The 144179-nt window shown below is 43.1% G+C and overlaps 1 protein-coding gene and 1 pseudogene across 1 annotated transcript; one reads left to right on the plus strand and one right to left on the minus strand.

The window, feature by feature from the left end:
• The first annotated feature begins 18449 nt into the window (after positions 1 to 18449).
• On the plus strand, positions 18450 to 74435 carry MSR1 (macrophage scavenger receptor 1). The gene is made up of 10 exons (XM_077477419.1): positions 18450 to 18587; positions 27080 to 27193; positions 30116 to 30223; positions 33607 to 33953; positions 40178 to 40364; positions 56566 to 56628; positions 58743 to 58802; positions 59301 to 59399; positions 64272 to 64454; positions 73981 to 74435. The coding sequence occupies exons 2-10, from the start codon at positions 27088 to 27090 to the stop codon at positions 74112 to 74114; spliced, it is 1287 nt and encodes a 428-aa protein (XP_077333545.1). The 5' UTR covers positions 18450 to 18587; positions 27080 to 27087; the 3' UTR covers positions 74115 to 74435.
• Positions 60791 to 60874, minus strand: LOC143979993 (U2 spliceosomal RNA; annotated as a pseudogene).
• Positions 74436 to 144179: the final 69744 nt, after the last annotated feature.

Genomic DNA, 144179 nt, shown 5'->3' on the forward strand with positions numbered 1-144179 from the left:
AGCAAATAAATGTAAATCTTTAATAGTAGTAAATTTATCAATTGTGGCCATGGGACAGAAACTGAGGTCCTAAGAGAGGACCTTTAATCCTGCTTCTCTGTGTAAGGAAGATTTGTGAGGTGAGTTTCTATCCCATTGCCTGTTTGGAGGTGGTGAGGGTCTAAAGGAAAGTGAGAGGTGATATGAGGAAAAACATTAGTGGTGGAATCCTATGCCAAGGATTTGGCTGTGGCTGATGACCTGCGATCGCCTAGTAGAGACGCAGAGCGGGGATCTGTCTTTGTAAACAAGGCGGATCCCCATTCTGACAGATGACATGACAAAGATCTACTGTTCCCAGTGATTGGGAACAATGATCTCTGTCATGTACCAGGCAGCCAATCCCCCAGTTAGAACACACTTAGGGAACACAGTTAACCCCTTGATTGCCCCCTAGTCTTAACCCCTTCCCTACCAGTGTCATTTCTACATTGATCAATGCATTTTTATAGCACTTATCAATGTAATAATGTCACTGGTGCCAAAAAGTGTCATTTGGGGTCAGATTTGCCCGCTGCAATGTCGCAGTCCCACTAAAAATTGCAGATCACCGCCAATACCAGTAAAAACAATAAAAAACAAAAGTCCCTAAATCTAACACATAGTTTGTAGACACTATAACTTTTGTGCAAACACATCAATATGTGCCTATTGGGATTTTTTTTAACAAAAATATGTAGAAGAATATATATCGGCCTAAACTGATGAATACATTTGTTTTTTTATCATTTTGTTTTGGATATGTATTATAGCAAAAAGTTAAAAATATATATTTTTTTTCAAAATTGTTGCTCTTTGTTTGTTTATAACTCAAAAAATAAAAACTGCAGAGATTATCAAATGCCACCAAAGAAAGCTCTATTTGCAACTTTTGTTTGTTTGGGTACAATGTCTCATGACCGTGCAATTGTCAGTTAAAGTGGCGCAGTGCCGTGTCGCAAAAAATGGCCTGGTCATTAAGGAGGTAAATTCTTCCTGTCCTTAAGTGGTTAAGCTACCAGTAGAGAGCCTAGAGGAAACCCACACAAGTACAGGGAGAACATGCAAACTCGATTTTATTTCCCAATTTGTAGTAAACAGATACATTAATTTGTATGTTCATAGCACATATTATTTTCAACATAAACACTAGAAAGCAGATGAAAATGTTGCAGAAGTTCCTACAATTAACAAATAACACAATAAAACAAAGTAAAATCACATTAAAAAGCTTTGTTGAGAAAACAAAAATCACCTTTAAGTCACTTACAAAGACCTTCTTGTACCTTCTTTTGCTCCACTCAGTCCCAACTAAACACACTTTTCGCTGGGTAAATGCTCTTAATAAAATAACAAACAGGTCAATATTTACCTGCTCAGTGTAATTGAATTACACAGAGCAGCTCAGGTCCCCCCCCCCACCCGGCGGTGCCCCTAGCTCCTCCCCTCCACTGACTGGCCCTATAGAAAGCTGCTTTCTAAGGGAACACTCATGCAGGCTCACTCCTGAGCCTCGCTGCCTGCCTATTGACACATATAATGGGATAATGCCCCCAGCTCCCTTATCACTTACTGTTATTGATAGCAGCGGGAGCCAATGGTTCCCACTGCATCAGAAAAACCCAAGAGGCCAGGAAGTGAAGGGAGAGAGGAGCTGAAAATAGGCACAGGGCTGGATTAAAAGAGGGCTCAGGTAAGAAAAAGGGGGGGGGGTGAGGGGTGATACTGATTCCTAAACAGTTTATCTTACTGCAAGGAATGCAGTAAGGTAATAAATGTTTAGGCTTTATAACCACTTTAATTCACAAAATTGCTAGCACTACATATCTGTTTTTTTTTTTCCACAAAAGTGTTCTCCTTTAGTTTAGTGACTCATATCAGCACAGAAAATACTGTCTTTGTCAGGCTAATAGATTTACAGAAGTTTGCATTTCTGTGAATACATGTATCATCAACATTTATAAGTGGCAGAAGTCACAGGTCATTGCATAATATACAGTGGTTTATATTATTAACAATAAGCATATAACTTCTCGTTTGAGTAAATTAGATTTTCGTAACCAAAGGAGGAACTTAGACTTGAAGTTTATTTTCATATGGAGTTGACGTGGAAACAAGAATGTACAGTTTGCACTTCAAAATTTATTACGCAATAAATGTATGTATAATACCAGAAGTGTCTAGATATTGTACATGAGTTTTATAAAAAAAAAAAAATTGTTTATGTTTTTGCATATTCAGGATTGTCCTGAAGAATTCCACAAAACAGAGAAGATGATTTACTTAAGAGGACATTTTCATCCTCAAGCAGGTGCTGTGGGCTCTTCTCTCTCTTTATTAGTAAAGTTACCCGAACATGATTATTTTTTAAGTTAACAAAAGTCATATAAATTACAAATTTTCTAGAGTAAAGCTGAACCCCTATCAACTAGGTAATTAGTAAAGTAAAGAAAAGTACTTTTATACATCTGTTATAAGTAACTGAATTCTCTTGGTAGCAGTCTTGTATAATTCCTAGAACAACAAATTAGATAATGCTTGGAGCCAACCAGGCTCTACTGCAGTGCATATACTGCATAAGGAAGAGTGAGAGATTCCATGTCAAGCACGGGTGGAGAAAAGATAGAAAAGACCACCCGTTTTTTCTGGGCAGCACAAATAGCCAGTGACTTCTTGCTACATCCTGTATCTATAAGTGAGATCTCTGAGGCCGCGTACACACGGGCGGACTGTTCGCCCAACTTTGTCCGCTGAACAGTGTTTCAGCGGACAGTCCGCTCGTGTGTGGGCTTCAGCGGACAGTTTCAGCGGACTGTTTGACGAACAAAGTCTTACGGAATTTCCGTAAAACTGTTCGCTGAAACTTGGTTTCAGCGGACAGTCCGCCCATGTGTGGGCGAGTCCGTTCATTTCAAAAGTTGCGCGGACTTAGTACGACGAACTTAGTCCGCTCAAAAAGTGCCGTGTGTGGGCAAGTTCGTTCATTCAAAAGTTTGAGCGGACTGTTTGACGAACTTAGTTTCGGCAGACAGTCCGCCCGTGTGTACGCGGCCTGAGTGTACGCGGCCTGAGTGTTTGGCATTTGGACTCAACACAAATGGTCACATAGACTTTCCCCCATGTATCCTCTACATTATAACTCCTCAGACAGGACTCGAGACCGGTAAGATATGATGCTTCTCTCAGTGTAGTCACTTTCATCTATTTTAAATGCATATTTATCTGCTTGCCTGGAGTGTGCCTTTGGGGCTTCTCACCCATAGACCTGTCAGATTAAGACCAGCAGCATGTCCATGCATTTTCTGCCTCTTTATAGACATGAATAGGCTGCCTGTACGTGTCACCTGGTGGCTCAAGCTACATATGCACCAAGCTACAAGCTACATATGCACCAAACCCATTCAAAGACTATGGATCTCAGTGCCCATGTGAATGAGACTTTAGGGTCGAAAAGGCTGATAGAAAATAAAAACTAAAATTGCCTGGTAAAGAAAAGTTCAATTAAAAAGTTACTTGGTTTGAAGCTTCCTCTTTTCATGGGATCCTAACATTTATTTCCCTTTTTTGCTCAGTGCAAAGAGGAGACCAGTTTTGAATGGCCAGTCCTGGAAGGCTGCTCATAGCACATGATGATTCTCAGTACTCCTCAGGTGACTGCAAGATATGCAAGTTTCAATTATTCTCCTTTTGCACTATAAAGATCATTTGGAGGTTTTTGCTTTTACTGCAAAAATTGAATGTAGCAGGGAATTACTCCTTTCAGATCCAATCCCTTACAGAGTTTTGTGTACTCAGTAGGGTAGACACCTTTGTAAAGACCTTAGTGCCTATATCTCCAGCAAACATAGTCCACCCACCTTACATTCTCTGATACCCCCCATGTCCACACTACATTGTCTAGCAGCTGCACCATCCACACTAGAGTCTCTGGTGGCCCTATATCGAACAACCATAGCATGGCTTCCATTCTTAGGCAATTCTAGTGCAAGAATAGAATTTTGCATATCAGCCAGCTGTTTTTAACCACTTGCCCACTGGGCACTTAAACCCCCTTCCTAACCAGGCCATTTTTTATCTTTAAGTGCTCTCACATTTTGATTGACAATTACTCACTCATGCAAATCTTTACCCATATGAAATGGTTTTCTTTTTTCCACCCAAATAGAGCTTTCTTTTGGTGGTATTTGATCACCACTGTTTTATTTTTTATTTTTTGGTCTTTGTACAAGTTATAGAGTCTACAAGCTATAGGGCCAATCATTGAAAATAGATCTCACCTGATGTACTATGGCCCATCTAATGTCTTGAGACCCTAACAAGCCAGGAAGGTCCAAATTACACCTTTTTAGAAAGCAGACAATCCAAGGTATTTTAATTTTTTTCTCACAAAATTGTCATAATAACAAGTTATGCCTCACGCACAGCATATGCATACCACAAATTACACCCTAAAATACATTCTGCTACTCCTACTGAGTATGGCGATACCACATATGTGAGACTTTTACACAGCCTGGTCACATACAGAAGCTCAACATGCAGGGAGCACCATCAGGCGTTCTAGGGACATCATTTCTAAACCACCTCTTACCCTTTTGAAGGCCCTGGAGCACCAGGACAATGGAGACGTGCATGGATGTGGAACAGATGAGCACTAATGTGGCATGGATGCGGCACAAATGAGCACTGATGTGGCATGGATGATCACTGAGTGACACATATGATCACTGAGGAGCACTGATGTGGCACAGAGGAGCACTGATGTGGCACGGATGAGCACTGATGTGGCATGGATGTGGCACAGATGAGAACTGATGTGGCATGGATGTGGCACAGTTGATCACTGATGTGGCATTGATGAGTACTGATGTGGCATGAATGTGGCAGGGATAAGCACTGATGTGGCATGAATGTGGCATGGATGAGCACTGATGTGGTATGGATGAGCACTGATGTGGCATTGATGTGGGACAAATGAGCGCTGGTATGGCATGGATGTGGCATGATTGAGCACTGATGTGGCGTGGATGTGGCATGGATGAGCACTGATGTGTCATGGATGTGGCACGGATGAGCACTGATGTGGCATGGATGTGGCATGGATGAGCACTGATGTGACACGGATGAGCACTGATGTGGCATGGATATGGCAAGGATGAGCACTGATGTGGTATGGATGCGGCACAAATAAGCCCTGATGTGGCATGGATGATCACTGAGTGGCATGTATGATCACTGATGTAGCATGGATGAGCACTGATGTGGCATGGATGAGCACTGATGTGGCATGGATGATCACCGATGTGGCACAGAGGAGCACTGATGTGGCACAGAGGAGCACTGATGTGGCACGGATGAGCACTGATGTGGCATGAATGAGCACTGATGTGGCATGGATGTGGCACAGATGAGAACTGATGTGGCATGGATGTGGCACAGATGATCACTGATGTGGCATTGATAAGTACTGATGTGGCATGAATGTGGCACGAATGGGCACTGATGTGGCCAGTGCATGGATGTGGAACAGATGAGCACTAATGTGGCATGAATGTGGCACAGATGAGTACTGATGTGACATGGATGTGGCCCAAATGAGCACTGGTGTGGCATGGATTAACACTGATGTGGCATTGATGTGGCATGAATGTGGTACTGATGAGCACTGATGTGGCATGAATATGGCACGCATGAGCACTGAAGAGGCATGAATATGGCACAGATGAGCACTGATGTGGCATGAATATGGCACGGATGAGCACTGATGTGGCATGAATATGGCACGGATAAGCACTGATGTGGCATGAATGTGGCATGGATGAGCACTGATGTGGCATGAATGAGCACTGATGTGGCATGAATGTAGCATGGATGAGCACTGATGTGGCATGAATGTGGCATGGATGAGCACTGATGTGGCTTGAATATGGCATGGATGAGCACTGATATGGCATGAATGTGACAAGAATGATCACTGATGTGGTTACGGATGCGGCACAAATGAGCACTGATGTGGCATGGATGATCACTGAGTGACACATATGATCACTGAGGAGCACTGATGTGGCACAGAGGAGCACTGATGTGGCACGGATGAGCACTGATGTGGCATGGATGTGGCACAGATGAGAACTGATGTGGCATGGATGTGGCACAGTTGATCACTGATGTGGCATTGATGAGTACTGATGTGGCATGAATGTGGCACGAATGGGCACTGATGTGGCCAGTGCATGGATGTGGCACAGATGAGTACTGATGTGGCATGGATGTGGTAAAATGAGCACTGGTGTGACATGGATTAACACTGATGCGGCATGGATGTGGCAAGGATGGACACTGATGCGGCATGGATGTGGCACAGATGAGCACTGATGTGGCATGGATGTGGCACAGATGAGCACTGATGTGGCATAGATGTAGCACGGATGATCACTGATGTGGCATGGATGTGGCACGGATGATTACTGATGTGGCATGGATGTGGCACAGATGATCAATGATGTGGCACAGATGAGCACTGATGTGTCATGGATGTGGCACAGATGATCAATGATGTGGCATGAATGTGGCATTGATGATCACTGATGTGGCATGGATGAGCCATGTATGAGAATGGATGAGCCATGGGGATGGGCATGGATGAGCACTGATGTGGCACGGATGAGCACTGATGTGGCATGGATATGGCAAGGATGAGCACTGATGTGGTATGGATGCGGCACAAATAAGCCCTGATGTGGCATGGATGATCACTGAGTGGCATGTATGATCACTGATGTAGCATGGATGAGCACTGATGTGGCATGGATGAGCACTGCTGTGGCATGGATGATCACTGATGTGGCACAGAGGAGCACTGATGTGGCACAGAGGAGCACTGATGTTGCACGGATGAGCACTGATGTGGCATGGATGAGCACTGATGTGGCATGGATGTGGCACATATGAGAACTGATGTGGCATGGATGTGGCACAGTTGATCACTGATGTGGCATTGATGAGTACTGATGTGGCATGAATGTTGCACGAATGGGCACTGATGTGGCCAGTGCATGGATGTGGCACAGATGAGTACTGATGTGGCATGGATGTGGTAAAATGAGCACTGGTGTGGCATGGATTAACACTGATGTGGCATGGATGTGGCATGAATGTGGTACCGATGAGCACTGATGTGGCATGAATATGACACGCATGAGCACTGATGTGGCATGAATATGGCACGGATGAGCACTGGCATGGATGGGGCACGGATGAGCACTGATGTGGCACGGATGGGCACTGATGTGGCATGGATGAGCATAGATGTGGCATGGATGAGCACAGATGATCACTGATGGGGCATGGATGTGGCACAGATGATCACTGATGTTGCACGGATGAGCACTGATGTGGCACGGATGAGCACTGATGTGGCACTGATGTGGCACTGGTGTGGCATTGATATGGCACTGATGTGGCACAGGTGTGGCATGGATGTGGCACGTATGTGGCATGGATGTGGCAAGGATGGACACTGATGCGGCATGGATGTGGCACGGATGATCATTGATGCGGCATGGATGTGGCACAGATGAGCACTGATGTGGCATGGATGTGGCACAGATGAGCACTGATGTGGCATAGATGTAGCACGGATGATCACTGATGTGGCATGGATGTGGCACGGATGATTACTGATGTGGCATGGATGTGGCACAGATGATCAATGATGTGGCACAGATGAGCACTGATGTGTCATGGATGTGGCACAGATGATCAATGATGTGGCATGAATGTGGCATTGATGATCACTGATGTGGCATGGATGAGCCATGTATGAGAATGGATGAGCCATGGGGATGGGCATGGATGAGCACTGATGTGGCACGGATGAGCACTGATGTGGCATGGATATGGCAAGGATGAGCACTGATGTGGTATGGATGCGGCACAAATAAGCCCTGATGTGGCATGCATGATCACTGAGTGGCATGTATGATCACTGATGTAGCATGGATGAGCACTGATGTGGCATGGATGAGCACTGCTGTGGCATGGATGATCACCGATGTGGCACAGAGGAGCACTGATGTGGCACAGAGGAGCACTGATGTTGCACGGATGAGCACTGATGTGGCATGGATGAGCACTGATGTGGCATGGATGTGGCACATATGAGAACTGATGTGGCATGGATGTGGCACAGTTGATCACTGATGTGGCATTGATGAGTACTGATGTGGCATGAATGTGGCACGAATGGGCACTGATGTGGCCAGTGAATGGATGTGGAACAGATGAGCACTAATGTGGCATGCATGTGGCACAGATGAGTACTGATGTGGCATGGATGTGGCCCAAATGAGCACTGGTGTGGCATGGATTAACACTGATGTGGCATGGATGTGGCATGAATGTGGCACTGATGAGCACTGATGTGGCATGAATATGGCACGCATGAGCACTGAAGTGGCATGAATATGGCACAGATGAGCACTGATGTGGCATGAATATGGCAAAGATGAGCACTGATGTGGCATGAATATGGCACGGATAAGCACGGATGTGGCATGAATGTGGCATGGATGAGCACTGATGTGGCATGAATGAGAACTGATGTGGCATGAATGTGGCATGGATGAGCACTGATGTGGCTTGAATATGGCATGGATGAGCACTGATATGGCATGAATGTGACAAGGATGATCACTGATGTGGTTACGGAGGCGGCACAAATGAGCACTGATGTGGCATGGATGTTCACTGAGTGACACATATGATCACTGAGGAGCACTGATGTGGCACAGAGGAGCACTGATGTGGCACGGATGAGCACTGATGTGGCATGGATGAGCACTGATGTGGCATGGATGTGGCACAGATGAGAACTGATGTGGCATGGATGTGGCACAGTTGATCACTGATGTGGCATTGATGAGTACTGATGTGGCATGAATGTGGCACGAATGGGAACTGATGTGGCCAGTGCATGGATGTGGAACAGATGAGCACTAATGTGGCATGGATGTGGCACAGATGAGTACTGATGTGGCATGGATGTGGTCCAAAATGAGCACTGGAGTGGCATGGATTAACACTGATGTGGCATGGATGTGACATGAATGTGGTACCAATGAGCACTGATGTGGCATGAATATGGCACGCATGAGCACTGATGTGGCATGAATATGGTACGGATGAGCACTGATGTGGCTTGGATGGGGCACGGATGAGCACTGATGTGGCACGGATGGGCACTGATGTGGCATGGATGAGCACAGATGATCACTGATGTGGCATGGATGTGGCACAGATGATCATTGATGTGGCATGGATGTGGCACAGATGATCACTGATGTTGCATGGATGAGCACTGATGTGGCACGGATGAGCACTGATGTGGCACTGATGTGGCACTAGTGTGGCACTGATATGGCACTGATGTGGCACAGGTGTGGCATGGATGTGGCACGTATGTGGCATGGATGTGGCAAGGATGGACACTGATGCGGCATTGATGTGACACGGATGATCATTGATGCGGCATGGATGTGGCACAGATGAGCACTGATGTGGAACAGATGAGCACTGATGTGGCATGGATGTGGCACAGATGAGCACTAATGTGGCATAGATGTAGCATGGATGATCACTGATGTGGCATGGGTGTGGCACGGATGATTACTGATGTGGCATGGATGTGGCACGTATGTGGCATGGATGTGGCAAGGATGGACACTGATGCGGCATTGATGTGACACGGATGATCATTGATGCGGCATGGATGTGGCACAGATGAGCACTGATGTGGAACAGATGAGCACTGATGTGGCATGGATGTGGCACAGATGAGCACTAATGTGGCATAGATGTAGCATGGATGATCACTGATGTGGCATGGATGTGGCACGGATGATTACTGATGTGGCATGGATGTGGCACAGATGATCTCTGATGTGGCACAGAAGAGCACTGATGTGTCATGGATGTGGCACAGATGATCAATGATGTGGCATGAATGTGGCATTGATGATCACTGATGTGGCATGGATGAGCCATGTATGAGAATGGATGAGCCATGGATGGGGATGGGTGAGCATGGATGGGGATTGGAGAGCATGGATGAGCCAGGGATGGAGCATGGATGAGCATGAATGTGGATGGATAAGCCAGGGATGGAGCATGGATGAGCATGAATGTGGATGGATGGGCCAGGGATGTCTCATGAATGTGGATGGATGAGCCATGGATGGAGCATGAATGAGAATGGATGATCCAGGGATGGAGCATAAATGAGCCAGGGATTGAGCATGAATGAGGATGGATGAGCCAGAGATGAAGCATGATGAGTATGAAAGTGGATGGATGAGCCAGGGTGGAGCATGAATGAGGATGGATGAGCCAGTGATGGAGCATGGCTGAGCATGAATGTAGATGGATGAGCCAGGGATGGGTACAGATCAGTGCTGTGGGCACTTCAGATTCAGCCCACAGCACTGCTGCACCGGCTCCCTCCTCTCCTCAAGTGCTGTACCGATCGTTGTGAGGAGAGGGGAAGAGCCGATCCAGACATGCTCTGGTTTGTTTACAAGTGATCACTCACGTGGTAAACGGGTTGCTGTCATTGGCCCTTTACCCCGATCCATCTGGGAGGCCCAACGATCAGGGACATTCCCGGGTGCACTCCCCAGGGGGCGCACATGAGATGCGATTCTGGGAGGACATTTTAGTACACCCTCCCAGATTTATCCGACGCGCTGTAGTTTTTGGCTATGGCCTGGTCGGCAAGCAGTTAACTGATTGTCGACCAGCTGCCCTCATTATATTGCGGCAGGTTGGTACGGCTGCGTGAATCGGTGTAGGTGTACGTTGGTCACTCTAAAAGCAATATGGTGCTCTGAGATGCCGGTGCTGATGAACCCACGAAAACTCCACAGAGAGCCAGAACGGGGTCTGTGTATGTAAACAAACAGATGCCCGTTCTGACAGGTGAGTAGAGAGAGATCTGCTATTCCTAGTGATCAGGAACAGCAATCTCTCTCCTACTCCAGTTCGTACACTCCCCCCCACAGTTAGAAACACCTCCCTAGGGAACACTTAACCCCTTGATCGCCCCCTGGTGTTAACCCATTCCCTGCCAGTGACATTTATCCAGTAATCAGTGGCTATCTGATCGCTGTATAAATTTCACTGGTCCCAAAAAAGTGTCAAAAGCGTCTGATCTGTCCACCGCAATGTCACAGTCCTCGCTATTACTAGTAAAAAATAAATAAATAATAAAAATGCCATAAATCTATCTCTTATTTTGTAGGCACTATAACTTTTGCGCAAACCAATCAATATATGCTTATTTTTATTTTTTACTATAAATATGTGGAAGAATACATATTGGCCTAAACTGATTAAGACTTTTTTTTTGGGGGGATATTATAGCAAAAAGTAAAAAAAAAAATCTATATATATATATATATATATATATATATATATATATATATATATTTTTTTTTTTTTTTTTAAATTGGCGTTCTTTTTGTGTATATTGCGCAAAAAATAAAAACCAGAGAGGTGATCAAATACCGCCAAAAGATTTGTGGGGAAAAAAGGACTTACATTTTGTTTGGTTACAACTTCACACGACTTTAGGTTTTACCTTTAGAACTATATGTGTTCTATTTTTTATATTTATACCAAGGTGACCCTATGTCATCAAATGCTTGGTAGAAAAGCATGTTTTTAACCACTTAAGCCGTGGACCATTTGGCTGGCCAAAGGCCAGACCACTTTTTGCGATTCGGCACTGCATCACTTTAACTGACTATTGCGCGGTCGTGCGAGACATGGCTCCCAAACAAAATTGACATCTTTTCCCACAATAGGAGCTTTCTTTTGGTGGTATTTGATAACCTCCGTGGTTTTTATTTTTTGCGCTATAAAAAAAAAAACAGTGACAATTTTGAAAAAAACGCATTATTTTTTACTTGTTGCTATAATAAATATCCCCCAGAAATATATATATATATATATATATATATATATATATATATATATATATATATATATATATATATATATAAATGTCCTCAGTTTAGGCTAATACGTATTTTTCTACATTTTTCTACATAACACTAGGGGGCAGTGAAGGGGTTAATATGTATCCTATGGAGTTTTCTAACTGAAGGGGTGATGGGACTGTGCAGGGAAACCAACATATCGCTGTTCATACTCTGTATGAACAGACGATCTGTCAGTTCACTGCTCAGAGAACCGGAAACTGTGTGTTTACACACAGCTCCTGGTTCTCCATGTGCCCCAAATGATTGCGTGAGCCTGATGGCGATTGAGACACTCACATCGGCTCGGGGAGCGGGTGGCGTGCAAGAGCCCCCTAGTGGCCGTTTATACCTATGACTTAGCATAACGGCAATTCGTGCAGCTGAGCCACGCTGCCGCAGTACAACTGTGGCGGCTGGTCGGCAAGCAGTTAATATAGGATGCAAAACATGCAGCGAGAGTAATGTTACATGTCATCTGTTTTACCCGCATAAAGCCAATTATTACCTTGTAAATAATTTAGTTTAATTTAAAAATATATCCTGAAATTCTAAAGAAGATGACTAAAAACAGGTTTATGTGCATGTACAGCTATATTATCAGAAGCTAATTTTATGTATAAAAATGTTGGTTGCTTTAGATTTGTTTATGTTCTATTTTGAGATTTGGTTGCTCATTTGTCTTCCCTTTTCTGCCAGGGCTACATTAAAAGATTATTAAAATATGCTTCTAGTAATAGTGAGAATAGTTTAACCACTTCAGCCCTGGAAGGATTTGCCCCCTTAATGACCAGGCCATTTTTTGCGATACGGAACTGTGTCGCTTTAACAATTGTGCGGTCATGCGATGCTGTACCTAAACAAAATCGATGTCCTTTTTTCTCACAAATAGAGCTTTTTGCTGGTATTTGATCACCTCTGTGGTTTTGATTTTTACTATAATACATAGAAAAAAAAAAAAAAAAAAAAAAAAATATATATATATATATATATATATATATATATATATAAAGCTAATTTATTCATCAGTTTAGGCTGATATATATTCTTCTACATATTTTTGGCCAAAAAAAAGCCCAATAGGCGTATATTGATAGGCTTGCAAAGTTATTGCATCTACAAACTATGGGATTGATTGAGGGGCTTTAAATAATTTTTTATTGTTTTTACTAGTAATGGCGGCGATCTGCAATTTTAAGTGGGACTGCGACATTACGGCAGACAAATCTAACCCCAAATGACACTTTTTGGGGATCAGTGATATTATTACATTGATCAGTGCTATAAAAATGCATTGATCAATGTAAAAATGACACTGGCAGGAAAGGGTTTAACACTAGGGGGCGATCAAAGGGTTACCTGTATTCCCTAGGCGTGTTCTCACTGTAGGGGGGATGGGCTGCCAGGGACATGACAGAGATCATTGTTCGCGATGGCTGGGAACAGTAGTTCTCTGTCATGTCCCCTGGCAGAATGGGGATTTTCCTTGTTTACGAAGGCAGATCCTCATTCTGCCTCTGTACTAGGCGAATGTGGGTCGTGGTGGACATCAAGTCCGTTCGACCCGAAGGCACGCTCCCATAGCAACTGCACCTGTGCGAGCCAACGTACAGCTACAGCAATTCACACAGGAGAGCCAACCTGCCGCTGTATAATGACGGCGGTTGGTCGGAAAGCAGTTAAAGAAGATGTATGCCAATTAATTTTTTACATTTAGATATAAAAGGCTTCAGCTTCAGTACATAGTCTTTATTGCCAAGAAGTTTTGTATATTTGCTACAATATCCCTGAACTGAATTAGAGGGATATTAACCATTTGAGTCCCTGGCCTCCAAAAAAAAAAAAAACCCTCTCCCCTCCCAGAGCATTTTTTTCATTTTGACAATACAGCAAAACCTTGGATTGAGAGTAACTTGGTTTGAGAGTGTTTCAAGACAAGTACATTTTTTTTTTATACATTTTTACTTGATAAACAAGTGATGTCTTGACATACAAGTAGCATTATGTCACAACTGAGTATAAAAGAGAAGAGTGGCGCCTCTAAGTGTAGCAATATGGTTACATTTAATGAAGGTACAACATTTAGCAATTCACATGGTTGATGATTAAAACAGGCACATCTAAGTATGCAGGCATCTGGAGTAAAGCTGTCCACATAGTCCACCCCCCCCCCCCCCCCCATCAACGTCATCTCTTCCACGCTGCACTCCACGAGCACTTCAAGTCTTACTTTCAGATAGCTCTACTGCAGGATTGTGTTCTCATTCATGATTGCCGACTGACAGTGGTGAGGGTGGCGGTGTGGAGGATGGTCTATGTCAGTGGTCATCAACCCACTAACAGGCCAGGTTTGGGAGCTAACTGAAATACATCACGGTTGATATAATTTGCTGCTCAGTGATTGCAATATTCTAGTCTGCATCTCCCCAAGGTAATACATAAAACCTGGCCTGTTAGTGGGCCCTGAGGACAGGGTTGATGACCACTGGTCTATGTGGACAACTTTACTCCGGATGCCTGCATACTTAGGCTAGGTTCACACTGTAGATTTCTCCACATCCAATTCTTACAGCAGGAGATTGTGACCAGTTCCCTTATTTCCACAGCGGATCCGAAATGATTTGCACAGGAGCCCTGTGTGTATTTTGGTTAATTTCAGCAAAAAATTCAGGCTGAAATCAGACCTTAAACGGTGAACTGGGACACACCGGACTCTTGCCATGAGCTGCTGCATACTCATATGTGAATCCAGCCTTAGATGCGACTCTTTTAATCATCAGCCATGTGAGTTGCTAAATGTTGTACCTTCATTAAATGTAACCGTATTGCTACACTTAGAGGCGCCTCTCTTCTCTTTTATACTCTGTAGCTCCTGCTGGATTTTGCTTCTAATCCCCTTGTGGAGGCTGCCATTTGTGGATGGACATTTTATGGTTACACAACCTATCATATTGCTATAATCTATAATGGACTATAAACTGAAGGACTTATGAATAAATGGTTGTGGAACGAATCATCTGAGTTTTCATTATTTCTTACAAGCATGTTTCCGGAACAAATTATGCTCACAATCCAAGATTTTACTGTACCTTCCACACATCATACCTTAGGCTTTGTAGTCTACCCTAATGGATCATATGTGGGTTTTTTTCCAGGACACATAGGGTTTTAACTTTGTAGCAAAATTGGATACATATACTGTACTTTTGCATTGCATTTTCCTGTAATTTTAGCCCAACACAACAATTATTTAATGTGTGCACCCCCATATATTTACCCTAAAATATAATCAACAAAGTTTTGTTTCACTATTTTTCAGGGTGGGTCTGCACAGTGGTGATCAGCCAGCAATAGGTCACTTTAGCAGTGATCCATTGGTGCAAATGCTGCAAAGAGATGCTGGAAAGAGCTGTAACAGCTCTGTATGAGTCTTTGTACTGAAAGGAAGTGATGTCATGTCATTTGTGACATCACTTCACTATCAATGTAAACACAACATGGAAATGTTTACATTTGCTTCTACAACTTGCTCCTAAGGAGTATAAGCATAGGAGGTGACCATTTTCAGTACCTAAGCTCAGAGCTGGACTTCCACTATCTCTGACAGCTGTCTCTTCTAGTGCCTGCAGGGGCCCTAGGAGCACTGGGGACAAACAGTTTTTAAAATGGCAACTGGGACTCAAGTATTCATCTTTTTTTTTTTTATTCCAGCTCCCCTATGTACCAATATACCATCAGTTTACTTATTTTTCCTTTCTATAACACATTCTGAGCCCTGACCTGCAACAAATATACAGCCAGTCAAGTCAAAACTCTTGATATTTTATATAATTAGGGCCAGTGAAGAAAGTGAGAGGTCGCCAGTTAGAGCCTATATTTTTCTTTTAGTGTCTTGAAAAAGTATTCGTACCCCTTGACATTTACCACATTTTGTAATTTTACAACCAAAAACATAAATGTATTTTATTTGGGATTTTATGTGATAGACCAACACAAAGTGCCACATCCATGTGAAGTTGAAGAAAAATGATATATAGTTTTCAAAAGTTTTACAAATAAATATCTGAAAAGTGTGGAGTGCATTTGTATTCATCTTCCTTTAATCTGATACCCCTAACTACAATCTAGTGGAACCAATTGTCTTCACAAGTCACCTAATGCCACGTACAAATGACCAGACATTCCGGCAGACTAGGTCCGACGGTCTTCCCGACTGACTTTTCAGCTGAGTTCCAACGGACTTCCGAACGAACGGACTTGGCCACACATGAACGGACTAAGTCCGTTTGAAAGTCCGTTCATTTTGAACGTGATGATGTAAGACGGGACTAAAAAAGGAAGTTCAATAGCCAGTAGCCAATAGCTTCCCTTGCGTCGTATTTGGTCCGTTGGACCAGCATACAGACGAACGGTTTTCCCGATAGGAATTGAGTCCGTCGGACAGATTTGAAACATGTTCTATTTCTAGGTTCGCCTGATTTTTTTTATGAAAAACAATCGGATTGGCCGACCCACAATCAGATTGTCCGACGGACTGATTCTGTCGGACCTAGTCTGCCGGAAAGTCCGGTCGTGTGTATGTGGCATGATAGGTAAATAGAGTCCACATGTGTGTAATTTAATCTGAGCATAAATACAGCTGATCTATGAAGCCCTCAGAGGTTTGTTAGAGAAACATAATTAATGAACAAACAGCATCATGAAGGCCAAGGAACACACCAGACAGATCAGGGATAAAGTTGCGGATAAGTTTGACGCAGGGTTAGGTTATAGAAAATATCCCAAGCTTTGAACAGCTCACGGAGCACTGTTCAATCCATCATAATCCATCAAAATAGAAAGAGTGTGGCACAACTGCAAACCTACCAAGACATAGTTGTTCACCTAAACTGACAGGCCTTGCCTGAGCATTAATTAGAGAAGCAGCCAAGAGACCCATAGTAACTCTGGAGGAGCTGCGGAGATCCACAGCTCAGGTATGAGAATCTGTCTACTGGACAACTATTAGTCGTGCACCCCACAAAACAGTTTTTTATGGAAGAGTGACAAGAAGGAAGCCATTGTTGAAAGAAAGCCATAATGCCCCATACACACGAGAGGGATTAAGTCTGACAGACTTCCGACGGAGTTCTAGCGGAGTTCCGCTGGAGTTCTGGCGGACTTTTCGACCGAACGGACTTGACCACACACCATCACACCAAACTCCGACGGAGTCGAACGTGATGACGTACGACTGGATTCGACGTAGGAAGTTCATAGACAGTAGCCAATAGCTGCCCTAGCGTCGGTTTTAGTCCGTCGGAGTAGCACACACACGAGCGAATTTTTCGAAGGGGACCGGGTCCGGCGGAGTTCCGTCGGGAAAATTTGAAGCATGCTTCATTTCTAAAGTCCGTCAGACTTTTGCGAAGCTAAAGTCCGTTGCAGCCCACACACGAGCGGATAGTCCGCCGGACTCAGTCCGTCGGAGTTTGGATGTCGAAAAGTCCGCTCGTGTGTACGGGGCAAAAGAAGTTCTGTTTGCAGTTTGTGAGAAGTCATGTGGGGGACACAGCAAACGTAGAAAAAGGTGTTGAGACCAAAATGTAACTTTTTGGCCTAAAAGCAAAACGCTATGTGTGACAGAAAACTAACACTGCACATCACCCTAAACATACCATTCCCACTGTGAAACATGGTGGTGGCAGCATCATGTTGTGATGATGATTTTCTTCAGGAGGGACAGGGAAGCTGGCCAGAGTTGATTGGAAGATGAATGGAGTCAAATACAGGACAACCTTAGCAGAAAACTATTAAGAGTCTTAAAAGACTTGAGACTGATGTGGAGGTTCACCTTCCAGCAGGACAAAGACCCTAAACATACAGCCAGAGCTACAATGGAATGGTTTTGATCAAAGCATATTCATGTGTTAGAATGGCTCAGTCAGTCCAGACCAAAATCAAATTGAGAATCTGTGGCAAGACTTGAAAATTGCTGTCCAGAGGTGCTCTCCATCCAATCTGACAGAGCTTGAGCTATTTTGCAAAGACTAATGGACAAAAATGTCACTCTCCAGATGTGCAAAGCTGGTAGAGATATCTCCAAAAAGACTTGCAGCTGTAATTTCACTGAAAGGTGGTTCTACAAAGTATTGACTCAGGTGGTTGAATACAAAGGTACGCCACAATTTTCAGATATTTATTTGTAAAAAAAATTGAAAACCATTTATTATTTTCCTTCCACTTCATAATTATGTGCCACTTTGTGTTGGTGAATCACATAAAATCCCAATAAAATGCATTTATGTTTTTGGTTGAAACATGATAAAATGTGGAAAATTTCAAGGGGTGCGAATACTTTTTCAAGGCACTGTGAGAAAGGTGCCTGTAGTCTGCTTACATAGTAAGTCTACAGACCACTAATGCTCTGTCAGATGACAATATGAGTCATCATTCTTTTTTTAAAGGAAAGAAGTCTCATTTGAAATCCTAGTTTCATATGGAAGTCTTGGAACGTTACTTCACCACTTCATCCTATTTCAGCGTGAAATAAAGGTGAGCCTACTAATAATTTGATAAAAGTTGTAATTTATCTTCTATTAATCTAAAAATGCAAAAAGCTGGAGGAACTTTTTATTTTATTTTTATTCATGATACTCAAACAGCCTTAGTGCACATTTTTAATTACTTATATACTTCTTTTAAATGAGACTGCATAATGTTGCTTACATAAAACGGGCATCATAGTCAGTGCTGCATCAAAAGAGAGCCATTCGTATTTGTTGTGTGGTCAGTGCTTGACTTAATAAATGTCTCTATATAGTTTGCTTTCCTCATTAAAGGAATAGAGAGGGCAGAGAGCAGATTAAATAGTCATAGCTTGCAGAGGAGTTCAAAGGGTAGAGTACAGTAATGACAATGAAAAATACCTAATTTGCATCCCCTCAAATGTTAAGCCTACAGTCCTTATTTTACAATTCTATAAGTTCACTGTAGTTCTTGTTATACTCTGTTCATACTGAATTCTTTGCAGTTGCTTTACAGATCATTTTGATGTTTCATTTTTCAGAATTTAAAAAAATCATCAAATAAAACACAACATTTTCTGCTGAATCAATTTTGATATTTAATTACTTGACCTCTGGAAGGTTTTACCCCCTTCCTGACCAGGCCTTTTTTTGCTATTCGGCACTATTGTGCTACTTTAACTGGTAATTGCGTGGTCATACAATGCTGTACCCAAATAAAACATGCTTTTTCTCACACAATTAGAGCTTTCTTTTGGTGGTATTTCATCAGCACTGGTATTTTTATTTTTTGCGATATAAACAAAATAGGCCGACATTTAAAAAAAAAATAATCTACTTTTTATTATAAAACAAATCCAATAAAAATTATTTTGTCATAAATTTAGGCTGAAATGAATTCAGCTGCATGTCTTTGGTAAAAAAAAAATCCCAGTAAGCATATATTGATTGGTTTGAGCAAAAAAGTTATAGTGTCTACAAACTATGGTGTATATACTGGGACTTATGCAACTTTTACTTTCTGACTTCCTATCACATTTCTTGAGGGGCTAAAATGCCAGGGCAGTACAAACCCTCCAAATTACCCTTTTTTGGAAAGTAGACAACTGAAGGAATTTTCTGAGAGGCATGTTGAGCCCATGGAATATTTTATTTTTTGGTACAAGTTTCTGGAAAATGACAAAAGTGTATTTAAGTTGTCACTTACATGATATGTTGCTTACTCATGCCATAGGTTTGTGTAAAATTACACCCCAAAATACATTCTGTGATTTCTCCTGAGTGTGGGGATACTATATGTGTGAGACTTTTTGGGAGCTTAGCTGCGTACAGGTACTGAAAACCAATCACAGCCTTCAGGCTTTAAAAGGGCATAAATTACTAATTTTACTTCCTCACTACCTATCACAGTTGTGAAGGCCTTGATATGACAAGATAGCACAAAACCCACCCACATGACCCCTTTTAAGAAAGTAGACATCCCAAGGAATGTAGTAAGAGGTGAGTATTTTGCAGGTTTAATTTTTTGCCACAAGGTTTTAAAAAAAAAAAATTTGGCATCAAATGAGATCTGCAAAATACTCACCATGCCTCTTAGAAAATACCTTAGGGTGTCTAGTTTCCAAAAAGTTGTATTTTGGGGAGTTGTAAACCCTTACAAACCACTTTGACCTACATGTAAGCCTAGATTAAGGCTTACCTGTAGGTCCAACAAATATCTCCTAAACCTACACGGTTTAGGAGATATTTGCCAAAACACAGGCACCGCTGTCAACGGCGATATGCCGCGAGTGTCGGCTCCCGTGTGCATGCGCAGGAGTGACGTCATTGCGGCTTCGACGAATGACAGTGCCGGAGCAGCAAGACCCACCGAGAAGATGGCGGCTCCGTACACAAGGGGACAGTGGTGACTTTGCTGGCTCCGGTGTCAGGTAAGTGACACATAATGGACTACTATGCGATGCATAGTAGTCCATTATGCTTTACCTTTCCAGGGAATCAAAGAGGAAGTAAACCATCAGGGTTTACTTCCTCTTTAAAAGCCTGAAGGTGCTTATTGGATTTTGGGGTCCTGTACACGGCTGGACTGCCAAAAAGTCTCTCAGGTGTGGTATCCCCATACTCAGGAGAAGCAGCAAGATGTATTTTGGGGTGTAATTCCACATATGCCCATGGCATGTGTGAGCAATATATAATTTAAGTGACAACTTTGTGTAAAAAAAGAAATACATTTTTTTGTAATTTTTCCAGAAACTTGTGGCAAAAAATAAAAAATTCCATGGGCCCAACATGCCTCTCAGCAAATACCTTAGGGTGTCTACTTTCCAAAAAGGGGTAATTTTGGGAGATGTTTGAACTGACCAGGCCATTTTTTGCGATTTGGCACTGCGTTGCTTTAACTGCACTTGCACTTGCGACAATGTTTGTCCTTTTTTCCCCACAAATAGAGCTTTCTTTTGGTGTTATTTGATGACCTCATCAAACAATATTTTGTAGTTTTTGCTATAATAAATATACCCAATTCCCACAAAAGTTATAGCGTCTACAAAAGAGGGGAAAGATTTATTTAATTTTTATTATTATATATTTTTACTAGTAATGACAGCGATCTGCGATTTTTATCATTGTGATATTGTGGTGGTTAGACCGGACACTGTTGACACCAGGTCTTTTTTTCAGCAGGAACTTGGGGGAATGCAGTTCTGTCACCTCCAGCAATGAATGTATGCAATGGCAAGGAGTGCTGGGGTGTGCTGGAAGGTCTATTGATGCCTGCTGCTAGGGATCTATTGTCACTGGTGGGGATCTATTTTTGCTTGGAGGTCTATTGTTTCTGGGGGGATCTACTGTTGAGGGTTGTTGCCTCCTGGAGGGTCTATTAATGCAGTCTGCTGGGACATCTGTTGTTGCTGCCAGGGGTCTATTGTTGCTGGGGTGGTATTTTGTTGTGGGGGTCTTCTATTGTTGCATGGGGCTCTATTTTTGCTGGGGTGTGGGTCTACTGTTGTTGGGGTAGGGTCGATTGTTGCTCACTGCAAGGGATCTATTTATTTTTTATATTTTTTTCAAAACGCAGGGGATCTATTTTACTGTCTTTCTTTGCTATCATTAACAAATTCCATGCAAATCATTTAGTAGCAAAAAATGATACTTGGTTCTGTATTCTCTAAAATGGGCAGCACTGGGAGGTCGGTAGGCGGTGGAACCAAGGAACGGTGCTCAGGGTTGGGTAGGAAGCAGAAACTAAGGGTGAAGGTCGGAGTTCCTGCACCTATTCTCTGATAAAAAAAAGCCCTGGTTGACACTATTTTCTGACCATTGGCAAATATATAGCGATCAGGGTAAAAATTGTCATTGAATGCTGTATAAATGTCATTAGTAGGGAAGGGGTTAACACTATGGGTGATCAAGGGGTTAACTGTGTTCCCTGGGTGTGTTCTTACTGTAGGGCGGAAGGGACTGACTAGGGGAGGAGAGAGATCGGTGTTCATACTTAGTATGAACACAAGATATGTCTCCTCTCCTCTGTCACAAGCAATGACGGGTGCCCCGCCTGCTGGGCACGTGCATCAGCTCTATTAAAGGAGAGACATACAGCTACGGTGATTTGCCCAGCCGAGCCAACCTGCAGCAGTATAACTGAAGCGGCTGGTCGGCTAGTGGTTAAAGACCAAGCTTTTACTGACACTTTTTGTTTACAAAAAGTGTCAGGTTTTTTTTTTTTTGTCACACAGCATTTGCGCAGCAGTTTTCAAAACACTATTTTTTTGGGAAAAAGTTTTTTGCCCAATTGTATGGTATAATATAAAAGATGATCTTTTAATATGACCGAGTAAATACACACCAAAGATGGCATACTTTAAAATTGCGCATGCTGTGCAGTGGCGACAAACTACTTACATTTTTAAAAGCCTTTAAAAGCCTTTACAGGTTACCACTTTAGGTTTTCACAGGAGGTCTAGTGCTACAATTACTGCCCTCAATCTGATGTTTGTGGTGATGCCTCACATGGATGTGCAATTGCTGCTTACATACAACACGAGACCAGTGCTTGGATTCACCTTTGTATGCAAGCATTATTTATTTTATTTTTTTTATTATATATTTTACTTTTTTGTACACTGTCCCTTTAATTTAAAATTTTTATTTTATCTATGATAGCAATAGGCATTGACAGGTAATGTTTTCTAAAAAAATCTGGGGTCTATTTGACTCTAGATCTCTCCTCTGCCCTTAAAGCATCTGACCACACCAAGATCTGTGTGATCAGATGCTTGCCCAATTTAAAAATGGCGCTGTTTATATGCGGAGAACCTGCAGGCATCATCCCGGCATAACCACTCAAAGTCCAGCAAGTATGTTGCTGGTCCTTGTTGGACATTTATGTAATTTTTTAGCCTGTGGGCTGAATGAAAAAAAGAGAGACTAAAAAATTCCTATATTCGCATCGATCGATGTGCATGAAGAAATCTCTCCCAGAAAAAGTGTGTGGTATGCCCACCATTAGAATATACTGCCCTGCATCCACCAACTTATAATGAGGGGCATACATGCAATATTCCTAACACATTCCTCCATTCACATCGATTGATGTGGATGAAGAAATCCCTGCCAAAAAATGTATATGCCGAAGCATAGGGGCGATCTGCCCACTGACCACTTCAGGCCCCATGCTTCAGGCATATACATTATTTTTTTAACTGCGGATGGGAAATCTCCTACAGCACTGCAATCACTGAGGTATGTATTCTGAAAGCACACCCTGCTGCTGTCAGAATAAACAGATCAGTGCTGCAGCTGAATGGCATTCCTGCAAAACAAACAACGGTTAACAATAATACACAGTAACAACTGAACAGTAACAGCCGGTTTACACAGGGGCGACACGACTTCCAGGACGACTTTGTGAAGCAACTTGGAGAAGACTTGAACACGACTTAGACACGACCTGGGGCGACTTACAACACAACTTTAAGTCACCCCAGGCCAGGCGACTTTTGCCGTGACCAATCAGAGAATGAGCTCTGAAGGGGAAACTTCCACGCCAAATTTATGAAAAAAATTTGGCGTGGGTTCCCCCTCTGAGAGCATACTAGGCCCTTAGGTCTGGTATGGATTCTAAAGGGAACCCCCTACGCCGAAAAACGGCGTGGGGTCCCCCCAGATCCATACCAGACCCTTATCCGAGCACGCTACCCGGCTGGCCAGGAAAGGGGGTGGGGACGAGCAAGCTCCCCCCCTCCTGAGCCGTACCAGGCTGCGTGCCCTCAACATGGGGGGTGCCTTGGGGAAGGTGGGGCGCGTGGCCCCCCCACCCCAAAGCACTTTGTCCCCATGTTGATGAGGACAAGGGCCTCTTCCCGACAACCCTGGCCGTTGATTGTCGGGGTCTGTGGGTGGGGGGGCTTATAGGAATCTGGGAGCCCCCTTTAATAAGAGGGCCCCCGGATCCCGGCCCCCCACCCTATGTGAATGAGTATGGGGTACAATGTACCCCTACCCATTCACCTGTGAAAAAAAATGTTAAAAAAACACAACACAGGGTTAAAATAGTTTATTGTGCAGCTTCGGGGGTCTTCCGCCTTGAAGGGTCTTCTCGCCGGACTCCTCCGCTATCTTCTGCTAGCTCTTTTAGTAGCGGAGGAGCCCGGCTTTCTTCGGCTTTCGACGACAGAAGACCGGGCCACCGCTAGTAAAAGAGCTGGAAGAAGAAGCGGTGGCCCGGCAAGAAGAACCGAAGAGGGGGACAAGACCCCCGAAGTCGGAAGAAGAGGGCGGCGACGAAGAAGAAAGCCGGGCTCCTCCGCTAGTAAAAGAGCTAGCAGAAGATAGCGGAGGAGTCCGGCGAGAAGACCCCCGAAGACAGAAGACCCCTGGAGCTGTGCAATAAACTATTTTAACCCTGTGTTGTGTTTTTTTTAAACTTTTTTTTCACAGGTGAATGGGTAGGGGTACATTGTACCCCATACTCATTCACATAGGGTGGGGGGCCGGGATCTGGGGGCCCCTTATTAAAGGGGGCTCCCGGATTCCGATAAGCCCCCCGCCCGCAGACCCCGACAACCAACGGCCAGGGTTGTCGGGAAGAGGCCCTTGTCCTCATTAACATGGGGACAAAGTGCTTTGGGGTGGGGGGGCGCGCGGCCCCCTTCACCAAGGCAACCCCCTTGTTGAGGGCATGCGGCCTGCTACGGCTCAGGAGGGGGGGCGCTCGCTCATCCCCACCCCCTTTCCTGGCTGGCCGGGTAGCGTGCTCGGGTAAGGGTCTGGTATGGATCTGGGGGGAACCCCACGCCATTTTTTCGGCGTAGGGGGTTCCCTTTAGAATCCATACCAGACCTAAGTATAGATGGAGATCCGACTTGTAGGCGACCTCCATTGAAATCAATGGGTACCAGTCGCCTACAAGTCGGATTGAAGTAGTACAGGAACCTTTTCTGAAGTCAGAGCGACTTCAGTAGTGTGCATTAAGACGGCTCTCATTCACTTACATTGATTTTTAAATGTTGTCCGACCTGAGGCGACTAGGGGCGACCTGAAGTCAGATCTGAGTCGCCCCTGTGTGAACCGGCTCTAACTTAATATAACAACAACTTATTATTTTTTACTGAATACTCTGCCAGAAAAAGTGTGTGGTATGCCCACCATTATGCCGCATACACACGAGCGGAATGTCTGACAGAAAAAGTCAGATGGCAGATTTTCATCATATATTCCGATTGTGTGTATGCCTTATCAGACTTTTTTTTTTCAAAAATTCTGACGGACCTAAAATAGAACATGTTCTAAATATTTCCAACGGAATCAATTCCTATCGGGAAAACCGCTTGTCTGTATGCTGTTCCGACGGACCAAAAATGACGCATGCTCTGAAGCAAGTAAGAGACAGAAGCTATTGGCTACTGGCTATTCAACTTCCTTTTTCTAGTCCCGTCGTACATGCTGTATGTCACCGCGTTCTTGATGATCTGACTTTGATGTGATCGTGTGTACGCAGGACAGTTTCAGCGGAATTCCGTCGGAACTCCGTCAGAAAAACCTTCAAAGTTTATTTCGAAGGGAAAATCGGTCATGTGTACAGGCATTCAAATATATCGTCCTGAATACACCTACTACTAATGATGGGCATGCATGCAAGGCTCTCACTTTTCATTCATCAATCAATGTGGATGAAGAAGCCTCTACCAAAAAAAGTGAAAATAATATATTCCAAAGCATAGGGGCGATCTGCCCACTGACCACCCCAGGCCCCATGCTTCGGCATAAACATTTTTTTGTGTGTGTGGAAGAGAAAGCTCCTCCTACAGCACTGCAATAACTGACATATGTATCATGAAAGCACACCCTGTTGCTGTCAGAATAAACAGATCAGTGCTGCAGCTGAATGGCGTTCCTGCAAAACAAACAGTGGTTAACAATAAATCACAGTAACAATAAAAAATTAACTCAATAAAACAAGAACTTTTTTAATTTGCAATCTGTGCCAAAAACAAAAAGCAAAATATATATACCGAAGCTTAGGGGTGATTCGCCTACTGACCACACCAGACCCCTCATGCTTGGGCAAAAACATTCTTTTTTTTTTTTAACTGCGAAGAAAACATCACCTACAGTGCTGTAATCACTCATGTATGTATTCAGAAAGCACAACCTACTGCTGCCAGAATAAACAGATCAATGATGCAGCTGAATGATGTTTATGCAAAGCAAAAAATGGGTAACAATAAAACACAGCACATTAACTTAAAAAAAAACAGTTTTTCTATGTTTTGTTTTACTTTTTGCTTTTTGTTTTACTTTTTTCGACATTTTTGTAACTTTCCTGTAACTGTAAAAACTGTAAACTTTCCAGGATAGGGTCTCTTAAAATACGATATGGTTTCCTGACTATTTAACATCTTTCGAGGCCCTGTATGAATGTTTGCCCAAGACAGTGCCATGCTGGACCCTATGTTAATACTCCCCTAGTGTGTAATAGCAATGCAAACAGTCCTTGAGGCAGAGACCAGGTTGGTCAGGACAGAAGAGACAGAAATAATGTATTTCATGCCTAAATCTGAATTTACTATATATTTTAGTAGGGATACCAGGGAGGACATCCGGAAAATGCCTTTCATGCAGCCAGCTCATTGCATCTGGATTGGGAGATTGGGCTACAGCACCTTCTGGAAACAAATGGGCTGTGATTTTCTTTTCCTGAAATCTTTGTTAAATTTTTGTACATTTTTGTAAACACAGGCACATGTTGATCTGTGATTCGTCAGAACCGATCAGCAGGTCCAGGCCGAAAATCATTGGCCTGGACCTGAAGACTGATTGGTGACAACACCGCTGGGTCGGCTGGCACCTGTGCACCCCATGCCCGGGAGTGCGGATCACATACTAGGTACGTGATCTGGCGCAGCAGAGCCGCCTTGCTGCCAAATATGTAAGTTATATGGTCGGTAAGCGATTAAGATAGCATTATACTTCGGGAATATGCAACCACACAATACTTGTAAATTGTGTTATATTTTACAGTGATCAATATGGCAAGGTGGTCAAAAACATATGAAAATAATGAAGAGGTTACTTGCTTTGAACCAATGGAGGATCAGTTGGATAATGTGTCGCAGAAGTCCCTTCTTCCATCCGGTAAATATTTCTGAGTTGTGCTGTTTTAAAAGAATATAGTCTTCTTGAGTTTCTAAACTCATTTAATGAGTTAAAAGCAAATTTTTTTTATAAATATATTTAAAAAAGTATTTCAAAGTAGAATATATTTGCTTTTTATCTCTCTGAATGGCAGAATTTTTCAAATGTCTGCTGAATCTTGAGGAATCATACTGAAATTGGACAGCTAAGTTAAAGTATATTTCCACTTTTACAGCCAAATTGGGATAACAACTACTTTATGATTGCTACACATTCCAATTCAAATAGAACAAAGTAAACAAAACATTTAGAAATTGGTGCCTACCTTTTTACCTGCCCTTTTTTGAAAACTCTAAAACTGAAAATCCTGCTTAGCTCTCCTTATTATATGTAATGTTTAAGAGGAGCTATAAAGTTAAGGATTGATCTATTAAAGGCAAGTAGTGTGTGCACTTTGGAAGAGCAGTTGCTCCAGAGCTCAGTAAATGAGCAGAAGCTCTTCTGACTTTTTAATTTTCCTTGCACTTGATTGGATATTCTTTGAAACGTGAAGCTTTACTTTATTTACTAAGCTCTGGAGCAACTGCACTTTTCAAAGTGCAGTTTATATGCCTTTGGTAAAGCTACCCCTTAGTGTTTACCATAAATAATTCTGTACTGTGCTGGGAGATCTCATTATCAGTTTTACTACTTGCTTACTGGGCACTTATACTCCCTTCCTACCCAGGCAATTTTTCAGCTTTCAGCGCTCTCACACTTTTAATAACAATTGTGAGGTCATGCTACTCTGTAACCATATTAATTTTTTTTCATTTTTTTTCACACAAATAGAGCTTTTGTTTGGTTAATCACTACTGTTTTTTTTTTTTTTTTTTGCTAATAAACAAAAAAAGCCCGAAAATTTTGAAAAACAAAGGTTTTTCATATTTTGTTATAACATTTTGCAAACAGGTAATTTGTCTCCTTCACTGATGGGCACTGATGAGGCTGCACTGATGTGCACTGATATGCTGCACTGATGGGCATTGATAGGTGGTACTGATGGGCACTGTTAAGGTGGCACTGGTGGGCATTGATAAGGAGGCACTGATGAGGCTGCACTGATGGACACTGATAGACGGCACTGATACGCACTGATAGGTGGCACTGATGGGCGCTATTAGGTTGCACTGATAGGCAGCACTGATGATAAGGCACTGATTGGCAGCACTAATGGGCACTGATAGGTGCCACTGGTGGGCACTGATAGTTGACAATGGTGGGCACTGATATGTGGCACTGGTGGGCACTGATATGTGGTACATTTGGGTGCTAAGGAGACTGATATCCCTTATATAGAAGCTGCAGCTTGTTTTACCTTAACGCTGACAGCGTGAAGGGAAAAATAAAAACTATAACCGACACCTGTTTATTTCCGTAATCAGCTATCATTGGCTGACAGCTGATCATGTGTAAAAAGCCTGCTATGATTGGCCCTTTACCCGATCTCTGATCAGCTGCGACTCACGGACTCAGCAATCATTGAGCACTCAGGAAGTGCGAGAACGGAAGGATGTCTATGGATGCCCTCCAGGCAATTTAGGCCCGCGCTGTAGCCTTCTTTCGGCTATAGCGTGGGCGGCTGGTGGTTAAACCAGATCTGAACTATCTGTCCTAACAAAGGGTTACAGGCATAACCCACTTTTACGTACACAATGGGGTTTATTTACTAAAGCTGTAAAGTGCAAAATCAGGCTCACTTCTGCATAGAAACCAATGAGCTTCCGGGTTTTATTACCAAAGCTTAATTGAACAAGCTGGGGTTAGAAGCTCATTGGTTTCTATGCAGAAGTGAGCCTGATTTTGCCCTTTCCAGCTTTAGTAAATAAACCCCATTGTGTACTTAAAAGTGGGGTATGTCTGTATAGTTCTAAAAGCTGGGCTTTTTTTTGGGGGGGGGGGGGGGGGATATGTTTATTTAAAACAAAGATACACTCACTCTTTCCCCATCTACTGTGTATCACCACTGCGCTGCACAAAAACTTTAAACTAAGCCGCCATTTTATAAAAGCAAAATGTGTACAATAATCCTTATCTAAACAATAGAATAAGCAGCACTGAATATAATATAATATATAATATATAATGTTGAACAATATTTAGTCACAGGGTGGTTTGTTTCAACAGATTGTATGTATTTGCCATCACTAGTCATCTGGTGACATGCATTATACAATAATTTGTGGTAATTGATTTCGATACAAGTTATTATTTATATATATTTTTTTTCTCTATTTTTGTATGCACAGGGCAAGGTTTGCACAGCGTAGTAACATTTAGTAATTCATGTTCACTGGAGTGGATCTGTAGTATTCAAAATTTTTGAATTCACTGGTGTGGATTTATATTATATTCAGCGCTGCTTATTCTATTGTTTAGATAAGGATTATTGTACACAAAATATGTTTATTATTGTTTTCATACCATACAAGCAGTCAATAGAGACAGCATTTTACATTCCACAATAACCCGGTCTACTCCTTCCTGAAGCTGGGCTTTTTGGATTGTATGTCAATATGGGAACTATCTTCAGAGTAACTTGCAGTCTGCCCTCATTCTCCTGAGAAACATCTAAAAGGTAAGATATCGTTTTTAAATTATTTTTTGGTTTTCTGTTTGAATGGAGATACATAACAAACAAATAATGTGCTTTCTCAAATTTGACTGAAAAAATTTAAATATAAATTGTTCTTCTTCGGTGACCAGATTGACTTTTAACCCTCTCTTGTTACATGTGTAAAACATTATATATATATATGTATATATTTAGATATATATATTTATATATATATATATATATATATATATATATATATATATATATATATATATATATATATATATATATATATCATTTGACTCTACATTCTTTTTTAATTTCAGGTATAACTACACCAAAAAATGAAAGGAAAATGAAGTGCGTGATTGCCGCCATTGTTTTACTTTATATCATTGTACTTGGTCTTCTAGTAGCTACTCTCAGGCTAAAAGGTACAGTGCAGACATACACAGAAATAAACATTAAAATTCCTTGTTGGATATCCCAATTAAAGCTTAAAGTAGAAAGAATTCCAGCTATTTCAGATCATGTGACAGGACTGGTGTGGGCTGAAAATAGGTAAGTATATACGGTACACCCTTTTCTACACAGGTTAGTATAGCTGTTGGGAGTGGGGAAAGAAGCATTTTTTAAGACTATTTAGGCTTTATCTGGAATTCTATTTTAAGATGTTTGTGCAGGCAATATTTGCCAATGCCTAGTGTGATGCTATGAAAATGGCCTAGGTCATAATATAAATAGTGAAAATAGAGAGGCAAATAACCCAGATTATGGTCATACATATGAAACACTTTAAGGCAAGATTCTAGACTGTCCTGACAAAGAACATTTTTAAGATTTAAAAAAGACAGACTCCTCTTGACTGGGCAAGTATATGGTTTCTTGTTAATTACAGACACATTGCTTCCAGCACACCCTATGCCATTTTACCCTGTTTCAAAGGCAGGCAGTAAATATTGCACTATATTGCACTATAAGGCAAACACTCTTTTGGAAAGCTTAGCTGTAGCACCTGCACACAAGGACTGAGCTATGTAGAGGCTTTCCACCTGAGCAAACTATCCTTCTAGTACTCATGAACTTCTTTATTGCTGAACACATCAACAGCTTCTCAGAGACTCCTTCACAACTTCTTATTCATTTTCTTCACTCGTCATTCCTACCCTCCTTAGTAAATCCATTGTGACCATTTTGTCATTCCTATCCTCCTCAGTAAAGCTGTCTGAATCTTACAGCACTTTTGCTCTTTATCATCAAAATCCAAAACACTGAAAGTGATTAAATTTCCCTTTTCTCCATCTCTGTCTTTAAATTATGTTCCAAGTGTGGAAACACACATTTTTACCCAAGTGAAGTAATTCATTCTTCACCATGCTGGAATACTCACCACAATGCTTATAGACACAGTGGTAAATTAGGCTTGTTTTAAGCTGCTTTTACTGCATCTTTAAAATATGTAAATACTTTAGTGTACACCATCTGGGCACAGGTCACTTAAACCCTTTTGCCTTCTCACGTTGAGCTGTCAGCTTTCTTGTGGAAGTGAATCTTATGGTAATAAAGCCACCAGATCCCATTAACCTGTACTGTGAAGTGCCCCATTTGTCCTGCCATGTGTTATGTGCTCACCTGTCTCTCACTACTGTGCTGATCTTCCCTGGGATTAATCACATGGAAAGCGATCAGCTGTAATCATGTTCAACACTATCATTCTCTGGTATCTGTTGCTGTAATTTTTTTTTTTTAGAGCATAGAGTACAGAGGTCACTTTAGGAGTCTAACAGACCTCAAATGTTTCTTTAAAGAGACCTGTCACCTGTAGCGATGAGCTGAACATACCTGGGTTTGGTTTAGGGAAGTTTTGGCGAAAACATGACTAATATTCAGGAACTGAATCTAACCCCATTGGGGTGGATTTATGAAAGTGATTGTAAAGGTTAATTTTTTTTAAATAACATACATGTCATACTTACCTGCTCTGTGCAAGGGTTTTGCACAGAGTGGCCACAATCTTCTCCTTGCTCCTCCTCCTCATCAAGTGCCCCCATGGAGAGACACTTTCAATTGGCACCTTTCAGGGGGGAGGGGGTGCAGATACCTGTATAATCCAGGTATCTGCACCCACTTCTGGGAATAGCTAGCCGCAGCTAGTCGCAGATGCCCCACCCCCGTTTTGTTCTGGGAAACACACAGTTCAAAGGACACAATGGGGACCAGTGAAGATGCGCAGCACGACTGGTGCATGCACAGTAGGGAACCGGTCAGTGAATAAGCAACAATTCACTTCCCGATTCCCTGACAGAGGATGACGGCGGGGGCAGCCGAGCGATTTCTCGTCATCTGCTTCTGACATAGCAGCCACCCAGGACAGGTAAGTGTCCATTTATTAAAAGTCAGCAGCTGCAGTATTTGTTTAAAGTGGCACGCCTCTTTAAGGCTTCTTCTTCAGGTAAGATGTCCTGGAAGAGAGAAGTGCTCCTCACTGGACATTGTGGTCACATGGTCATGCTGACCAATGAATGCTTTCCATTTTGGGCAATACCATTGCTAGATTTATGATGGATACTCACTCTGGGGCTGTTTATTATGGTGTATGGCTTGCTATATCGGATTGCTATATTGGCATCCTAGCTTCTATGTGAAGCGGGGGGGCCGCAAAGGAGTCCTTAATTTAAAGGTGTAAATCAACTATCAATCATTTTATCTATTGAAGTAGATTCACATCAGTCATTACAAATTACAGTACATAGCGCCAACATGAAAGACCCAGCATCGCAAAATGTTAACCCGCTGTTACTCATGTGTCAGATCTACATCGTCGGGCATCAACCATCATGACTGATATGCATCTAAATCACAGAATGGTGTCACTGATCAGGGACATTGTTTATTTTTTTTTATTATTGTTTCTAATAAAGAGCTTTTTTCATGGTAGAGATGCTTTTATTTACTGCCTATTTTTTTCAATTAGTAACAAGGGGAAATACCACGTCTATATGCCAGAGTTCTAGCTGCTCCAGCAGGAGGTTTGGCCAGTTTGTGTGCATGCTGCCAGAACAGGCTGAGTTTTGGCCAAATTCATTTACAATCAGAACCCAAAGCTCATCCCTATTAGTTACTGGTAGAGCTTGTGATCTAGCTATTGAAAGGAGGACTACAGAGCTTTTGCTGTGAACTTTGTGGATTCATTTCTCTACTCCACAGCTACAGTGAGGTTTTAAATCATATTTAGTGATTGCTACAAATATGAATAAAAAACAATCAATATTTGAATGTCCAGTGTTCATTTTGAAGCTGAACTTCTTAATAACTCTTTATATTCTTGTAGTGGCCAGCCCACATTGACCAGACCAGTCAGCTCTGTTATCTACCTATGTGTAGGATGACCACTCAAACCACCACCGTGTAGTCCATTAGAAAGATCCAGGTTGTAGATTTTGACAGCGTTGACAGAGTTTACCTCAGCTCTCCTTGCCCAGCTTCCCGTGCAATGCTTTATAAGTAGAAGGAAGGTTTCTGTCTCCTAAAAGCCGGCCCACAGACTACCTTCATAATGCACAGATGAAGGGGGGTATTTTCTGTAATAATAAATTTTTGCACAAAGATCACCTTTAACACCAAGATGTCGTTTTCAGCATTTTAAGTTCTGTGACAGGTGACAATGAATATAAGACCACTCTGTTCTAAAAATAATAACTGAAACACATCTCTGATTCAAACAAAGTTCATTTAGCTTCTGGACAAATAAATCTGCGACTGGAAGTCTACATGTGAAATTTATAAATTATGTATTACTTTCTAATCTCTTTTGAAGGTCAGATCTCCCAGTTTGAAAAATACAAACACATTTACGAGGAAAAGCATGAAGAAGAAGATGGCAAAGAATCAGAAACAGGAAGCCTCCATAATTACTCCATTATTTTGAGCCAGCTTATACAAAACCTCTCTGACTGTAAATCACAATTTTCACTGAACTCAGCAAAACTGCAATCTCTAAGTAAAATATTAAATGAGAGCATATCACAGAGTCAGAAAAAGGACAAACAAATGCAGGACATACAAATAACACTAGGACAGTTAAACACTACACTGGATGACAGCGACATGAAAATGGATTATATAAACATGACATTTTCTGAAAAGGTTCTTATTCTGAAGGAGGTAAGAGCATATGAAGGTTAGTTTCAAATGTTTAAGAAAAAAAACTGAAACCATGATTATATCAAGAATAGATGTGAATTTACAGGAATTATTCAAATATTCATTCTGGAAAACCTAAAATGAGTTTCCCTTTTCAAGAGACTGTTGTTTAAATGAAAAGCTGCTACTGTTATAATGTGCAGCCACCTAGAGGTACCCACACATAACTTCAGAAACCTCTCAATTCTTCCTATCAAGGTTGAATTTCAGTTCATTTTAACAGGCAAAGCTTGCTTTATCCTACTAACCTTTTGTATATGCATAATGGCGAGCGAGGCTACTAATCATAGTGGTGAGCCAGTAGGAATGAGTCTGGGGGTTGGGATTAGGGACAAGCTTCAACCTTACCCAAAGCATCAGAACATTGTTTTTAAGAACTGGCCAGGGTACTGGACTCACTGTCTGCTATACTGTAAATATAACCACTGGAGGTAGAATATATAACTTATATTAATAATGAGCAGCAAACAAGTTTTCACCTAGGCATACGTAGAGGATGAATCAAGTGAGTTTTGGTCAAATTTGCTCATTATACTTACTTCCAACATCTCTGAGTTCTTCAACATTAATGATATATAATGGAAAGCAACATTTTCAAAGACACCCATATTAGAAAATGACCAGCCCTTAATGTGCTTAAAACATAGCGTAATTTGCTTAAACGTGACTTAACTGATCTGTAAATGTCAAAAATCCAATTTTATAAAAATTTATGGGTGCTTTTACTTTCAAAATTGTAAATGTTAATAGCAAGTCTGACACAAAATTGATCTTTCTATTTTAGGATTAGTGGTCATTGAAATTATAGCATGTATTTCCAAATTATTACAGTACTGTATATTACTGGAGGAACCACCATGTCAGATTTCACCATTAGTCACCAACCTGACAGCTGCAATAAGGGGTGTAAGTGGTGAATAGGGATGAGCTTCGTGTTCGAGTCGAACGTACGTTGGCTGTTCGTGCGTTCGGCGAATTCCGAACGTTTTGGCCGTTCGCGTCAAAATTCGAGTGACGCGTGCGCGGACCACAATGCACTGCGTTGGCGCAGTGCATTGCTGCCCGATGATTGGCCAAGCATGCACTGTGACCCCGCATGCTTGGCCAATCGCAGCGCCGGCAGCGAGGAGAGCCATGATTGGCCACAGGCATCCTGCCTGTGGCCAATCATAGCTCAGGCTGTGTAGTGCACGCCCCACACTATATAAGGCCGCCTTTAAGGCGGCCTCCTGTAGTGTGTTACTTTGCATCTGAAGCAGTGGGTGTTCTGTGTACCTTCAACACAGTACACACCAATCGTTTTTGGCTGATTTCCTATCTTGCTGCTGTGTAGTGGTTGTTGTCTGTGCCCTGACTGCAGTATACACCACTATATTCACCTCACCTATATAGCTAGTGATCTAGCTTTAACCACTTAACAACTGCCCATTGCCGATTAACGGCTTCAGGGCGGTTGTTTAACTCAGAGAGGCCGTTAATTAACGGCCTCCCAGAATTCTGCTCTCGCGTGCCCCGAGGTGTGCGCACTCGAGAGCATCCGTGACCGCCGGGTCCATAGGACCCGGCGCATCACGGTAAACGGCCACTCATAGCGGCCGTTTACCACATGATTGCTCCGTCAAATGACGGAGTGATCACTTGGAAACAAACCGGCGCCTGTTCCTCCCTCCCCTTTCTGTACCGATCGGTACAGCGGAGGGGAAAGAGATCGGTGTCAGCAGCGATGTGGGCTGCATCTGCAGTGCCCACATCGCTGCTCACCGAATTTAACCCCTCAATACCAGTGCATACTCTGCAGTACCCTGCCATTACTCTGCAGTACCCCACCATTACTCTGCAGTACCCCACCATTACTCTGCAGTACCCCGCCATTACTCTGCAGTGCAGTACCCTGCCATTACTCTGCAGTGCAGTACCCTGCCATTACTCTGCAGTACCCCGCCATTACTCTGCAGTACCCCGCCATTACTCTGCAGTGCAGTACCCCGCCATTACTCTGCAGTGCAGTACCCCGCCATTACTCTGCAGTGCAGTACCCTGCCATTACTCTGCAGTGCAGTACCCTGCCATTACTCTGCAGTACCCGCCATTACTCTGCAGTACCCCGCCATTACTCTGCAGTGCAGTACCCCGCCATTACTCTGCAGTGCAGTACCCTGCCATTACTCTGCAGTACCCCGCCATTACTCTGCAGTACCCCGCCATTACTCTGCAGTGCAGTACCCCGCCATTACTCTGCAGTGCAGTACCCTGCCATTACTCTGCAGTACCCCGCCATTACTCTGCAGTACCCCACCATTACTCTGCAGTGCAGTACCCCGCCATTACTCTGCAGTGCAGTACCCTGCCATTACTCTGCAGTACCCCGCCATTACTCTGCAGTACCCCGCCATTACTCTGCAGTGCAGTACCCTGCCATTACTCTGCAGTACCCCGCCATTACTCTGCAGTACCCCGCCATTACTCTGCAGTGCAGTACCCTGCCATTACTCTGCAGTACCCCGCCATTACTCTGCAGTACCCCGCCATTACTCTGCAGTGCAGTACCCCGCCATTACTCTGCAGTGCAGTACCCTGCCATTACTCTGCAGTACCCCCCATTACTCTGCAGTAACCCCCATTACTCTGCAGTAACCCCCAATACTCTGCAGTACCCGCCATTACTCTGCAGTACCCCCAATACTCTGCAGTACCCTGCTATTACTCTGTAGTACCCCGCCAATACCCCGCCAATACTCTGTAATACCCTGCCATAAATTGCCATACCCAGCCATACTCAGAGATACCCAGCCATACTCGGTGATACCCTGAAATACCCAGCCATAGACGCCCCCCACCCCTCACCGCCCTCCGGTGCTTCTACCAACTCGCCAGTACGATCAAAGCCAGAATCTTTTTTTTATTTTTTATTTCAGGCTTCCCAGCCTAGAGGTGAGATGTGGGGTCATATTGACCCCCAGATTTCACTGTAAAGAGGACCTGTCACCCCATATTCCTATTACAAGGGATGTTTACATTTCTTGTAATAGGAATAAAAGTGATCAAAAATATATTTTTGGGAAAAAAAATGTCAAACTAAAATAAATAAAGTAAAATGAACAATAAAAAAATAAAATAAAAATTAAAGCGCCCATGTCCCCATGTGCTCGCATGTGCCACACATGTGAGGTATCGCCGAGAATGTTAGAGCGAGAGCAATAATTCTAGTCCTAGACCTCCTCTGCAACTCAAAACATGTAACCAGTAAAAAAATATTTAAAGCGTCGCCTATGGGGATTTTTTAAGTAGCGACGTTTGGCGCCATTCCACGGGCATGTGCAATTTTGAAGAGTGACATGTTTGATATCTATTTACTCAGCATAACTTCATCTTTCACTTTATGCAAACATTGGGCTAACAAGTGGTTAATAATAGAGCTTGCAGTCAGTAGTGTTAGGAGATACCGCTATAATATAGGGCAGGCCCCTACTTTCAAACATCCAACTTACAAACATCTCCTACTTGCAAACGCAAGGAGACAGCAGCAAGTGAGATGAAAAAAGATGGACGACAAAACAAATTATACAGGGGTGATAACCCTTCCCTATGTTTTCCAAAAAGCTTAAAGATAGTTTTTTTGACTGGAGCTACACTTTAAAAATGTACCGGTTGAAAATGACAAACAGATTCAACTTAACACAACAAACCTACACAGTCCCTGTCTTGTTTGCACCGCCTGTATACTGCTGTTCTGAGTATATAGGGCCTGGGGGCCACACGCATTTCCTTTTTTTAATATGGGTACGGGGTTCCCCTTAATATGCGTACAAGACCCAAATAGGCTGGTAATGGGCAGGGAGGGCTACCCATGCCATGTTTCTCAATGATTTTCAACCATATTGCAGGAACCAGATATAACATTAAAACCGCAAGCAGTTTTAAATGGTGTTATTTCCGTTTAATGTCATTTTGTGCAGGGACTGTTCTAAACACGGGAAACACGTGGCACTTCACAGGCATACTACAGACACCCCACAGGCACCATATTTAAAGGAATATTTCACTTTTTTTTTTCACTTTAATCGTCATTAAAATCAGTGCTCCCGCCAAAACGGTAGTTTTTAAAACTTTTTTTTGCAGTGACCCATGTCCCCTGAGGCAGGAGGCAGGTCGCCAAACCCTTTTTAGGACACTATCTTGCATATTAGCCGTTAAAATTAGCACTTTCCAATTCGAACGTTCGAGTCCCATAGACTTCAATGGGGTTCTAACGTTCGTACCGAACGCGGGGGTCGTTCGCAAGTTCTGGTGCGAACCGAACCGGGGGGTGTTCGGCTCATCCCTAGTGGTGAAACTATGTTAAAAATGAAATGCTTGCTGAAAGTTTGGAGGTAAAGTTCCACCCTTTATTGGTTAACATATGTTATGAAATCAGCAAGCTTTCAGGATAACACAGTTCCCTTATTAAGGTTTGTATGAAGCTAAAACAGTACAATGCTCTATTCCAACTGTTTAAAATATACTTTTAGGTAAATATATAGCATTCGATATAACCTTCAGGCATCTAGATTGATATATGATTTTACCATATATGCTTACACTATTAGCACGTGTTCTGTAAATTAATATATAGAACCAGCTTTCTGTGAAATAGGTACTTTCAAAAATATTATTTAGGCATTCTTATGTTCCCTTCTGCATATACACCTTTGCCGTATTCTAAGTCTCCCAATAGTCCATACATTTTTTTGTTTTGTTTTTTTCAAAATGTAGCTTGTTTTCATTGGGGAACTTGGGAGACATGGATGTGTCTAGGAAAAACTCCCCTATTTACTCCCAGCTTCAGTGCCTTCTGTGGACATGGCTGGTCCCCATAAACAATAGGTATGGGACCTATAGTCTGGAATGCACAGCTAGAAGACTGTGAAAGTTCCCATTCATCCAGCTGATGGTATAGCTGGTAGTAATTAGTCACATTCTACATGATTTATTCTGTAGTGTTTAAGATAATTTGCTGCTTATCCATGCAGCATCTTTGTTTCTAATGTTACATTGTAGACTGTATATATAGTATAATGTTAACATTAGAACTGAAGAAAAACTGCTTGCATAAGCAACATGCCCAGTTAAATGTGACTAACTACTGGTAGCTTTACAGCTATAACAGAATGGCTCTTGACAGGTTATTTTGCTCAATGTGACCTCATAAGAAACTATGCCACTCAAAGCGACTGTGTGTATCCACCTGGTGACTCCAACTACTGTGAGGTGCAGACATCCAGAAGGCCGGTCTGACCCCATATTGCAAACTTACAGTGATAAAGGGGAAACTACACACCATCTGCCTGGTAATAGAAATATAAAAACTGACTTCAGCTAGTCTACTATTATACCTCATCCCTTTAGTGCATTTCACCTGACTAAGCCTTTGGGAGGGTGAAACAAGTCAGAGGGCCATGGCATGGGAGGATGCTAGCTGAAGCCGTTTTTATACTTCTATTACTGGATGGATTGATTGTGTGTAGCTTCCTCTTTCTTATTTCTTAGGTTATTTTGCTTATTATCTAAAGAGAAATGCATGGAACTAGATTTCAGTATCCATATTTGTTCAGAAAGCTATAGTATGTAAAGATATTCTGTTGTCTTTGTATTGCTTCCTTCATGTGAAATTCCTGGCATTCCTGCTAGTCCCTCAGCTTTCCTATTAAAAACTGATCAGTTTTCTAGCTATGCTGGGTACTCAGCCTGCTCGCCTCCAATGACCAGATTTGTCCCGACACCCCCCCCCCCCCCCCCCAGCACGGACATTTACTGGAAAGATTAGTGTATAAGATAACTGAGAACAGAGGGAAGGTGAAGGTACTCATGTATAAAAAAAGAAGAAGAAAGGTATTTATAATGTTTTTTATATCAATACTAAAGTGTTATGCCTTTTATTTCCGTTTTAAACTGAATGCATTTTTTTATAAGTTGAGGGTTTACAATAACTTTAACATTATTTTATTATACTAACATCCAACTTCAGTGTTATCTTTTTAAATGTGGGTGTATATTAAAGCTTTGTGGGGAAGATTTTCACGCACTTACTGACCATTTGAAAAAATGGGTGAGACATGGGTAAAACTTGTATCACCACTACAAAAACAAAAAAACAAAACCCACAACTTTAAAAACAACTAAAATGTCTTTATCAATTCTTCCTAAAGGAAATTGGTCAACAGTATACATACTTTCAGAATGCATCATCAGATATCAACATTGTAAAACAGCAATATATGACATTGCAACAAGAAATGAAAGAGGAAGTGAAAACACTGAATCAGATTACTAATAATCTTCAGTTAAAAGACTGGGAGCATTCGCTTACACTGAAAAACCTAACAATAATTCAAGGTAAATACATTTACAAGTTAAATTTATTTATATCACTGTCCATTTATTAAACTCAGGCTATAAGCACTCTGTAAAAACAAGAACTTCCTCATATTACCTATAATGGTGAACTATTAGGGCTAGGAGTTAATTAAAGTGTATATCAACCCAAGATTAAATTGTATATAAAACAATTTTCCAGTCCTTACATGCTGTGGTTGCATTAGTTATTTTTTATGGATTATTTCTCCTTTCTTTCCACCTGGTGATCCTGCTAGTAGCACTTCCTGTCCTGGGGGTGGCAATGCTTAGCTACTGTATGATATCTATGGAGGAGCAGCATTGTCACTATAGGACAGGACGTTTTTTTCCTGTATTCCACTGATAAAAGTCAGAGCGCATAGGAAGTTATCAGCTCACTTGATTTTAAGCAGGATAAACAGGTATCTTTTGCACTTGTTGAACAGATACAACATTCTTTCAGTGGTATATTAAACACACCAAAAGGGAACAAGTTAGAGAAGTTAATTGTTGAGGTTTACATACAATTTAAAGTGGTTTTAAACTCTCCCCCACAACTTTGTCCCATGTGAATCAACATAAAAAACCCTAATGAACACTGCTTGTAGGTATCTCCTTACTTGCTTAGTATTGTTGTAATCCTTTTTGTTCTTTAGAATGATGTCACTGAGCATGCCCATATCTCCCATGATTTACGGCACACTCTGTGTGCCTATCTATCTATTATCAGGACTTCCTATGTCACAACACTGAAATCCCACAACACTGCATAATCACTCAGAGCTTCCTCCTACACCCCATGGGACCATATGACATCACATGGAGGGGAAAAAATCAGACAGCATTACTGCAGTCGTATCAGCCGAAACTGATAAGACTGGCATAGGCAAACACTAGATAATCGGCACAATTAAATACTATGAAATAAAACAAGTCAGCTATGAGCAGGGACGCAGGATTTCCATAGAAACGTTGGCTTGAGAAGGAGGCTTGGTTAACAGCACAGGAAGTGCTCAATGTAAGGGCGGAAATACACTCTACACTCTACACAATACTTAAGATGGCGCTACCTTACCCCTGGAAACAATTTTTTTTAAGTTTTTTTTAAACAGTAAGTAATTTGCGATTTGGGCTGGATTACAGTGGCTATAGTTTGATAATTACTTATAATAATGGGCTAAAAGAAAAGAAGCATCAAAGTGGGAGAGTTAACTTCCACTACAAGGAATTGGTTAGGCTTCATGCACAGTTAAAAAAATGCTAGTTCTCTTGGTAGAAAAAAAAAAACACTCATATGGAGCTTTTTTTTTTGTACAGAGTTTAGATGAGTTTAGGAGAGTTTTGTGTTTTTTCTACCAGAAAGCTTCAATCAGAAACACAAACCAGAAGGTTTTTTTTCCTGCCTCTAAACGTTGAGCTTAATATATGCCTGTAATTGTCCTAATGTACATGAACACATAGGATAGCACTGAGCTGCTTCTACAGGCAAAACACAAAACTCCTGTAGAAGAAGCAATTTTGTGTGAATGGAGCATTAAAGTGGAGCAAAAGTCCCACAATAAAAAAACTACATTAAGTTAGAGTTTACTGGCAAAGGAGACATGCAACATTTACTGTCTACAGCTCTGACTCATTCCTGGCATTGATAAGATGCAGAGAACAGGCCTGGGTGGTGTGAATGATATAATCCAGTGTGCTTTTGAAGGAGTTGTATGATCATTAGCTAACCAATGGCTAAAGAGGAACAGTGGTGATAGCAGTAGTGGGTGGCAGTGTGGCGACTAGTCACTGCTAGTGATGGACGAACGTTTCGCCCGGCGGTCGTTTCGCGGCGAATTTCCGACATTCGCGGTCCGCACGTTCGAACGCCTTTTTCCGTCGTTCGCCGCGGCGGACTTACGTGTTTAATGTATACAAGAACTTTAACCTTTGGTGACACGTTTATCATGTGATACAGGACAGCCAATTGAGACATGACAGCACATGGACACTTGGACATTCCCCCTAACCTATAAATACACCCGATCCGGTGGCCATTTTACATTCTTTCTTCTGTTACGATAGGGACAGGTTCCTGTGTGGAGTAGGGAGAGATAAACCACTAGCTATTTGGTACACAAAAGTTCTTTTCAGGACTGGTATAGGTGTTAGGTGTTGATAGGTTTGCTGTGCTGCTGATTCTTGCAGCAGCCTGAGTGTCTTTTGTTAGTTTAGAGAAAGGGAAAGGACGGTGTATGCTACAGGGACAGCCAGATTAGTCTTTCATCATCATCATCATCATCATCATCATTAGCTGTTACTATCAAGGTCCACAAAAGAGCTGTTCCAGTAACCACTAATCGTTCTCTTTTTTTGCCAATTTGTATAGGGACAGGAAGGAAGCAGTGTTGTCAGGCAGTGAGGGTAATTTTAAAGACTTGCTGTTATTATTAGTTCCACAAAGGTTCTTTTCAGGACTGGTATCAGTGGTACAGTAATAGGCTTGTACATGTATAATATTCTTTCTTCCAAATATAGAAAGGATATTATACTTGACTGCTGCCCTTCTGCTGCAGTCTGCTAAACATTCACAACTCACTTGTTCCACAAAAGTTCTTATAAGGACTGGTAACTTGGTATAGGGTGCTACGGTACATAGGCTTGAGTGCGGTACAGTCTGCTGTTCTGTAAGGACCGCTATCGGTCCACAATAGATAGGGTTGACGTGCACCACTGCTGACCGCTGCCCTATACTGCAGCAGTCCTTCAGCGGTATAGGGACTGACGTACAGTCTGCTCACTTCCTTGACCCAAAAAAGCACACCGTACTATATGCCCCTACCCTCCTCTTTGAAGAGGTTGAGCGGTGTCATATTTCTACTGGGGCTGCTTATGATATCCCTGTGCTGTGCTGACTTCCTCCTGGGGGTTCTTATTATGAAGGGATCACACTATCCCTGTGCTGTGCTGACTTCCTCCTGGGGGTTCTTATTATGAGGGGATCACACCATCCCTGTGCTGTGCTGACTTCCTCCTGGGGCTGCTTACGGTGCTGCTGTCAGTGCTGTATGTCACGGTGCTGCTGTCAGCGCTGTATGTCACGGTGCTGCTGTCAGCGCTGTATGTCACGGTGCTGCTGTCAGCGCTGTATGTCACGGTGCTGCTGTCAGCGCTGTATGTCACGGTGCTGCTGTCAGCGCTGTATGTCACGGTGCTGCTGTCAGCGCTGTATGTCACGGTGCTGCTGTCAGTGCTCTGTATTACGGTGCTGCTGTCAGATGCCTCTATCACGGTGCATGTGTCATTCCGGTATGTCACGCTGCTGGTGATCATCTCCTGCACCCTCTTCTTTGCCTACCCTGGTCCCTGACCTTCCCTCTCCTCCATTGCCTTCATTAGCTCCATAGTCCTGAATTGTTAGAACAATTTCCCAAATAAAATAAAAATGCTTGTAGTTATCGATCCCAAATTCACCTCATACATGTATTATGTCATTGTCCAGATGGTGGGACTACGTTTTACCCCCTAATAATTACCACGTGGCCGCAAATTCGACATGAAGGTTTGCAAAGTTCGCCTCCCATTGAAGTCAATGGGGCCCGCGGCGAACGTTCGGTTTCGCGAACGTTTGGGTCCGTTCGCATTTCGCTTTCGCGAAACGTCCCGTCGGAAGTTCGTCCATCACTAGTCACTGCTGAAGCACAGCGTAAGGTAAGTATGGTAAAATGTGTAAGTATACTTTAAGCAGTGCCAGTTAGGCTGTATTCCCACAACAGCGTTTTGAATCATGGGCAGATTTGTCGCAGATCTGGCCGCTATTTGACAGTGCCGAGGTGTGAATGACAAAACGCGGGACTTGCATTTGAGATGCCATTCATTTGAAAGACACCTCCAATAGCGGCGAGGCTCTGCCACGATTCTCGCGCAATAAAACATGCTGCAATAGCGGCAACCCGTATCGCGGGACGTATGTCACCCCAAAAATAGTTTAGGAGCTACCTTTGGGTGACATGTGCCCCGCAATGCGGGTTGCCGCAATTGTGGCACAATTTATCACGCAACGATCGTGACAGACCCACACCATGATTTGAGTTGTCATTCAAATGAATGACATCTCGAATGCAAGTCCTGCATTTTGACATTCACACCTCAGTGCTGTCAAATCACAGGCAGATCTGCTGAAAATATGCCCGCAATTCAAAAGAATTAAAGAAAAATTGGGACCCTAGGCAAAAATCAAATCAGTGTGTTCTTGGCTGGACCCACTTCATAGCATACAACATACTCTTGCTTCTTTTTCTCCTTTCTACTAATGTAAATCACCTAACCGGTAAACAGATGTTTTGAATTAATTGAATACTATACTGTATCTTAATATTATTTGGAATACTACACTATAGGAGCTTTATTTAATGAGAGAGGATAGGAGAGAATGAAGAGTGATTAGAGGAAAACGGTGGTGAAAATTTTGTGAAGGAACAAATATGCAATGCATAGGACGAATTAAAAAGCATGTAAGTCTAGAAGGTGGAGGGATTAATGAAGAAACAAAAGAAATGTGAAATGCTTATTTACTGAATAGTTTAAATCAATTAAAATTGATTGTTACTGAATGCTACTTGCATATATCTCCTCTTTATTATTTGCATATATTTTGTGGCGAAGATGGTGGATCCCTAATCTTTTAAAACAAAAATTCAGTTTACTGTCTGTCACACTGCTTGGAGGATCAACTGTTGTCAGTGGCAGTAAAATAATGCCATGCACTGATGATCAAAGGGAGTAATACATGTTTTTGCATCAGTGTTCAATGGAAGTAAAACATGCCTCTATGTCAGTGGTCCATGGGAGTAAAAAATGCCTATGCATCAGTGGTTAACAGCAGTAAAACATGCTCCAGCATCAGTGGGAGTAAGAAATACCCCAGTGTTAGTGGTCAGTGGGCATAAAAAAAGCCCCAATATCAGTAGTCAGTGAGGGTAAAAAGTGGAAAGAAACATTTAAGAGGAAAATCTGTTTCTGGACTTATTGTAATTATTACAATTTTCATCACATTTGTACCAAGGGGTTTTAAGGTATAATAATATGAAATTGTAATAATAACTGGATTTTACACACATAACATTATGTACACACAAGCATATACTGTTTATTACTGGTACCACCACACAAACATGCACACAATCAGTACATTACCACACACAAAAGCCGTTATGTCAGTAGGGAAGGTATTGATCCTGTGTTTCTACAAAGCAACAACATGGATCAATGCCTTCCCCCTAGTAAAAAAAACCTCCCACACAGTATACAAGCACTGGCTAGGCACACAGTTAACTCTGTGATCACCACTGATGTTAACCCCTTCCCAGTCATTGTCATTAGTATGGTGACAGTGAATATTTTTTAGCACTTATCACTGTATTTGTGTCACTGGTCTCCAAAAAGTGTTAGAAAGTGTCTGATTGTCCGGCGCAATATCACAATCCCGCTATAAGTCGCTGATCCCTGCCATTACTAGTAAAAAGTTAATAAATTAAAAATAAAAATTACATAAATACATCACATAGTTTGCAGACGCTATTATTTTTGCACAAACCAATCAATACACCACACACAGCACTGCATTATATACATAAAGTGCATTTGCATGGGTGTTGAACAATGGTGCAAATCCTGACAGCTGTGATCAGATAGCCCTACACTGCAATGAGGCTGGATTCACATCTATGCATTTTTAGTGCTTTTTGCATTTTGTACATTTGTACTACAGTCCATTTATAATGGTTTCCTATGGAACACGTTTTGTAATGCGAATCTGCAAAATGCAAAAAGCACTAAAAATGCATAGGTGTGAATCCAGCCTGTCAGGCTTTTGTGACGGCTCACACAGATATCGATTAGTTGTGGTGATAATAGCTGGATGCACTTCAGTTATTTGCTGGCTGTGTGAACAACCACAAAAAATTATGGCTGCTGACCGCCTATCATTGCAGTGTATAGTATGGGAGGCTGCACCTATCCGTTCCCAGCTGTGAAACCCAATAGCAGCAATCAATCACCTGTGTGAATGCAACCTAAATACTGTATACATACAATCTGCACAGTACACACAATTTGCAATACATGCATAAACATACACACAATCTGAACATTACACACAAACACATGGTTTTAATATTACAAACATACACACAGCACTGCATTATGTTCATAAACAATCACAGAATGTACACATTACACACATGCACATTTTTAGGGACTCAATAATAACTGATATAGTATCACTGGATTTGCGTAGGGGTCAATGTGGTGACCATATTTAACCACCAGTCCCGGATCCTTTGGCTGGCTAAAGACCAGACCACTTTTTTCTCACAAATAGAGCTTTCTTTTGGTGGTATTTGATCACCTCTGCGGTTTTTATTTTTTGCGCTATAAACAAAAAATGAGCGACAATTTTGAAAAAAAAAACACATTATTTTTTACTTTTTGCTATAATAAATATCTCCAAAAAATATATACATTTTTTTTTCCTCAGTTTAGGCCAATATGCATTCTTCTACATATTTTTGGTTAAAAAAAAATCACAATCACAAAGTTATAGCATCTATAAAATAGGGGATACCGTATTTATCGGCGCATAATGCACACTTTTTCCCCTTAAAATCAGGGGGAAATCGCAGGTGCGTGTTATACGCCGATCCTCCACCATTTTGGAGCCTCTGGGTGGCTTTCGATGAGAAGGGACGAAAGCCGTCGAGGGCGGCCGAGAACTACCGAGCGCCGCCGAGATACGCAGGACTTCTCGGCGGCCCCATTTTTAAAAATAAAAGCTGCAAATAAAACTGACAAGGCTGAAAATGACACTGACAAGGATACAACGATGGACAAGGCTGCATGAAAAGGCTGCAATGATGGACAAGGCTGCATGACAAAGCTGCATATGATACTGACAAGGGTGCAATGATGGACAAGGCTGCATGACAAGGCTGCAGATGGACACTGATAAGGCTGCATTTATGGGCATTTAAATGTAAGTTTTTTTCCTTAAACTTCCCTCCTAAACAATTTTTTTCCTTAAAATTCCCTCCTAAACTTGGGATACGTATTATACGCCGGTGCGTGTTATACACCGATAAATGCAGTAGTTTTATGTCATTTTTATTAATACATTTTTTTTACTAGTATTGGCGGCAATCAGCGATTTTTATCATGAATGTGACATTATGGAAGGCACGTTATGGTTAAAAAGGGAAAGTCTTTACCAAGTGACTATAGACCTGTTCGTTTAACTTCTATAGTCGAGAAGATACTGGAGAGTTTAATAAAATACCACATAGACAAGTTCTTGCTGGAGAAAAATATTTTAAGCAATAGGCACTGGCAGCATGGATTCATGAAAGACAGAAGTTGTCAAACAAACCTGATTTCTTTTTATGAGGAGGTAAGTAAAACCTTGGACAGAGGGTTGACTGTGGATGTGGTATACTTGGATTTTGCAAAAAGGTTTGACACAGTTCCCCCCCACACATGTCTAATGTGTAAGGTAAAGTTTACAGGCTTGGAAAGATCAATCTGTAAATGGATAGATAACTGGTTAAAAAAAACAAATTCAGAGAGTAGTGGTTAGTGATTCTTACTCTGAATGGTCTAATGTTCTCAGTGGTGTACCCCATGGTTCAGTGTTGGGACCCTTACTTTTTAACATCTGTATAAATGTTATAGGGTCTGGGATTAAAAGTACTATTTCTGTTTTTGCAGATGACACCAAGCTATGCAGTGGAATTACGTCCTTACAGGATGTCTCTAAATTACAAGCCAACCTCAATGCTCTGTCTAATTGGGCAACTAAGTGGCAAATTAGGTTTAATGTTGATAAATGTAAAGTTTTGCACTTGGGGGCTAAGAATATGCATGCATCATACATGCTAGGGGGAGTACAACTGGGGGAATCCATAGTGGAGAAGGATCTGGGAGTTTTGGTAGATCATAAGCTCAATAATAGCATGCAATTCAAACCTGCGGTTTCCAAAGCGAGCAAAGTCCTTTCTTATATTAACCTCCCTGGCGGTATGATTCAGTCTGGAATTAGGTGCTGAAAGCGGTACAATTATTTTGCACGGAAATCTGGCTTTTATTTTGTAGTCCTGTAATTCTTAGGAATAACGCTCTCAAATCTGTTCAAACCAGAGTCTAGCAGACATCCCGGGTATGATATAGTTTATAATATAATAAAGAATAAAAAAAATTATTCAATAATGTAATAAAATCCTAAAACACTGAAAAATTTTCACTTTTTGGTTGCTATGGACAATCTCCAAATTCCAGGCAGTAAAAAACAGTATTTATAATATAAAAGTGCATGCAGGGCATTACACAGACCACTAGGGACAAAGGGGGTGTGTATTTTTTAATACAGCACTGTAATCTGTAAGATTACAGTACTGTGTGTGTTTTGTGTGTTTTAACTTTTTTGATTTTGCCGCCGTTCTCCGCTCCCGTGCGCCGTAACGTCGCAGGGAACGGAGCTCGGCGGCATTCGGCACTGTGAATCGAGTGGAGGACAGCTCCCCTTAAAATCAGGGGGAAATCGCAGGTGCGTGTTATACGCCGATCCTCCACCGTTTTGGAGCCTCTGGGTGGCTTTCGATGAGAAGGGACGAAAGCCGTCGAGGGCGGCCGAGAACTACCGAGCGCCGCCGAGATACGCAGGACTTCTCGGCGGCCCCATTTTTAAAAATAAAAGCTGCAAATAAAACTGACAAGGCTGAAAATGACACTGACAAGGATACAACGATGGACAAGGCTGCATGAAAAGGCTGCAATGATGGACAAGGCTGCATGACAAAGCTGCATATGATACTGACAAGGGTGCAATGATGGACAAGGCTGCATGACAAGGCTGCAGATGGACACTGATAAGGCTGCATTTATGGGCATTTAAATGTAAGTTTTTTTCCTTAAACTTCCCTCCTAAACAATTTTTTTCCTTAAAATTCCCTCCTAAACTTGGGATACGTATTATACGCCGGTGCGTGTTATACACCGATAAATGCAGTAGTTTTATGTCATTTTTATTAATACATTTTTTTTACTAGTATTGGCGGCAATCAGCGATTTTTATCATGAATGTGACATTATGGAAGGCACGTTATGGTTAAAAAGGGAAAGTCTTTACCAAGTGACTATAGACCTGTTCGTTTAACTTCTATAGTCGAGAAGATACTGGAGAGTTTAATAAAATACCACATAGACAAGTTCTTGCTGGAGAAAAATATTTTAAGCAATAGGCACTGGCAGCATGGATTCATGAAAGACAGAAGTTGTCAAACAAACCTGATTTCTTTTTATGAGGAGGTAAGTAAAACCTTGGACAGAGGGTTGACTGTGGATGTGGTATACTTGGATTTTGCAAAAAGGTTTGACACAGTTCCCCCCCACACATGTCTAATGTGTAAGGTAAAGTTTACAGGCTTGGAAAGATCAATCTGTAAATGGATAGATAACTGGTTAAAAAAAACAAATTCAGAGAGTAGTGGTTAGTGATTCTTACTCTGAATGGTCTAATGTTCTCAGTGGTGTACCCCATGGTTCAGTGTTGGGACCCTTACTTTTTAACATCTGTATAAATGTTATAGGGTCTGGGATTAAAAGTACTATTTCTGTTTTTGCAGATGACACCAAGCTATGCAGTGGAATTACGTCCTTACAGGATGTCTCTAAATTACAAGCCAACCTCAATGCTCTGTCTAATTGGGCAACTAAGTGGCAAATTAGGTTTAATGTTGATAAATGTAAAGTTTTGCACTTGGGGGCTAAGAATATGCATGCATCATACATGCTAGGGGGAGTACAACTGGGGGAATCCATAGTGGAGAAGGATCTGGGAGTTTTGGTAGATCATAAGCTCAATAATAGCATGCAATTCAAACCTGCGGTTTCCAAAGCGAGCAAAGTCCTTTCTTATATTAACCTCCCTGGCGGTATGATTCAGTCTGGAATTAGGTGCTGAAAGCGGTACAATTATTTTGCACGGAAATCTGGCTTTTATTTTGTAGTCCTGTAATTCTTAGGAATAACGCTCTCAAATCTGTTCAAACCAGAGTCTAGCAGACATCCCGGGTATGATATAGTTTATAATATAATAAAGAATAAAAAAAATTATTCAATAATGTAATAAAATCCTAAAACACTGAAAAATTTTCACTTTTTGGTTGCTATGGACAATCTCCAAATTCCAGGCAGTAAAAAACAGTATTTATAATATAAAAGTGCATGCAGGGCATTACACAGACCACTAGGGACAAAGGGGGTGTGTATTTTTTAATACAGCACTGTAATCTGTAAGATTACAGTACTGTGTGTGTTTTGTGTGTTTTAACTTTTTTGATTTTGCCGCCGTTCTCCGCTCCCGTGCGCCGTAACGTCGCAGGGAACGGAGCTCGGCGGCATTCGGCACTGTGAATCGAGTGGAGGACAGCTCGATCGCACAGCGCGGCGGACATCGCTGGATCCAGGGGACAAGGTGAGTAACGCTCCCTGTGTCCTCCCCTGCATCGAGCGAAGCCATCCCGAGTCTGGCTCGGGGTTACCGCTCCTGTCAGTATATTCCTACCCCGAGCCAGACTCGGGATTACCGCTAAGAGGGTTAAGAGAGGTATGGACCCCAGAGAGCGAGATATGATTTTGCCCCTGTACAAATCATTAGTAAGACCTCATCTAGAATATGCAGTTCAATTTTTGGCACCAGTTCTCAAAAAGTATAGCCGGGAACTGGAGAATGTGCAGAGAAAGGCAACCAAAACTGATAAGAGGCATGGAGGAACTCAGCTATGAACTGAATTTATTCTGTCTTGTGAAGAAGAGATTAAGGGGGATATGATCAACATGTGCAAATACATAAGTGGTCCATATAGTGAACTTGGTTGGAGTTATTCACTTTAAGGTTATCACAGAGGACAAGGGGGCACTCTTTACGTCTAGAGGGGAAAAAATGAATCTCCAAATACGGAAAGGTTTCTTCACAGTAATAACAGTAAACATGTGGAATAGACTATCTCCAGAGGTGGTTCTGGCCAGCTCAGTAGATTTCTTGAAAAAAAAGGCCTGGATTCTTTCCTAAATGTACATAATATAACTAGCCACTAACATTTGTAGGTAAAGTTGATCCAGGGAAAATCCGATTGCCTCTCGGGGGATAAGGAAGGAATTTTTCCCCCGCTGTAGAAAATTGGATCATGCTTTGCTCAGGTTTTTCACCTTCATCTGGATCAACTGTGGGTGAAGGATTGTGTACATGGAATCGTATTTTATTTTTTTGGTTGAACTAGATGGACTTTGTCTTTTTTCAACTTGACTGACTATGTAACTATGTAACACACACAATCTGCACAATACACGGAAACAAACGCATTATTCAAATGTTCTGCTTTTATATATCTTTCTAGTTGAGGTCCTTTATGTGTCTTATTAATTTAATGCTTTCCAATTTCAGGACATCCTTTCTATGAACTGATACCCAAATGATTTGGGTAAATTTACTATGTCTCATTTAACACAGGAAAGCATCTCACTTGTTTCCTTGCCTTGAAGCTCCAGGCTGGCATTGTGTGCTAATCTTTAGTCTGTAATAAATAAGTAGGAATCTCTCTACTAGGTATACCCACATAAAAGGTCTACCTCTCTACTTCCCTTGCTGGAGTCAATGGCGTTTAGTGGCACATTAATTTTCCCCCGTCCCCATTAAATCATAGCCTTCCTTCTGCTGCCCTGCTTGTCCCTGGTCCTGCAAGGACATCAACCCTCCTTCTTTACCTTCCTTCATTGTCAAAGAAAGGGGCGGGCTGTCAAATGTTACATTTGTGATTGCTTTGATGACCAATTCTGACTGATTCAGTGCCTTTAGTCTATGATTTCCATTGCCTGATTATTGGCATTAGGAGCACACAGGGCATACATACCAACAGTAAGCACAAGGAATTTTTTTAATGTTCACTTAGGCCGCGTACACACGCGGGGACTGTTCGCCCAACTTTGTCCGTCAAACAGTTTCGGCAAACAGTCCGCTCAAAATTAGCATGGACGGACATGGCCACACACGACGGATGAACAGTTTGCTGAAACCGTGCGCGATGACGTGAACGGCACGTACGACGGGACGAAAAATACGACGTCCTATACACTGCATTATAACTTTCGGCGTGTAAATCCTTTCTGAGCCTCCAACTGCTTCCATTGCAAACACATGAATATTAATAAACCCAAACTATAATAACTGTGGCAGGGTGAGCCCACGGCACTGTTTAATGTGGTGGTTTACACCAGATTTTTTAAGAAGCAAGCAAACTAATGGAGCAGGTATGTGTTGGCTTTATATGAGAGCTCAGAGCATTAGAGCTCAGAGGCCCACTCTCCAAAGAGGGTCAGTGTGTGGTCAGTGTGTAAAGGGAACAGTGAGAGGTGCTTGTATGCACTGTACTGTCCAGGACAGGACAGACCAAGGCACAAGCCTGAGAGAGAGTCCAGGATGAACAAAGCAGCAGGGAGCTGAGATATAGCATCTGTGCACAAACACTGGAATGCTTTTGATGGTCAAGAGAACCAAAAGGTATTAACCCCCCTGGCGGTATTCCCGAGTCTGGCTCGGGGGGGAATTTTCATACCAAAAGCGGTATCCCCGAGCCAGACTCGGGACCATATCGCTGGATCCAGGAGGAGGTTTACTTACCTTCTCCCTCGGATCCAGCGTTGTCTCCCCGCTGTACGAGCGAGCCGTGTCTCGCTCGATGCATCACATCGCCGATCTCCGTGCCCTGCGAGCATTGCGACGCACGGGGACGGGGATCGGCGCCAAATTCAAAAAGTGAAAAAACAGTAAACATACAGTATAATGTAATCTTACAGATTACATTGCTGTATGTAAATATTTCACATCCCCGTTGTCCCTAGTGGTCTGCCCAGTGTCCTGCATGCAGTTTTATGTAATAAAAACTGTTCTTTATACCTGGAAACTGGAGATTGTCCATAGCAACCAAAACTGTCCCTTTACATCAAAAATGGTTTTAGACCAGCTAGAAAACAGCGATAATAAATTGGAATCACTCGCAGAATTGAGCGATAGCGATTTGTGGGGAGATCTGTCATCAAATACTGAAAAGTAATGACAGTGACAATTCTGCAACTGAGCAAATTTCAGTGTTTTTGATTTGATTACATTATTGAATAATTTTTATTATTGTTATATTATTATTTGGTACAATTATTTATAATTATTTATTATATCATAATTTATGATTTCATTTTTCAAACTTTATTATACCCGGGATGTCTGCTAGACTCTGGTTTGGACAGATTTAAGTGAGTTATTCCTAGGAATTGCAGGACTACAATATAAAACGCCAAATTTTCATGCAAAATAATGGTACCGCTTTTAGCACCTAAAATCCGAAATAATCGTACCGCCAGGGAGGTTAATCAGAGCAGTAAAGCTGCCAAGAGAGCCAGGAGGCTGAATGTTATGATTGGTTTGTATTGATGATGAGAACTCCCTGCGTGGGAAGACATACCTGTATGAACTTTTGACATTCTTTAATTTTGGAGTGGGTAGGAAAGCCCTGAAAACTAATCCGGGTGTGGAGTAAACTCACTGTTTTGACACAACCATTGAGCTACATAACCCCAACTAGTCACATTATGTACAAGAAAAAAAGAGTAATGTGAGTAATGAAACTTGGCTTAGACCACTTGATAATCCCAGGCTAGTAAGAATCATTTTAAACCAACAGATCTTACATGTTGAGATCCATACCAACCACTTTTCCAGAAGCCAAATAAATTACTTCCATAGCCAACCTTTAATTCACATTTTTGTTTACTTCCCCATATAAAGAATATAGATTTGTATTTAACACGTATCTTTCATAAATCCATCCTGGCTTTAATTTTTTTATTTTATTTTCCATTGCGTACTTTTTTATATGGTTCTTTACTAACCACTCCAAGGTCTTTCAGACAATAGAACTTCAATTCCCTTGTCTATGGTTATTGGGTAAAGGCATTTGAATATAAGTACCACATTTGTTTTACTCCAATCCCTTGGCACACACCCATTCATTAAAGATCATATACAAATTAGGAACAATGGCTTTGAAATAACTAAGCTCCTCTTTTTGAGGATTTATGGATGTAAGCTATCTAGCCCAGGTGCTTTTTTCATGTTTATTTTGCCTAATCACATCAAGACCATTTTAATCTTGAAGCTTTTGTCTATGGATTACAAAAAACATTGTTTTGCAAGAAAATATCACCAAACATCTTTTGTCTATGGATTGTACAAAAATTAATTTTCAAGAAAATATCACCAAATAAAAGCAGTTCATTTCCCCAAAAAATAAAAAATGTATTACTTTGTTATCCTAAAAAGTAAAAAACGGCACTCCCATCTAGGTGATCAGTGTATACTTCAGGGCTTTTAACAGATTTTATAGCAGATACCTGTTTCTGCTGTGAAGAAAAAGCTGTTTGTTCCTCTATGTCCTTTGGATAGTGTTTCTGAATAGAAGCGTTTAATTCAAAATAATCAGTTGGTCCACTCTTCACGTTCTGCTGAAAAAAGCTACAGTGTCTGCATTTCTAATGCAGAGGATACCTAAAATGTAACTTGTATCTCAGTGCAGACTTGGGAAATCAGTGAGCTAATCACACAAGCTGGAAATTGCATTTCTGGGGGTGTCCTGTACACCAAAAGCACAGAGAACACCTCCAGGTTGCCATATTGCATTGAGCTTTACAAAAAAATACATTGGGTGCAGATTCAAAAGCAAATGTCATTTTTAATAACACTTCTCTTTTTAATTTCCTTAGCACAGAGCACATTTTCTGTTGTTTCAGCATTGCTGAGATAGGGAGAGGGAGTGTGCACTTCACATTTGCACTTTTTGAAAAAGGTGTTTGCTACTTTAATGCTGAGAAAAAGCGCCCACGCTCTTGGCATTTACTGGGCAGGCTTCAGGGGTGCAAGCAGAAGCCTACAGGTATGCCAATCACATTGGACTGTATTTTGCAAAAGTTCACAGTGCATTGTAATATAGTAGAGCTCACTTGTCTGTATGGACTGTTTTACTCATGAGGTGAACTTAGCCGTTAAGCCACTGCATTGCATTTGAAATAATATCAAAACATTAGCATGAACATATTCTTTTGCATACACAAAGTTAAAGAAAATATTTTGTTTGCTTTCTTGTTGTTCTCAGTGGCTAAATCTGAGTTCTTATTTGTTAGAGGGCCTACATGCACATACCTTTTGCTTTTAAAGATTTGTGGGAATTTTATTTTCTGTGGGATTTGTATTCTCATTTTCATTTCTTAATTATATATACAGTATTGGAGATGATCAGCATGTACGTGGACTAGGTACTTGCCTTCTGAGCTTCAAGTGTCCTATCTAAAGAATCCTTGGAGTTTATATGTTTATATGCTGATATGTAGATTTTCAATCATCTATTCCTGAAATGAAATGAATGACGAAGCTTAATAACTTGATTTGTATTTGATATACATATATATATATATATATATATATATATATATATATATATATATATATATATATATATATATATATATATATATATATATATATATACTGTATACTAGTCTACATTTTCACCTTTCTGACTAGGTAATGTTAAGCCCAAAGTTACTACTAATAAAAAACAAATAAAAAACGTAATTAGTACCACATCCCTAAAAATTTATTTTGAGAAAAAGAAGGATTACTTAAATAGAATTCAGCCTTAGGGCTGAAATCCTGGTGTCATTCAAGAGGGTCTTTGTATCTAACATACTATCAGACAAGGATATTTTTTTACATAAACAGCTGAAGAATCAGAGAGTTTCCCATTAACTGCCTTACAGAGATAATAAATGAGTTACCTCAGTAACCAATTCTGATTCTGGGAATTTTATGAAAAAGCAACACTGGCTTAAAGTTGTTCTGTGACCTTGCCCTGTCAGGTGATGTTAATCAGAAAGCCTGGTCAGAAACTACTAGGACCTTCTTGCAAACCTGCTAGGTAGTAGGTTCATGAAAAAAGTATTTGATCTCATTTGTTGTTAGTTGTTATTTGATATCTGTACATGAATATGAAGGATTTTCAACAGTAGTACCAATTTATTTCAACTATCCCCTTTGTTATTTAAACTGCTGAATTTTATATTCTAGGTCCTCCTGGTCAAAAAGGAGAAAAGGGTGACAATGGCTTAGCAGGAATAATTGGAAGACCAGGTACATTTTTATGTCATGTTTTTGGAATGTTTAAGATTTGAATACTGCAGCACAATTGGGAATTTCAAAGAATGTTTTGCCTGTATTGCATTAGTTACTAAAAGCTCAAAATGTCCAGAGGCCAGCTTAAAGCACACCTGTCTAGACAGAATCATAGGAGCTGTCTTCTTTTGGTTTCCTTCTGATAATCTTTGTTGCCTGTGTCTGGCTTCAGAGTCACTAGTCTGACATATATGGCATATGCAGCAATAAGGCCCTGTTCACACTAGCATTAGAAACAGTTATTTGAGCCATGTTTTTGTCGCTCCCTGAATAGCCTACAATTGGACAATGTGGACAGCAGACAAAGCTTTTCACATTTGAAAAACATATAGCGTTGCTTTTATTTCCGTGTGGCAAAAATAGGCTATATGTTGAATCTGGGAGCAGTTGAAGCTTGTCAATTCCTTCTTTTCAAGTCTTTGATAATGCACATTTTTTATCACACTGTAAACACACAATAAATGCGTCAAAAATGCACATTAACACAATAGGTGCATTGGGTTGCATTTGTCTCTGTGTTAGAGTTTTAGACTGGTTAACTTACAGTAAACTAAACAATTTAACAGCTTGGTGACCTAAGTGTGGTAGGTGTTATGACATGCAAAGGCACAGCAAAGAAAGGTTTTTGAGAACTAGAACTAAAAGTATACACTTTCAGCAAATTAAGTTTTTGTGCAACAAATTATAGTTATCCAGATCAGTATACTGTATATCCTATTCTCTTACACGAGTGAATGATTTGGGGTAATTCATTAGAATTCTCAAAACTATAAACAAATTGTAACTACTGCAAGTGTTCTTTTTTTATTTAAAGTAAAATACACTAAAATGTTCAATTATATCAGCTATTGAAATTGACTGGTCTCTGAAAGTTGACTTCCAAGCAGAAGACAAATAGGAAAATAAGAAAAAAAAAATATTTGCAGCATAACTACCTGAATTTGACTTGTTAAAAGCCGCTTGCTGGTCTTGTACTTTATAACTCAGACTGAGATGAGTTGTGTTGTACTGCTCAAATGCATACGCAGAGAATTCAAGTAGGGGGAGGGGACACAGAGGTTCATTTACTAAAGGATCTGAAAATGTTCATGCAATAAATTGTGTGAAGATTGACTTCAATTAACCAATCCTGTGCAGATTTTTTTTTTTTTTATTAAGTGAACACTCTCAGATCCTTTAGTAAATCCCATTTCTATGCCATTACAACAAGGTTAATCCACAACTTTCACACCTGCCTTCCTGTTCTTGGACAATTAACATATGCCTTGACATATTCCTTTGTGATTGGATTAATGTGTCTATGCTACCTGTGTAGCTAGCTATACATGCTAGTCTATTGTTCCTGACACTCATTAGAATTGAAGGAGTGGCTTGCGTAAGTGACAAAATGTCTTCAACATTACAGAAAAAGTCCAATTGAATGTGATTAACTACTACTACCAGTTTTGGACTTTCTGGTAGCATACAGATTTGGAGGCATGGGGGATGTTCATTATGAGAAATGATGTGTGCACCAAGCCTGGTACATAAAGATTACTATTACAAGAACTTACAGGACTGTGTCATGTATTGACAAGCATCTTAGTTCAGAAAGTGGGTGCTGCCCATGGATGGTGGCTGACCAAAGATGGTGCCATCCTTCTGGGTAGGAAGTAAGATGCAGGCATTGTCAGGGGAAGTAAAATAATAGAAAAATAATACATTGCTACAAATGGTAAAATAACACATTGCTTATGCATGCACATACAATAAAACAGCCTTGTTTGAGGATAGGTTAACTTTAAAACATTGGGTTTGATTTGCTAAATGGATATAATTCACTTAGAAAAGTGAATTTTACTTTTGCAAGGGAATTTTTTCACATTGCTCAGTGAATGAGCTGAAGCTCTCCTGACTTCAGCAATCCAATCATGTGCAAGCAAGTATCATGATTTCTTTCCCCACAAAGCTAAGTTAAGCTATGTTAAGATTCACTTTGCTAAGTCTAAACTCATTTAGTAAACCAACCCATTGATTTCTATTTTTACTTAATATTTTAACTTGAGAATATGCTTATTTTAATGTATTTCCAGGACCTCCAGGACCCGAAGGACCGAAAGGACTGCAAGGTTATACAGGACGTGGAATTAAAGGTAGAATTTTGCTTGTTTTGAATGTTTTAACGTTACAGAATGGTTTAGGGAGAAAGAGAAAAGAGGAAGAGAGAGAAAAAGAGAGAAAGAGAGAGGAAAAAGAAAGAAAAAAGAAAGAGAGAAAGAGGAAAAAGAGAAAAAAGAAAAAAAGAGAGAGAGAGAGTAAAAAGAAAAAGAGAGAAAGAAAAGAGAAGAAAAAAGAGAGGAAAATGGAGAAAGAGAGAAAAAGAGAGAGAAAAAGAGGGAAAGAAAAAGAGCGAGAGAAAAAGAGCGAGAGAAAGAGAGATAAAAAATAAAATCAGGCAGAGGGAGAGACAAAGAGAAACAGAAAGAAAAAAGGAAAGAAAGTAAGAAAGAAACAAATTATTAACACATGAAATACTTTACAAACTCGTGCTACTGCCTGGGACTGAGCTTTTGTTCCTATACCACTGTCAACTAAGTAAATATCACCTCAATTAACCAACAAATTTATTAAAACTCTAACATTTCTAAAAGGTGACAGAGGTGCCAAAGGTGAAAATGGACAAAAGGGAGAAAAAGGACAAAAGGGAGAAGGAAATTCTGTGGCCCTTACAACCCCTTCTACTAAATCAGGTTTGTGACATTCTAAAACATGTCAAGTCATTTTTTTCTTCCACCATTTTAACTAAAGCAATATGAAGCAAAACATTTTAGAACAGTTTTAAAACATTAGAAAAGTCCGGCGGACTAAGATTGTAGTTTTACACATCAATCTGTCCGCAGGATTTGCATTTCGGCAAACAATACAGCCGTGTGTGTGCTAGTCCGCCGTACTTTTAAAATGAACTGACTTTTCCCACCCGGAGAAAAGTCCACTCATTTTGAGCGCGGCTCCAGGTAGCCGGGACCAGTGAAGGAGGCGTCGCCTGGTATGGACTTAAAGGGGACCCCCCTAAGTCCATATCAGACCCTTATCCGAGCACGCTGGCCCCGCCACCTGGTATGGACTTAAAGGGGACCCCTAGGTCTATATCAGACCCTTATCCGAGCATGCTACCCGGCCGGCCAGGAAAGAGGGTGGGGACAAGCGAGCGCCCCCCACCCCAAAGCACCTTGTTAGGCTCCAGACGGGGACTGGGGTACCAATACATGGCCCAAACCAGATGACCACCTTTCTCCGGAAGGTCTGCCGAAACAGACCCACCCAGGTATTAGGGTAGGGGCTCCCCCGAAGGTAGACCCCCCAAAGAGAGGGCAAACCAAGCCATTAGGCCTATGTCCACCCTCCCACAAGACTTTCAGGGTTGGCCCGAGGACCGACACCCTACTCGCCAAACGTGCAGGTGACAACATAAAATGTGACAAACCACACAGAAATAAAATAAATAAATAAATTGGGGAAGGGATAGTGAAGAGGGAGAGTGAAAAGGTGGCCATTGTGTAACACAATGACCAGGCCCTCCGGCCAGAAATCAAAAATACCTCTGGTCCTAGCCAAAAGGCTCGGCCCTAGAGGCAGGTGTGAAAAAGCGTGTTTACGGTAAAGTGACCTTGGTGCCAGACTTCAAAGTGACAAGCACAGTGAATATAAGGCACCCCTGAACTGCCACTTCAGGGGCACATCACCACAGGCTTTTCAACAAAAGCATCCCCGACCCTCCAGCCCAGACCACAGCAGCCCCCACCCCAGCCAGAAAGGCATGGAGATCCAGGAGCTTAGTGAGAGCCCTTTACCATCAGGCCTCACCCTCACTCCCATCACTCCTACCTAATTACATTCGGGAAGTACTGGCTGTTCCCCCGGTGGGAGAAAGGGGAACCAACGTTCCCTTCCGAAAAAACTGACCGGAGGTAAAGCTGCCCCAATCCAGGCCAGAAGGCCAGGGTCCCCTCCCCTGGCGCCGACCAGTGGTTCTCCATCCTCATCAGAAGGCTTCCCTTTCGGCTACGAACCGCTCCGCGTTAACTTCACACCAGCAGATTTTGCATAGCAACCGCCACACCTGCTCCACCTCGCCGTAGAACAGGGATGGAAGCAAGCGCCACCTCCTGGTAACTGATAAGGACAGATACTACACTTGATCTTAGCCAAAAGGCAGAGAAGCTTGGGGCGCGATGACCACCGGGCACCCTCGATCGCTCCACACAGAGACAGAACAGAGATCTATCAATGTAAACAGACAGATCTCCGTGCTGTCAGGAGTGAGGAGAGCGATCTGTTGTTCAAGTATGAACAACAATCGCTCTCCTCACCCAGTCAGTCCCCTCCCCCCACAGTTATAATCATTCCCTAGGGAACACAGTTAACCCCTTGATCGCCCCCTAGTGTTAACCCCTTCCATGCCAGTGACATTTACACAGTAATCAGTGCATTTTTATAGTAATGATCGCTATATAAATGGCAATGGTCCCAAAAATGTGTCAAAAGTGTCCGATATGTCCGTCATAACCTCAGTCCTGATAAAAATCGCTCATCACCGCCATTACTAGTAAAAAAAAAAAAAAACAATAATAAAAATGTCATAAATCTTTCCTCTATTTTGTAGATGCTATAACTTTTGCGAAAACCAATTAATATATGCTTATTGCGATTGATTTTTATTACCAAAAAAATGTAGAATAATACATATCGGCATAAACTGAGAAAAACATTTGCTTCTTTAAAAAAAAAAAATTGGGGATATTTATTATAACAAAAAGCACAAAATATTGTGTTTTTTTCAAAATTGTCACTCTTTTTTTGTCTATAGCGCAAAAAATAAAAACCACAGAGATCATCAAAAAAAAAGAGGACATTTTGTTTGGGTACTACGTCGCATGACTGCGTAATTTTCAGTTAAAGTGATGCAGTGCCGTTTCGAAAAAAATGGCCTGGTCATTGAACAGCCAAATTTTCCGGAGCTGAAGTTGTTAAAGCTGAGTTCCACCCAAAAATTTAACTACCGCTTTAAGTGTTGGTCACCCCCTGACATGCCACATTTGGCATGTCATTTTTTGGGTGGGAGGATACCCTCTTTTTAGAGGCAGCCAGCTCCCACTTCCTCTGGAGGCTCAGCGATGCTAGAAGGAAGTTTACCTCTCCCCCTCCCTCCCTGCAATCTTCTGGGACACGTTACAGGTCCCAGAAGATTGCCCGGCCATTCACAGCGCACAGTGCGGCTAAGGCATGTGCAATGCATGCCTGGCTGTAAAGCTACATCCGGGTGCCCACAATAAGAATGCCGGGCCATTGAGAATTTTTTTTTTCAGCAGGACTCCGCTTTAAATCACTGCTCCTCTAAAAATTATCTTTTAAACAAAAATGTTTTTGAATTGATAAATGTCACATAGGGCAGTACCCAGGCTCTCATACCATTTTTTATGGCCAATAACCTGCATATAAACCTTTAAAATGGGGACTTTCTGGTCCCATAGACTTTTATAGGGTTCACTGTTCAGGGTTGAACTTTTTCCATGTTGGGGAGTTCTGGTGCAAACCAAAGCGGGAGGTGTTTGGTCCATCACTATTTGTTTATTTGCAAATAACTTTCAGAAGTACAAAATGTAACATTGTGTGACAGTTATGGATTAAGATTTCTCAGTTGTAGCTATAGTAACAAACATTTTTTCATGCTCACTGGTAAAATTAGCTTATTATATATTATTACATAATGTTTCATCTTTAAAGACTCCCTGTTGGCACACTTTACTCTAATGAAGAATGTGAACAAGCAAATACTGTAGATGTAAACCTTGACTTACTTTAACTGTGTATTGGTTATTTAACCACTTGCCGCCTGCCCTATAACAAAAACATGGCGGCATAGTGGTTTCAAAATCCTGACCGGACGTCATATGACGTTACCAGGGGGCGTCGCATCGCTGCGATCATTGTTGCGGGTGTCAGTCTGACACCCGGCAACTACGATCTCGGTAAAGAGTCTCCGATGGAGACTCTTTACCACGCGATCAGCCGTGTCCAATCACGGCTGATCACAGTGTAAATAGGAAGAGCCGGTGATCGGCTTTTCCTCACTCGCATCTGTCAGACGCGAGTAGAGGAGAGCCGATCGGCTGCTCCTCTGACAGGGGGGGTCTGTGCTGATCGATTATCAGCTCAGCCCCACGAGGATGCCCCCACTGGACCACCAGGGACGCCACCAGACAACCAGGGATGCCCAGCACAAGGTATGCCACCCTAGACCACCAGTGATTCCAGTCAGTGCCCACAATGGATGCCAATCAGTGCCCACAATGGGCATCACTGATTGGCATACATTATTGTTTGGCACTGATTGGCATCCATTAGTACAGTATAATACAATACAATACCACCTATCAGTGCCCATCTGTGCCACCTATCAGTGACCATCCGTGCTGCCTATCAGTGCCCATCCGTGCCCATCTGTGCTGCCTATCCATGCCCATCTCTGCCGCCTATCCATGCCCATCTGTGCCGCCTATCCATGCCCATCTGTACCGCCTATCCATGCCCATCCGTACCGCCTATCCATGCCAATCCGTGCCAGCTATCAGTGCCAACTTGTGCTACCTATCAGTGCCCATCTGTGTCGCCCATCAGTGCCGCCTATCAGTACCCATCAGTGTCGCCCATCAGTGCCGCCTATCAGTGCGGCCTATAAGTGCCACATATCAGTGTCCATCAATGCCACCTCCTCAGTGCCACTTCATTGGAGCCACCTCATCGGTGCCCATCAGTGCTGCCTTATCAATGCCCATCAGTGCTGCCTTACCAATGCCCATCAGTGTAGCCCCATCAGTGCCCATCAGTGAAGGAGAAAACTTACTTATTTACAAAGTTTTGAAACTGAAACAAAAAAAACTTTTTTTTTCTAAATTTTTGGTATTATTTTATTTGTTTAGCAAAAAATAAAAACCGTAGAGGTGATCAAATACCACCAAAAGAAAGCTCTATTTGTGGGAAAAAAATTATAAAAATTTCATTTGGGTACAGTGTAGCATAACCGCGCAATTGTCATTCAAAGTGTGACAGTGCTGAAAGCTCAAAATTGGTCTGGGCAGGAAGGTGTTTAAGTGCCCGGTATTGAAGTGGTTAAAATCAGTTTAATATTTGCTTCGTAAATTCCACTCAAATAATTTCTGTCTATGAAAAAAATGTACTTATTCTGTCTACTTTAAACCCGTCCAATGCCATCGAATTACATTAAAAGACATTTTTGATTACAACTGCTTATAAATATATATCTTTTTTGCTAGCTAAGACATCTTTTATTGCAATAAGATTCCTAAATGTCTTACTTTTTTCTTTTGATCAAAGCAGCGGTTTCATTTTCTTTTTCTTTTTTTTTAATACATCTGTAAATTAATTTTCAAAAAAGTAAGAAAAAAAATCAGTGTTCTCAATCTGAGTAATCAAATCATTAAACAAAAGAGTCTACCATACACCGATCTATTTATGTTAATAACTAACTATAGTTGTCAAAGTGGTGCACAGCCTTTTAAGATATCTGATGTTATTTTCTTATCCTCTCATTTTTACTGTAGAACCCACTGTTCGCCTCAGTGATGGCTTTGAGCCTCACAAAGGAAGAGTTGAGGTTTTTTACAATGGACAATGGGGCACCATATGTGATGATGAATGGGATAATAATGATGGAAAAGTGGTGTGCAAAATGCTGGGATTTTCTGGAGTTTCCAAGGTTTTTAACAAAGCATTCTTTGGTCAAGGTAACATTTCAAATCATAACATACTAATAATGTATAGGCATTTAATCCATATTGATTAATAAGTGGTGAGTCAACTCAAAACCAAAAATCTCTCAGCTGCATTAAGCAGGGAGAACTCTGGATACTACAGGCTGCATACCGAGGCCTGCATTTTATGAACAGGCAAGTATGTAGTATTACTGCAGAATTTAATATAGAGCAGATAGTGCTCCAGATGAGCCCCTTAAAGTGTATCTAAACCTGAAAACAAGCATTTTATATATTGCAGCTTACCAATCCTTAAAAATGGTGGCTGCATTGTTGATCCTTAATTTTACTTTTTTTTCACCTTGTGATCTGGCCAGTAAGTCTGTTTGTTGGATATCGTGACTAGTGATGAGCCAAACTGCCCTGGTTTTGGCTCAAGCAGAGTTCAGCAAAGAAGATGCTGGACCCAAACTTCATTTAAATCAGGGATGAGCATTGTCCTTTACAAAGGAAAAAAGTATTGCAATTGCAAATGAGATGACATTAACAGTTTATTTGTTTTGTTTAACCACTTGCCGACCGCCGCACGACGATATACGTCGACAGAATGGCACGGGCAGGCATATGGGCGTATATATAAGTCCCTGCCTTCCCGCGGGTGGGGGGCCCGATCGGGCCCCCCCGGTGCCTGCGGCGGTCGGTATTCGTTCGGGAGCGATCCGGGATGAGGGGGCGGCCATTCATTCATGGCCACCCCCTCGCGATCGCTCCCGACGAATGGAAATCCTTCGTGACATCACTTCCTCTCCTGTAATGTAAACACAGGCAGAGGAAGTGATGTAATCTCTCCTCGTGTCGGTATTTTTCGTTTCGGCACCGAGGAGAGAGGATCGGTGAGTTGCACCAACACGACACTTCACAGTAGAACATGCCAGGCACACTCACACCCCCCCTTTACCCCCCGATCACCCCCCCCAATTACCCCTGCCCCCCCAGTCACAGTGACACCAATGCATTTTATTTTTTTTTTTATTTTTTTTTGCATTGGTGTCATTTGTGACTGTAATAACTGTTAGGGCAGTTAGGGTTAGCCCCCTTTAGTTCTAATGTACCCCCCTAACCCCCCCCAATAAAGGTTTAACCCCGTGATCACCCCCCCGTCGCCAGTGTTACTAAGGCTGGGTTCACATTGCAGAGGTTTATGAGAACGGATGTGATTCGCACCGCACTGCAGTGCAAATCACATCCGATCTCTGCGATTCAAGTTCAGCCATTCGCCGCACCCGCCGCACCCGCCGCAAATTCGCACGGGACCCTTTTTTTGGTCCGCAGCAGAATCGGATCGCATGGGTGTTCACGCCATGCGATCCGAGTTTTCAGATCGCACTGCGATATGCGAACTGATCTGGGGGTGTCATTAACATTTCACTGACACTCCCAGCAGTTCGCATAGGGCAGTGTGAACTGCCGCCGGGAGGCATGCGATGCGGGAACCCGCCGCGGATTCGTGGCGTTCCCGCATCGCTCCAGTGTGAACCCAGCCTAATAAGCGATCGTTTTTCTGATCGCTGTATTAGTGTCACAGGTGACGCTAGTTAGGCAGGTAGGTATTTAGGTTCGCCGCAGCTTTTTATAGCACCAGGGACCCCCATATACTACCGCATAAAGCCCCCTGATTGCCCCCTAGTTAACCCTTTCACCAGTGATCACCATATAACTGTTACAGGTGACGCTGGTTGGTTAGTTATTTTTTATAGTTTCAGGGCACCCGCCATTTATTACCTAATAAAGGTTTAACCCCCTGATCACCCGGCGGGTGTCATTTGTGACTGTAATAACTGTTAGGGCAGTTAGGGTTAGCCCCCTTTAGTTCTAAGGTACCCCCCTAACCCCCCCAATAAAGGTTTAACCCCGTGATCACCCCCCGTCGCCAGTGTCACTAAGGCTGGGTTCACATTGCAGCGGTTTATGAGAACGGATGTGATTCGCACCGCACTGCAGTGCAAATCACATCCGATCTCTGTGAGATTCGAGTTCAGCCATACAGATAGTATGGCTGAATTCGCGTTGCACCCGCCGCACCCACCGCAAACTCGCACGGGACCCTTTTTTTGGTCCGCAGCAGAATCGGATCGCATGGGTGTTCACACCATGCGATCCGAGTTTGCAGATCGCACTGCGATATGCGAACTGATCTGGGGGTGTCATTAACATTTCACTGACACTCCCAGCAGTTCGCATAGGGCAGTGTGAACTGCCGCCGGGAGGCATGCGATGCGGGAACCCGCCGCGGATTTGTGGCGTTCCCGCATCGCTCCAGTGTGAACCCAGCCTAATAAGCAATCGTTTTTCTGATCGCTGTATTAGTGTCACAGGTGACGCTAGTTAGGCAGGTAGGTATTTAGGTTCGCCGCAGCTTTTTATAGCGCCAGGGACCCCCATATACTACCGCATAAAGCCCCCTGATTGCCCCCTAGTTAACCCTTTCACCAGTGATCACCATATAACTGTTACAGGTGACGCTGGTTGGTTAGTTATTTTTTTATAGTTTCAGGGCACCCGCCATTTATTACCTAGTCTCACTAGTGTACCCGTAAATTTAGGGGTGTCTACTTTCCAAAATGGGGTCATTTGGGGGGTTTGTGCCATCTTGGCATTTTATGGCCTTCAAAACTGTAACGCCCTTAGAAAGCCTGAAGGCGGTGCTTGGTTTTCGGGGCCCCGTACGCGGCTAGGCTCCCAAAAAGTCCCACATATGTGGTATCCCCATACTCAGGAGAAGCAGCAGAATTTATTTTGGGGTGTCATTTCACATATGCCCATAGCATGTGTGAGCAATATATCATTTAATGACAACTTTGTGTAAAAATAAAAATAAAAATTTTTTTTGTCGTTATTCAATCGCTTGAGGCAAAAAAATAAAATATTCAATGGGCTCAACATGCCACTTATCAATTTCCTTAGGGGGTCTACTTTCCAAAATGGGGTCATTTGGGGGGGTTTTGTACTGCCCTGCCATTTTAGCACCTCAAGAAATGAGATAGGCAGTCGTAAACTAAAAGCTGAGTAAATTCCAGAAAACGTACCTTATGCAGGCCATACACGGTCGAATTTCGAACGAATTTTCTTTTCAAAATCAGAAAATTCGTTTTTTTTGTGATCCGATGATGCCACCATTGATTTTCGAAATTCGGCCGACCAAGCCTTCAATTTCACCTCATGTTGCTACAGAAAAGAATTTTCTTGGCTGGGAATCTTCTTTTCTCTCCGTACATTTTCTTTTATCTCCGTACATTTTCTTTTATCTCCGTACATTTTCTTACGTTTCTCGCACGATTCTCCCATCATTGATTAGAAAATCGTTCGTTTTTCTAAAAATTTCCAACATGTCCGATTCCTCAAATTTTATTTCTGCACGAAAATCGGCTGTTGCTGCAGCCCACTAATGGTGCGAAATTCATACGAAAATTCTTAGATACGATTTTCGAAAGAAAATTCTTTCGAAATTCGAACCGTGTATGGCCGGCATTAGTTTGTAGATGTGACAACTTTTGCGCAAACCAATAAATATACAGTTATTGACTTTTTTTTTTACCAAAGACATGTGGCTGAATACATTTTGGCCTAAATGTATGACTAAAATTGAGTTTATTGGATTTTTCTAATAACAAAAAGTAGAAAATATCATTTTTATTCAAAATTTGCGGTCTTTTTACGTTTATATCGCAAAAAATAAAAATCGCAGAGTCAGTCAAATACCTTTAAAAGAAAGCTCTATTTGTGGGAAGAAAAGGACGCAAATTTCGTTTGGGTACAACATTGCATGACCGCGCAATTACCAGTTAAAGCAGCGCAGTGCCAAAGTGTAAAAAGACCTCTGGTCATTTACCAGCAAAATGGTCCGGTCTGAAAGTGGTTAAAAAGAAAAAAAAAAGCACACAGATCCACAGACCTCTCTATGGGTCTGCTATGTATTCTGGGGGACCTTTGAATGGGTGTTGTGTGCTGTGTTTTTTTTTTTTTTTTTAAACAAGCTGCCAATGAATGTAAATGCCGACAATTTAAATTGTATCTTTTTTCTTTTGTAAATTTTTTTATATAGCACATCCTACAGCAAGAAGCAAAACAAGTAAAAACAAAATTGCAAGTTCCCCCCACAAAATACATATTAGACCATTTGAGTGTGGTCTGGATTTTAGGAGGGTACCTCATGCATATTTAAATTGTATCATTTTTTTTTTTGTAATTTTTTTTTATATAGCACATCCTACAGCAAGAAGCAAAACAAGTAAAAACAAAATTGCAAGTTCCCCCCACAAAATACATATTAGACCATTTGAGTGTGGTCTGGATTTTAGGAGGTTACCTCATGCATAAACAAAATTACAGAGGTCTCCCAAGAAATCTAAACCCAATTCGTAGGGTCAAGTATAGATTTGAAGGCTTGTCTCCATGCAAAAAAATGCATGATGCCCCCCAAAAAATCAATATCAGACCCTAGAATAACCATACAGCCACGATGGCCAAGAAAGGGGGGATAAGTGTGCACACCCCTTCGGAACCATAGTAGGCCACAGGCCCTCAATATGGGGGGTGCCTTGTCAAAGGGTATTTTCCTGGAAAAGCTCCTTCTCCCCATGTTGACAAGGACAAGGGCCTAATCCCACAGCCCTGGCTTGTAGTTGTGGGGGTCTGCAGATGGGGGCTTATTGGAATCTGAAAGCCCACCTTAATAATAATCGCACAAGTGAATTAGCATGGGTACATAGTACCCCATATTAACTGGTGTAACCTAGTAATAAAAGCATCAAACTGTTCTGCAAATCCGTTATTAAAAAATAAAAATCCCCATAAAAAAATAATTTTTTGTTAATCCACTTACTGTATGTAGTTGATGCTACTACACTATGTTATAGTGTGCACAGTGGTTGCATTATTATGTAATAGAATAGTCCTTTTAGGCCAGCTTTGCTCAAACAAGCTATTTGAATAATAGGAAAGCTGTAATTCTACTTTTAACAAGGTGCTTACAAGGACCATCTTTTACTTATTTTTTTATATAAAACCATTATCAAAAAAGGAAATAAAATAGTTTCAGTGACTGCATAAAAGTGATAAGTTGGGTACACACAGATCTTTTTTTTTTGTTCAACTAGTGAACTGGAATAAAAAAGACCTGAATGCAGGAATCCCTCCCTCCTTCCCAGCTGGGACATTGTAATCTGACAGCAGGGACTCCACTGTCAACAATTGGCTTCAGCCACTGATTAAATGCAAGGTTAACAGGTCTGTTTAACAGGGTGGGCTACACACAGATCGAATTTCAGCTGCTCCTTGCTGAATCGGCCACGTTTTGATCCATGCCTACCCAGCTTTAGTTGGAATTCATCTTTAATTTGTTAGTCAAGTCCATCAAAATTTGCTAGTGAATCTAACATTACCCTCTCCAATTCTTTTATCCAAGGGTGGTTTCATTGCCTCTCCATAGAGTACAGTTACCCTAAGACAGTAATTATGTTCTTGGTCTGATCACTAGGTGAAAATAAATAGAAATAAGCCTAAAAAAATCTAGTGCAGCTACCACATTTATGAATTGGTAAGATTTACTTTCAGGGACCAGTGTCTATACTTCACTCATGTAAGGTAGTATCCAGTATATTCATTTTACGTAAGTGTTTTTATATTTTTCTTTACATTTACTTTCTGACCTAGTTGTCCAGCAAAAGTGACAATGACAGTGGTGGGGACATACTTTGATATTTCTATTTTTTGTGGTAGTCCTTTAATAATGATGACTGCAAAAGACTAATATCAAGTATAATTTAGTTAAGTACACTGCTTGCATGTAAAATGATCATGATGGTTTAGCCACTTCCCACACAGCCTATTGTCAAATGACAGCTGGGCGGGACATTCGTCGTTCTGAGTGGATGTCATATGACGTCCTCCCAGAACACGCATCCCATGCTCCCCACAGGCTGTGCTGCAGCACAATCTACCAATCCGCTGTGTCCTAGCCGATGACTGATCTGTGACAGCCAATGACTGATCAGTGTACCGGCCTGATGTAGATACCAATTTATCACAGTGACCAATCAAAGCAGATCACATTACAATTATACACAGTGGATGGCTTTGTTTCATGCCATTCATTGTGTACAATTGTGTTGCTATCTGTGATTGGTCACAGTGATCACATGGTACAGACAGCGCCAATCACAGCTAATCTGTACCATGCAATTAGCTGTGGCCAATCACAGCTAATCACAGCAATAAACCCTGAATTAATCAATTTCATTCAGTAAAAATGATTGCTTATACCAGTGGAATTCACTGGTATAAGCAATCATATGGTGTAAGAAAAAAAAAATCCTGATCACTGCCCCAGAATAGTACAAAGTTACTATGTATGACTGTATGGTGTGTAAAAAAAAATCATAAAAAGAAGAAACAATGTAATAAAAAATAAAAATATAATTTTTTTTTTTTTTTTTTTTTACGTACTGTCTTCAGTCAGTGTCCCTGATCACCACCACGCCAGTTATATGATGACACTGTACTGCACTGGTGACAGTATGTAAAAAATAAAAACAATTGTGAGAAGAACAATTAAAAAAAACATTTCTTAATTTTCCTAAAAATTGTGACAAAAAATGACAACTTCAAAAAAATTGCCATGCCACTTACTAATTAACTTAGACTGTTTACTTTCTAAAAAGGGGTCATTTGCGGTATATTTGCACTGTCCTGTTGTTTTTGGGCTTTAAGAAATGAGATAGGCCATCAGTACATCAGGATTGATCAATTTTCAGACATATAAACCATAGATTTTGGACTCTAAAAAAAAAAACTAAATACTAAATAATAAACACTTATTTTGGCTATTTTCACCAAAGAAATGTAGTAGAATACAGTTTGGCCTAAATCTATGAAGAAAGATTATTTATTTGCAAATTTTGATAATAGAATCTAAAAAAACACTTATTTTAAAAAAAAATATATATATTTTTTGCTTATTTAGCAAAAAAGAAATAAACCAAGTCAGTGATAAATTGCCACTAAAGAAATCCTTTTTGTATGAAATGTAAAAAAAAAAAAAAATCATATGGGTAGAGTGTTGCATGACCGGGCAATTGTAATTGTGTGACAGCAGTAAAAACTGAAAATTGGCCTGGACAGGAAGGAGGTGAAAGTGCACTGTACTGAAGTGGTTAATGAATACAAAGCTGCATTAATTTATGTCTTTTATATCTGCTTGAAGTTCAGTTTTAAACCATTGTGTTTTGAGCATTTGAACCACTTAATCAGCTCATAACAAACATATGCATGCATGTGTATTAGGCTGGGTTTACAATGGTGCTACTAACGCTCCGACATTGGGAGCTCAGGTCGCATGATGTGTGAAAATTAATGTTTCCCTATTGGAGCTGTCTTAACTGGTCTGACACAAGTCGGCCCGACTTTGAAAATGTTCCCTGCACTACTTTGGTCTGACTTTGATCCTACTTCAGCCCATTGAATATCATTGAAGTCGGATCAAAGTCGGATCGCCGTCTTGCCTGATCTGACTTTGGCATGCAACGTCAGCACCCGAGGCATGATGGGGCGGTAATGTCATAAGGGGCGGGTCACTGGATGACATCACCCGGTGATCATGCCCCATGCCTATATAAGTCATTGCTCACCACGCACACGGCATTACATCAAGAGAGAGCTTTGTGTCAACATCATAAAAAGATGGAGAAGACCGGGCTAATGCTAGCAAAAGAGCGGAAAAAGAGCAGAAGATAGTGGAGGAGCCAGGCAGAAGACATCTGAGAGCCAGAGAAGAGACCAGAGAGCAGGAGGAGAGGCCGGAGAGTGTCAGAAGAGACCCCCCGGAGCTGCTTAATAAATTACTTTAAAAACCGCTCTAGTGTGTTTTTTTTTATTGACACTTTTTTTCCCCCAGGTGAATGGGTAGGGGTAAGATAAACTCCATACTCATTCAAATAGGGTGGGGGGCCGGGATCTTGGGGCCCCCTTATTAAAGGGGGCTCCCAGATTCTGATAAGCCCCCCGCCCGCAGACCCCGACAACCAACAGCCAGGGTTGTCAGGAAGAGGCCCTTGTCCTCATCAACATGAGGACAAGGTGCTTTATGGTGGGGGGGGCGCAGGGTGCCCCCTGCCCTAAAGCACCCACCCTCCCATGTTGAGGGTATGTGGCCTGGTACGGTTCAGGGAGAGGGGGTGCGCGCTCGTCCCCACCACCTTTCCTGACTGGCTGGGCTGCGTGCTCAGATAAGGTTCTGATATGGATTTTGGGGGACCTCACACCGTTTTTTTATTTACATTTTGGCATGGATTTCCCCCTCAAGATCATCAGAGTACAGGTCACATGCCAGAGTCGGATCAGGCAAGACAGCAATCCAACTTTGATCCGACTTCAATAATATTCAATAGGCTGAAGTAGGATGAAAGTCAGACCAAAATAGTACAGGGAGCCTTTTCAAAGTCAGACCGACTTGTGTTGGACCAGTTAAGATGGATCCCATAGGGAAACATTGATTTTCACACGTCATGCGACATGAGCTCCCGATGTCGGAGCGTTTGTTGCACCAGTGTAAACCCAGCCTCTATTACACATCTGTCTCCAATCCACCAGCTTCTGTAAAGCTGGATAAAGTAAGGCTTACATTTTAATATCTCACAAATTCATCTGCTTAATTTATTACTCTAAAATTCCTGCGTAGTCCTAACTGGATTGGATAAAAGCAGATTGATGAACAGTAAGTGATGGAAAATTCAAAACTTTACAGTTGCCACCAGAACAATAAATATGCATAGATTTTCCTTATAGGGACAACTGTTTGGTAACACCTTTTTGTAAGAAGAGGATTTCCCTTCACTTTTTGTATAGTTAGCTGCTAAACATACACTTTAGCCAACACCATTTAGTCACCAATTTGCTTTCAGCCTGCTGATTATAAATGAGGTTGATGTACTGTATAGTCACAGTATCATTTTCACGTCTTGTCATCAAGCTGCCAGTGTTAGGCTGAAATACTGTGAAAACACAGTGAAAAGCAATAGATGCCTTCAGAACTTTATTCTCTCTCTCAGCATTAGATAGCTAATACTGGGCAATGCAAAGCAATCTTACTATCCAACACTGGCCCTACCACTTCTAGTCCTTGTCTTGCTGGGATTTAGAGAATGCTAATGTTCAGACAGATTCTGGTACTCATACTAGTTGTATTTAAAATAACATTTTCAAATTGTCTTGTTTGCCTGAATTTCAATTACAAAGTGGAATCCCAAGTTAACTTTCTTTTACTTTGGATATAGTCCAGAACGGTTGTTGCAATTTTACTGCTGTCTGTGATCTTTTGAGAAGATTTGGCAAGGGGTTATAATTTATACCACGGTATCCAAAATGAAAAATAAATAAATAAATAATTTAGGCTGGAATTCAATTTTAAGTGAAGATCTACTTTAATTGAAAACAAAAGATATTGGCTGCTAAAGTTTAGGCTTCTCTACAATATTTTCTTTGGTAACAATGGTTTTATTTGTAGGAAAGTTTAAAATATGGATGGATGATGTTAAATGCACTGGATATGAAAGTTCCATTACAAAATGTAACTTCAGAGGCTGGGGAATCGCAGATTGCACACATGCTGAAGATGCTGGAGTGGAATGCATTAAATAAAGTACATCATATAAATATTTTTGTATAATTTTGTAACCCGGAATAATTAAATATAAACTATCGAGTTCATACCCACTAGTTACTCATTTTCTTTCATCCAGAATATAATAGAAAGATCAAAATCATAGCACAACATTTTATGTTGATATATTTATTTGCCAGCATAAGGGGGACTGCTAATGAAAACCAATATTTGCATTAAAAAGAAACAATATAAAAAAAAACTAACAAATTATAAATATGCTTGTTTGCATTTCTGCATATTATTATTATTATTGTTGTTGGAATCCATAATAAAAAGACAAGCAGCTTGTTAATGTGTATGTTACCCTGAATATTTTTTTTACATGTGTGTGTTTGCATATGTGTATCTTATAAATCATAGTAAATATCATTTTCATGTACTTATTCCATCTGAAGTACCTGGTTGATTCTGCCAGTCACCTTGTGCTTGCCTGTGCTTGCGTGGTCAGTTTTCATCTTTTGGCTAGCCATTTGGAGGTACAGGACACTGTACAGACACATAGCATGCCTGTATTTGGTAGTTTGGTCAGCCACCATGTCCCCCAATCAATCCCAACCTGCATCTGGTACACACCTCCACCTAATCACTGCCTACCTCTTGAAAACACCTCCTGCACCAACATAGCCTGCATCTTGTTTTAGGATGAACAGACTATGGAATAGACACATATGTGTGTCTACACAGTGTCCTGTAACTCCGCCCCCACTATCAAGAAGAAATTCATGGTCACGTAATAAAACTTTTTAATCCTGTAAGAAGTTAAGAAAGATCATATCTGAAACTAAGCAAAAGCAGTTCTGATGTCTGCATAGTAATGTTTACAACTACTTTACCCTATAAATGTAAAAATGCCATTACAAATTTTTGAAAAAAGGGATTTCTTAGCATTCTTGCTTTCTATTTAGCAGAGGTAAAAAAAATTCCAATACCTGTTCTCCTATAGCGTTTTATCATGGGTATCTTTTTGATTTTCTCATAAATTGAATCCCTCTCTTTTTGATCCTGTCGTAAAACTTGGTTCCTCGTTTTGATCCTGCCATGGATTTAATCCCCCTCTTTTTGATCCTGTCATAAATTGAATATCTCTCTTTTTGATCCTGCCATAAATTGCATCTCCTTTCTCTGATCCTGCCATCAATTAAATTTTTCTTTTTTGATCCTGCCATAAATTAAAATCCTCTCTTTTTGATCCTGCCATAAACTCAATTTTTTATTTTTATTTTTTTTATTTTTTATTTTTTCTATCTTGACTTTACTTTGTGTTCCATTCCTTATCACTAAGGAAGGGAAAGAAAGGGAAGAAAAAAATTGAAAAAAAGGAATTTTACTTGAACATAAATCTGCATTTTCATCTTCTTCCAAGGAATACATTGTTCCCTTGAAGCAATAAGGTCTTAATATTTGATATACCATTTTTTTCCACACACTTCTTGGCTCAACAAAATAACTTTTTATTTTGCCTTTTTTTGCTTTCTCTCCCCCTTCTCATGTTGGCTAGAAACAGGTGTAGTCACTAACCACTTGAATAATTGGTGGTATCAATTAAATATGCTAATTTTCTGTGACACTAACCTGATGGGCCAATGGAGTTTGCATATGTGTGTGTGAATATATATATATATATATATATATATATATATATATATATATATATATATATATATATATATTTCCATATCTGTTTCAAACTAGCTACAAATAAGGCTATTGCCGAAACTCATCAATTTTATTGTTTTATTGTCACTCTGATGTACCAATAAACGACACTTCAAGGATTACAGTGTTGCCGGCTCTTCTTACTACCATTTTATCATGGGTGCAGAGGATCATTGACTGCAGTGTGTATGCAGCTGAGACCTCTCCTTCCATTAATAATTTAAGAGCAGGTTTTAATTAGGTCCCTTTTGGTAGCTGGAAAAACTGGGGAATTTGTTTAATACATTTTTAATATCTAAAGTGTTCTGGTTTGCTGACCTTACTTACAGTAGTATGGCTGTACCATTACAATGTTATTAATAAAAAAAAAAATCACATGATGAAATGGAAAAGTTTGTTTAGTATAATAATGCATAAGGTTGAAAGCATGATTTGCACTACTTGCCAGTTTGAAAGTTCTGCATGAAAAGCCAAGGGCTTGCTGCTTGCCATACCCGACAAAAGGCCGATGATCGGCAGAAAACTTTAGTGTGGATGTAGGGATCAGATGGCATGACTCCTCCTGGACCACTGACAGGCATGTAGCTTTTAAAAGGGGCACAGTTGAATTAGGTAGGTAAAAATTTGGATTTTGCAATTTATGCTTAGGCACAGGATGTCAGGATTTTGGAAAATATTACAAGAAAATTAAAAAACAAAACAAACCTACAAAGTCTAAATTATTATAACCAATAAAATCTGGATTCCACAGTTGAACCATGAATACGCCATAGAATTAATAGAATATTAGAATCATAGAATATACATTGTACAGTATTCGATGGAGAATTAATAAAAATGTGAAATGCAGCAAGCTATGCTTTTTTTATCTTTTATTTTTTTAGGATTTGCACTGGTCCAAATCATTTGGTGGAGGGGGGATTATGATGTTTTTGCAGAGGTTGGACTTGGCCACTTAGTTCCAGAGAAGGTAACCCTAAAGGTGTCAGAATACCAAGACATTTTGGGCAATTTCATGCTCCCAACTTTGTGGGAAAAGTTTGGGGATGGCCCTTTCCTGTTGCAAGAAGACTGCACACCAGTTCACAAAGCAAGGTCCATAAAGACATGGATGAGTGAGTTTGGGGTGGAGGAACTCGACTGGCCTGCACAAGTCCTGACCTCAACCCTATAGAACACTTTTGGGATGAATTAAAATAGAGACTGTGAGCCAGGCCTTCAGTGCCTGACCTCACAAATGCGCTTCTGGAAGAATGGTCAAACATTCCCACGGACACACTCCTAACTGTGGACAGCCTTCCCAGAAGAGTTGAAGATGTTATAGTTGCAAAATGTGGGCCAACTCAATATTGAACCCTACGAACTAAGACTGGAGTGCCATTAAAGTTCACGTGAGTGTAAAGCAGGGGTGCCCAGCCAGTGGCCCGGGGGCCACATGTGGCCCACGGAGCCCTCTGGTGTGGCCGGCAACTTCTTGCCCTAGGAAGGCAGGTTGGCAAGCCCAGATTGCAGATTACTGACCCACCATCCCAGAGCATCAGTGTTGTGAATGATGCCGACAGTAGAGTAAGCAAGCACCTGCAGAGCAGAGCCGCATAAGCGAATGCTTTCTGTATAGCGCTGGCACCTGTCATAGGTGGAGTGATACCAAATGCACTCTGCCTGGGACAGCAGGAGCTGGCGATAACTGAATGGAATTTATTAAAATCACAGTCTATGTAAGGGCATATCTGTTCTGCAGTGGTTACTGGGCTGCTTTTAAACTGATCCGCAGGTGCACCTGCGGGTAACCTGCACTGAGCCATAGACTTCTGGTTTTACCTGTGGGTTGGGGGCTTTCAGAAAGTGCACCAAACATGCATGATATAATAGAATTGTATGGCAAAGTGCAGCTAACTCACAGGAAAACCACAGGTGAACTGTGCTGCACTTGTGGCATGGGTAGACCACAAACCATCAGTGTAAAAGCAGCCTTAGGCCCCTTTTACATGATCGATCCAACTCAATCGGACCTTCTATTCACCTCTATAGACCGTCAGATGAAAACAGACTTGTGTCCATTTATACCTGCCTGCCTCAGATCCGATCTACTAAAAAAACAGAAGTGGGGGGGCGTGGCTTTACGCTGTTCCGAGATGGCCGCCTGAACCCGGAGCTCCCGTCCAAGAGACCCTGCTACATATGCTCAGGCAAGTGATCGTCGGTCCTTCTCCCTGAATTTGAGCCCCACACTACCTCAACATGTCAGCGGCGAGATCCCGGTCGCCGCCGGAGCCTGACGCTCCCCCAGCCAGACAAATTCCTGAAATATTTAGGTCCCGGCCTACTGGCAGCACCCGAGCCGCGGCCTCGAGTAAGCCACGGTCCCACAGCAGAAGCCCGCTCCGCGCCAGGCCCGACGCGGACGGCAGAGATCAACCTGCAATCAGCCTAGAGGACTTGCGCAATGTCGCGGCTGACATTAAGCACACCCTCTCTGCAGCTATCTCAGATCTCCGGACAGACATTCAATCTATGACACTGCGAGTGGAGGATATTGAAGCTGCACAGGCCCGCCATGATTCCTCCCTCTGCCAGCTGCAACAGCTCACTTAGTCTCATGCCATTCACCTAAGCGACATCAACAGGCACATGGAGGACCTTGACAACCGGGGGAGACGTCGAAATCTACGAGTGAGAGGTATTCCAGAAACCTTGGATCCTGGTCTCCTAACCCAGAGGGTAATCAATATCTTTAATGACCTCCTCGAAAGACCCCCGGACACCCCGATTGTGTTTGAACGTATCCATAGAGCTCTACGCCCCAGAGGCCGCGACACTGACCCCCCGAGAGATGTTGTCTGTTGCCTGATAGACTTCCCTCTGAAGGAGGAAATTCTTCGCAAGGCCAGGGATAGGAACCAAATCATATACAGAGGGGTGAACATTAAAATATTCCAAGACTTGTCTAACATCACTCTCCAACGTAGAAGGGAACTCCGACCGCTACTGGAAATACTGAGGAACAGAGCCATCCCTTATCGTTGGAAGTATCCTTTCTGCCTATCTGTCTCCCACCAGGGCCGCACGGAAAACTTGAGAGTCCCAGGGGACCTCGACCACTTCTGTATTGCGTTGGACCTGCCCAACGTGGACCTGCCTGATTGGTATGGTGACTTCAGATTTCCTACGCTCCACAGAGCAACATCAATGGAAGGAGTGGATGAAGCAGGCAACTACGCCATTGGAAGACGCCGCAGACACGTGCATCAACCTCCTCTCCATCGCTCTCCTCAGAGGAACGCCACCCCGCCGAGAAATGGTAGCCCCACTGCATCACCTGCCCACCGCAGGCCCCGCCATAACTAAGGTACAATTCTTTAGTTCTGACCACTGCACGGCACCTGTTGTTCCAAATGTCATTCTGCAGCCACTCTGCTGAAACGGAAACTAACCTTACCTGGGGACACCAATGTCTGCTGAACCTACCCACCTGATGCGAAAACCTGCTAGAGACGCTTATCTACCGTGCGACCCCTTGGTACCTTCCATTGCTGCCCTCTTCCACACACTAAGCGTATCACCGTGCTCTCTCTCTCTTTGCGAGGGTCCTTCTTGCCCCAGACCAGAAAAGCCCACTTCTACTTACCTTGCGTACTTTGTACTACTGACTTACCGCTCTACCTCTCGAGGCCCCCCCCCACATACCTTTAACTGGAATCTCCAGCGATGCTCAAAGAAACAGATGTGTACTCTATGGTGCCTTTGATGTCGGCTCCCTCCCCTACCCACCCTTTGCCCCCCTGGTGTGCCTCTCATGATCCACCTTGGTCTGCCATAGACGCTACCTGTTTAACTCAGGCTGTAATCTTCTCGTCAAGCTTCCCCCCGTCCCTCACCCTCCCCTCCCCCTCTCTCTCCCACCTCTCTCCCCCTTTTTTTCTTTTTTTTTATATAGACTCGGCAGCTCACCCATGGTCTGATTCTTGCTACATTATTGTCTACGAAGGAGTCGGGAGTGAGGTATCTGGTAAGAATGGCCTTTAGCCCTTCGGGGCAATTGCAATTTTTTCATTACTACTTGCTCAACACTTGACACCCCGTTTTACGTATTATTACATGAGGCTTGTACTCTCCATTCCACGAAGTTATCGGAAAGCACTAGCGACACTCCCACATGTCTTAAACGGGGCTAGACGATCTGAATAGTATTGCGAAGGAAGAGGGGGAGGGACACACATACATATCCACATACTAGAATTACTCACGGAGGGGGGCTCTGGCGGAAAGAGAGAGAGTAGGGACAGAACGCAACCTGTCATATGGGAGAGGTTCCCTAAGAGCGGCATTGCTGAAGCATTGAATAGGTGATCCAGCACTCCTAACAACTGGGGTGGGGACAGCTTACCTGCACAGAACCCTACATCGGAAATGCACTCTATGCCGCTCAGTTAGTTGTCTCCTCACTCCCGGCTCCGATTATCGCAGGTATCTGCAATTTATATTTGCATAACTGTAAAGTGTTTCCCAGGTATAGCATTTACTGTTACTTCTTGTGCATATTTGCATCTCTGTTTCACATGTTAAAGCATTTTGTTGTGCCACTCCGAACTTATGTTTCTGGTTATATTTGTTTGATTGTTTATGAATAGGACTGCTCCTGACCTCTATACTTAAATCTGGAGCTTCTTCCTCCACATAGCTCAACCTGTTTAGATGTTTTTGACCCCTTTGACGTGCACGAGGCCTACGCCTATCTTTACATTCACTATCCACATGGTTACCCCCCTGACTTAGTCCTTTCTCCCCACTACCCAGTCGGACCCTGGGGCCCAGAAACCCCCGTGATAATTAACCCGGACTACTTTTGGTCTTTCACCTACAGGTCATGTCTGCTACCCTTTTTGTAATCCTCTTTAGGCCTACAAAAGTGCCCAACCATGCCCCCCTTAGGTCGCCGTCATTCGACTGGAACACGCCCTGTTCCCCCCTGACCTTGAGCTTGAATTTTATCTCTTAACCCCCAGACTCTGGGGCTGAACCACTGACCGCTGGCCCGATACACTTCCTCCCTCTGACTCAGGACAAGGTGTCCTTAAACTATTACTCTTTGTTAATCTCTCCCGATCCCATACCATTTAACACTTCCAATTGCCTCCATTTACACCTTTAGGTCTCGCAGTGACGGAGCCTCTTCACGTCTCGTGTAACCCCATCCACCACCCCCACACAACAGACGCTGGTAGTCAGTGTTGATCCGACCAGTGCCCTTCTCGGTACTCCGAGGGTTGGCAGGTTCAACCCAACCACTGGTCTCACCCCCCACTCCCCCCTCTTACTTCCCCAGGCGCCCACTTCCCCCCTACATATACCACCTTCTAGCCCCCTCCCCTCCCCCTCCTCCCCTCCTCTTCTTTTTTTCTCTTCGCCTTCTCTCTCTGTCCCTCCCCTGCCCCAGGGCCCCCCTCCCGAAAGCATTGTCCGCGACCCTCGCTTCTGATCTCCAACAAAATGTCCCCTTCAATGCAACGATCCGCGAACTTGTCCCTGAAGCTTGTTTCCCTAAATGCTAAGGGATTAAACACCCCGGAGAAACGTCATCAAACACGGTTAACGATGCAGAAACTGAAGGCAGATGTTGTCTTCCTTCAGGAAACCCATTTTTGCTCTAAATCCACCCCTAAATTATCCAATCACGCCTTCCCAGTGGAATTTCACGCAACATGCCCCAATTCTAAAAGTAAAGGAGTCTCCATACTTCTCTCCAAACACTTTGACTTCCAAACTCTGGACACCTTAGCAGATGTGAACGGAAGATTCTTACTTATCAAGGGAACGTTTAAAAATAGAAAGATTACGCTAGCGAACATATACAGCCCCAATACCTCCCAAGTATCCTTTTTCCGAAGGATAATGCACCAACTGAGCTCTTTTGCGGCAGGGATGCTGATCCTTGGCGGTGATTTTAACGCCCCCTTGGATCCTCTACTAGATACTTCCTCCGGGACTTCCAGCTTAACGTTTCGTGCACTTAAGCAGATCAGAAAAAGCCTCCATGAATTACTACTACATGACACGTGGCGAACGCTTCACCCCAGAGACAAAGATTTCACCTTTTTCTCTGCCCCCCCACAATAGGTACTCACGGATCGACTACCTCATGGTCTCCCAGCAGGATTTACATCATTTAACCAAGGCCTCTGTTGAACCTATGACGATCTCTGATCATCACCCTATCACAGCCCTTTTTACCTTCCCTGAACGGCTTGACCGAACCAGTATCTGGAGACTAGATGCGAATATCCTAACAGACGAAATTAGAGTGAAGGAAGTCAGGGACTGTCTATCCCACTACTTCTTAGACAATGACACACCTGACATCTCCCCTCTTACACAATGGGAAGCGCATAAGTGTGTGATAGGGGCAAATTTATCTCCCTTGCCTCTGCACGCAAGAAAGAAAAAGCTGCCGCACTGACAGCCCTATTTACGAAACTCAGATCCCTTGAAACAAAGCACAAGAAAACCCTAGCGGTAGACACCCATACTGAGTTAATGGATACTCGCACCCAGATCCAAGAAATACTAGGCTACCAGACGAGAAGATCCTTTGCCCTCTCACAGAAATTCTTCTACGAACATGGGAACAAATCAGGTCACTTACTAGCACGCGCACTGAGATCCAAGAAAGCCAAACAAACGATACACCATATCCACTCCCCAGCTGGCTCCACCCTTGAAACGAACGCAGATATAGCTCAGGAATTTGAACGTTATTACACCTCCCTTTACAACCTCAACTCCGATTGCTCACACCCTCCAGATCCCCAAAAGCGTCTGCATGACTTTCATGCATACCTTTCTAAGCTTCCCCTTAAAAAAATTTCCTCTAACGCCCTTCAATCATTGGAAACACCAATCTCGGCGATAGAATGGCTCCAAGCCGTTAAGCAATTAAAACCAGGCAAGAGCCCTGGACCCGACGGACTGACCTCAGCTTATTATAAATTATTCGCAGAGACACTTCAATCTCCTTTTCTTAAGGCCTTTAACTCTATCCCTACATCCAAGTCCCTCCCCCGCGGTATCTTAGAGGCCTATATCACCGTTATACCCAAACCCGACAAGGACCCAACAATCACAAGCAGCTATAGACCAATTTCCCTACTCAATGTGGACATCAAAATATTTGCCAAAATACTAGCCAACAGACTTCTACCATTTGTTCCGGCCCTCATCTCCCCTGATCAGGTAGGTTTCGTTCCCGGGCGTGAAGCCAGGGACAACACCCTAAAATATATTAATATTCACCACCTGATAACACAAACTGAACAGAAAGCCTTCTTCTTGTCTCTGGATGCGGAGAAGGCGTTTGACAGAGTGGCATGGGACTACATGGAAGCGGTGCTCCTTAATCTGGGTCTTGGCCCTCACATGATGACCATGATCATGTCCTTATACTCTACCCCCTCTGCGCGGGTGCGAGTTAATGGTACTCTGTCAGACGCCTTCCCCATCGGAAACGGAACAAGGCAAGGCTGCCCCCTCTCCCCGATTCTGTTTATCCTAACTCTAGAACAACTCCTCCAGACCCTTACCCTAAATAATGATATTAAGGGCATCCTCACCCCACTTAAAGTGTGTAAATATGCGGCATTTGCCGACGACATATTGATGTTCCTCACAGAACCTATTACTACAATCCCAATCATTCTATCAGAGTTCAAAAAATTTCAGGCCATTTCCAACCTTAAAATCAATTTTTCCAAGTCTTACGCCCTGAACATCTCCCTCCCAGAGACGATCAAAGCACAATGTGAAACAAACTTCCCTATCTGCTGGAAGAACGACTCCATCACCTACTTGGGTACGCAAATTCCAAGAAAGTTAGCCGACCTATATACTAAAAACCATCTCCCCATCCTACACAACCTTACGGCCGACCTTGAACGATGGAACAAACAAACTCTCTCTTGGTTCGGCAGAATTGCGGTCCTCAAGATGAATGTCCTGCCTCGCTTGCTGTATATTCTCCAAACAGTCCCTATACAGGTCCCTCAAACATTCTTTAAAACGTATAATGCCATTTGCTCCAAATTTTTATGGGGAAACCGAAAACCTAGAATCTCCCTTAAGACTCTATCACGCCCTAAACACCTAGGGGGCCTGGGCTTTCCAGACATACTCAACTACTATAGAGCAGTCCATTTAACTAGAATTGTTGACTGGAATGTTCGCGATCCCTACAAAGAATGGGTCTCTCTGGAAGCCTCTTTCTCTTCCCTTCCACTCGCCTCCTTACCTTGGATGAAACCATCTCATGTTGCCATCCCCGCCATCCTCCACCCCCTCATACGCCCTACACTAAAATGCTTCCAGCAGATCTGTTCCCATACGAAAATCTCATCAACCCCAGGACCCTTAACCCCGATTAAATGCAACCCAGACTTCCCGCCTGGCTTGTCCCCGAACTTTTTGTTAGATAACTGGCCAAAAGACAGACTGAACGCTTACCACTTTTACGAGAGAGGGACACTCATCCCCGCTCCGGTAATCGCCAGTAACTTGCATAGACCACCCATCCCTCCCTGGACCTACCTATTGATCGCTCATTACCTGCGATCCCTAAACACGAACTCGCAATGCTCTAGGCCACTAACTCCGTTCGAAAAAACTGTGCACCCAATCCACCCCCCAAAGGCATCTGATAGCGTTCACCCACAACTTACTCTTTGATGAAGAGCGTCCCGGTTCCACCACTGCGTGCAAACGGTGGGAGGAAGATCTAGCCCTGTCAATCAGTGACGAGCAATGGGAAGCCATCTTTCATACCATTCACAGGGGTTCAATGAATGTTAGCACTCAAGAGAACGGCTATAAAATTCAATCGAGATGGTACCGTACACCCTCTCTTTTACACAAATTTGTCCCCAGCACCACCGACATTTGCTGGAGGTGCAACCAAGACAGGGGAACGCCACTTCACATCTGGTGGTCGTGCCCCTCACTACAGAATTACTGGAGAGAAGTATGCAGACTCACCACCCAAATTACCACATACAACATTGATCCGACCCCATCCCAATGCCTCCTCCACCTCTCGCCCTTACCGAGACAAACTTATCATGGCTCTCTAGCTATGCACATGCTCAATGCGGCTAAACAGTGCATCCCTGTTCACTGGGGCTCACCCAGAGCTCCCTCCATTAAAGAGTGGTTCACCAGAATCAACAAAACAGCTGAAATGGAGGAGCTGATTCATATATCCAGGGATACCCCCCTCTAAATTCAGCACAAAATGGGCCTGTTGGAAACACTTCCAGACCACTGCCGATTACTTGGACGCATATAGATAGGGACATTTTGAATTGAAGATTTGCTGCTATGATCTACATACCCTGGTACTCATTGGTATTGGAGATCACCAGACTCGAAAGGCGAACGAGAAGATTAGCTATATATCAGTTTGCATGCTCCGGGGGGGGGGTCCTGGGGAAGGGGACCCCAGACAGCTTCAATCTCTCCTGTACCTTTGCTTCCCCCATCTGCCTTCCTTCCATACTGCCCCCCCTCCCCCCTCCCTTCTTTCTTCCTCCTTTTCCCTTCTCTTCTCCATCCACCCCCTTCTGCCCCTTCCCTTTGGCCGATTCCTCACCCCTGACATCCCAGCCTAGGCACACACACATACCATTACATCCCAACAACACAGATTCCCAACAACCCATCTCTACCACCATTATCCGAAGCACTCTTTCAGGTAACTACATGACGCGACCTGGAAAATCTGTTACCTAATTTGTCCTACCATTTACCCCTAGACCTCTCTGGAGCGGATTCATCCCCTCGTACTCTTGGCTCCGACCCTATCCCCCAGATGGACCCCTTATCTGACTGAGACGGATATCTCTATAGCTCCATGTTGCGGACCATACCAAGCCCTTCTTAAGCCCTTCTTAATCTCTACTTCCCTTCTCTCCCACTCTTGCTAGTTGACCTGAACCTAGCAGACTGTATCTGTATATCTCATACCTTTATGGCCTTGTCAGTTTAAGAATGTTTATATGCACAGCCTCACCAAACTCATTGCATGTTTAATTTGAAATTTTGTTGGCATCTTACTCCTCCAGTTGTTGGAGATCTCTCTGTACATCTGTACTTTTGTGCCTATTATTTCTTTTCAATAAAAATTGTCTTAAAAAAAAAAAAAAACAGAAGTGGATCCGTCCCCTTCCATCTGAACAGATCAGAGGGCCCATAGAGTAGAGTGGGCTGTGTCCATTCTGCATATGCAGAGTGGACAAGGACCTGTCATCTGCCCACTCCACTCACTGTGGCCCGCAACTGCTTACTAAGTCATTTAAGTGGCCCTCGCTCTTCAAAAGGTTGGGCACCTCGGTGTAAAGGCAGGTGTCCCAATACTTTTGACAATATAGTGTACCTTGTATGGTGTGCAGCCGTCTCTTGGCTGGTTTGCTGTTGTGCCATGTTCTTTCCATTTGGTTATGATATATTTGGATCATCAAAGATTTTGATATTTTTTTATAACATAACCCTGACTTGTACTTTCGACAACATTGTCCCTTACTTGTTTGGTGAGTTCCTTGGTCTTCATGGCAGTGCTTTGATAGTGGTGCCACTTGCTTAGGTGTTGCAGCCTCAAAAAGGTGTGTATATGTAATGACAGATCATGTGACAATTAGATTGCACACAGGTGAACATAATTTCATAACAAAGGGGGCCAATCCATACGCACATGCCAATTATCAGTTTTTTATTTCTGAAAAATAGTTTTATGTATATATTTTTCAAATTTGACTTCACCAACTTAGCCCTTGTACACACGGTCGGACATTCCAACAACAAAATTCGTCGGATTTTGTCAGACGGATTTTGTCCGAAACTTGTGTTGCATACACACGGTCAGACAAAGTTCTCGGAAAATCCAATCGTTCAGAACGTGGTGACGTTATTTCATTACGACGGGACTATGTTCAGGCTAGTAGCCAACAGCTTTCGTCTAGGAATTTGATCTGAGCATGCATGGCACTTTGTCCGATCGGAATTCTCTACACACAATCGGACAAAGTCCGATCGGATCATGTTGTCGGAAAGTTTTATAGCCCAGTTCTAAAACTTTGTCCGTCGGATATTCCGACGGAAACAGTCCGATGGAGCCCACACACAGTCGGATTATCCGACAACACGGTCCGATCGGACATTTTCCGTCGGAATACCCGACCGTGTGTACGGGGGTCTAGACTATTGTGTTCTGATCCATCACATATAATTCAGATTAAAAAAACATTGAACTAAAGGCTGTAATGTAACAAAATAGCCAAGAGGGATGAAAAGGCCAAGAGGGGTGAACACATTTGCAAAGCACTGTATGTATCATACAATGTATTGCAAGATAATATATCTTCGTATTTTTTATTTTTATGGTAATCATGTCTTTGTCAATGTCTGTTTTTACAATCATCATGTTTAGATCATTTTTTTTTATAGAATCTACATGTTATTTGTACAATAAATTCAGATCATTTCATCAATTGTCAGTGTCTTTGCTAAATTAGTCCCTTTTTACTTTTTTGGGGGGGTTCAAACTACCTTTCTATATATACAGAGATGTGGAAAACTCACTATACTATCTGACATGGTGAAAGCCTATATTTATCTGTTATCACTGCTCTGTCTTACTCCTGCCTGACATACTAAGCCCTAAGGTGGTAACTAACTCTGCCCTTCCGCCTCTCAGCCATTCAGCACTATACTGTAATCCACCCCCTTCACCAGCCGAGCCACATATGACTCAGAAGAAGCAGGCTGGATCAGAATGGGCAGGAGGACTGTGCATTGCTGAAAAGTAGAGTTTTAAAAAATGTTGTTGCTCCTGGGAGTTGTTGCATATGTCAAAATGTTATACATACGAGGGACAGTTTCAATATATAGGGATGAAGGTGCCTTCAGATTGATGACATATATAATATATATGTTTGATTAGCTCCTGTAGTACATCTGCAATCTCTGATTGTTTCCTGTAGTACATCCGCAGTCTCTGATTGTCTCCTGTAGTACATTTGCAGTCTCTGATTGTCTCCTGTAGTACATCCGCAGTCATGCTACATGACTTTACATTGGTGATCAGTGAGAATAATGTTTCTTACACTGTTGGTCAGAGAGAATAGTGTTCCTTACATTGGTGGTTAGTGGAAAGAATGTTCCTTACAATGGTGATCAGTGAGAATAATGTTTCTTACATTGGTGGTCAGCCGAAAAATTGTTCCTTACATTGGTGGTCAGCGGAAAGAATGTTCCTTACATTGGTAGTCAGCAGAAAGAATGTTCCTTACATTGGTAGTCAGCGGAAAGAATGTTCCTTACATTGGCGATCAGTGAGAATAATGTTCCTTACATTGGTGATCAGTGAGAATAATGTTCCTTACATTGGCAATCAGTGAGAATAATGTACTTTACATTGGTGATCAGTGAGAATAATGTTCCTTACATTGGTGATCAGTGAGAATAATGTTCCTTACATTGGTGATAAGTGAGAATAATGTTCCTTACATTGGCAATCAGTGAGAATAATGTACTTTACATTGGCAATCAGTGAGAATAATGTACTTTTCATAGGTGATCAGTGAGAATTATGTTTTTTACATCGGTGGTCAGTGAAAATAATGTTTCTTACATTGATGGTCAGCGGAAAGAATGTCCCTTACATTGGTGATCAGTGGGAAGAATGCTCCTTACATTGGTGATCAGTGGAAAAAATACTCCTTACATTGGTGGACAGTCAGAAGAATGTCCCTTACATTGGTGATCAGTGAGAAGAATGCTCCGTACATTGGTGATCAGTGGGAAGAATGCTCCTTACATTGGTGATCAGTGGGAAGAATGTTCCTTACATTGGTGATCAATGGGAAGAATGCTCCTTACATTGGTGATCAGTGGGAAGAATGTCCCTTACATTGGTGGACAGTCAGAAGAATGTCCCTTACATTGGTGATCAGTGGGAAGAATGCTCCTTACATTGGTGATCAGTGGGAAGAATGTTCCTTACATTGGTGATCAATGGGAAGAATGCTCCTTACATTTGTGTACAGTGAGAAGAATGTCCCTTACATTGGTGATCAGTGGGAAGAATGTTCCTTACATTGGTGATCAATGGGAAGAATGCTCTTTACATTTGTGGTCAGTGAGAAGAATGTCCCCTACATTGGTGGTCAGTGGGAAGAATGCTTCTTACATTGGTGACCTGTAGAAAGAATGCTCCTTACATTGGTGATCAGTGGGAAAAATACCCCTTACATTGGTGATCAGTGGGAAGAATGTCCCTTACATTGGTGATCAGTAGGAAGAATGTCCCTTACATTGGTGATCAGTGGAAAAAATGTTCCCTTACATTGGTAGTTAGTGAAAATTATATAAAGTAAATAAAAAATGTATTTATAATATTTATATTATATTTATATATTTTATATTAATATTTATTTAAATATTAAAAAAAAAAGTAAAGCATACCCATGACCCCCACACTCGCTCTATATGAAAAGCTTTATGTAGGATGAGCACATGTATGTAAACAATAATGACGCCAGACATGTATGGTATCATCGGGAACATTGCAGTAAGAGCAATTCTAGGGCCATAATTTTGTAACATGCTGGACAGAGCTTTCTATTTTTATTTTTTGTATATTCTATAATAAACATTTATTTTGAACATAGTGTAGAAATATTCTGTGACACATGCATGTAGTGTGGGCAGTGTAATATGAAGGTGGGGCTTTGTGTGGGTGTGGCTTGAGTGTGGGCAGGGACACATGGGCGGGGACAGGGGACCCCAGGATCTCCTATTGCTAGGGAGCCCCATGAGTTGTCAGTCTGCCCTTGGTCAAAACATAGCATGGGGGCAGGCATTGCCTGGGTAAATAATACAAATTCCATTTGGCCAGAATCAGTAATTCTTTAAAGCACTGGCATTTACAAAAGAACAATTGTTCTAAATTGCTGACAAATTACATTTTACATTTAGTTTATATTTAAATAAAAGGCACACAGACTCCTCTGGAGGGTTCTGTACAACCCGACAATGAAATATTATTTGTCAGCAATGTAAACTGTATCTTTTTTTTTTTTTAAATGTCAGATTTGCTGTGGTGCATCCTACAGCAAGAATGAAAAACAAATTTGTGTAGGACCCCTCCCCTCAAACAATGTATACCAGTCTGGTATTGATCTTAAGGTAGATCCTCACAGACACACAAAAAATAGACTCTTAATCCAAGCATGCAGTCTGGTTGGAGGGAGCAAGTGTGTGGGGGGGTGGAATGTTGCCATGTTGATAAAGACAAGGACCCCTTCTCCACAACCCTGGCCAGTGGTTACGGGAGTATGTGGGCTGGGGCTTATCAGAATCTGGAAGTTCCCTTTAAAAAAAAAAGGTTCCCCCAGTTACTGATCTCTCCTGTGCAAATGAGTAAGGAAGACTTAATGCCCCTACTTATTCACAAAAAATGTAACCTAGAAATAAAGACACCAAAACATTTGACAAGTCCTTTCTTAAAAAAATACTCCCAAAAACATTTTCATCATTGTAAATCCATTGTCAAATATTAATGACCACCAACTTGCCAAAATAAAAAATCGGAAGGACCCAGTACATTCTATCAATTCCAATGGTACTACTCACCAAATAACAGCTCACCAAGCTTTCATCAGCTATATAAGGGAAGGAACAGAGACAGTAGTGACAACATCGGTCAAATATGGCCAAATATTTGGTTAATGCCATTGCCCAAATATGGTAAGTAGTGTGCCAGTGACAACGATGGTTGCTAGGGATGGAGCAAGTTCTAGCCTCTTTAGGGACCACTGACAGTGGATAGCTGTCATATATAGAAGCAGTAGAAATACTGATTCTATATATGATGCTTACTGAACAGGTAGCTAAACGAGCAAAAGTTTGGGGGTTTGTCCAAGCCCCTAAACATCCAAACCATCTGCCCATCGTAAAAGAAGGGATCAGCCATGTGAACAGAAATATCCTGACTGGTAAAAGTCTTTTCTACAGCTGTACAACAAGTACAGTATACAGCAAAGTTGATTTCTTATTATACATTCTTTCAAACTGTGCTTTTGTAATTGCCTGTGACATTTATTGATATATTCACACCATCCCTTGTGCATCAAAGGAAAATGTAAATGATAAGCAGTGGGACCTCTGAGGTTTGACTCATCATCATAACTGCAAGATTTTGTCTGCATCTGAGATCTATTTATCTATGCAGGAGGAGACATGGGTGAAGGAGATGTTCAGGCTATACACTGAAAATCACATTTATATATATAGGTGCTGTGCCGTATAAGCAGGAAATATAGCCCAACTTCACTTTGGGCAATGATACATTATTTTATAGACAACAAATGCAAAAGATAAACACCAGCTCTGACTGCTAAACTCACCTTATCTCCTGCAAATACCCTGTCCCTGACCAAGCACTGCTCCTCATCTGGGTTGAATGATGCCCAGCTTCATTCAATCAACTTTCAGTGAGCCTAGGGGGTTGAGTCTCTACTCTTCATCATGAACTCATAAGAAAATGGTGCAGAGAGTGGTGTCACTTCATTACGTGGCACTGCTCAATGCAGCATTTATGATACGCCTACTGTATGGAAGGATTTGCAGGTTTCTCACTGGGGGAAGTGGGGAGTGGGCAAATGAGGGGTTACCTTTGAGTTGGACATTAAATATAGCCTGCTGGTACTGAGCTATGGAATTTGCCATTTCTCTTGCAGTACATTTTTATTGAAAAGTTTTAAGAAATACAGTGTGTGTATGTGATGAGATGTACAGGCAAATGCTTTGGAACTGGCATTCTCATTCTTCCTTTACTGCTTGGTAAGTCAATGATCTGGAAAAGGCATATGGATTTATGATATGAAAATGCTTTTCCTTGGTCAGTGGTTTACAAAAGTAGAAGCATTGTATTCCTTGCAAGGGATCAATAGTGATCTTGTTTTGGGAAGCAAAGTAGAGACTGTAAAGAAAGTAGCCATGATAGAAGGAGTCAGGAACTGGGGGGCATGGCCGGCACAAGAGCTGCATGAACGCTCAGTGCTAAAGCTCTCCACACTCATCTGGGCTCAGCAACACATTACAGTGCCCCAGAACCCCAAATCCAGCTCTGAATAACTCTGGGAAGTACCTGATATCCCACACACCATCAGCGATATGTCCACTACATGGAAGGAGGAGAGGCACCCAAAGAAATGAACAGCCTTCCTCTTCCAGCCAATTTCTAGACCCAGACAATATGGCACCATGGCTGCAGCACAAGATCCTCTCCCCTCATTGCTCCCAGCTTCACAGAATACGGCTGATTCCAACCATACAGAAGGAGAAATGGAGGTTACCAAAAACACTCTCTTGCCCTAATTCCCAACATACACACCACATGCCAGGAGTCCTTCCAAAGCAAGAATGAGATTGGAAGTCACCTCCACAGATTATACTCATACTAGAGGTAAACCAAAACATTATAACCACTGACACTATCACTAGTGCCCCGAATACCTTTGTCCCCTAATCTAATCAGCCAGTACTGGGTTCTACACCCAAAAAAATACTGAGGTCCTTAGGAAGCTTTCTGCAAAATGACATGTTGTCTATTATGCAGCGCTTTCCCTCTGAACTCACATGAGTCATTGATAGAGTAACTCATATTGAACACCAAATGGGAGACTTTGCTATGACTGTAAATTACCTAGTAGAGGCTCAACCTAGAAGATCGAACATGGATCAAACATAAGCTGGAGGATCTGGAAGACAAGTCATGCAGAAATCCCAACAAAATGTGAGGAATTTGTGAAACAGTACATGCCCCTAATTTGGCTAGATACAGTATGCAAAGGGATTGATCAAATCTGTTGCTTGACCTTAAAAATATCGAAAACTGGTGATTGATTGCATTCACTGCCTTCCCAGGCCAGCTTTTCTACCCAAAACATTCCAAGAGATGTGATCCTATGCATATACTTCTATCACGTCAAGGAACACATTTTGCAGAAAACCGGGAACATGAAATTTCTTCCAGATCCATATGCGCACCTTCAGATATTTTCTGACCTTTCACAACATACACTCCAGCTGTGTAGGCAACTCAATACAGTGACCAAAGCATTGAGTAACCGCAACATATTTTATCCGTGGATCAACCTTGCAAAATTACTGACTACCCACAATGGCATGAAACACTACGTGACTACCCTGGCGGATGGCCTGCAACGCCTTCATTCTTGGGGCATACTATCAGATTCTCCTGACCCACCATTCCAAAACCATGGGCCGGACAAGCCTTCCTCTTACTCGAAACTTCTTCAACGCACTGGCATCCCACACAATCGCTGATTGGGGAACCTGGCTTAAACCAGCCTTCACCTTCCAGATCGGTTATGGAAACCTATCAGTTAATTGAACTTTTTTCCCCCCAAGACACAACCAAGAAGGTGCCCAAGCACCCCTACCTGGAATTTTATATTCTTTGCTACTTGGTTGTTACCTGTTTTGTTTCTCTTTTTTCCTCTGGTCACGCAGTTTGTTCTTGGTGACCCTTTCTGTTCTTGTTTTCTACTTATTTTTTCTGATTCAATCATATTCAAAGTGCTCGGCATATACCTACACCTCTTTGTGCCTAGCTCCCTCTGGGAATCCTCATCTAATCTGAACTATGTTAAAAAAAAGGAAGAAAACACCTTGCCCTATCCCACTCTTCCTATCTCAGCGCTATGAAATAGCAAGTGACCTCTACACAGGCAATTTAAATAAAAAATAGATAAAAATAAAGTAAAATAAAAGGATATATCTCAATCAGCAGCCACTTAAAAATCAACATACATATAAACAATAGATGGACAATTTAGAACTACTAATCAGTAATAAATATACATCCAAGCAGCGCTCCAATCATTTAAATTTAAACAAATGACAGGTTTGTATTAGGTAATTACCATATACAACATGAGGCTATAACAGACAGACTAAGAGGAAATGGTGACACAAAAGAAGTTTGTAGCTGAATATTGTTGAGTGCACCTTTTTTCCACAAGTCTTCCACTGCCTGCTCAACACTCTCCGCGATAGGTTTAAACTCACCAGAACCAAAAGATTATAAGGCCACTCTCAGCATCCAGGTGATATGCTTGACCAGAGTGTCTTTAAAAAAGCCTCCACAATCTGGGGATATATAAAAAGAGACTCCACATAGTCCAATTCCATTTAACAGTTTATTAATTTGTTCGATAAAAATTCAAATTTCCATGACAATGTGCCAGTTGAATAAGTGATCATATGGTTAAATGTCGGTAGCATATACGCTATGCATAGATCAAAAATCACTCTCCTAAAAGTTTACAGAGGCTGGGTGTGCTTCCGTAGAGATCAGAAGGATCTCAGCGTTCCCACACTTCCTCCTTCCAGTTTAGCTCTCAAGGTCCTTGAACGCACAGGGTCACTGTCGTAATTTACGGTCACCGTAGGGTCACGCTCTGACACGTTTTGCCATTACGAATTTGTCAAAGGACGTCTTTCCGATCTCTACTGAAGCACACCCGACCTCTGTAAGCTTTCAGGAGAGTAATCAGAGCTATAATAGCTCTTTTAGTCCCAACTCTTAGAGAAACACCACTTGTGAATTCTACAACTACTTACGCCTCAATATCCCACCCCTGAAAATGGCCTTTAAAATACATTCTGTTAATATCAAAGATCTCAACCACCCATTGAATCTATTCCCCCTTTGGAAACTGGCTACTGATACCCACTGTGATATCCTGTGTGTGCAGGAAACACACTTTAAAGCTTCCTCCCTGCCTCTGTGCACTAACAAGCATTTCCTGCACTTTTTGTCAGTTAGCACAGATTCCAAAAAAAATAGGTGTATTGCTGGCAATTAAATCTTCCCTCTTCTTTCAACTGCACAAATATATCTTGGATTCAGCTGGAAATTTTATTTTACTTGAATGTTTACTCAACATCTCCTAGTACACACTGGTCAATGTCTATGCACCCAATGTCCACCAAATCAGATTCCTAAGGAAACTGAAAGGGAAGAAGTTCACAGAAGGGCACCTCTATAGTGCAGAGATTTTAACTTATTACCAGATATTTATATGGACTCTTCTTCTCCATCCAAACACCACAACCTGTCTCTTAATCTGCTCCTGAAAGAATTTCTACTACAAGATGTCTGGAGATGTCAACATGCAGGAGAATGTGACTATACTCTTTTCTCTCCTTGTCACAATTCCTATTCCCATATTGATTTGTTCTTGACAGACCAGTAGACTCTTCAAAAATATTTTTGCTTCCCACATTCATTTGATTACATGGTCAGACAATTCTCCTGTGAGCATCATTATTGGAGACCTCATTCTTTAATTGCCTTTCCTTGGCGAATGAATACTCATATTTTGCAATCATCTCCCTATGAAGAAATTCAGAAAAAGCATCTGGAGAAATGTTTTTGCATTAACAAGGACTCAGTCAACAACTCTGCTTGGGCAGCATATAAAGCCTACATGTGTCATATATTTATACAACAAGGGTCTAAAGTAGGGATGAGCTGAACACCCCCAGTTTGGTTTGCACCAGAACATGCGAACAGGCAAAAAATTAGTACGAACAATCAAATACCATTAAAGTCTATGGGACACGAACATGAAAAATCAAAATTGCTAATTTTAAAGGCTTATATGCAAGTTATTGCCATAAAAAGTGTATGGGGACTCGGGTCCTGCCCCAGGGGACATGTATCAATGCAAAAAAAGTTTTAAAAATGGCTGTTTTTTTCTGGAGCAGTTTAATAATGCTTAAAGTGAAATAAAAATTGAATATTCCTTTAACTAGATGCTGACCGTGTCAAATGACGGCCAGGTGGCGCACATATTGTGGCGGGAGGGCATCATATGATGTCCTCCCATTTAAACAGGGAATGCGCACGATCGTGCGCACGCATTCCCTGTTCCTTCGGTGGCGGCGTGTCACGGAGACACCTCTCGCCACCGAGGGGGTGAACAGCCATTGGGCATGGCTGTTTACCACATGATCAGCCGTGATGAAGTCATGGCCGATCAGAGATGGTCACACCCCTGTCACAGTCCACTCAGAGTATCTGAGTACCTGTCACAGTCCATCAGAGTACCCGAGTACCTGTCACAGTCCATCAGAGCACCCGAGTACCTGTCATAGTCCATCCAAGTACCCGTCACAGTCCATCTGAGTACCTGAGTACCTGTCACAGCCCATCAAAGTACCCGAGTACCTGTCACAGCCCATCAGAGCACCCGAGTACCTGTCACAGTCCTTCCAAGTACCTGTCACAGTCCATCCGAGTACCCGTCACAGTCCATCAAAGTACCCGAGTACCTGTCACAGCCCATCAGAGTACCCGAGTACCTGTCACAGTCCATCCGAGTACCCGAGTACCCGTCACAGTCCATATGAGTACCCAAGTACCTGTCACAGCCCATCAGAGTACCTGAGTACCTGTCACAGCCCATCAGAGTACCCGAGTACCTGTCACAGTCCTTCCAAGTACCTGTCACAGTCCATCCGAGTACCCGTCACAGTCCATCAAAGTACCCGAGTACCTGTCACAGCCCATCAGAGTACCCGAGTACCTGTCACAGTCCATCCGAGTACCCGAGTACCCGTCACAGTCCATCTGAGTACCCAGGTACCTGTCACAGCCCATCAAAGTATCTGAGTACCTGTCACAGTCCATCCAAGTACCCGAGTACCTGTCACAGCCCATCAGAGTACCCCATTACCTGTCACAGCCCATCAGAGTACCCGAGTACCTGTTACAGCCAATCAGAGTACCCAAGTACCTGTCACAGTCCATCCGAGTACCCTTTCACAGCCCATCAGAGTACCCGAGTACCTGTCACAGCCCATCAGAGTACCTGAGTACCTGTCACAGTCCATCTGAGTACCCGAGTACCTGTCACAGTCCATATGAGTATCTGAGTACCTATCACCACCTTTCAGAGTACCCAAATACCAGTCACCAGGCCATCAGAGAACCTGTCACCAGGCCATCAGAGTACCCCAGTACCTGTCACCAGGCCATCAGAGTACTCGAGTACCTGTCACCAGGCCATCAGAGTGCTCAAGTACCTGTCACCAGGCCATCAGAATACTCAAGTACCTGTCACCAGCCCATCAGAGAGCCTGCCTCCAGGCCATCAGAGTACACGAGTACATGTCACCAGGCCATCAGAGTACCCGAGTCCCTGTCACCAGGCCATCAGAGTACCCGAGTACCCGTCACCAGGCCATCAGATTACCAGAGTACCTGTCACCAGGCCATCAGAGTACCCGAGTACCTGTCACCAGGCCATCAGAGTACCCGAGTACCTGTCCCCAGGCCATCAGAGTAACTGAGTACCTGTCACCAGGCCATCAGAGTACTCAAGTACCTGTCACCAGCCCATCAGAGTACCCAAGTACCTATTTGCAGCCCATGTTTCATGGAATATAGGTTGGGGTGTTTGCTTTTCAAAATGGGGTAATTTTGTGGGTAATTTCACTGTCCTGGTGCTCCAGGACCTTCAAAAGTGTGATAGGTAGGAATTAAATGAGATGTGTAATTTATGCTCCTAGAACGCCTGAAGGTACTACTTCAATGTTCAGCCTCTGTATGTGGCCAGGCTGTGTAAAAGTCCTACACATGTGGTATTGCCATACTCGGGAGGAGTAGCAGAATGTGTTTTCGGGTGTAATTTTTGCTATATATATGCTATGTGTTAGAAATATCTTATAAATTGACAACTTTGTTTAAAAAAAAAAATTGTTTTCAGATTTTCCAAAAACTTCTGGAAAAAAATTAACCGTTCAAAAGACTCATTATGCCTCACAGATTATACGTTGGGGTGTTAGCTTTCCAAAATTGGGTCATTTTATGGGCAATTCCATTGTCCTAGTACTCCAGGGCCTTCAAAAGTGTAATAGGTGGCTGTGAAATGAGATGTGTCATTTTTGCTTGTAGAATGTCTGAAAGTGCCACTTCAATGCTGGTGCTCTGTATGTGGCCATGCCGTGTAAAAGTCTCACACATGTGGTATTGCCATACTCGGGAAGAGTAGCAGAATGTATCTTGGGGTGTAATTTGTTGTATGCATATGCTGTGTATGAGAAATAACCTGATAATATGACAATTTTGTAAAAAGAAATTATAAAAAAAAATTAATTTTGCAAAGAATTTTGGGAAAAAATGACAACTTAAAAAAACTCACCATGCTACTTACTTAATACCTTGGAATGTCTACTTTCTAAAAAGGGGGGTATTTGTACTTTCCTGACTTGTTAGTGTCTCAAGAAATGAGATACACCTGATGTACTGCAAGTCCGATCAGATGTGATCAATTTTCAGTGATTGCCACCATAGATTGTAGACTCTATAACTTTCACAAAGACCAAATAATAGACACTAGTGTGGGTTATTCTTACCAAATATATGTAGCAGTATAAATTTTGGCCAAAATTTATGAAGAAAAATTACTAATTAGCAAAATGTTATGACTGAAACAAAGAAAAATGCTTTTTTTCCACAAAATTTACGTTTTTTTATTTATAGCACAAAAAATAAAAAACCCACATAAAAAACCCACTAGTGATTAAATACCACTAAAAGAAAGCTCTATTTGTGTGGAAAAAAGGTGCAAGTTTCATATGGGTACAGTGTTGCATGACTGAGAAATTGTCATTCAAACTGTAAGAGCGCTGAAAGCTGAAAATTGATCTGGCCAGGAAGGGGGTGTAAGTGCACTGTATTGAGGTGGTTAAATATGGTGCCTGAGGGTGTCCTTACTATGCCTGTAAAGTAGCACATATTTCCCGTGTTTAGAACAATGCTGCAGCAAAATGACATTTCCAAAGGAAAAAATCTAATTAAAAACTGCTTACGGCTTTTATAAAAAAAAAAAATGTCCCACGATGTAAATCCATCATCCATCACGCCTCCCTACGAACCGAATAAAAAAAAAACACAACAACTCTGCCTCCATGGGAGGCTCCCGCCAACTGAAGCCTCTTCACGATGACAGCTGTTTAATTAGCTGAGGGCGGGACCACCTTCAGGCCTGATATGGATTTTGAGGGGAACCATGTGTCAAATTTAAAAAACAAAAAGGGTTTAGGGGTCCCCCTAAATCCATACCAGACTCTTATACGAGCATGCAACCTGGCAGGCAGCAGGAAAAGGAGGGGGACAAGAGAGCTACCACCTCCTGAAATGTACCAGGCCACATGCCCCCAAAATGGGGAGGATGCTTTGGGGTGCACTTATGCTCGATTCGAACATCGGGCTCATCCCTAGTCTTAAGCAAAGAAGAACTAAACGCAGCGCATAGGCAGCTTATTAAAAGAAATTTAGGATTTAGATTAGTTGAACAAACAGCAAGCAAATGAACAACAAAATGGGCTACCTTCGACTGGAACTTCATTCTCTCCCTGGAACAATTCAAATACAACCACAAACACCTTAAAACCTCCTTTTATGCTAATGGCAACAAGGCAAGTAAATTATTAGCTTATCAAATCAAGGGTCACTGACTTAAAACAACCATTCCTTATCTTTATCATCCTAATAATAATACTAAAGAAAAATTGGTAAACCTCCAGGATATAGCCAATGTGTTTAGCACATACTATAGCTCTCTTTATAACCTTAAAGATGACACTTGTACTAAGCAAGCATCCTGCTAAAAACACTTCACATCCATACTATGGGACCCTCTTATATCGCTGTTCAAGAAATATTTAAAGCTCTGATAGTCACGTTGCCAAAGCCAGGGAAGGGCCGTATCCCTATTGAACTACGAGCTCAAACTTTTCACTGAAGTGATACCGAATGGAATCATTGACTTGCTGCCTACCTTAATCCATCTTGATCAATCAGGGTTTACTAAAGGGAGGCAAACAACATGATGCCTGATTAATATCATCAGCCACCCATCACAATAATTCCTGCTCTGCTCCTATCTTTGAATGCAGAGAATGCATTTGACAGAGTCAATTGGTTCTACATACAGTGGTGTGAAAAAGTGTTTGCCCCCTTCCTCATTTCCTGTTCCTTTGCATGTTTGTCACACTTAAGTGTTTTGGAACATCAAACCAATTTAAACAATAGTCAAGGACAACACAAGTAAACACAAAATGCAATTTGTAAATAAAGGTGTTTATTATTAAAGGTGAAAAAAAATCTAAACCATCATGGCCCTGTGTGACAAAGTGATTGCCCCCTAAACCTAATAACTGGTTGGGCCACCCTTAGCAGCAACAACTGCAACCAAGCGTTTGCGATAACGTGCAATGAGGCTTTTACAGCGTCCTGGAGGAATTTTGGCCCACTCATCTTTGCAGAATTGTCCTAATTCAGTTACATTAGAGGGTTTTCGAGCATGAACGGCCTTTTTAAGGTCATACCACAACATCTCAATAGGATTCAGGTCAGGACTTTGGCTAGGCCACTCCAAAGTCTTCATTTTGTTTTTCTTCAGCCATTCGGTGGTGGACTTGCTGGTGTGTTTAGGATCATTGTCCTGCTGCAGAACCCAAGTTCGTTTCAGCTTGAGTACACGAACAGATGGTCGGACATTCTCCTTCAGGATCTCTTGGTAGACAGCAGAATTCATAGTTCCTTTTATTACGGCAAGTCTTCCAGGTCCTGAAGCAGCAAAACAGCCCCAGACCATCACACTACCACCACCATATTTTACTGTTGGTATAATGTTCTTTTTATGAAATGCAGTGTTCCTTCTACGCCAGATATACTTGGACACACACCTTCCAAAGAGTTCCACTTTTGTCTCATCGGTCCACAGAATGTTGTCCCAAAAGTCTTGGGGATCATCAAGATGTGTTGTGGAGAAATTGAGACGAGCTTTGATGTTCTTTTTGCTCAGCAGTGGTTTTCTCCTTGGAACTCTGCCATGCAGGCCATTTTTGCCCAGTCTTTTCCTGATGGTGGAGGCATGAACGCTGACCTTAACTGAGGCAAGTGAGGCCTGCAGTTCCTTGGACGTTGTTGTGGGGTATTTTGTGACCTCTTGGATGAGTCGTCGCTGCGCTCTTGGGGTAATTTTGGGCGGCCGGCAACTCCTGGGAAGGTTCACCACTGTTCCATGTCTTCGCCATTTGTGGATAATGGCTCTCACTGTGGTTCGCTGGATTCCCAAAGCTTTGGAAATGGCTTTATAACCCTTTCCAGACTGATAGATCTCAATTACTTTCTTTCTCAATTGTTCCTGAATTTCTTTGGGTCTCGGCATGATGTGTAGCTTTTAAGGATCTTCTGGTGGACCTTACTGTGTCAAGCAGCTCCTATTTAAGTGATGCCTTGATTGTGAACATGTGTGGCAATAATCAGGCCTAGGTGTGGCTAGAGAAATTGAACTCAGGTGTGGACAACCACAGTTATAGTATGTTTTAACAAGGGGGGCAATCACTTTTTCACACAGGGCCATGATGGTTTGGATTTTTTTTCACCTTTAATAATAAACACCTTCATTTACAAATTGCATTTTGTGTTTACTTGTGTTGTCCTTGACTATTGTTTAAATTGGTTTGATGTTCCGAAACACTTAAGTGTGACAAACATGCAAATGAACAGGAAATGAGGAAGGGGACAAACACTTTTTCACACCACTGTAGTACAGACCCTACATTCGGATTCCACGGCCTTACACTTTCTGCGATTATGGCTCTGTACTCCAAATCCTCAGCCCAAGTTTATTTCTAAGCTATGCTATTCACATCCTTTCCTATTACAAAAAGCACAAGGCAGGGTGTCCCCTGTCCCCCCTCATTTTTAACCACTTGACCTCAGGAAGATTTACCCCCCTTCATGACCAAACCATTTTTTGTGATACATCATTGTGTTACTTTAACTGACAATTGCACGATCATGAAATGTTATACCCAAATAAAGTCTATGACATTTTTTCTCCACAAATAGGGCCATCTTTTGAAGTTATTTGATCACCACTGCGTTTTTATTTTTTTTGCTATAAAACAGAAATGACAGACAAATTAGAAAAAAAAATATTTTTTTTTACTTTCTGCTATCAAACATATCCAATAAAAAAATGTAAAAAAATTTTCTTCATCACACACAAAGGTTCACTGAACGTAAATACCCAAGAGAATAATTATAAAATCATCTCCAGATGGTACCGACCTCCGGAAGTAGTCAGCAAATTCAATCCGGAGATCCCTAACAAGTGCTGGAGATGCCTGAACGATGAGGGCTCACTGCTACATATATGGTGGTCCTGCCCCAGAATACAGACCTTCTGGACCCAGGTCCACAGAATATCCAGCTCTATTACCGGCACCTCAATAGATTACACACCTGCCCGCATGCTCCTCCATCACACATCTGTCATGCCCCACACATATGTGAAATCACTGAGCCTACATCTACTTAATGCCGCCAAGCTTTGTATCCCGACCCACTGGGGTTCTCCGAATGTTCCCTCCACTAACGAATGGTTAAACAGAGTAGCGAAAATAGCTGAAATGGAAGAACTCATTCATATCGCTCGAGACTCCCCACATAAATTTGCTCAGACATGGGACAAATGGACACACTTTCGAGATTATGATCTTCTCTGCCCCGGGACCATTCCATACGCCTATTCAGACCCCGCGCGGATCCCTGCCTGACCCGGTATTTGCTATTACACAGACAAGAGATGCCCTTATTAACTCAGACAAATTGAGCCATCATGATGGGCTGCTTGCCCGTCTACACATCTGCCTGTGCAGCAGGGGGAGCCCGGAGAGAGGATCCCCCCCTTCCCCCCCCCCCCTTTTTTTTTTTTTTTTTCTCCTCTCATTCTTTCTAACCATCCCATCTCCTTCCTTTCCCCTTTTCCCCTGCCTAGTTTTTTATCTTTCCCCCCCCCCTAGATTTTTCAACCCTATGACCCCCCCCCTTAAAGATTTTCTGCCAAAACTTACAGTGACGCTCCACTTCCGTGATCATTCGACCGCTTCTCCCCAGCTGGGCAAGTTCCCTCTCTGCCCTCTATTTACTGCTCCCTCCCTCTGACACCTCGCCCTTTCCCCTTTACTTCACATTGAACCTTAGGAAGACAGAATGTAACCTTTAATGACTGGACTTTCCCGAGACACGAGTCTTCTCCCCTGGACTACGGACCCCCCTAGTATAAGCTAAAATGTCCCCTCAGGGATTTGACACAAGCATTTAGTGGAGTATGGGGACAATTAGTTCGGATCAAGTTGGAGGTATGGAAAAAGGTTACCTTACATCTTATTGCTATGTTCCAACACTTCTTTTGTATTCTTAGATGATTGCGGTTATAATATGTACTGTGCTCCCTTAGTACTTTTATTGTCACATGTTTCTCTTTGTACTATTTGAAAACCCAATAAATACTTTATGGAAAAAAAAAAAAAAATTTGAAAAAATTGAATTTCTTCATAAATTTAGGCCCATATGTATTTTTCATGCACACGCTCCCTGCAGGCAGATATGCAGGATCCGATATATATATATATATATATATATATATATATATATATATATATATATATATATATATATATATATATATATATATATAAATGTGTGTGTGACCCTGCACAGAACTGCCTCCCTGTAGCAGTAAAACTGCTATAGGGTGGTCAGCAAGTGGTTAACCACCTCATGGAACTTCTAGCTCAGAAGGTTTGCTCCCTCCAGAACATTTTGGGCTTCTTAATTGGCAACAGGGAACACAAAATCAACCTGTTTGCTGATGACATCATATTTATTCTAGCCAACCCTGATTCCTCCCTGGCTACGGTACAATAATACTAAAAAATATTGGAATTTAGCTCTATATCTTACTATAGGGATAGGTTAAATGAATCCAAATCTTACATTTTAGGCCTTAACGTACTTCCTAATGTTCAAACTATCCTCACTGAATGTTTCCCCTTATCTGGGAGTGAAACTCACATGTATTACCACATCTTTTGTTCAGAAGAACTTTATCCCCTTTTTGCAAACCTTGCAAGCTGACTTATCTAACTTATCTTTATTTATGCTCTCCTGGTTCAGCAGACTAGCTGCCTTTAAAATGCTTAAACTACCACAATTACTATACCTCTTTAGGTCCCACATCATATTTTAGGAAACTTTAATCACTACTTAGTCACATTGTCTGGCAAGGCAAACGATGGAGGTGCTCCCATATTAAACGTATTAAACACAAAGCTGTAGGGCAGAGATATGCAATTAGCGGACCTCCATCTGTTACAAAACTACACGTCCCATCATTCTCTGCCTCTGGGTGTCATTCTTGTGGCTGTCAGAGTCTTGCTATGTCTCATGGGACTTGTAGTTCTGCAACAGCTGGAGGTCCGCTAATTGCATATCCCTGCTGTAGGGGGTATGAGATTGTGACAAACCCTTGTCCTCAGCAGGACTATGTCTGCCGTAAATGCTTCCTCTGTCCGCTACTATGCAATCCAAGATCTTTTAGCCCACCCAGTCACCATCTGTAACACAGTGTAGGGTGACCAACAACATCAAATTGATTTATTATTACACATCTACACAACAGATATCCAATTCGGGATCATAACACTGGTCTGACAGAATTTTGTCTGGAAAGCCCACTTGTGTGAACACTGTAACTAGGGCTTCTGTGACTTTGGGAGCTGTGATGCTGGAAAGGGCCACTGCTTTAGGAAACAGGTAGAATAATGCACCATGGTCAGGATGTACCGCTTTCCAGTTTTTCTGGGGAGAGCCAAGGATCCAAGGATGTTGATAGCTATCTGTCGGAATGGCTCCTCAATGATGGGCAAGGGTTGGGCTAGTTGGCCATAACAGAAGCAGTGGTGGTGGGGGGGTTCAGACAGAGGCAGCAGTGGTGGGGATGGGATCAGGGTACTGGCACTTACTTGTCCTCAGTGTCAGTTGTGCCTCCAGTGATGCCTCTCCCAATATGGTGTCTCCGAACACAGCAGAAAGCCCCTCCCCTTCATGCTGTTGACTGTCAGTTTCTGCCTCCTGTCCTGACATGGCATATGCCTGCAGCAATGGGGGAAGCGTTGGAGAGTATGGGTGGATGGTCCACTGTGTCAATATGGCAGCGAGTGCTCTGTCAACTCCCATCTTTACTTCTAACAGCAGTGATGCCCAGCCCCCTTTACAGTGAGATAAGCGGCACCCCCCCCCCCAACATTGAATTAAGCAGTGGAACAGGGCAGGGCGAGCCCTACAATGAATACATGTTTGCTTCGAGTAAAGGACACCTTCATGCTGTCCAAACGGAGTAGTCCCACTGGCTTACCTGGTACAATGAACTGTATACTCTCAATACTTAAATACCAGGTAAATATAATCCTTTTTCTTTGTATGTAACCTTAATTCAAGTATGGCAGCTACTAGTCTCTTTTATTAATTATTATAACCCCTTTGTTACTCTGTTATTGTTCTATCCTAAGAAGTGTTATGGCATTACCTGTAATAGACATTGTGCTTCTTCTTACCTATGTTGGCATTATTCTGCAATGCTGTATATACCTACAAAACTTCAATAATGCCCCGTACACATGATTGGACTTTACAGCAGAATTGGTCCGGTGGACCAGAATCTGTCGGACAATTTGATTGTGTATGGGCTCTGTCAAACTTTTTCTTCTCAAAAGTCAGATGGACCTAGAAATAAAACATGTTTTAAATCTTCCCGCCGGAATCCAGCGCATCCTATCGTGCTGGCTCTCGGCTGCAGAATACTTTACAACTTGCGCTCGCTGCAATAGTAAAAACAGGCAGCAATGTCCCTTAGGTCTAGTATGGATTTTAAGAGGAACCCCTTACACCGAAAAAACAGCGTGGGGGTCCCCCCAAAGTCCATACCAGACCCTTATCCGAGCACGCAGCCTGGCCGGTCAGGAAAGGGGAAGGGGATGGGTGAGTGCGCCCCCTCCTGAACCGTATCAGGCTGCATGCCCTCAACATGGGGGGTGGGTGCTTTGGGGAAGGGGGGTGCCCTGTGGCCCCCCCACCCCAAAACACCTTGTCCCCAGGTTGATGAGGACAAGGGACTCTTCCCGACAACCCTGGCCATTGGTTGTTGGGGGCTGCGGGTGGGGGGCTTATCGGAATCCGGTAGCCCCCTTTAATAAGGGGGCCCCCAGATCACAGCCCCCAAACTATGTGATTGAGTGTGGGGTACATCGTACCCCTACCCATTCACCTGGTTGAAAATGGGTCAATAAAAAAACACACTACAAAGGTTTTTAAAGTTGTTTATTAGGCAGCTCGGGGGGTCTTCTTCCGACTTCCGGGTTCTCTTCTGACTTCACGCTTTCTGGTTCTTCTCCCACTCTCTGGCCTCTTCTCCCGATCTCTGGTTCTTCTGCCCGAGCTCCTCCACTATCTTCTGCTCGTCGTCCCGCACCGGGTCCATGGCATTACAGCGGGAGAGAGCGTTGTGTCAACATTGGAAAAAACAGAAGAAGGAAGAAGAAGAAGATGACGACGGCAACGACGAAGGAGTAAGGAGAAAGCCGGGCCACCACTAGCAAAAGAGCAGAAGATAGTGGAGGAGCCCGGCAGAAGAACTGTAGAGCGGGAGAAGAGGCCAGAGAGGGGTAGAAGAACCGGAAAGCGTGAAGAAGTCGGAAGAGACCCCCGAAGTCAGAAGAAGACCCCCGGAGCTGCCTAATAAACTACTTTAAAAACCTGTGTAGTGTGTTTTTTTCCCCCCAGGTAAATGGGTAGGGGTACGATGTACCCTATACTTATTCACATAGGGTGGGGGGCTGGAATCTGGGGGCCCCCTTATTAAGGGGGCTTCTGGATTCTGATAAGCCCCTCTCCCGCAGACCCTGACAACCAATGGCCAGGGTTGTCGGGAAGAGGTCCTTGTCCTCATCAACATGGGGACAAGGTGCTTTGGAGTGGAGGGCCACAGGGCACCCCCCTTCCCCAAAGCACCCACCCCCCATGTTGAGGGCATGCAGTCTGGCATCCTGGCAGGATGCCTGTTGCCAATTATAGCTCAGGGGGGTTTAGTACATGCCCCACCCTATATAAGGCAGCCAGCACGGCGGCCTTGTGTAGTGTGTTGGCGTGCAGGGAAAGAGCAAGATAGGCAGGGACAGTATTTTTTTTCTTGGGATTCTAGCGCTGTTACAGGGGGTGTTGTGTGCCTCCTGCACAGTTTACACCTGAAGCTACCGCTTATTGCTGGTGTTGTTCTGTATCTGTAACACAGGCATCTGCAGCATTTACAGTGGGTGTTGTGTGCCTCCTTCGCAGTATACACCTGAAGATACCCCTTATTGCTGGTTTTGTTCTGTTTCTGTAATACAGGCATCTGCAGCATTTACAGTAGGTGTTGTGTGCCTCCTGCACAGTATACACCTGAAGCTACCCCTTACTGCTGGTGTTGTTCTGTTTCTGTAACACAGGCATCTGCAGCATTTACAGTGGGTGTTGTTTGCTTCCTGCACAGTATACACCTGAAGGTTCCCCTTATTGCTGGTGTTGTTCTGTTTCTGTAATACAGGCATCTGCAGCAGTTAGAGTGGGGGTTGTGTGCCTCCTGCACAGTATACACCTGAAGCTACCCCTTTTTGCTGGTGTTGTTCTGTTTCTGCAATACAGGACTCTGCAGCATTTACAGAGGGTGTTGTGTGCCTCCTGTGCAGTATACACCTGAAGCTACCCCTTATTTCTGGTGTTGTTCTGTTTCTGTAATACAGGCATCTGCAGCATTTACAGTGGGTGTAGTGTGCCTCCTGCACAGTATACACCTGAAGATACCCCTTATGGCTGGTGTTGTTCTGTTTCTGTAATACAGGCATCTGCAGCAGTTAAAGTGAGTGTTGTGTGCCTCCTGCACAGTATACACCTGAAGATACCCCTTATTGCTGGTGCTGTTCTGTTTCTGTAATACAGGCATCTGCAGTAGTTAGAGTGCGTGTTGTGTGCCTCCTGCACAGTATACACCTGAAGATACCCCTTATTGCTGGTGTTGTTCTGTTCTGTAATACAGGCCTCTGCAGCATTTACAGTGGGTGTTGTGTGCCTCCTGCGCAGTATACACCTGAAGCTACCCCTTATTTCTGGTGTTGTTCTGTTTCTGTAATACAGGCATCTGCAGCATTTACAGTGTGTGTAGTGTGCCTCCTGCACAGTATACACCTGAAGATACCCCTTATTGCTGGTGTTGTTCTGTTTCTGTAATACAGGCATCTGCAGCAGTTAGAGTGGGTGTTGTGTGCCTCCTGCACAGTATATACCTGAAGATACCCCTTATGGCTGGCGTTGTTCTGTTTCTGTAATACAGGCATCTGCAGCATTTACAGTGGGTGTTGTGTGCCTCCTGCACAGTATACACCTGAAGATACCCCTTATTGCTGGTGTTGTTCTGTTCTGTAATACAGGCCTCTGCAGCATTTACAGTGGGTGTTGTGTGCCTCCTGCACAGTATACACCTGAAGCTACCCCTTATTGCTGATGTTGTTCTGTTTCTTTAATACAGGCATCTGCAGTATTTACAGTGGGTGTTGTTTGCCTCTTGCACAGTATACACCTGAAGCAACCCCTTATTGCTGGTGTTGTTCTGTTTCTGTAATACAGGAATCTGCAGCAGTTAAAGTGAGTGTTGTGTGTCTCCTGCACAGTATACACCTGAAGATACCCCTTATTGCTGGTGCTGTTCTGTTTCTGTAATACAGGCATCTGCAGTAGTTAGAGTGGGTGTTGTGTGCCTCCTGCACAGTATACACCTGAAGATACCCCTTATTGCTGGTGTTGTTCTGTATCTATAACACAGGCATCTGCAGCATTTACAGTGGGTGTTGTGTGCCTCCTTCGCAGTATACACCTGAAGATACCCCTTATTGCTGGTTTTGTTCTGTTTCTGTAATACAGGCATCTGCAGCATTTACAGTGGGTGTTGTGTGCCTCCTGCACAGTATACACCTGAAGCTACCCCTTATTGCTGGTGTTGTTCTGTTTCTGTAACACAGGCATCTGCAGCATTTACAGTGGGTGTTGTTTGCTTCCTGCACAGTATACACCTGAAGGTTCCCCTTATTGCTGGTGTTGTTCTGTTTCTGTAATACAGGCATCTGCAGCAGTTAGAGTGGGGGTTGTGTGCCTCCTGCACAGTATACACCTGAAGCTACCCCTTTTTGCTGGTGTTGTTCTGTTTCTGCAATACAGGACTCTGCAGCATTTACAGAGGGTGTTGTGTGCCTCCTGTGCAGTATACACCTGAAGCTACCCCTTATTTCTGGTGTTGTTCTGTTTCTGTAATACAGGCATCTGCAGCATTTACAGTGGGTGTAGTGTGCCTCCTGCACAGTATACACCTGAAGATACCCCTTATTGCTGGTGTTGTTCTGTTTCTGTAATACAGGCATCTGCAGCAGTTAAAGTGGGTGTTGTGTGCCTCCTCTACAGTATATACCTGAAGATACCCCTTATGGCTGGTGTTGTTCTGTTTCTGTAATACAGGCATCTGCAGCAGTTAAAGTGAGTGTTGTGTGCCTCCTGCACAGTATACACCTGAAGATACCCCTTATTGCTGGTGTTGTTCTGTTCTGTAATACAGGCCTCTGCAGCATTTACAGTGGGGGTTGTGTGCCTCCTGCGCAGTATACACCTGAAGCTACCCCTTATTTCTGGTGTTGTTCTGTTTCTGTAATACAGGCATCTGCAGCAGTTAGAGTGGGTGTTGTGTGCCTCCTGCACAGTATATACCTGAAGATACCCCTTATGGCTGGCGTTGTTCTGTTTCTGTAATACAGGCATCTGCAGCATTTACAGTGGGTGTTGTGTGCCTCCTGCACAGTATAGACCTGAAGATACCCCTTATTGCTGGTGTTGTTCTGTTCTGTAATACAGGCCTCTGCAGCATTTACAGTGGGTGTTGTGTGCCTCCTGCACAGTATACACCTGAAGCTACCCCTTATTGCTGATGTTGTTCTGTTTCTTTAATACAGGCATCTGCAGCATTTACAGTGGGTGTTGTTTGCCTCTTGCACAGTATACACCTGAAGCAACCCCTTATTGCTGGTGTTGTTCTGTTTCTGTAATACAGGAATCTGCAGCAGTTAAAGTGAGTGTTGTGTGTCTCCTGCACAGTATACACCTGAAGATACCCCTTATTGCTGGTGCTGTTCTGTTTCTGTAATACAGGCATCTGCAGTAGTTAGAGTGGGTGTTGTGTGCCTCCTGCACAGTATACACCTGAAGATACCCCTTATTGCTGGTGTTGTTCTGTTCTGTAATACAGGCCTCTGCAGCATTTACAGTGGGGGTTGTGTGCCTCCTGTGCCGTATACACCTGAAGCTACCCCTTATTTCTGGTGTTGTTCTGTTTCTGTAATACAGGCATCTGCTGCATTTACAGTGTGTGTAGTGTGCCTCCTGCACAGTATACACCTGAAGATACCCCTTATTGCTGGTGTTGTTCTGTTTCTGTAATACAGGCATCTGCAGCAGTTAGAGTGGGTGCTGTGTGCCTCCTGCACAGTATATACCTGAAGATACCCCTTATGGCTGGCGTTGTTCTGTTTCTGTAATACAGGCATCTGCAGCATTTACAGTGGGTGTTGTGTGCCTCCTGCACAGTATACACCTGAAGATACCCCTTATTGCTGGTGTTGTTCTGTTCTGTAATACAGGCCTCTGCAGCATTTACAGTGGGTGTTGTGTGCCTCCTGCACAGTATACACCTGAAGCTACCCCTTATTGCTGATGTTGTTCTGTTTCTTTAATACAGGCATCTGCAGCATTTACAGTGGGTGTTGTTTGCCTCTTGCACAGTATACACCTGAAGCAACCCCTTATTGCTGGTGTTGTTCTGTTTCTGTAATACAGGAATCTGCAGCAGTTAAAGTGAGTGTTGTGTGTCTCCTGCACAGTATACACCTGAAGATACCCCTTATTGCTGGTGCTGTTCTGTTTCTGTAATACAGGCATCTGCAGTAGTTAGAGTGGGTGTTGTGTGCCTCCTGCACAGTATACACCTGAAGATACCCCTTATTGCTGGTGTTGTTCTGTTCTGTAATACAGGCCTCTGCAGCATTTACAGTGGGGGTTGTGTGCCTCCTGTGCCGTATACACCTGAAGCTACCCCTTATTTCTGGTGTTGTTCTGTTTCTGTAATACAGGCATCTGCTGCATTTACAGTGTGTGTAGTGTGCCTCCTGCACAGTATACACCTGAAGATACCCCTTATTGCTGGTGTTGTTCTGTTTCTGTAATACAGGCATCTGCAGCAGTTAGAGTGGGTGCTGTGTGCCTCCTGCACAGTATATACCTGAAGATACCCCTTATGGCTGGCGTTGTTCTGTTTCTGTAATACAGGCATCTGCAGCATTTACAGTGGGTGTTGTGTGCCTCCTGCACAGTATACACCTGAAGATACCCCTTATTGCTGGTGTTGTTCTGTTCTGTAATACAGGCCTCTGCAGCATTTACAGTGGGTGTTGTGTGCCTCCTGCACAGTATACACCTGAAGCTACCCCTTATTGCTGATGTTGTTCTGTTTCTTTAATACAGGCATCTGCAGCATTTACAGTGGGTGTTGTTTGCCTCTTGCACAGTATACACCTGAAGCAACCCCTTATTGCTGGTGTTGTTCTGTTTCTGTAATACAGGAATCTGCAGCAGTTAAAGTGAGTGTTGTGTGTCTCCTGCACAGTATACACCTGAAGATACCCCTTATTGCTGGGGCTGTTCTGTTTCTGTAATACAGGCATCTGCAGTAGTTAGAGTGGGTGTTGTGTGCCTCCTGCACAGTATACACCTGAAGATACCCCTTATTGCTGGTGTTGTTCTGTTCTGTAATACAGGCCTCTGCAGCATTTACAGTGGGTGTTGTGTGCCTCCTGCACAGTATACACCTGAAGCTACCCCTTATTGCTGATGTTGTTCTGTTTCTTTAATACAGGCATCTGCAGCATTTACAGTGGGTGTTGTTTGCCTCTTGCACAGTATACACCTGAAGCAACCCCTTATTGCTGGTGTTGTTCTGTTTCTGTAATACGGGCATTGGCAGCAGTTAGAGTGGGTGCTGTGTGCCTCCTGCACAGTATAAACCTGAAGCTACCCCGTATTGCTGGTGGTGTTGTTCTGTTTCTGTAATACAGGCATCTGTCGCAGGTAGAGTGGGTGTTGTGTGCCTCCTACACAGTATATACCTGAAGATACCCCTTATTGCTGGTGTTGTTCTGTTTCTGTAATACAGGCATCTGCAGCATTTACAGTGGGTGTTGTTTGCCTCTTGCACAGTATACACCTGAAGCAACCCCTTATTGCTGGTGTTGTTCTGTTTCTCTAATACAGGCATCTGCAGCAGTTATAGTGTGTGTTGTGTGCCTCCTGCACAATATACACCTGAAGCTACCCCTTATTGCTGGAGTTGTTCTGTTTTTGTAACACAGGCGTCTGCAGCAGTTAAAGTGGGTGTTGTGTGCTTCCTGCACAGTATAAACCTGAAGCTACCCCTTTTTGCTGGTGTTGTTCTGTTTCTGTAATACAGGCATCTGCAGCATTTACAGTGGGTGTAGTGTGCCTCCTGCACAGTATAGCCTGAAGCTACCCCTTATTGCTGGTGTTGTTCCTTTTCTTTAACAGAGGCATCTGCAGCAGTTACAGTGAAAGTAGTGTGCCCCCTGCACATTATACACCTGAAGCTACTCCTTATTGCTGGTGTTGTTCTGTTTCTGTAACATAGGCAACGACAGCATTTACAGTGGGTGTAGTGTGCCCCAATTACTGGTTTTTCCATCTCCCTGCAGGTCATTACTATGTCTGGAAGGCCAACAAGGAGAGGCAGACAGTCACAAGCCAATAAAAGAGGGCAAGCAGGCTCTGTGTCTAGAGACAACAGTGCTGGTCATGGACGCGGTGCATCATCATCAGCACGTGGCCATGGGACACGCTTGTCCTTATTTTCAGCAGCTGGACATGTTGAGCTGCATCATGCCAAAGACTTGGTAGAGTGGATGACTAAGCCCTCCTCATCCTCCTCATCCTCTCTCCCCCAGGCTTAGGGTACTAGCAAACCAGCTGCCAATGCGTCCTCTTCCCTCGTCTCAATGTCATCAGTCACTCCTTCCTTAGACCCACCATGTCCTCCTGAGGAGTTCCCTGAACTGTTTGAGCACAGTGTTAGGTACATGCTCCAGGAGGATGCCCAGCATTTGAAGGCTCTGATGATGATACCCAGCTAGAGGAAGGCAGTAGCATGAGTGCAGAGAGAGGGGATGCTCAAGAAGGACAGCAATCTGGAAGTCATGTTCCACCAGCTGCAGCATACTGCCAGGTTTGCTTCAGTGATGAAAAGGGAGGGGAAGATTAGGTCACTGACTCCACGTGGGTGCCTGATAGGAGAGAGGAGGAGGAGGAACATCTCCAATGAGGCAGGATGCCCTCCGGGGGCCAGCTTAAGGGCAGCATGCCGACTGAATCACACCGCAGAGCTCTGCCTGTGCAGGGCGCTGCCTCTGCACGTTATTCCAAAAGTTCTTTGGTGTGGGCCTTTTTTGAGACGAGTGCATCAGATCGCACCGCTGCTATTTGCAACATATGTCTCAAGTGTATCTCGCGTTGCCAAAACATCAGCCGCTTGGGCACCACATGCTTGACCAGACATATGTTGACCTGCCATGCAGCTCGTTGGCAAGCGTACCTTAAAGACCCACACCAAAGAACAAAGCGGACCTCTCCTTGCTCCTCATCAGCTGGGATCTCCAACTCCACTATACCTTCAGTCCTCTCTGAAACCTGCACTGAGAGGAATGAAGGTGTAGAATTAGGTGTGTCACAGCTAAGTACTTGCGGGCACTCTGCTAGCAGTGCACCGATGTCCGATTGTACCAGGCAAATTTCCCTGCCCCAGCTGCTGGACCGTTGAAAGAAGTTCACTCCCAGCCATCCACGTGACAAACAGTTGAATGCTAGCTTGGCTAAGTTGCTAGCACTTCAACTGTTGCCTTTTCAGTTGGTAGACTCGGCCCCCTTGTGTGAGTTTGTGCAATGTGCTTCCTCAGTGGCAGGTTCCCAAACGCCACTTTTTCTCACGGAAGGCGATTCTGGCTCTCTACCGGCATGTGGAAGGCAATGTCCATGCCTCGCTGGACAGGGTGGTCAGTGGTAAGGTGCATATTACCACTGACTCATGGTCCAGCAGGCATGGACAGGGACGTTACCTATCTTTCACGGCCCATTGAGTCACTCTTCTGGCAGCTAGGAAGGATGCAGGACAAGGTGCAGTAGTGTTGGAGGTTGTTCCACTACCATGCCTCCAAAATGCTACTACTGGTTGTGACACACCTCTCTCCTCCACCCCCTCCTCTTCTTCTTCTTCCATGGCTGCTTCCTGTGTTTTGTCCTTGGAACCAGCGGTGCTCCATAGGCGTTCAAAAGATGCCATGCCATGCTTGCGCTGGTTTGTTTGGGGGACAGGAGCCACACTGGGGCAGATATTTTGTCAGCTCTGCAGGGGCAGACCAAGAGGTGGTTGATGCCACGCCAGCTTAAGCCAGGAATAGTGGTTTGCGACAATGGCACAAACTTCCTCTCCGCCCTCTGACAGGGACAACTGACCCATGTGCCTTGTGTGTCTCACCTCCTTAATCTGGTGGTGCAGCAGTTCTTGGGCAGGTACCCGGGCTTACAGGATGTCCTGAGGCAGGCCAGGAAAGTCTGTATGCATTTCCGCCGATCATTTAATGCCAGTGCTCCGCTTGCTGAGCTCCAAAAGGAGTTGAACCTGCCCAAGAACCGCCTTTTATGTGACATGCCCACCAGGTGGAACTCAACGTTGGCCATGCTAAAGCGGCTGCACACGCAGCAGGGGGCCATCAATGAGTACCTGTGTAACTACGGCACCAGGACAGGGCCAGGGGAGCTTGTTTTTTTTCACCACGCCAGTGGGGCATGATCAGGGATGCATGCACTGTCCTGTCACCATTTGAGGCGGCCACGAGGATGGTGAGCATTGACAGTGCATGCATCGGTGACACTGTACCACTTGTCCACCTGTTGGAGCATACGCTTAATGGAATAATGGACAGGGCACTTGAGGCAGAACAGAGGCAGGAAGAGGAGGACTTCCTTGCCTCTCAATGCCCCCTTTATCCAGACAGTGTTCCTGCTGTCCCACCCATCACACAGGAAGAGGACAAGGAGAAGGAGGAGGATTGTGTCAGCATGGAGGTGGAGCGTGGCACTCAGCATCAGCAGCAGCAGTCTTTTAGGGATGATTTACAGTCCCAAGAAACCCCTGGACTTGTATGTGGCTGGGAGGAGGTGGCTGTGGATCATGCCGTCCTTAGTGACTCAGAGGACTCCGGACCAAATGCCTCAGCTAACCTATGCTGCATGACATCCCTGATCCTGCAAAGCCTGCGGAAGGATCCTCATATTCTTTGGATGAAGAAGAGGGACCATTACTGGCTGGCCACCCTCCTTGATCCATGGTACAAGGGTAAGGTTACAGACCTTATCTTGCCATCGCAGAGGGAGCAGAGGATGAGACATCTCCGTGGGCCTTGCAGAAAGGTCTGTGCAGCATGTTTCCAGAGACTGGGAGGTTACAAACTCCAGGTCCTGGACAACGTGTTGCTGAGGCTTCGGTCAGTCACAGACGGAGCGGTGGAGAAGGTGACCGTCTGACCAATGCATTCAGACAATTTTTTAGTCCGCATTCCCAAGGTATGATCAGTTCCAGCAACCATCGCCAGCGTCTGATTTATATGGTGCAGGAATACCTAGGGGCAAGGTCAGACTTGGACACCTTTCCCACCGAAAATCCTCTGGATTACTGGGTCTTGAGGATGGATCACTGGCCAGAGCTTGCACAGTATGCAATTGAGCTACTGGCCTGTCCTGCATCCAGCATTGGGAAATGTCACATCCCTTCAAGACTGCCTATGCTGATGCTGAGTGACTGTCCTGTTATGTTGACTGACTATCCTCTTCCTCCTCAATGATCCTGCTGATAGCTTGGAAGAACATTGTTGGTTCTGGGTGATGCCACCAGTGGCTTAAGCCCAATGTTTCAGCCCCTGTTTAACAGGAGCGTGTAATTACAATTTTTGATGCAATGCTTTACAGCAGGGCTCATTCCTGCACTCCAAATAGAGTATCGGGGAGAGGTTGCCGTGTCGTGGCACCAGCACCAGTGCCTAAGGCCCAATTTGCAGCCCCTGTTTAATAGGGCCATATAATTGCAATTTTTGATATAATGCTTTGCAGTAGGGCTCATTCCTGCACTCCAACTAGAGTATCTGGGAGAGGTTAGAGTGTTGTGACACCAGCACCAGTGCCTAAGGCCCAATTTTTCAGCACCTACTTAACAGGTGCATGCAATTACAATTCATGATATAATATTTCACAGCAAGGCCCATTCCTGCGCCCACTAAGAATAACTGTGACGACTTATAGTGTTGTGGCACAAGCACCACCACCACCACCACAACCACCAAAGGCCTAATTTTTCTACCACTGTTTAACAATGGCATGTAATTACAATTCTTGATATAATAGTTCACAGCAGGATGCTCCAGCGCCCACCAAGAGTCACTTTGAGGGCTTACAGTGTTAACTTGGAAGAAAGAAGAAGTTCCCCGTGTTTTTTTTTGGCAGCAATGAGGATGCAAAAGATTCATAAAAATTTGCTTGGTTTTATTGATCAAAAAACTAGTCATACCATATACAATACATGCAGAAATTAAAATGTGAGCTCTAGTGTACAGCTGACAATAGATCCTACTGTGGTAAAGATACAAGTTACAGAGTACAAATATAATTCATACATTCATTCTAAAAGAGTAAAAAAGTATTCAAATCAATATCCATTTTGTAGTTTCAATAACCATCTGGCAACACATGCAAGTGTGTACTTGTGGCGACACCAACACCTTAGGGCCACATTTCTGCAAAGCATATAGGGCAGGCCCCTACTTTCAAACATCCAACTTACAAACGTCTCCTACTTGCAAACGGAAGGAGACAACAGGAAGTGAGATGAAAAAAGACGGACGGACAAAAAAATTATACAGGGGTGATAACCCTTCCCTATGTTTTCCAAAAAGCTTAAAAATAGATTTTTTGACTGGAGCTACACTTTAAAAATGTACCAGTTAAAAATGGCAAACAGATTCTACTTAACACAACAAACCTACACAGTCCCTATCTTGTTTGCACTGCCTGTATACTGCTGTTCTGAGTATATAGGGTCTGGGGGCCCCACGCCTTTACTTTTTTTTATTTGGGTACGGGTTCACCTTAATATCTGTACAAGGCCCAAAGGGGCTGGTAATGGGCAAGGGAGGCTACCCATGCCATTTTTCTCAATGATTTTCATCTGTATTGCCGGAACCAGACATTACATTAAAACCGCAGGCAGTTTTAAATTACTTTTTTTTCATTAAATGTCAATGTGCAGGGACTGTTCTAAACACGGGAAACACGTGCCACTTCACAGGCATTCTATAGACACCCCCCAGGCATGATATTTAAAGAAATTTAAATATTAAATGTAACTTTTTTTTGTTCACTTTAATCGTCATTAAAATCAGTGCTCCCGAAAAAACTGGTCCTCAAACCCTTTTTAGGACAACATCTTGCATATTACCCTTTAAAATTAGCACTTTTGATTTTGAACGTTCGAGTCCCATAGACTTTAATGGGGTTCTAAAGTTCGTACAAATTTTAGGTCCGTTCGAAGGTTCTGGTGCGAACCGAACCGGGGGGTGTTGGGTTCATCCCTAGTGGGCAAGTCCGTTTATTCTGAAAGCCTGTCGGAACTCCGCCGGAAGTCCGTCGGGAAGTCTGTCAGACCTAGTCTGCCGGAAAGTCAGTTTGTGTGTGCGCAAGTTCGCTCGTTCAGAAAGTCAGTCGGACCTCCGCAAAAGTCTGTCGGGAAGACCGTCGGACCTAGTCTGCTGGAAAGTCCAATATTGTGTACGTGGCATAAAACAACACTGAAAGTAAAAAAGGAGACACTTACACAAAAAATGGACAAGTATAACAGGTTTTGGCTGCCATTAAAAAAACACCTATAAATCCATTGTATTTTGTTTTGGCTGGCGTTGCTCTTTATATTAATATGTCCTTTTTCTCTTTCAGTTGTAATCATGCTATCCAGCTAATAGACATACTTTAAATAAAACACCACACTAAATTGAGACTTGATTTTTTTTATTTTTTTTGTTTTCAACCCCATGCTTAAAACCGATTTTCTGTATCAGTAACTTGTTGAAGAAAATGTTATTTATTCAAGCTTCACCAATTTATTGTAATTTCCAATTATTTAGTGAGCGTGCTGGACTAATAGTTTAATAGCAATTTGAAACCATTAAGCTATTTAAAATCATTAGTGAAGGAAAATGCTGTCTAAAGTTATCCTAGGATTACAAAACGCAGCAGTTAGATGGAACTGAAGTAATTTGAAAGCAGTGATTTGGCAAAACCTGTTACCTCAGATGTGCAATACAGCACAGCGGGACAGCTGGGAATGCTCCGTGTATTGTTTTCAGGCTGTGTGGAGATTTTTTTGCAGAACTATTCAGGAAATAAGCAATTCCATATATTGCAGGTGCAAGTTGTAATTATAACACTAATTCATGTCTATAACATTTATGGCTTTGATACTATAGGCTTCTATAAGCTAGAGTAGGCATGGAACATATTGGTATTAGTAGTCTGTATAAAAGCATTATGTATTTATAAAAAAGGTAAAAATATTTACATCCAAATGATTTCCACAAAATGCCATCTTTCCTGCACATACTCAGCTTTCTGGTGTCCTTTCGGTGTGTGTTTGTAATAATGGAATAAATGTTTATTTTCAAGCCTTTGGATATAAGCTAAAGGGGGCATGCACAAGATAATACATTATTATTATCTGAGGGTGGAAAGATAATTTAATGCTTATCTACATTTTTTCAAGAGAATATTTATATGTGGAGTGCAGACCCCAAGCATCTATTTTGCAAGTCTAACCCTATTTCAAAATTACCCGCTATGAGCTCCCTAGAGGACTATGGAATTAACCAAAAATCATTACAGAATGTCAATTCTACAGTATCCATACACAAAACTCTTCTGCCACGTACACACGATCGGAATTTTGAAAGCTCTGATGGTTTTCCCTACGGAATTCCGACGGGATTTCGCTCAAGCTGTCTTGCATACATACGGTCACACCAAATTCTGACCGTCATAAACGCGGTGATGTACAACACGGACAACGGGACTAGAAAAAGGAAGTTTAATAGCCAGTAGCCAAAATCTTCTGTTTCATAGTTGAATCTGATCATGCGTGGGTTTTTGAGCGTCGCAATTACATACACACGATCAGATTTTCCGATAAAAACTTTTTCCGTTGGAAAAATTTAGAACCTGTTCTCAATCTTTTGCTGGCGGAAATTTGGCTAGCAAAATTCCAATGGAGCATACACACGGTCGCATTTTCCGACAAAAAGCTCTCATCAGTCTTTAGCTGGCCAAAATTCCGACCGTGTGTACGTGGCATTCTACTCATTACTCAATGCAATTGTAGTTTAGTACCGTGTACTGCTATATAGCATGTTCATAAACCATGAACACTAAAATAACTGACAAATTACTTTTTTCAGGTATTTCCTGATTAGATACCCCCATTCTCCCATCTGCAGCAGTGGTATACCTGTTCAATGCATCCATATTAAAGCATGATATGTATTAGCTACACTAAACTCCTGGCATTCTCTATACGTTACTGCTCTTTCTCCATACAACATGCATTCGCTGAACTTCCTGCTGTAGCTTTGGTAGCTCTTAACATCAGCACTGTAAAAACAGTATAAGCAATTGTTATTTTTGACAATTCATTATGTTTAAATGAAAAATCTCCTTCCATGTTGTGAGTACTGCCTGTCTGTTGGCCCTCTCTTTCGACAACTTCCTGGATTCTCTGCATCCTTTGCAGTTTCTCCTATGTTGTTCAATTTCTAAGGACTACATATCCCATGGTACCTTGCTACCTGCAAGCAGAGATTCCTGTACTGACTCTTCCTCCTGAAATCCCTCCTCTCAGCAGCTCTACAGTTCAGAAGGCAGGCTCTGTGAAATGTGTGACACAGTAGTGCCTACTTGCATGGCACTGTGATTTTGTGTCACAGAATTCAAATAAGTAAATGCGTGGGATTCTCACAAACTTCAAGATCATTCAGAGTAAGGAATAGCAGACAAGTGTAGCACTAACCCCCGAAGGAGCTTCTGGTTAGATTTGGGCTTACCGTTACCTTCATCTTCCTCACTTCACGTCTAGGGGTGTCCCGTGGTAGATGGCCCAGTAACTCGAGAGACTGACAACAGATCCCCTTGAATGGATTTTATTTGCAAAAACGTAGACAATGAAACAGTCTCGTAAACTGGGATCAGAGGGTTGGAAAGGAAGTTCAGGTACTCCTAGTGTCAAAGTCAAAATGTTGAAGAACTTGCTTACTTTGACTGCATCCAGAGAATAGCCATTCGCAACTGGATGATCACTCAAGTTGGACAGTCCTTCTCTCACAAGACCTAGCAGCCAACAAGGTACTTACTCAGGAACAAGTCTCTGCCACAGACGTTGTTGTAGAACATACAAGATATGTCTCTGCCACAGATGTTGTTGTAGAACACGTAGGGAAACTAAACTTGAAGAACACTTGTGGGATACCTGGATCTTTCAGCCAGCTTGGCGATATTCACGAGACCGGATTCTCTTGGGTACTCCAGCTCCTCCAGGCTTTTACTAAGAAACCAACCCATATGTGGCCTTCTTCTGAAGAGTCCTCCCCTGGATAGCATGAAGTCACTGGGTCTCTCCCAAACTGGAGACGGCACCCAACCACCTCAGAATCCTCCTTTAGTTTCCTTGCCTCGGGCTAGCCAGCCCCAAAAAATCAAGATCGGGTGGATCCACACCCCAGGCCATAGCCTTCCTGGGGGCTGGTCAGGAGGACCAGGACCATGAAGTCAGTACATCATTCTGGACCGGAACCCCGAACCATGTGACATCCGCATCTTAAATACCCTGTCCCAGAAAACACAGCAAGAGCGCCACTCCCAATGGGCTGGCTCCGAGAGAGAGTAACTTAAGCACCTAACCAGAACATAGTTACATGCCTGCCACAAGAGACAGTGCCCCCTGTGGCCAGGCTGAACATCTCATAGTCAAGTCAGACTGATGCTGAAGTCCAAATTTAGACAATTGTACCCAAACCAAACTGCAGTTCAGGCATAACTTTAACTTTGAAAAACGCATACACAAGAAATAATTGAAATCCAATGTGGTAATGAATGTCTGATTTTACATTTTGAACATAGATATGCTTTAATATGTACATCAAAAGAGGTTGAGAGATACTAAGTTGACAGCATTAAAAATGAGGTATATCCTCTAATTCAAAGACAAAAGCATGCAGATGCTGCCTGATGCCCCATACACACTATCAGAGTTTCTGCAGATTTTTTCCCTTTAACAAAACCATGTAGTGCAAGGGCCTGCCTGATTGCATACAAACTGAAACTCCTAAGGTTTGACCTCATATTAAATGGTTTTGGTAAATCTGAAGGAAAAAACTCAGCAGAAAAACCTTATAGTGTGTAAGGGGCTTGATAGTTTGGAGGTAGACGTGAGGTTGGTTAAGGTCTTTATATTTCCATGGAGATTTGTGTTATATTCAGAGGATAACACAGTTTCAAAATCCAGGCAATCCTTGTTCATTAACTATATGATTCTTAACAGACTGGACAAGTTAGCATGAATACATTTGGATAATTCAAAACAAAATTAGCATTTTGCAGTTCGCCTGACTTACAACTCAATTCACACATTCTGGCTGAAAGCTTTGTTAAAGCCTTTATTATGGTTGATCATTTCGTATCCATTAGATGCTTAAAATATATTTTACAGGTTTTATTCCATTGCAAACATATGACAGTCTGGCATATTTGTATTACTTTGCAAAATCTCAGAAAATTGATACTTTGCTAATTACTGGAACCATCTCAAACCTGATTTTAAATGTACTATAAAATACACTTATTTGGCCACTTGTTTGCTTTCTGATTTTCAATTCACTTAGAAATATATTCTTAACATCACTTAATATGTTAAAGACTAGAAATTATTTGTAGAATGTGTTTCTATTAGAACCAGCAAACAAAGGAGTTGCAAACCCAAGGAGCTGTCTAATATAAAATATCATGTATGCTACATGTTAGGAAGCAGAGCAACTGCTGCTGGCACTGGAGTTCTGAGGCCTGAAATCTATAGTTCTGGTATCCACCAGTGGGTGTCTCTCTCCAATGGCAACAACATTGCCGTTCCAGTTCTAGGTGGGCATCTATTGATTTCCTGCCAGAAGCATGCCCCCAGGTACCTGCTGCACCACACATCTGGCACACTCTGTGACCCTTCAGACACAGCTGATCACAGATCGGGCTAAATGTGATCAGCTGTGTCCAATCACAGTTGATCACAATGTAAACAAACTTGCTGGTTATTGACATTCTTTTCCACATGCGCTGTCACAGTGTAAAGGGAGGAGAGCTGGTAACTGGCAAGTGTGACAGGGTGCATCTACACTGATAATTAGGGCACTGATCATCAGTGTCCTGATTATTAGTGGAGTCCCAACAGTGCCCATCAGTGCTGCCTATCAGTGCCCATCAGTGCTGCCTATTAGTGCTGCCTATCAGTGTCCATCAGTGCCACATATTAGTGCCCATCAGTGCCACCCATCAGTGCCTTTCAGTGCCATATATCAATGCAGCATATCAGTGCCCATCAGTGTCACATATTAGTGCCCATCAGTGCCGCCTATCAGTTTCAAATCAGTGGCACATATCAGTGCAGAATCATTAGTGCCCAATCAGTACCCATCTGTGCCGCTTCTTCAGTGCAGAATCATCAGTGCCACATATCAGTGTTCATCAATGCTGCTTAACAGGTCCCATCAGTGCTGCCTATCAGTGCACTTCAGTCTTGCCTATCAGTGCCCATTAGTGCCACCTATCAGTGCTGCATATCAGTGCAGCCTAATCAGTGCTGCCTCATCAGTGCAGCCTATCAATGAAGCCTGTCAGTGCCCATCTGTGCAGCCACACATCAGTGAAGGAGAAAAAATTACTTATTTGCATAATTTAATAGTTACATAGTTAGCAAGGTTGAATAAAGACACCAGTCCATCCAGTTCAACCTGAGTGAGTGTTTACAATTGTCCCTATCCCTGTACATCGCAAACACTCACATAGGTCCCCACCCTCAAGGCACCCACAATCCAAGGTCCCCATTCATACACTAGGGTCAATCCTGGACAGAAGCCAATTAACCTACCTGCATGTCTTTGGAGTGTGGGAGGAAACCGGAGCAACTGGAGGAAACCCACGCAGGCACAGGGAGAACATGCAAACTCCAGGCAGGTAGTGTCGTGGTTGGGATTCGAACTAACGACCCTTCTTACTGCTAGGTGAGAGTGCTAACCATTACACCACTGTGCCGCCCAATAACAGAAACGAAAAAAAAAAAAAAAAAAAAAAACAGTGGTGATTAAATACCACGGAAAGAGAGCTCTATTTGTGTGAAAAAAATTATAAAAATGTCATGAGTAGTGTAGTATTATTGCCAAATTGTCCTTCAAAGTGTGACAGCACTGAAAGCTGAAAATTGTCCTGAGCAGGAAGGGGTAAAAGTGCCCAGTAGGCAAGTGGTTTAAGGGTATCATATTGAGTTTGCTAGTTTTTTATTGTAATTTTTATTTATTGTGTTTTTTTCTTTTTTACTAATAATGATGGCGATCATCAAATTTTAGTGGAACTGCGACATTGCAGCCCACAAATCGATAACTAAGTGACACTTTTTGTGGACCAGTGAGACCAATACAGTGATCAGTGCTAAAAAAATACACTATCACTGTATAAATGACACTGGCGGGGAATGGGTTAACATCAGGGGCAATCAAAGGGTTAAGGGCCAGTTTACACCAGACGCAGTTCCGTTCAGCTCCGTGCACTTTTTTTCTGCACTAAAAATGCATGCACAGTGTTTTCCATGTATTCCAATGGCTCTAGTTCACACCATGCATTCAGTTTCCAGTCAGTTTCCAGTGCAGAAACTAACCGGAAACTGACTGCATGGTGTGAACTAGAGCCATTGGAATACATGGAAAACACTGTGCATGCAGAAAAAAAAATCACACAAAACTGCACGGAACTGCATCTGGTGTGAACTGGCCCTCAAGGAAAACAGAGATCTGTGTTTCTGCTTAACAGAAACACAACATCTCTATTTTCTCCTCTGGCAGAATTGCTTTTCCCTTTCCCTCTCTCCCCACCCTCCCCTCCCTCCCTACTTCCTTCCCTACACTTACCGTGGGCTCGAGCCTTCCAGGGATCCCTATATGCATGTCTATGCTTTATTTTATACATATACATAGTGTACCGTTCCATACGACATTGTCACGGCATATATGCAGAATTGCAGTCTGCGTTGTTTATGTAGGAAGACTGTTCTGCCTCTCCTCGTTTCCACCGGACCCGCTGTGTCCAATCACAGCAGGAAGAAGGAAAACTGTTCTGCCTCTCCTCGTGTCCGCCGGACCCGCTGTGTCCAATCACAGCAGGAAGCAGGAAGACTGTTCTGCCTCTCCTCATGTCCGCTGGACCCACTGTGTCCAATCACAGCAGGAAGCGGGTTGCTGGTGGCGACACATACTAGCTCATTATGCCTTTGTCTTGCAGTTTTTTTTTTTTTTTTTTTTTTTTTTTTAGCGTTTACAACCACTTTAAAGTAGTTTTCACCAGAATGCTGCTTTATCTAGTATAGCATCCATATATTGTTTCCAGCTGAAGATATAGTGAACAGTGAACGGAATTTGGCAAACCAGAGGCCATTGTGAATGCTGTAAGAAAAATTGCAAATAACTCAAGATACATTTGTATGTCAATGTAGCAACATGTTAGAAAATAGAGACAGTATATTGAAAAATATGAGATTCTGTCAGAAAACTAACTTTATATTTCATCTTAGAAAATGGCAGATATTTCATCCTGACAACAACGCAGTGATCCAGAAATAAAACAGATTGAACAACATCTCGCTAAATGCATGAATTTTGAATACATTAAAAATATAGCATTGCACCTGAGGCTTCCTTCTCTTTATACTTCATGCCATAACAAATATTCTCAAATACAAAATAAAAACGGAAAGTTTTCTTTAACTATATACAGCATAAACTTTGTGAGCTGACACAATGTTAATGCTGTTTCTTAAGCCTAAACCTTAATCCCCTTATGAATGTACTTGATAACAAAAAAAAAAAAAGATTCTGACCTTCAAATTATTTTCTTTCTCAGTTTTAACAAGTGGTGAACATGGCAAGACAAGGAATGATGGAATGGAAAGCGCTGGCTTATGCGGTTTATGCTGTTGCAGGATATCAGAAAACTAGATCTAAAGATGTTGGCAAAGTTATTATACAAGTTGATATGGGCTGAAATGTTTTTGTTTGTTTACAGAACACACTATGACTTTTTTTTTTTTCATTATATTTTTCCTCTTGCAACTGGTACAAATACATCAATTAGTTTGTATTTTTCTTGCAGCAAATAATGTGGCAGCTTTAATATTTTATAGCTAACAAAGCTTTCTTAACCTCCCTGGCGGTATGATTATTTCAGATTTTAGGTGCTGAAAGCGGTACAATTATATTGCATGGAAATTTGGCGTTTTATATTGTAGTCCTGTAATTCTTAGTAATAACTCACTTAAATCTGTCCAAACCAGAGTCTAGCAGACATCCTGGGTATAATAAAGTTTGAAAAATGAAATCATAAATTATAATATAATAAATAACTATAAATAATTATACCAAATAATAATATAATAATAATAAAAATTATTCAATAATGTAATCAAATCAAAAACACTGAAATTTGCTCAGTTGCAGAATTGTCGCTGTCATTACTTTTCAGTGTTTTATGACGGATCTCCCCACAAATCACTATCACTCAATTCTGCGAGTGATTCTAATTTATTATCGCTGTTTTCTAGCTGGTCTAAAACCATTTTTGCTGTAAAGGGACTGTTTTGGTTGCTATGGACAATCTCCAGTTTCCAGGCAGAAAGAACAGTTTTTATAATATAAAACTGCATGCAGGACACTGGAAAATTGTGTATCCAAATCAAGAACGGCGCTGTCCCCACCTATACAGTTCCAGTAAGAGTACATCTAAAAAAAGGAATCAATCCACTCCAGGCGTTGCTGCTCTTTCTGAAATCCACTGGGTGGCAGACAAATCTATAGGATACAGAGCAAGAGAGAGCGCACACCAGCCCTAGTGCATTACCGTTTATTAAATCCAATAAATAAGTAAAAAGCCAAGTGTCACACTCACATGTTACCGATATTGTTATAGCATTGAAAACAAGAGCCTCCACGGCTGCCTCATCTCCCGATCCTCCTACTCCCTATAATGGCTTGCAGTGGGGATATCCAGGCATTCAATTCGCCTGCTAGTTGTGAATACACTGCCCTCTCTCAGCGTCTCACACGCACGGACCAGCCGGCTGTGGATGACGTCACTCGCGGCCAGGAGGAGGCTCACTCGGCATGCGTGCTATCTCCTCGGCTGTGTATCAGAATGTTTCCGTTATGACTACATGTTTCGGAGGCGTGGCCTCCTTCTTCAGGTAACGCCCTAAGATCTGATTGTGATTTAAATATGCAAATCCCCTCCCAACCCTCCTCACTAGCACCAATTACAGGGAGCTTCTGATCAGGGGGAGGGAACGTGCCCAGACACTGGACAGACCAATAGGGACAAATGGGATGTGAAATAATTACATACAGCAATGTAATCTGTAAGATTACATTATACTGTATGTAATGTGTGTGTTTTACTTTTTTGAATTTGGTGCCGTTCTCCGTCCCCGTGCGTCACAACGCTCACAGGGAATGGAGCTCGGCTCCATGATAGATGGAGCGGAGGACGAGCCGCTCGCACAGCGTGGGGACATCGCTGGATCCAGGGGATAAGGTAAGCAAACTCATCCTGGATACAGCGATGCGATCCCGAGTCTGGCTCGGGGTTACCGCTAATGGTACTGAATTTTCACCCCGAGACGCGGGAATACCGCCAGGGGGTTAATGTATTATACTGAAAGTGAAAAATTCCCGTTCCACCTTATACAATGTAGTGGTAAAGTTGCAAAGTTATAGCTTTATAATATACTAGATACTGCATGTTGTTATCTAAACCCAAAAACATATATCTTATATATTGTAGCTTACTTTTTGTCCTTAGATTAAAGTGGAACTAAACCCATGGATTCAAAGAAGAATTCAAAGCAAAACATTTTTTGTTTTCTTTTTAGATAGAGTAAAGGAGGGTTTTAACCCCTGACAGTTGTATGTTTGCTAGTTGTGTCCCATTGGGGAGATTTTTCCTTACTTCTTGTCCCATACACAAAACAGGAAGTGGCAGGAAATCCCTCCACCAGAACTAGTGTCCCCATTGGAAGACTTCCCCTCTACTCCTGTTCTGGTGACAACTCAAAATTTGTGATTTTTCATTCGCGTTCACTTTAAGTGATAATGGTAAACAGAACAAATAGAAAGGGTGAATCTCTCTAATGAGGGCACAGACAGCAATAAGAACCTGACAGGTGTTCTAATGTTTTACATTCTCACAAAAATTGACAGGTGTTCTTAGGGTTTTTTTTCAGCAGAAACGTGGGGGAACGCAGTTCCGCCACCTCCAGCACTGATTGTATGTAATGGCAAGGTGTGCTGGGGTGTGCTGCAAGGTCTATTAAAACTGGCTGTGGTGGATCTATTTTCACTGGAGGGGGTCTATTTTTGCGGGGGGGGGGGGGGTCTATTGTTGCTGGGGATGACTAATGTTGCTGGCGGGGGATCTATTGTTGTTGGGGTGGGTCTTATGTTGCTGGGGAGTCCGTTTTTGCTAGGAGAGATCTACTCTTGAGAGAGGGGTCTATTGTTGCTGGTTGCTGGAGGGTCTATTGATGCTGGCTGCAGGGGGGGTTGTCATTGCTCCCAGGGGTCTATTGTTACTGGGGGGTATATTGTTGGAAGCAGTCCATTGTTGCTTGAGGGATCTGTTTTTGATGGGGGGAGTATATAGTTACTGGCTGCAGGAGATCTATTTTACTGCTTTTATTGTTATCAATACAACTTACTTAGCACCACAAATGCTACTTGGTTCTGTATTCTCTAAAAAGAGTGGACTGGGACTGGGAGGTGGGTAGGGGTTGGAACCAAGAGATGGTGCTCAAAGGTGGGTAGGGTTGGAACCAAGAGGCAGTGCTCGAAGGTGGGTAGGGGTTAGAACCAAGAGGCAGTGCTCGAAGGTGGGTAGGGGTTGGAACCAAGAGGCAGTGCTTGAAGGTGGGTAGGGGTTGGAACCAGGAGGCAGTGCTCGAAGGTGGGTAGGAGGCGGATACAAGGGATGACTTCAATTATGGGGATGGAATAATAATGGTGAACCTTGGCACCCAAGATGTTTTGGAAATACATTTCCCATGATGCTCACCTAAACTGCAGAGTGCATGAGCATCATGGGAAATGTAGTTTCAAAACATCTGGAGGGCCAAGGTTCTCCATTACTGATATAGTCCAGTAGTGACTGAAATCCAAATAAAAACACTGTGATCAATGTGCAGTCCTTCAATCTGCAAATCCAATAAACATCTTAATATAGCTTCAGAGAGTCTATGCGCCAACACCAACACCTCAGTGCTCTCAGAACTCTCACCTTATATCCACAGAATATAAGCTATTCCCTCCTGCTGGAGACTCCTCCGCAAATCCTCTCTCAGAAGGTTCAGGATACACAAGATGCAACGGACCGGAAGTGATGTGAGAGCCAGAAATGCCACTGTTATTACCATTTGAAATGCTTTTAATTGTGCTTAGATGTAAGCAGATTGTTATACTTTTAATTAAATTGGATTGGAAATGTTAATGCACTATTGGAGGCTTGTCTGTTTACTTCACCCCAACACATGATCCTGGACCTTCTGAGAGAGGATTTGTGGAGGAGTCTACAGCAGGGTGGAATAGCTTGTCCTTAAAGCGGAGCTTCACACAAAAATTGAACCTCTGCTTTTTGGAACCTTCCCCCCCTCTGGTGTCACATTTGGCACCTTTCAGGGGGAGGGGGTGCAGATACCTGTCTAAGACAGGTATTTTCACCCACTTTCAGGCAGAAACTCCCACGGGAGTCTATGCCTCTTCCCGTCCCCCGCACTGTCTGCTGGGACACACGTGGGTCCCAGGAGATAGCGGGGACCAGTTATGACACACAGCGTGACTCGAGCATGCGCAGTAGGGAACCAGTAAGTGATTTCGCAACGCTTCACTTCCTGATTCCCTCACCGAGGATGGCGGCAGCTGGACCCTGGGACAGGTAAGTGTCCATTTATTAAAAGCCAGCAGCTGCAGTATTTGTAGCTGCTGGCTTTTAATATTTTTTTTTAGGTGGACCTCCTCTTTAACCACTTGGGTACCGCGCTATTGCCGAATGACGGCATTAGCGCGGACCTAGATTTCCGGGACTACGTCTATTGACGTCGTCCCGGTTACGAGCGGCCTGCGCGCCCCCTGAGGGGCGCGCGCGGCGCGCTCTGTGATCGGCGAGTCCGTGAGACTCGCCTGATCACCGATCCGTGTAAGGGGTCGATCCCGACCCCTTATCACGTGATCAGCTGTCAGCCAATGACAGCTGATCATGTGATAGAACGGAGCCGGTAATCGGCTATTATTCCTCCTCGCGCTGACAGCGCGAGGAGAAAAAAAAAAAGCCGATCACCGGCGGCCGTGATCGGGACATCAGTCCCGATCACGGCCAGCAATGAAAGTCACCACATGCCACCTGCCAGTGCCCACCTGCCTCCCGCAGTGCCATCCTGAAGTTTAACAAAGTAAAAGTAAGTGCCCCCCGTCTGTGCCCATAATGCCCACAGTGCCACCCACAGTGCCACCCACAGTGCCACCCCACAGTGCCACCCCACAGTGCCACCCACAGTGCCACCCACAGTGCCACCCACAGTGCCACCCAATCTGCCTCAAAGGTGCTGCACCCCAGTGCCGCCCATCAGTGCCCAGCAGTGCCGCCCATCAGTGCCCAGCAGTGCCGCCCATCAGTGCCCAGCAGTGCCACCTATCAGAGCCACCTATCAGTGCCACCTATCAGTGCCACCTATCAGTGCCCATCAGTCCCATCTATCTGTGGTACCTATCAGTGCCCACCCGTGCCACCCATCCGTGCCACTTATCCGTGCCACCCATCCGTGCCATCTTATCTGTGCCCATCTTTGCCCATCAGTGCCGCCTTATCTGTGCTCATCGGTGCCGCCTTATCTGTGCCTATTAGTGCCGCCTTAACTATGCCAATCAGTGCCCACCAGTGCAGCCTATCAGTGCCCACCAATGCAGCCTATCAGTGCCCACCAATGCAGCCCATCAGTGCCCACCAATGCAGCCTATCAGTGCCGCCTTATCAGCGCACTTCAATGAAGGAGAAAAATGACCCGTTTGCAAAATTTTATAACAAACTATTAAAACATGATTTTTTTTTTTTTTGCATCTTTTTTTGTTTGTTTAGCAAAAAATAAAACTCCGAGCTGTAACTAAATACCACCAAAAAAAAGCTCTATTTGTGGGAAAAAAATGATAAAAATTTCATTTGGGTACAGTGTTGTATGCCCGCGCAATTGTCATTCAAAGTGCATCAGCGCTGAAAGCTGAAAATTGGTCTGGGACTGAGGGGGGTTTAAGTGCCCAGTAAGCAAGTGGTTAATAATACTCAAGGCTTATATTCTGTGGATATGAGGTGAGAGTTCTGTGAGCACTGAGGTGTTGGTGGAGGTGCATAGACTCTCTGAAGCTATATTAAGAAGTTTATTGGATTTGCACATTGAAGGACTGCACATTGATCACAGTGTTTATATTTGAATTTCAGTCACTATTGGACTATATTATTACATTAAATTGAGAATTTACTATTTTTAGGATTATTGATTTACAGTCACTATTGGATTTCACTATTGCAAGATTTCAGTTTACACTCATATCACATTGTTTATTCAATTATAAAGGATTGAATAGTGCAAAATCTGTCAATAAGATACTTTCTGTCCTAGAGAGAATATGCTAATTCACTGTGTTTTCCTGTGGGGGGGAATTAGTAGTTTACAGAAGGAAGATAATGTTGTTAGTGCAGCACTGACCCCCAAAGGAGCTGCTGTTTTCATTTGGGTCTGTACTCTGCTAATAAATCCACTAACTTGCCTCTGTCCCCTTGACACAGCTGTGGTGCAATACAATACAGTACAATATAATATAACACAATATACCTGTTTTGTCCTCTCAGGATCCACTGACTCCACCTGCTGGGAGAAAACAATACTCCACACAACGGGGTACTTAACCAAAGTTTATTTTACTGTATATATTGATAAACAGGTACAGTACAGACCCAAATGAAAACTACTAATTCCCATTACAGCAATTGTACTGTCATCCTAACATAGAATGACAGGAAATGAATTTTGATGAAACAGTTATAAACTATTATATGTATATTATATATATATATATATATATATATATATATATATATATATATATATATATATATATATACATATATATATATATATATATATACATATATACATATATATATATATATATATATATATATATATATATATATACACAGTAAAATAAACTTTGGTTAAGAGGGTGGGGTTTATTTGGGGGTATTGCAGCCATCACCGACACTCATGCTAGGTCTTATTTTAGGGGAAACAGGGTATATACCCTGCTTCCCCTAAAATAAGACCTAGCATGAGTGTCGGTGATGGCTGCAATATAAGCCCTACCCCCAAATAAACCCCACCCTCTTTCCCCGAAAATAAGCCCTACCCTGAGAGTAAGACATAGAAGGACTTTAACTAGGGCTTATTTGGGGGGTAGGGCTTATATTGCAGCCATCGTCGACAATCACGCTAGGTCTTATTTTAGGGGAAACAGGGTATATATATATATATATGGGAGCTCCCCCTACTTTTATAGCTATACGTGAGATTTCACTTAAAGTACTCAGTCTTTAGTCTTCTTGTCTTTAATGATAAATCCTTATAATTTGTAATCCAAGGGTTAAAGTAATTAAAGTTGAGTTAAGGATGATCCTAGTGTTGCTTCAGTAATTATAATACAATACTTGAGATGCGATAGTAAGTAGGCCTTATGCCTGCCTAGTGTCAGTTGCTATACTCCTCCATGGGACTAAGGATCCCAGTGAGGCCTGTATATAAGTCTGACTAGGTGCAAAGCTTAGAAAACTGTGGGCCGCAACCCGCTCACCAACTGGATCGGAAGCTTGGTTTGGTAACTTTGGTTTGGTGTTTGCAGCTTGATTCTACGTCAGCCGGCTCCGTCACCCCGTTCCGTTCTGATAGGTGGACCTGCTCAAATGAGTGTCTCTGGATGTTCCCAATCTGATCACTGTGTCTCTAGCACTTCAGGTCACTCACACAATCGAGCAGAGTTGCGCTCCGCAAGGGCAATAGTCCACTTCCTCCGGGAGGCCTCCTCACATGTCCTCACATAAGCCATGCGTTCCCAAGAGGCCTAAGGTGGCCGCTCGGTGTCCTTTTATGTCCTACCCACCATGCAGTGTAAGAGAGGGTGTCCATGGGTAGGTCACCTGGCATCCTGGGTAAAAAAGGTAAACTCTCCAATGTAAATAACAGTCACTTCCCGTAACAAGTTCAATGCTTTGATAAAACAAAAATCATTTAAGTCCACTATCAGTGTTTGGCCGCTAGATGGTGCCAAACACTAAGCCATAGAAACGTTCATAAGCTTCTATTATAAATGCTAATACACATTAGTAGACAAGGATACCAGTGCTACATTAGTATTTCCAGTTCATCTCACAGGCGATGACAAGGACACTGCATTTCTGGTCATAGTCACCACATTAAAGTGGTTGTAAACCCTGTTATACCACTTTTACCTACAGGTAAGCCTATAATAAGGCTTACCTGTAGGTACCGTGAATATCTCCTAAACTTCCACAATTTAGCAGATATTTACTGTATCCACATGTGCCAAAGTCATCGGCACATGCGCACTGAAGAAACGGGCCACTCGTGCCGTTTCTTCAGTTGCCATGCCATCAGCGGCGGCTCCCACACGTGTGCGCAGAAGTGACGTTATCGCGGCTCCTGCCAATCACAGCACTGGAGCCCATGAGCCTGGAAACAATTCCGGGAGACATGTTGCTAGTCACAGCTCTGATCTAAGGTAAGTATTTCATAATGAGCTAATATGCGGCAATGCATACTAGCTCATTATGCCTTTGTCTTGCAGGTTGTCTTTAAAGCTGGCCAAGTAATCCAAAATCCACTGGTTCGGCATGAACTGGTCAAATTTTGATCACTCTATGGCTGTTCCTGTTTAAGAGAAGGCGATCCTATGATCTAAGAAGATCCATTTTCATTCCAATCAGTTGCATCCCTGGTCAGTATATTCTGACAGCGGAGGAGTCCCACTCCCAGAATAAAATAGCGCAGCAGGGAGAATTCCTCCATCCACCTCTTTTGCAAAAATGTGTCCAGACACCTAAATACTGCATGCGATCTGCTTTAGTGAATGGAGCCCATTGCCCCCAACAACTACAAACCTTGCAATCACTGTTCCACACATCTTCAAAACAGCTGTGCTAAGTTGCTTTAAGTACCCTAAACCAGTGGTCTCCAAACTGTGGGCTGGGGGCAGGAATGCGGCCCTTACTTGCCTTTTTCTTGCCCTTTAGACACTTTTCCTCCCACTGACACCAATAATGGGGCACAATTCATGTTGCAGACATCAAAAAGTGGGCACTATTTCTCTCATTGACACCAACAAGAGGGCACTATTTCTTCCACTGATCCCAATGATGGGGCACTATTCCCTCCAATGACACCAACAATGGTGCCCTATTCCTTTCACTGACATCAATAATTGGACACTATTTCTCCCACTGACCCCAATAATGGTGCAATTATCCCCCCACTACCACCATTGATGGTGCACTATTCCTGTCACTGATACCAACAATGGGGCACTATTCCTACCCCTAATGCCAAAAGATGCATTGCCTACTCCCACTGAAGCCAGGACAATTTCTGTTTCCAATAGCCACAGTGCTGCCCCCCCCCCCCCCAAAAAAAAGTCTGATGGACAGTAAACTAGCCATTTGTTTGAAAAGTTTGGAGACCCCTGCTGTAAACAATTCTAGAGCCTTTACACTCTTTACCCAAGATGCATCTTCAGCCTTTATGCTCTGTACTCTTAAAAACACTTCAGCCCCAATTCACAGTGACCAAACTTTTAGCTCTTATATACACCAGTCATCCTCAAATTACTGCAACCATTTTTAGCTTTGAGCCAGTTGAGGTCTGTGTTGACAGGAACAAGCCTATATCAGAAAAAGAACAATGAACCTTTAGCTCAGTTTTATTGTTTACACCTGCAGCTCCATTTGGTAGCAAGCACCTTGTCTTTTCTGCACATAACAGAGTTAATTCATGTTCATTGCTCACAGGTGGAAAGTGAACAACACAAAGGTAAAACAACAATCTGGCAAGCTGGGGCCAACTGACTCAGGAAAAACTGAAGCTACGATTCAGCTGCACATATTGTTCATTACATACTCTTATTTAATTAAGATAAGAACAAGATACCATATGGAGAACTTTAGTTTTTTGAAGCCCTTGGGTGATAAAGCAAACAAAATGAATTTTGGGAGAATGGTAGAAGAAAGTTAAGGCTTATTTCATATTATAACTAAAAGTAACTAAAAGTTTTAAGGGCCTGGTAGCAAATGCATATTGCAGCCCCATGACATCTCACACAAAAACATACAATTATCCCATTATGTCTTTGTAGGAGACATTCTTAAATCAAATTGGTTAACATGGCACCATTTTTATTCCATACAAGCCCACTATATGCTTAAATAATAAACATTAGAGAAAAGGAAGAAGGGATATGAACCAATTTAAATACACAGATGGTGAATATGAATGCAGTAAAAGCTATGACTGCCTCCTTCAACTTCACAGGACCAAGAAGTACAGTGTCTTGCAAAAGTATTCACCCCACTTGGCATTTTTCGTATTTTTTTTTTGCCTCACAACCTGGAATTAACATAGATTGTTTGAGGATCTGCATAATTTAATTGACAGAACATGCCCACAACTTTTAAGATTTATTTATTTAATTATTTTTTATTGTGAAGGAAACAACAAATAGGACAAAATAACAGAAAAAGTCAATGTGCATAACTATTCACCCCTCTAAAGTCAATACTTTGTAGAGCAACCTTTTGCGGCTAACACAGCTCCAAGTCGCTTTGGATAAGACTCTATGAGCTTGCCACATCTTACCACTGGGATTTTTGCCCATTCCTCCTTGTAAAACTGCTCCGGTTCTTTCAAGTTGGATGGTTTGCTCTTGTGAACAGAAATCTTTAAGTCTGACCACATATTTTCTATTGGATTGAGGTCTGGGCTTTGACTAGGCCATTCCAACACATTTACACGTTTTCCCTTAAACCACAAATATTGCTTTAGCAGTGTGTTTTGGGTCATTGTCCTGCTGGAAGGTAAACCTCCCTTCTAGCCTTAAATCACACACAGAGTGGTACAGGTTTTAGCTCAAGAATATCCCTGTATTTAGCACCATCCATCCTTCCCTCAACTCTGACCAGTTTCCCAGTCCCAACTGCTGAAAAACATCCCCACAGCATGATGTTTTCACCACCATGTGTCACTGTGGGGATGGTGTTCTTTGGGTGATATGCTGTGCTGGGTTTGCGCCAAGCATAGCATTTTCTTTGATGGCCAAAAAGTTACATTTTATCTCATCAGACCAGAGCACCTTCCTCCATAAATTTTGGGAGTCGCCCACATGCCTTTTCGCAAACTCAAATTGTGCCATTTAGTTTTTTGATGAAAGTAATGGCTTTCTTCTGTCCACTCTGCCATAAAGCCCAACTCTATGGAGCGTACAGCCTATTGTCATCCAATGTAAAGATACTCCAGTCTCTGCTGTGGAACTCTGCAGCTCCTCCAGGGTTACCTTAGGTCTCTGTGCTGCCTCTCTGATTAATGCCCTTCTTGCCTGGTCCATGAGTTTTGGTGTGCGGCCATCTCTTGGCAGGTTTGCTGTTGTACCATGTTCTTTCCATTTGGTTATGATAGATTTGATGGTGCTCATAGGGATCACCAAAGATTTGTATTTTTTTTTATAACCTAACCCTGACTTGTACTTCTCAACAACATTGTCCCTTACTTGTTTGGGTAGTTCCTTGGTCTTCATGGCAGTGTTTGGTTGGTGGTGCCTCTTGCTTAGGTGTTGTAGCCTCTAGGGCCTTTCAAAAAGGTGTGTATATGAAATGACAGATCATGTGACACTTAGATTGCACACAAGTGGACATCATTTCACTAATTATGTGACTTCTGAAGGTAACTGGTTTCATCAGAGCTTTTTACAGGCTTCATAACAAAGGGGGTGAATACATACACACATGCCAATTATCCGTTTTTTATTACTGAAAAATAGTTTTATGTATATATTTTTCTAGTTTTACTTCACCAACTTAGGCCGCGTACACACGCGCGGACTGTTTGCCCAACCTTGTTCGTCAAACAGTTTCGGCAAACAGTCCGCTCAAAATTTGCATGAGCGGACTTGCCCACACACGAGCGGACTGTTTGACGAACAAGGTTGGGCAAACAGCTCGCTCAACTTTTGAAATGAACGGAATCGCCCACGTAAGGAGGAGGCAAATCCGCCCATTTCGAGCGCGTGTACAGGTAGGCGGGGCCCGCGAAGGAGACGTCGCGGGCTCCGCCGCCTGGAATGGGCTTAAAGGGGAACCCCAACGCCGAAAAAAATCGGCGTGGGGGTTCCCCCAAAGTCCACACCAGACCCTTGTCCGAGCACGCTACCCGGCCGGCCAGGAAAGGGGGGCGAGCGAGCGCGCCCCCCCTCCTGAGCCGTACCAGGCCGCGTGCCCTCAACATGGGGGGGTGCCTTGGGGAAGGGGGGGCCGCGCGGCCCCCCCACCCCAAAGCACCTTGTCCCCATGTTGATGAGGACAAGGGCCTCTTCCCGACAACCCTGGCCGTTGGTTGTCGGGGTCTGCGGGCGGGGGGCTTATCGGAATCCGGGAGCCCCCTTTAAGAAGGGGGCCCCCGGATACCGGCCCCCCACCCTATGTGAATGAGTATGGGGTACAATGTACCCCTACCCATTCACCTTTGAAATAAAGTACAAAAAAAAACACAACACAGGGAAAAAATATTTTATTGCACAGCTCCGGGGGTCTTCCGTCTTCGGGGGTCTTCTCGCCGGACTCCTCCGCTATCTTCGTGTAGCTCTTTTACTAGCGGAGGAGCCCGGCTTTCTTCCTCCCCGCCGCCGGCCTCTTCTCCCGACTTCGGGGGTCTTGTCCCCCTCTTCGGTTCTTCTGCCGGGCCACCGCGCCTTCTTGTAGCTCTTTTGCAGGCGGTGGCCCGGTCTTCTGTCGCCGCTGCCTTCCGTTCTGTCGCCGCCTTCGGTTCTTCTGCCGGGCCACCGCGCCTTCTTGTAGCTCTTTTACAGGCGGTGGCCCGGTCTTCTGTCGCCGCTGTCGTCGCCGCCGCCGCCGCCTTTCGTTCTTGTTCTTCTTCTTGTTCTTCTTCTTCTTCTTCTCCTGGAGATGTTGACTCGACGAGCTCTCCGGCCGGAATGCCAGAGCCGCGCTGTGCGGTCACTTATATAGTGACAATGGGGCGGTGTCACATGGTATATGTCACATGGGTTGGTCACATGGGTTGATGTCACATGGGGACTATGACATCGTAAGGGGGCGGGGTCACCATGTGGCCAACCCATGTGACATATACCATGTGACACCGCCCCATTGTCACTATATAAGTGACCGCACAGCGCGGCTCTGGCATTCCGGCCGGAGAGCTCGTCGAGTCAACATCTCCAGGAGAAGAAGAAGAAGAAGAAGAACAAGAAGAAGAACAAGAACGGAAGGCGGCGGCGGCGGCGACGACAGCGGCGACAGCGGCGACAGAAGACCGGGCCACCGCCTGTAAAAGAGCTACAAGAAGGCGCGGTGGCCCGGCAGAAGAACCGAAGGCGGCGACAGAACGGAAGGCAGCGGCGACAGAAGACCGGGCCACCGCCTGCAAAAGAGCTACAAGAAGGCGCGGTGGCCCGGCAGAAGAACCGAAGAGGGGGACAAGACCCCCGAAGTCGGAAGAAGAGGCCGGCGGCGGGGAGGAAGAAAGCCGGACTCCTCCGCTAGTAAAAGAGCTACACACAGATAGCGGAGGAGTCCGGCGAGAAGACCCCCGAAGACGGAAGACCCCCGGAGCTGTGCAATAAAATATTTTTTCCCCTGTGTTGTGTTTTTTTTTTGTACTTTATTTCACAGGTGAATGGGTAGGGGTACATTGTACCCCATACTCATTCACATAGGGTGGGGGGCCGGTATCCGGGGGCCCCCTTCTTAAAGGGGGCTCCCGGATTCCGATAAGCCCCCCGCCCGCAGACCCCGACAACCAACGGCCAGGGTTGTCGGGAAGAGGCCCTTGTCCTCATCAACATGGGGACAAGGTGCTTTGGGGTGGGGGGGCCGCGCGGCCCCCCCTTCCCCAAGGCACCCCCCATGTTGAGTGCACGCGGCCTGGTACGGCTCAGGAGGGGGGGCGCGCTCGCTCGCCCCCCTTTCCTGGCCGGCCGGGTAGCGTGCTCGGACAAGGGTCTGGTGTGGACTTTGGGGGAACCCCCACGCCGATTTTTTTCGGCGTTGGGGTTCCCCTTTAAGCCCATTCCAGGCGGCGGAGCCCGCGACGTCTCCTTCGCGGGCCCCGCCTACCTGTACACGCGCTCGAAATGGGCGGACTTTCCGAGCGGGAACAGTCCGCTCATTTCGAAAGTACAGCGGACAGGCCCACACACGGGCGGACTGTTCGCTCAAACACAGTTTCAGCGGACAGTTTTTCGGAATTTCCGAAAGACTTTGTCCGTCCAACTGTCCGCTGAAACTGTCCGCTGAAAGCCCACACACGAGCGGACTGTCCGCCCAAACACTGTTCAGCGGACAAGGTTGGGCGAACAGTCCGCCCGTGTGTACGCGGCCTTAGACTATTGTGTTCTGATCCATCACATATAATTCATATTAAAAAAACATTGAACTAAAGGCTGTAATGTAACTAACTAGGTAAAAAGCCAAGGGGGTGAATACTTTTGCAAGGCACTGTACATGGAGAGGTCCTATATATGTTCTAGTGGAGATACATTGAAATCAAATTGTGCATTATGAATAAGAATTTATGGGGGTCCTGTAGGTAGGGAGTGACATCTTTATGTTGGTAGAAGAGCAAGAGACAAAGGTTATTGCAGAGAAATAGAAAGGTGAATCACCCCACTAGTTTCTTTTTTATAATTTCTTTATTTTTCTTTTTACCATTTCAAACAAGGACAGGGAAAGAAAAGCTTAAATAAATACTCTTTCTGTTACTTAACAATATATTCCTTAATATATATATATATATATATATACAGTATATAACCCAGAATAAATCAATATATTCTATTCTCTTTATATCTGAACTTCCATAAAGTTATATCTAATCTGTTTAGTAGGGACAGCTGAGTTAGTAAGTTTGAAAAAGAAGAAGGGTTGAGAGGGTGGAAACGAGGGGGTAATCTCCCTCTATGTTCCAACCCCCATACTGTTTTAAATGCCTGACCCTAGGGCTACAATATCCTAAGACCTGGCCAAGATTTAAATACTATCTTCCACTATTCCACCTTCCTCCCCTATTTGTGGTCCAGTTCCTTCCCCTCCTTATATCCCCTGACCCCCTCCCCTCCCACACAGCACAAAAACAGAAAAAAAAATTATACTCTCTATATCTCCCCCTTCCCCCCCCTCCTCCTGCTCCCATCTCTCCTCTATATTACATCACTCTGTCTTTTTCCTTCCTCCGAAGAGATATAGCAATTCCACAGTGTCCAAATTTCTGAGTAGATTCTTATTTTTTTCTAGCTGTCCATACTAGGTCTTCCATCCTGTTCACTTCCTCTACTTTCTTAAGCCACATACTCACCATTGGTGGTTGTGTCTATATCCATTTAACTGGTATGTAAGCTTTACATTTCTGAATAGTCTCTCATATCTCCTTCCAGTATTTTTCAACTTTTGGACATTGCCAAAATATATGTAAGAGGGTTCCTTGTTCCTTCTGACATCTCCAACATTCATTTAATTTATTCAGGAAGCATTTTTGGAGTTTTTCCGGGGTTCTATACCATCGTGAGAGTATTATGTAATTCAACTCCTGTAATTTTGTACAAGTTGCGGTTTTAAATATGGATTGTATCATATTAATTTTCCGATCCTCTGAAAAACTCCTCCCCAAGTCCATTTCCCATTTTTGCAAAGAAGGCAGCTGAAAATTCTCTGATGGTTTAGTTAATAGCACATACATTTTAGAAATTGCATGCGTAATAGGCTCTTTTTCCATACAGAGCCTCTCAAATGGCATAACACCCCAGTCTAAAGAACTTGCCGGTATGCCTGTACTCAGAAAATGCCCTAATTGTGCTGCTTGCCAGAAATCTAATTGAAAAGGGCCTTTTTTATCCATCAGCTCCTTCAGTGTTGGCTATGTACCTGATTGGATAAAATGTGATGCTTGGTATATTTCTCATTTGATCAGTGTCTCAAAAGGTCCTTTCTGTGTCCCTGGTATAAATTGCGGGTTACCTAATATAGTGACCAATGGTGAATTCTGTGTGGATAGTCTATTTTTAACTAGCAGGTAGAAATGAACTCGGTGTTCGAGTCAAAGAGTCAGGATGCCTGTTACCAATTAAGGCTCAGGGAGTTTAGTACACGCCCCACACTATATAAGGCCACGAGTGTGGTGGCCTTGTGTAGTGTGTTGCGGCGTTCAGGAAGAGAGCAGGATAGGCAGGGACACTGTGTTCTTTTCTTGTGAACCTAGCAATGTTAAAGTGGGTGTATACACCTGAAGCTACCCTTTATTACTGGTGTTCTGTAATACAGGCATCTGCAGCAGTTAAAGTGGGTGTTGTGTGCCTCCAGCACAGTATACACCTGAAGATACCACTTATTGCTGGTGTTCTGTAGTACAGGCATCTGCAGCAGTTAACGTGGGTGTTGTGTGCCTCCAGCACAATATACACCTGAAGCTACCCTTTATTACTGGTGTTCTGTAATACAGGCATCTGCACCAGTTAAATTGGGTGTTGTGTGCCTCCAGCACAATATACACCTGAAGCTACCCTTTATTGCTGGTGTTCTGTAATACAGGCATCTGCAGCAGTTAAAGTGGGTGTTGTGTGCCTCCAGCACAGTATACACCTGAAGCTACCCTTTATTGCTGGTGTTCTGTAATACAGGCATCTGCAGCAGTTAAAGTGGGTGTTGTGTGCCTCCAGCACAGTATACACCTGAAGATACCCCTTATTGCTGGTGTTCTGTAATACAGGCATCTGCAGCATTTACAGTGAGTGTTGTGTGCCTCCTGCACAGTATACACCTAAAGCAACCCCTTATTGCTGGTGTTGTTCTGTTTCTGTAACACAGGCAGGCAGCTGCAGTAATTACAGTCAGTGTACTGTGTCATCTGCTCAGTGTGCACCTAAAGCTACCCAATTGCTGGTTTTCCCATCTCCCTGCAGGCCATTACTATGTCTGGAAGACCAACAAGGAGAGGCAGACAGTCACGAGCCGATAAAAGAGGGAAAGCAGGCTCTGTGTCTAGAGGCAACAGTGCTGGTCGTGGACGCGGTGCATCGTCATCAGCACGTGGCCATGGAACACACTTGTCCTTATTTTCTGCAGCTGAACGTGTTGTGCCGTATCATGCTGAAGACTTGGTTGAGTGGATGACCAAGCCCTCCTCATCCTCCTCATCCTCTCTCACCCAGGCTCAGGGTACTAGCAAAGCAGCTGCCAACGTATCTTCTTCCCTCGTCTCAATGTCATCAGTCACTTCTTCCCTAGACCCACCATGTCCTCCTGAGGAGTCCCCTGAACTGTTTTAGCACAGTGTTGGGTACATGTTCCAGGAGGATGCCCAGCGTTTTGAAGGCTCTGATGATGATACCCAGCTAGAGGAAGGCAGTAGCGTGAGTGCAGAGAGAGGGGATGGACAGCAATCTGCCAGTCATGTTCCACAAGCTGCAGCATACCGCCAGGTTTGCTCCAGTGATGAAGAGGGAGGGGATGATGAGGTCACTGACTCCACGTGAGTGCCTGATAGGAGAGAGGAGGAGGAGGAGGCACATCTACAACGAGGCAGGATGCCCTCCGGGGGCCAGCTTAGGGGCAGCACACGACTGAATCACACCACAGAGCTCTGCCTGTGCAGGGCGCTGCTTCTGCGCGTTATTCCAAAAGTTCTTTGGTGTGGGCCTTTTTTGAGACGAGTGAATCAGATCACACCACTGCTATCTGCAACATATGTCTCAAGCGTATCTCGCATGGCCAAAACATCAGCCACTTGGGCACCACATGCTTGACCAGACATATGTTGACCTGCCATGCAGCTCGTTGGCAAGCGTACCTTAAAGACCCACACCAAAGAACAAAGCAGACCTCTCCTTGCTTTTCATCAGCTGGGATCTCCAACCCCACTAGACATTCAGTCCTCTCTGAAACCTGCACTGAGAGAAAGGAAGGTGTAGAATTATGTGTGTCACAACCAAGTACTTGCGGGCACTCTGCTAGCAGTACACCGACGTCCGATTGTACCAGGCAAATTTCCCTGCCTCAACTGCTGGACCGTCAAAAGAAGTTCACTCCCAGCCATCCACATGCCCAGTGGTTGAATGCTAACTTGGCTAAATTGATAGCACTTCAGCTGCTGCCTTTTCAGTTGGTACACTCGGCCCCCTTCCGTGAGTTTGTGCAATGTGTGCCACTTTTTCTCAGGAAGGCAATGTCCATGCCTCGCTGGACAGGTCAGTCAGCGGTAAGGTGCATATTACCGCTGACTCATGGTCCAACAGGCATGGGCAGGAACGTTACCTATCTTTCACGGCCCATTGGGTCACTCTTCTGGCAGCTGGGAAGGATGCAGGACAAGGTGCAGTAGTGTTGGAGGTTGTTCCACTACCATGCCTCCAAAAAGCTACTAGTGGTTGTGACACACATCTTTCCTCCACCCCCTCTTCTTCTTATTCCTCCATGGCCTCTTCCAGTGCTCTGTCCTCGGAACCAGCGGTGCTCTGTAGGTGTTCAAGGGGCTACGCAAGTACGCGGGCAAAAAGATGCCATGCGGTGCTTGCGCTGGTTTGTTTGGGGGACAGGAGCCACACTGGGGCAGATATTTTGTCAGCTCTGCAGGGGCAGGTCGAGAGGTGGTTGACGCCATGCCAGCTTAAACCAGGAATGGTGGTTTGCGACAATCTCACCAAACTCCTCTCCGCCCTCCACAGTAACAACTGACCCATGTGCCCTGTGTGGCTCACGTTCTTAACCTGGTGGTGCAGCGGTTCTTGGGCAGGTACCCGGGCTTACAGGATTTCCTGAGGCAGGCCAGGAAAGTCTGTGTGCATTTCCGCCGATGATTTAATGCCAGTGCTCGGCTGGCTGAGCTCCAAAAGGAGTTGAATCTGCCCAAGAACCGCCTTATATGTGACATGCCCACCAGGTCGTACTCATCCTTGGCCATGCTGCAGTGGCTGCACACACAGCAGAGGGCCATCAATGAGTACCTGTGCAACTACGGCACCAGGACAGGGGAGCTTTTTTTTTTTTCACCACGCCAGTGGGGCATGATCACGGATGCATGCACTGTCCTGTCACATTTGAGGAGGCCACGAGGATGGTGAGCAGTGAGAGTGCATGCATCAGTGACACTGTACCTCTTGTCCACATATTGGAGCATACGCTGCGTGGAATAATGGACAGGGCACTTGAGGCAGAACAGAGGCAGGAAGAGGAGGACTTCTTTGCCTCTCAAGGCCCCCTTTATCCAGACAGTATTCCTGCTGTCCCACCCATCACACAGGAAGTGGACGAGGAGGAGGATTGTGTCAGCATGGAGATGGAGCCTGGCTCTCAGCATCAGCAGCAGCAGTCTTTTAGGGATGATTTACAGTCCCAAGAAACCCGCAGACTTGTACGTGGCTGGGAGGAGGTGGCTGCGGATCATGTTGTCCTTAGTGACCCAGAGGACTCCGGACTGAATGCTTCA

Source organism: Lithobates pipiens, unplaced genomic scaffold, assembly GCF_037356315.1.
Source record: "Lithobates pipiens isolate NorthernLeopardFrog02 unplaced genomic scaffold, aLitPip1_a1.2 Scaffold_13, whole genome shotgun sequence".
Classification (NCBI taxonomy): Eukaryota; Metazoa; Chordata; class Amphibia; order Anura; family Ranidae; genus Lithobates; species Lithobates pipiens.

Excerpts from the sequence above, each read along its gene's own strand:
- MSR1 (XM_077477419.1), top strand. The coding sequence starts at position 27,088 with ATGGCAAGGTGGTCAAAAACATATGAAAATAATGAAGAGGTTACTTGC. Across the intron at positions 27,194-30,115 it reads GAAGTCCCTTCTTCCATCCG|GTATAACTACACCAAAAAAT; the intron begins GTAAATATTTCT and ends TTTTAATTTCAG. Across the intron at positions 58,803-59,300 it reads TACAGGACGTGGAATTAAAG|GTGACAGAGGTGCCAAAGGT; the intron begins GTAGAATTTTGC and ends CATTTCTAAAAG.